General features: G+C 42.4%; 2 protein-coding genes across 2 annotated transcripts; both read left to right on the forward strand.

Moving 5' to 3' along the window:
* The first annotated feature begins 10152 nt into the window (after positions 1-10152).
* Positions 10153-16685, forward strand: ankrd1a (ankyrin repeat domain 1a (cardiac muscle)). The gene is made up of 9 exons (XM_041049891.1): positions 10153-10281; positions 11382-11567; positions 12778-12906; positions 13363-13470; positions 13691-13789; positions 13941-14039; positions 14239-14337; positions 14844-14942; positions 15043-16685. The coding sequence occupies exons 1-9, from the start codon at positions 10255-10257 to the stop codon at positions 15133-15135; spliced, it is 939 nt and encodes a 312-aa protein (XP_040905825.1). The 5' UTR covers positions 10153-10254; the 3' UTR covers positions 15136-16685.
* Positions 16686-16991: 306 nt separating this feature from the next.
* On the forward strand, positions 16992-56131 carry kif20ba (kinesin family member 20Ba). Its single transcript, XM_041050604.1, has 35 exons — positions 16992-17082; positions 17694-17802; positions 18243-18332; positions 18645-18767; positions 18947-19085; positions 19477-19661; positions 19787-19841; positions 20149-20355; positions 20628-20739; positions 21045-21116; positions 21263-21409; positions 21843-22005; positions 22129-22281; positions 22423-22551; positions 23093-23232; positions 23493-23613; positions 23905-24103; positions 24301-24485; positions 27087-27479; positions 27829-29012; positions 29363-29501; positions 29991-30113; positions 30306-30366; positions 30531-30656; positions 31098-31228; positions 31599-31754; positions 32192-32368; positions 34734-34859; positions 36088-36195; positions 36387-36596; positions 45270-45311; positions 50065-50139; positions 50724-50841; positions 53369-53523; positions 54598-56131. Exons 2-35 carry the CDS (start codon positions 17695-17697, stop codon positions 54676-54678), a joined length of 5733 nt encoding a protein of 1910 aa, XP_040906538.1. The 5' UTR covers positions 16992-17082; position 17694; the 3' UTR covers positions 54679-56131.
* The last annotated feature ends 67282 nt before the right edge of the window (positions 56132-123413 follow it).

The following is a 123413-nucleotide window of genomic DNA, read 5'->3' on the forward strand; positions in this document are numbered from 1 at the left end:
AGGAGCACAAACTTTTTTTTTTTTTTGCTTTGCTACTAGCAGATTTGTTGGTCCATCACTGACTCACATATGGGGCCTCTGGAGGGAAAACAATGTCTTCTGTGACCTCACCCTGTGGGATACGACCACTTGTTTTGGGAAGAGGAATGTATCACCATGGCAACGATGTTCCCAGTCACACTATGGGACAGTCCTTGATATTGTAAATTCCAAAAGTGAAAATTTTGCCCTTCAGCCCTTTAGCAGATAACGTCACAATCTCTTGTGGAACAACTACAAGAACTGTCGAGTGAATGTGTTTCCACTGGCTCCAGAGGTGCAGGTAGTTTTTGCAGCTGCAGTAATTAAAGCTGATGTCATGCATTGTTTCCTATCAGCCAAACGACTTGGACGAAACGGTTTAGTGTCTGTTCTCATCAAGGAAAATGACTCACCTACATTGTTTTCCCTCCGGTTACCATGATGAGGGGACAGTAAACAGCTCGTCCCATGTGAATGATGCTGGATGTCAAGTGTTGTATCACTGCTGCTGTACTGATCTATGCTGATTGATGTTACACCTACTCTGTGTCATGTACATTTATCTGTGTTTCCATTTATTGTGGAACCAGTGGAATTCGAGTTTGTTGACAGTGGTTTTGGTGGCGTGTGTGACACTGAGTTAACAGTTTGATCAGATGATGTTTCCTGGAGTTTTTATTTTTAGACCTTTAGCTTTCAGATGTGCAAGACAAACTTCTTTTGATAGCTATCACTCTCAGTTTAGTCACTGAAAATGTTTGAATGTTTGACCTGTAATTTTCGATGCTCTCATTAGACCAATTAGCGCCAATTATAAGGATTAGTGTAGCGAGGTTCATGTCAGTCCGAATTAGGGTTAAATCAAGAATAGGAGACAGAGGGAAATAGAGAGAGAAGAGGTTTCAACCAGGACAGCAAGATCAAGAAAGGAAGGAGTAGACAGGTCAAGAGAAGAAGGACAGTGAGGGAAAAGACAGATACAAAGAGTAAAACAGACAAATAGATAAAAATGAATTAATGAGGGATAGCAGCAGGAGAATGAGATGAAAAGGAAATAGAGAGAAGACGGAAGTGAAAGTGATGGAAGAGAAAGATCGTACTGTATATTAAAGATAAAGACAGAAAGAAAGAGACTGTGGAGGAGAAACGTGAGAGAGCAGAGGGCAGAACCAAGATGAAGAGAGAAAAAGAAGAGAAGAGAGATAAAAAGACAGACAGTGACAGGATACAGATACAGTAGATGGATATCAAAGTAGAACAGGAGAACGAGGACAGCTGCAGAGAAACAAGAAGAAAGACAAGGATAAATAGATTCAAAAAGAGAGAAAAAAGGAGACAGCGTGTGTGAGAGAGAGAGACTGCATAGCTAGGATGGTTTTTACCACGGCAACAGTTTCACCACTTTGTATTTTTATCTCTTTATTTAAATCACTCAAGCGTCAGACTTCATCTATTGTGTGACACACGACTCTACACAGATACAGGAGCTAAATATAATGTGTGAGAGACTGTGTGTGGATGTATTATTTATTATAAATTCTGGGGATTAGTGTTTTATATATTTAATTTTACCACTGCAGAGGTACTAGTTCCCAATAAGACAAAGAGTCTGGCTGTACTCGGGCCTGGCGGAGCTTTGAGCTAAACGCTAACACGCTTACAGTGACAGTGAGTTAACCTTGAATCTGAACCTATGGGTTTGGGAATAAGGTATAAATTAAGGGGCCTAACCAGTTTTTCTGTAGAATGTAATGGAACAAAGATACAGGACAATCGTTCTATAACTCAACTATGTTTTTATTAAATATATTTTCTAAAATAATTAAAAAAAAAATATTTCAACCATTTTTATGTGGTGCATTGATGTAACATGAGATATAAGTGGCACATACACATCACTCCCATTCCTGCCCATCTCTTCACCTAGGCCTCGAGACCGCAATGGAAATAAGTCATGTGACTGTACTGTAATATCCTGGTGAACTGTAGTACTGTGAGCCAGGACATGGATTCCAGTTCCAAAGTTCATGGCACGCCATAAAATAGTTATCGAGATATCTCAGTGAAAGCCTGAACTGTCCACCTCATGGTGGCACAGCAGGAAAAGGATGGTTCATCCTCTGGGCACCATGAAATTTCATGGTGATCCCTTCAGTAGTTTCATATTCCATCCATGTGTGACCAGCATGGCTGAGAGTGAGGAATGGAATTAAAGATGACCGAATACTGAAAACGCCGACATTTGAGAGAAGCATCTGTCCTCCTCATCTCTCTCCTCTTGAACATGATCTCAGGGAGTTTCTCAGCCCTGCAGACGCTGCTGGCAGCCTTTGCTTGATATCCTCACTCTACAGGAATGTGGATCGACTTCTGCACCCACTAATTACTGACCACTGCTTCATGAATTCCCCTCTCCTTCCTTTCTTTCCCTCCATTCTGATGTGTTCGGTTCTTCTCATTTTTCGTCTTTAGCACTCGACTGTTCTGTCGTTTTATTTTCACTGTCCTGTCTTTGCTCTTGTCACTCAGTCTTTGGTTCTCTTCTTTTCATATCTAAACCTCAAATTTTTACAATTTCTGTTTTTTCAGCAGGTTCCCAATTAACTGACCGACGCACTCTCAGTCATCGTTTCATTTTGAATGACTCATTATTCTCTCTGCATGATTTACACCAGTCACATTCACAGAAACTCTCTCATAATCACAAGCAGCAGTGCTGTGGTTGTGGTGAAGGGAGCATGAAACACATTAGAGAGCTCAGTGATCAGTGCATCTTCAGTCTAATGTTCTTCTAACGGAGCTTCGTCATAAAGTGGTGCTAATGAACACTGTAAATGGAGGTTAGGTAAAACTGGTGACCACACCATCAACAGCTAAACTGACTTCTTACTGAAAACAATCTAACTCATGTTCCATAACCTAACGACCTGTTTACCACATTTTTCTCCAAAATCAAAGCGTCTGACCAAATAACTTTCACCCCTTTTGCCCTGTAGACCAGTTTGTGCCAGGTGCCTTTAAATCTCAGCTTATTTTATGTTCAGTATCGCCAAATGTTCGGGTTGAGTGCCCAACCCTCTGAGCGAAGCATGTGGCAGCTGAACAGCAGCTGAGTCAAAAAATACCAAACTGGGATTCTTTACAGGGTGTGATGGGCACCAGTGCGTGGAGTTCCCTCAGCGCTGCAGCTCTGACCACAGATATGCTCCTGGGCAGCAGGGAGCACAGCCTGCTGGGTAAGTCGGGTAACAGAGGGGGCATCAAACACCCCCACTGGACAAGTGTTTCTGAATAAGACCATAAATGTTGCCAGGTTGTTTAATACACCTAAAATTTTATCCTCTTTCACTGGTTTCACATTTCGCTGCATAACTCTTGAAAGGAGTGATTAAGAACTGATGGACAAAACAATGAAAATGAACCTGAAGTTTAAACAAAGCAGTAGAATGATCCTTTAACCCATAAAGGCACCAACCTCTCCGCACAGCCGTGTCACATGACGAGCATTTTTCTCTGGCAGTGTATTGCTTCATTACTCTGGTCATTATTAGCTCTCCCCTCCCTCCCGTCTTTAACCTTGAACCTGAGGATCAGCTCTGATCCCTCTGGAGCTGCTGTTTGGTGTTGGCGAGCCTTTCCACACCACATGGCCTCCGTCGCCCCTTTACTGCGCCCGCTCCACCTGTTCATGGCGAGCAGTTGGCATTCTTGTGGACACATATTCACGAAAACACACATATACTACACACACAAATACATGCCAAAGGATTGTTGCCTCTGTGTCTGGTTTAGCCTCAGCGTCTGTTCACAGCATGTGGAGCAGCAACAGTGTGTGTCTCTACAGTGTGTACTCCCGGCAACTAAACGTGATTAAGCTCTTTAAGGCAGAGGTTCACCTTCTTTCATGTCTTTATTAATACAATCTTCACATGTGAGGATGAATAAAGAAGGATTGGTTGCTGTAATGTCCTCCCATAAAAAAAAATGACCCCATAGGTCACTGCTGGGCTTTAACCTGACAGACCGCTGTTTGTTTCCCATGAGCACTGAGTACTCACAGGTCGGAACGTCAGCCACACTGACTGGCATTGCAGCAGGTGTGATGCCATCACAGGATGGTCTGCAGATTAATATTCTGGGTTTTGTTTCTCTGTGACCAGCAGTGGATGGACGGTGCTGTGCTCTGCTCCACAGCTGAATCTCTCTTTGTCAAACTGTTCAGTGGAACTTTGTTTGAGGCGTGAAGGAGATTAGAGCAGGATTATGGATTGTTTACCATCAGAGGTGTGAAGCAGAAATAACTGTATAGGCTGTTGTGCAGCTGGATGTGTGTGTGTGTGTGTGTCCGGTTACAGCAGGTGTTGGTTCACTGCACTTGACCTTTGCCCCCACTTTTCTGAAGATGATCACGTGGACACACACACACACACACACGTACACATAAGTTTATGTGTGTTTGGGGGAGAGGGGGGGGGGGGGGGGGGGGGGGGGGGGTCAGTGTTCCCCTGTATCCCATCACACTCGTGCCACAGCATCCGAGCTGACCTCATTCTCACACTGTCATAAAGTGTAGCATCAAAACAATCTGTCAGTCTCATGTGACCTACTTACGTATGAGAGAGGACTCAACACAGAGGTGCTTCACAGAGTGCTTGTGTTAGTGTGTCTAAGTTGTGTGGAGGTTTAAAATAAAACCTTTTACACAAACGGCTGCAGGCGTTTTTACAGACTCATAAATGATAAGATGATTATAGTGACTGTTGCAACAACACGATGATACGAAGAAGAAAAACATGGAGCAATGAAACTGAGTGATGTTTACTCCTCTGTGTTTTCTTGGTTTCGTGACAGCGCCCCCTATCTGTGATTTTATTAGCAGGGAAGACAAATTATTTGAATAACTTCATTTTTCATAAAGAAGGACATCGCCGTTCTCTTATTGGCTGATTGTGACACTGACTGGCATCTGCAACACAACACGAAAAGAGCCACTGACCTTGCACAACATCTTGTGTTGCACCTAACAAGCAACCAAACACCAGCACAAGGTTGTTTACATTCTGTATGAGGAGGCTCAGGAGAGTTTCTCCAATCCTGCTGAAGAACACAGATCTTTAAATTCCTCTGTGAAGTCCAAAATAAAAAAAATTAATCGTGATGCTTGTTTAAATGAGAAAATCAGAGTTCAGTCATAAAACACTATCGTTTTATGACTCTCTTTGCCTCTCATCTCTCTGCTCCTTGTTGGTCTTCACTGAACTAAAAACCTAATAACACTGAACATGAAGGTGGACTCTCTCTCTCTCTGTTTTCTGCTCGTAAGTTTCTCTCTTCTGTGTCACAATCAACCCACTGATGAACATGTTAATAAGCATGAGTCATAAACTGACACAGTTATACTGTTTTATTCCCCACACTGAAGACCTCAGTATTTCCCAGCGGTTCCCAGCACAGGAAATAAGATAATGTTGCTTGGCAACAAATAAGTTATTTTCCAGTAAGCCAAGTTTTGGCCGGCGCTGCTTAGCAACAAACTTTATTTCCATGACTTATTTCCAGGAGGGAGCACCTGAACCAACAGGTCCTGGAGCGTCGGTGTTATAGGTGAAAGACGACTGCAGCTCTCACAGTGTCGCACACTGAGTCTTTTTATTAGCACAGCAGGCACGGTACTGACACGGAGGTGGTCCTTTGAACTATGGGTAATTAAGCATTGATGAATACTAATCTCCACAGCTTCATTACTGCCTTAGCTGTGGTTTATTCTGTCTCCAGACCTGAATGTGTCAGAATAAGTTTCTGACATAATTTTTACAAAAGACATTTTAGCTAGCTCAGTGTCAGTGTTGGTAAAACCGAACGGTGTGTGTTGTAGTTGACAGTGTTACCAACAGGTTCTGGTTTCTCTTTGGTTTTCTATCACCGGTCCGGACCTTTGTGTTTGACCTTCCTTGATAAATGTCACACTGCTCCCTGCACTGACAATGAACAGTGGCATTGGATGTAAATGATGAGGAACAGCATCATCCAACATGAACACAATTCCTCAGGTTACTGGGCCATTTAATATTAAATACAGCCTAACACACGTGCCACAGCCCTGCATCCATCGCACTTTTCATGAACACGACAACACGACCTCTGTACCAACATGAGTTTCATGTCACAGTTTATCTCATCCCCTCTCTGCTGTCATCCTCTTTCATGTCTGTTCAGAAAAACGTGGCAAGAGTCAGAGACAAATTACCTTTAAGTTTCATCCCTGCCGGAGTTACGGCTCTTTCAGACAGATGGATAGAGGACGACTGGGGGGGCTCATGGAGCCTGCGGGCGCTTGTCAGAAAGCAAACAGCGTTGTGAATTACGACCGGACGGTTTGTCTCTCTGAGTGAAGGATTATCTTCATACGATGACACACTCGTAAACAGTGCAGAGGAGCTGCAATCGATCTCACAGATGCAGCACCCCTCTGCTCAAATGAGGATACTGGGTGAGAGGAGGATTTACACAGCTAATAATAGAGTAAACTAGATATATTTCCAGAGAAGGAATTCTGCACGGGCCTATTTATAATTACAGAATCCTATGATGTATCCCTTGGGGTTTAACGCCAAACCAGTCTTAGACTACCGGCACACCGCTGACCGGGCTGCTCAGGAACTCAGCACACACACACACACACACACACACACACACACACTTTCATATAAAGATAGTGTCATCTTCACACTCTCCTTTAGACAACGACAAATATGATAGAAGGAATATGAGGGTGTGTGTTTGAGAGGAGGGAGCGGCAGCTGAAAGGGGCTCAGGGGACTTTATTTTGGCGACCTGCACCTTTTTTTGTTGCTCATTGTAACAACATATTGCTGTTCCTGATTGAGCTGTGAAACCGTCAGCAAGGCAATCTCAGACTTCATCACAGCACAAAAATAACGCAGTAAAAACGCTGATGCTTTTCTTGTCTCTCCGTGACTTCTGGTCAGCGCTGCTGCTCCTGGGACACAGGACTCAGGAGTGATGATGTTAAGTCAACATGTGAATGTATGTTTGAAGTTTTTCAGTGTGGAAAAACCTGTGAATTACCAGGTTAAACTACATCCACACGATCTGCTGATGTCCACCTGATCCAGCTCCATCAGCTGCCCTGCACTCACCAGGCCAGAGCAGCTGGCTTCTCTGAGAAGTGAAATCAACTCGTGTATATAAAATATATCGACGTCTGACTTAAAATGTGATGATAATGTGTCTCGACAAACACATGCAGTGAAACTAGTTTTTCATGTAGTTAGAAAAAGAGAGAGAGAGGAGAAGAAAGATGAGGGAGGCTTGTTAAACCCCTGTAATTGTGTTCCTCATGCCTCTTGTGTGTTTTAATGAAGCCAAATTCCCAATAAAGTTGCTTTGGTTTACAAAACGAAATGAGTTTGAATTTGATTGTGACTTTCAAACGCAGCTTGTTAACCCTGCAGTCGTTCCCAAGCTGCTGTGCTGTGAAGAAAATCATTTTGTATGATCACAAACATAAACACAGACAACAATGATCACTTGAAATGAGAGATCACAGAACATGCTGGATGTGAAATATCTTGTCATATTAAAGCAGAGCCTCATAGCATCTGATACCACACCTGCACGACCTGCAGGCGTGAATTCAATATGCTTGTAAAACATGAAAGAAGTTTGGCAAAGAGCTCTAAACTGTCAGAAACATGACTGAAGTTTCCAATGGAACCACAACAGAGTCACAATGTGCTGTAAGGCTGAAACCTGAAAACGCTGTTCACCTGTGAAAAGTCTGTCAGGTCAGTTTGTCAAGATCTCTGTCCACACTGAGACAGCTAAAATCAATCTGTGTGACATCTGGTCAGCAGTGGGACAGAGTCTGTTACTGTGCTGAGCCTCAGCTGAAGGCGCGATTTAGTGCAAAGATTTCCTTTTAATGTGAATGAAAAACCTCATTCACGTGTCATTTTTCTCTAAATGTATTTGCTGTTGCAGACTGTTTGTACATAAATGTAATTTCTAGGAACCAAAGTTTCAACATTTGGACAGAAATCAGGAGACAAATGCATTTTTAGTTTCAGCCAGCTTTGTGTGGACGTCCTTTTTAAACGAATCCACTAACTACAACCTTCCTGCTGTCTCAACTTTTAAACTGCCCACTGTAACAGCATCTGCCAAGTCACAAGGTCACCGTTATGTTCCTGTTCGTGATGCCTTCAGGTGCATCACAGCTGCAGGCTCAGTACAACACACGTTGCCCTTCTTGGTGTAGAAAACCCGAGCAGGACACGGAGCATTGTTCTGCCGTGGCTCAAACATCTCAACAGCTCGATGCAGAAGGTCGTGTGCAGTAACGTTGCAGGTCTCCATCCAAAACAGTTTCTCCCATTTACCATCTATTTCAGTCACAAGGTCAGTTTCAAAAATAGCTCACAGCTCCTGAGTGAACTCACTTTCAGAGGAGCTGAAGGGTCAGAAGTGGACGACGCAGCTGCAGACATCTCAGCTGTGACACGGGTTATTTTACATCGTGTGTTTTTCTGTTTCTCTGCATTGACCTTGATTCTTCTTGACTTTCTCTGTTCTCACGTTGTCTTTGTTGTTGTTCTGTTGTCGGTATCATCGCGTCAAACTGAGAACATGAGAACATGAAAGACTTTTTTTACAAGAGACAAATTAGACATTTTTTTATGGAAAAAAAAAAACTTTGTTAACAAAGCTGCTTGTCAGAGCTCTCTGAGCTACACCAGCTCTCACACAGATGTAGAGTTCAGAGAAGACCTTTTAAAACTACACGTGAACTACATGTACTTCCTGTTGAATACTGGCATTTGAAATAGCAAAAGGTGTGAAGTTGAGGTGTCAAAATACAAAAACTGAAAAACGCTGAAATGGCAGGAACAAAGGCCAAGTTTCAGTTTATCAGTTGTATCAGCTGAAAGGTTTGACTTGAAGACCCCATCTTCAAAATGAATAGCAGGACTTTGATCGAGCAGTACTACAAAAATAAATCCTCCATTTAAATGAAGTTTTTTTTAATGCATTACACCTGATATCTTCGCTGTCTGGCTTCTGATTGGTGCACAGTGAGCTCATGCTGCTTGTGATGTCACTTACCATCAGGCGTCATCGCTGTCAGAGCATGTACAGTATGTCGCTCTGACATGTGTCATATGCAGTTTGACCACATTTAGGACAAAAAGCACCTGACATCATGACACCGGCCGCCGGTTGTCAGTCACACAGTCAGGCATCTTGCCGACCTTTGACCTTGATCTGTGATTGGCTGCACTCAGAGGATGTTTGGAAGTGTGACTATTTATTCCTCAATCACCATGAACCTGCCTCCTCACAATGACATCACTGCATTTCTGTGGCCACATGCCACATGACGAGACGCTGCCAAAGATTGTCTATGCTCATGAAGATGAATCACTCTGTAGTTAATACGATGTGACCAACATCCAAAATAAGATGTTTCTTAATCACAGAAATCTTTTATGTAATTTGTTTTTGATGTCCTTGTAAGCCAAAGGTGTACATTTTTGTTTTACTGGGTCAAATTTTTTTTATTTTGCTGTTATAGTGAAAGCATCATGCAGAATATTTTAGGGCAAATCCTCATTTTTACAAAAATATGCGAGCAGTCAAATGCCTCTGTGCGTTACTATGGTGATGATCATACCTCAGGTTAAAGCTGATCCAGGACACAGCTCTGCAAAATGTGAACATTTGAAAAAGTTTCAGTTTCAGTGATAATTTAAACCTTTGCTTTCACTGCCAAAGAAATGGAAGTCAAGACACTTGTTAAAACATGTCTGATGCTCAAATATGAAAAGCAGTGATGACTCTTAACATTTCATCCCGTAACAGAGCTGAAGTAGTGACTCCTCTTTCCTCACGTCAGTCTTTGTATGGTGACACAGAGACCCCAGCAGCCCAAACTGGGCAGGTTGGTGGTGGGAGGGACTGTCTGTGGAGGTGGGGGGTGATGTTAGGAGCAGTGAGCATGAGGGCAGTAATATGATCTGAGTTGAGTGACAGGACCCCTATTTGTTTCTACAGAGGTTTGACAGGGCTATATAAGAGTCCGAGGCTCTGGCTGCAGCCAGAGGAGACAGACAGACAGACACTGACCATCACAGCAGAGCAGGAGACCAGTGGACATAACTCTACCTCCAATTACACACAGGGCTATTCAGCTACTTCACATTAAGGAGAAGAATGGGACTGCACAGTGTCGAGGAACTGGTAAGATCTACTGATGTGTATAGATGTAAATGAAGTATTGAGAGGAAGAGGAGGAGGTAGGCAGAGTAACAACAGGATTTCTCCTTCTTCTTAAAACCAGAGGCCTGAAAAACGCAGTAATGGATTTTTTTTTTACGTGAAAAGTAAAAAGCTGGAGAATTGATTTTCTCTGTTTTCAAATATGAATTGATATTTCCGTATTAGTTGAACTGAGAAAATCTTTTTTTTAAAGGGAACTTTTCTCATTCAAAATAAGTAAATAATACAGTGACTCTGCTAGAAACTGATCATGATTTAAAGGTGGAATTATTTTATTGGTCAGATTTTTAAATTGTTTTGCCTTTGACTGTATATGTAGAGCTCATATCACTTCCAATGGCACTCAGTAAAGGGATGTAAAAACAAAAAGAAGAAAACCTAGCTCTTTGTGGAGGGAAAAACACTCTTCACCTAAAATTTCACGCACAAACAAACCTTAAGAACAACTTAAAATTACCCCCGTTATCTCTTAATCGATGCGCACCACCTAATCTAAACTCTGGGCTCTTTAAATCACCTAATTTCATTGCTTAATTACCCTTTACCTTGGACGCTTAGGAGGCAGGCTGCTTAATTACAACTTAAAGTAAGGTAAAGATAATTAAACATTAAGGTAATTAAATACCAAACTGATTGCTATAAATAAAATGAAGCTGTTTTACCTGTTTCTGTTGTTACTGCACGTTTCATAAATGTTATTATTTGATATTGGAATGGAGGAGCTCTCCTCTTTGTGGTGACACTGTGGTGTGTTTACATTCCTCCTTTAGCATCAGGACTTGGTTCTGCAGCAGCTGAAACTGAGAACAGCACAAAATATTCGCATTTTTAGTCTCACTGTTACTGTGTAACATTGGGTTTTTCATAATACAAGAGTATTAATAAGTTTGGAAGTTAATGCTGACATTCAGACTTTTAGGAGGAGGAGCTTCAGGTCCAGTTTTAATTCTGTGCTCCAGCTGAACACATTGTTAATCAGGTTTCATGAAATTTCCTGTCCATATCACTGTGGTGGTTCAGGGTCAGAGTGTACGATCACCTCCACCTCTCTTCTCCTTCAGGTGACCAGTAAGAGGTCAGAGGGCAAAGAGGGAGACAACTTCCAAGGGGGCGTGTACGAGGCAGCTGTCAATCAGGAGAAACAGGATGACCGCCGGTCCCACAGTGAGCTGGGAGAGGGCGGAGGTCTGTCAGAGAAGAGTGACAGTGGCAGCGAACAGGAGGAAGTCAGCGTGGCAGCTCTCAATGTAAGAACACACAGATAACACCAACACCAGCACAGCGACACACAGTGCTCATCAGGGTACAGAGAGATGTAGAAAAATACTTCTCTCACTTCTAATTTAAATGCAAATATTTGGAGTTACAATAACTGAGCTAGTAGGTGAAACAGTAACAATTAGCAACTGCAGCAAAAACAAGCAGTGACAGTAAAGTTGTTTTGGTTCTAACAGTAAAAACAGTAGAAATAGTAGTTTACAGTGAAACACGAAGTGTTCAGATGATTTTTGTGGGTAAACGTAGTAAAACCAGGTTACACCAAGAAACATGAATAAAAGACAAGATGAGAAAAAGTTCAGCACTGAAAGTTTTACTGAAGTAAAAGTACAAGAGTGAATCCTCTCAGTGTTACATATTACATTATACGTACATCACAGAAATTACTATACTTTCACGCACAGAATTAGATGTGAAGCTGTGAAGGAGCTGATCTGCAAGTTCACAGAGCTCAGTCGGTCATTTAATGTTGATTATTTTTGCCTTAAAACTGTGAGCACAAGTAGAAGCAGACGGTCCATGCTGCCACCTGGAGGCATTTGGGAGTATAACACCTCTGTCTTACCTGTTCAAGTAAACCTGAACCTCATAATGATGCTTGATGCTTTGTAAATTTTTTGTTTGTTAGTTGTTAGTTGTAAAGTTTTAACTAGTTTTCTGTATTTTCATTTGGCCCGTGTTCTTTGTGCAGCTGTATTGTGTTTTGTGGATTAATGTGTGATGTCCTCATAATGTAATGAATATGTTGGGGTTTTTTTTAAAAGAGGAGCATTGATTCAAGTACAGTTGTGAGGTTGTGGTATTTACCCAGGGTATTTCCATTCTGTGAGACTTTCTCCTTCACTCTCACTGTTGCACTTTAACTGATTTTCAGATTATTTTAAAGGCAAATGGTGAGCTAATAAAATAAAACTCATTGCTGTATAAACTAACTGAAGCAGAACCTGAACAAGCTGCAACATGAAGCTGTATTCTGTGGACCTTCACTTTTTATGTTCAGGTCCATTTTACTTCCAAATACTCGTTAACCTTTTGAAGCAGGCCTCGCAGTGTTTCGTGCCATTTCACTTGATTATTATTCAGTGAATAAACAGAAGAATATTCTGCTTTTCAAAAAGAGCTTCTTCTTCTTTTGTTGTTGTTGTGTTGACATACTGTGTTTCATCTCTGCCCTGACAGACGGATAAAAGCGGTAGGCTGAAGTTGGAGACGGTGGACGACCTGTTCAACATCCTGCAGCTGAGGAAGAGGAGGAGAGACAGGAAGACTCACGTCCACAAGAAACAACAGCCAGAGCCTGAGACTGTGGTGAGATTTTATTCCGTAAATATTCTCTTTTAATCTTTTGATTTTCACAAGAGGAACAAAATATACTTACATGTCATAACACGGCTATTTGGGATGTATTTCCTGTGTGATTTATGGCAAAAATGACACAGCTGATTCTCATCAGCTGATTTGTTTGCATTTAAAATTGTGTGAGAATTAGTTCAATTCAGCCGAGTTTTTTTGAGGCATCTTGTGGCTGTTGGAGAAAACTCAGCATCCGAAACGTTACTGTGTTCATCAGGACTCAAAAGAGCCAGAAAATGATGATTGATTTTAGATAAAGCTGAGATGAACACGCTGTAGCCAACTCTCTATGTGTATGTCGATCAAATAAATGATCACTGAGGCTTTAACAGGCACAGCGTACATTATTCTCTTACCTGCATTTTATACATATGTATATGAACTTTTTTTTTTTTTGCATATACCTTCCAGCCAGAGACTGTGGATGAGCAGCTGTTTCTGACAGCAGCCATGGAGAACAAGCTGCCTGTGGTGGAGAAGTATCTGACTGATGGAGGGAACCCTAATGTAGCCGACCATGTGAGTGTCACACAGCAACATCTGGCTCTGTGGGTAGAAACATGGGTCTTGTTAAAGTATGCAAAGTGATCACACTTTCATAAAAATATACTTTAGGAGCTGGTGAAAATATAAAATAGTACAATTATTTGGGGGTTTATACTTTTAATTCCTCAGCTGTTTCAGAAAAGAAATTGTTCTTGATCTATTCAAAATAAAACTCAAATTCAAACACATCCAGTTCCAGAGAACAGCTCTGCACAAAGCCTCATTCAGAGGACACACAGAGGTCATGAAAAGACTCCTGGAGGCCGGAGCTGCCATCGAGAAAAAGGACAAGGTGAGGAGTCCAAACACTCCGCACAAACACAAACTCTTTCTTTCCTGTTTCATTCTTTCCTTTCTTTTCACTGTGTCTCTACACACAGCATCAGTGTTGAAATTCAGTGTGTGTGTGTGTGTGTGTGCGTGCATGCGTGTGTGTGTTTCAGCTGGAGGCCACAGCGGTCCACTGGGCCTGCAGAGGAGGCAGCCTGCCAGCCCTGCAGCTCCTCCTCAACCAGGGGGCCAAATTCACCTCCAGAGACAAGGTTGGTCCACAGAATGAACTGGGAGGAGGGGTCACACTATGTGCAGGCTTTGAAAATTCCCCACTTTGGCTCCATCTGGTGGTGTAGACAGCAGTGCACCCCACAACACTCCCAGAGCATTCACAAACAGGTTTTATCTATTTTTCTTGCATGAATTAATAAAACAGAAGTCATTTCTGCTCCTCTCTCCTCCCCTCAGCTGCACAGCACTCCTCTCCATGTGGCTGTGAGGACAGGACACAATGACTGTGCTGAGCATCTCATTCACTGTGGAGCTGACGTCAATGCCAAAGACAGAGTAAGGACTTAATCAGACAGGACAGAGCAAAGACCTGCAGAGTTCTCACAGAAACATCAAATCACCTGCTGCAGGACATGAACCTAAAACTACACTCATTATATTTACATTATATTTACTCATGTTAAAACATACAAAAATTAACTACACAACGTTTTAGCTTCAAGTTAAATCTTTGGACAATGTGTGCACACAAAATTAATGTGTAAGGAAATAATTAGATGTTTCTGCTCTCTGTTTAGTTCCAGGCTACTGAAGCAGTGAATAGAAAACAGCAAATTCTTTCTGAATTCAGAGCACAAACTACTGATTTATGCACAGTCAAAACATTTGTCTTGACATCTGTCACACTCTGTAAGACACACAGCTGATTACACAGTGAAAGAAACACACTCTGATCTGTCTTTCCTGACAGAGGTGACAGTACCTCATTATAAATAAAGAGCTTTTCTCATGCTGATTGAGAAACAACTCTCATGACGACATGTTTTCCTCCCACACCGAAGGACGGAGACACACCCATGCACGATGCCGTGAGAATAAACAGATTCAAGATGATCAAACTGTTGATGATGTACGGGGCCAGTCTCAACACCAAGAACTGTGTAAGTACAGAGCAACACGTCAGCACACACAGCGCATGAGCTTCCTTATTTATCTTCAGGTTCGGATTCACAACCTTTCTTGTTTATTTCTCCTGTGCAGGATGGAAAAACTCCAATGGAGACACTGTATTCGTGGCAGAATGGAGCAAAGAGCCTCCTGTGCAATTTCAATGAGGAGAAGACCAACCAGTAGAACCAGTAAAAGCAGAAACTGAGATCTGGGCACAAGATCTGCAGGTTTATCAGGACACAAAAAAAGTGGTAGAAAAAGGAAAATGCTGTATTTTTCTGGTCCATTCTGTCTTTTCCATACTGAGCTTTGTGAAGGACACAGGTCTCCTCTTAATGTCTCTTTATCCAGGGAGGCTTTGTAGAGTGTCCCTGCAAATTCAAACTTTCTCAGATGTTGACTGACAGATATTAACCCCCTCAGGAAATAACTGTGTTTAACACTAGATGCTGCAGGATATCTTAACTACGAGAGCATGTGTCATTAACATACCTCCTCCTGGTTGAAGGATCTGAACCAGCAACCTTCTGGGCTGGTTCTTTTACCTGCAGGTTGTTGGCAGACTTACATTTCCTCACGTTATTTGTTGATTATACGCACATCTTGTGTACTGTCCTGTGAGAGAAGAACTTTCCAAAAAGCAGTAGGGATTTGAAGGAACCCTCGATCAACAATGTGAATTCTAATCAGGGTGTAGTTAATAATGTGATTATTAACACTGATAGATTCATTGATCACCAAATATTGCTGGACAATGTCTCGGCTGACAACATTAAGATGTTTTTTTTTCTTAATATTTTCTTTAAGCTGAGTTGAAGTCAGCGATGCTGCATCGAGAAGATGACTTATTTATTGATTAATGGCAACTGTGGCCATTGATTTATTGGGTTTGATTGATTTATTTCAATACCATATATTTAATAACTGAGTGACTAATTGTCTAGAGTTATACTTTAGTTAATTATAAGTTAATGATTTGTATAAAACTCCAGCTAGGTGTGAAAAGTTATAAACTGGAGGAACTGAGCCTCCTCTTGCTGGTAGATGATGTGTGTTGTGCTTAAACATTCAGATGAGTTTAACCAATTTCTTTGGTCTTGTGAATTTCAAGACTGAGAGATAAGACAGGATGAAGTAAGTTTCTGGATCAGGTTGAAAAGAATCTCTCTGCTAACAGATTTGCACTCATTTCACTACTTGTTTGCTTTTTGTTTTCTCTTGACTGGAGCAAATCCCTATAGACAGTAAAATGGACAGCTACTGTTGATCTCGTCTCCTGCAGTGACGTGCATCAAGCCACATAATCCTGAATTAGATGTCCTTTGGAATGTGTACTGCTTTAATTCATAAAGGGAAACTCACAGCTGAGAGAGTGTGTTTGATATTCACACTTTTTCAGGTGAAATCCAGCCTCGGTTAGTTTGACTTGTCTGGGGCTTCAACTGGCCCCAGGTCTGCCACAGCGAGACCCTGACAGCCCAGCTGCTAGCCCTTTGGTTCTGTTGCAATGAAGATATTTTGAGAATGTGGCTCCTCTTCTCTCCAGAGTTCTAGTTGAAAACACACACACATACAAGAGTCTGAGAGGGAGGGAACTGAAAAGTCACTGTTGGTTCAGAGGATGTGTGAAAAGTGGACTGAACAAGTCTTGATATATGAATGACAATCAGATGTATTTTCTATTGTTGAAGATGTCTGTAAATTTTGGATTGACTGAATAAAACAGACTTTGAATTTAAGCTGTTTCTTATTGAGAGAGAGAGAGAGAGAGAGAGAGAGAGAGAGAGAGAGAGAGAGAGAGAGACTGTCTTGTAAGACAAAGAAGCCTAACCCTTTTCTTTGCTGCATAATATAATAGTATATACTCCACCTTCCAGTTGTACTTAACATGTATAGAAACCAGTTACCTTAAACACACCATTGTCTGAGGACCTCTGGGTAAGATGCTCTGATTTCCGACCAAATCAGTGATTCGTGAACGCCGCACGGTTGTTTAGTTCCTGCTTGAATCCGATTGGTCCGTTTCAAACTCAGACCGCGGACGTGTTGTTGTCTTTAGCTCAGCGTTTGCTAGCACACAAAAGAATATTCTTCTGTCTCCGTACCTGATGTCGCGAATATAACTGCCAGGTAAGTCTCTTTGTCGAGTGATATCCCAGGTGTAGTGTCGTGCGTTGCGTTTGTCTCGGAAAAGTAAACGGACATTTGTTGAACTGTTGTAATTGTCGGTTGACAGTGACCAGCTAAGTGGTTAGCGATTAGCGTCTGTGTTGCTAATAGACATGAATTCAAAAGACTCAAAATGGCTTTATACATCGGCCGAAACAGAAAACACTATCAAAGAGGTTTTAGCTTGAGCTCAATGCCAACAACCGTGAGCTCAATGCTAACAACCAGGCCGCCGTGCGGTACTTTCCTCTGTAAAGTTAACTTCAAGCCATTTCAGGTGAATCCCTGCCTGCGGGATGTGAACAGACCGTTGGTTAACAAAGCTTTTATCGAAAGTTGCGAGGTGAATAACGTGTGTACCGAAACCACCGTGAACCCCCGACGGTTTGTGGAAAGTGTCGTTACGAAGGGCCCAGGTTTTTTTAAGGGTGTGACACACAGTCCACAGCACTCTGAAACTACCGCAGCACGGTGGCTAACGTTACACCTGCTCTCCCAAAGTTTATGTAACCCTTGACCTTTTGCCCTTTGGCAGCTTTTTGCTTTACTTTTTGTTTGTTTGTTTGTTTCAGGATGATGGAATCGTGCCTGAACCACAAGCCTGGTAGACGGGAACAGACAGAGGTCGACGAACTGAAGAGAGACCTCTCATCAGAGTTCAGTCCCTTACCAGACCCGCAGGTAAACCTACTAGTGAAAGGCAATTCACAGTGATACTATCAATAATTTTGACCACCATAATAATGATAATATAAAAATCTATTTAGGGCCCTGGCAGCGTCAGGCTTCTCCCAGCATGCCCTGTGTGTAAGGCTAAGGTCGCTTGTCCGTCACTTGAATGAACCACACTAATATTAGAAATTTTGAGATTGCTTCTTTTATGTAACCTGGGATTTTTAGATCATTTTGCAGTGTAATTTCTTAATTTAACCTGTGGGGGGCGTGGCATGCTTTTTAAAATGTATGCTTATTCCATTTGTTTACACACTGTTTGCCTATTAACAAGTGGTTGCCTGTTATGTTGTTTACTAATCCAGCTGTGAGCTTCAACCTAATGCCATAAAGTGTAGTCTTTCTGTTTCCTGTTGCTGTTTTTGACGAAACCTTGATGTGTTGTGAAGCGTTCCAGCGGTGAGGAGAGAGAACACCTTCAGGTCTACCTCCGAATCCGACCCTTCACCTCGGCAGAGAGCAATAATGGAGAGTCACAGGTAGAAATAAAGAAAAATGCTTTATGAATACTCCATATGCAGGGAAATTAATACCAGTGACTCATGTCGCTGCCTGGGTTTCTGCCTACTTTACTCAGACAGTGCTGACTTGAAGACATTTCAGGACCCTCCCAAAACTAGGCTTTGTTTTAGAGTTAAACTGTCCTGCTGTTTAAGATCAACCATAACTGAATTCCCCTGATCACTTTGTAGATGCAGATCATTTAAATAGATATAAACTAACATAGATATTCTGAAAGAGCTATAAATGATTTTTGTCTTGTCTGCCTCCACCTTTTTTGTTTTTAACAGGATTGTGTTGCCATCGAGCCTCCTGACACAGTTCTGCTGAAGCCTCCCAGTCTGTCCCTCTCAGGGAGGCTTAGCTCAGACAAATCACTTCCACAGACTGGGCAGCGCTTCCAGTTCTCAAAGGTTGGTGTTTCCTGGAAGATTAGAAAGCCAGAAGAGTTTATTTCCTCAGAAAGATTTATTTTCTTTTCTCAGACTTATGTTTGGATATGTGTTTGTTTTATTTTAATCAAGAATCAGTTTTGAATATACATATAAGTTTCTCCTCATGATTGATAGGCTTTTTTTCTTTCCCTCAACAGGTGTATGGTCCTGAGACGACACAGAGAGAGCTGTTTGAAGGCACAGTAAAGGATTTGGTGAAAGACGTCCTTGAAGGGGGAAACTCTCTGGTTTTCACTTATGGAGTCACCAACGCAGGGAAGACCTTCACATTCTTAGGTCTGTTCCACTCCCTCATACATTTTATTTATTTATTTATTTATTTTTAGTTTGCGTGATGACACGTGTAATTGGTGATTTTTCTTTTATTCTTTCACAGTACTTTTTACATTTCCAATCTAATACAACTCACTGAACATATGAATGGTTAGACCTCCAAGTGTTGACTGTTGCATTTCATGTGTAACTGTGAGCCTCTGCATTGTCATTGCTCCAATGAAAGTTCATGCTCACGTCCGCGTCTGAGAAAGCGATGACCTTACTGTAGCTCAGACATAGATAATAATCCACCTGTTCTGAATGATGATAAATGACATAGATAAGACAGATGATAACAGAAGTACCGTACTGTAGCTTGACACAGTCCAACAATATGCTCTGGTCTCTTTAGGTCCAGATGCTGATGCCGGTATCCTGCCCAGGTCTCTTAATGTGATCTTCAACAGTATTGATGAGCAGGTTTTCAGTGGAATGAGCATCAAACCTCACCGCTGCCGAGAGTTCACACGACTCACGAAGGAGCAGCAGACTGAGGAGGTGTTGTTCAAGAGAAACCTCTTCAAGCAACTTAAAGAGGTTACCTGACTGTCCTGTGTGTCCTCTGTCAGTGCTTTATAAACATGTATATAAATAACTTATTAAAGAATATAAAGGTCTTTGATGCATTTTTAACATTTTCATCTTTACTCTTTGTCTTTTAGAGTGAGAAGAGCAACGCCAGCCTTTTGAACTTGACCAATAAGACTCTCCTTGAAGGCAAGATTTAGATTTGTCTTTTAATTCCCTATCTGTTAATTAGTTATTGGTTGTTTTTCTGCTTTTGTGTACTGCAGCTGTGAATCTGACAATGAAGCCACCTGTGCACTGTTGATAAAGTTTTACTGATTGTAGCAGCACTGTCGGCCTTTGTTTATGTTTCCCAAATTTACTGGTCAAGTCTAAAGAGTGAATGGATTTTTAAAAATCCCATTTACCGTAAGGAGTTTTATTCTATGTAAAAGTGATGTGGATAATCACTGTGTTACTACAGGGTAACGTGTTTTAATGCCTGTTTGTTTTGCAGGTGCCTCCATACTGGGGGTGTCTGGAGCAGCAGAGGACAAAATCAGCCTGGAGGTGGAAACGCACACGAAGTTCTCTGTCTGGGTTTCTTTCTGTGAAATCTACAATGAGAACATTCACGACCTCCTGGAGGTCGTACCCAGTGGGGCTCCGAGGAGGACAGTGCTGCGTCTGTCCCAGGATGTCAAGGGCAACGCTTTTGTCAAAGGTTTGAATGGCCAGCTTTCTTGTTCTAATGAACCTTCTATGTTTTCTTTAAACAAATTGCTTTGTGGGATTTTGCTATGGAGTGTTGATAATTGAAAAGCCATTGGTTTTCGTTAACACCCTGTAACAGCTCCACAGTTATCTGAGACTAGTGGACAGGTTTTGTGTACTCTACATGCCCAACATGTTACTGAACATGATACTCCTACTCTTCCCACCGTAAAAGTAGCTTTTTCTAGTCTGTTTGTATGAATATCCTGTTTTTGTATGTAGATCTGCGTTGGATTCAGGTAAATAGTGCAGAAGAGGCTTACAAGGTGATGAAGCTGGGCAAGAAGAACCAGAGCTTCTCCTCCACCCGACTCAACCAGCTCTCCAGCAGGAGGTGAGGACGACAGGCAGCAGCCTTTACAGATACTTAACAATGAACGTAAAGGCTAAAAAAAAAAATCTTAGATCACCAACCACCTGCAGCCTTAAGGAACCGTTGGTTTATTGTGTGGAGTACAGTTGTCACTGCATAAACACAATTCACATTAACAAGGTTGAGATGAATAAATCTGAGCTAAGTCTCAGAAACATGACGTCTGTTCACGTTGCAGTTGTGTCGTATGCTGTTATGTTTTTGTACATATTTCTTCAGGTGCTTTTTCACTCAGTCTGTTTACACCATCTTGTCTCTCTCTGCAGTCACAGTATTTTTTCCATTCGCATTTTGAGGATTGAGGATATTGGGACTCCAAGGGTCCACACAGTCAGTGAGTGAGTAAAAGTTTAGTTTTAACAGGGTATATAAGCACGGTGTTAGGTACAGTTAAATTAAAATACAGTTTATTGTTGTGAAACAAGGTGCATGTGTGCAGAGAAATCCTAGTATCCTTTATATGGATTTATGTGTTTGCCATCAGGTTGTGTCTGTGTGACCTGGCTGGCTCGGAGCGATGTGCCAAAACCCAGAATAAGGGAGATCGTCTGAAAGAAGCTGGAAACATCAACACCTCACTGCTCATCCTGGGAAAATGCATCAACGCACTGCGACACAATCAGCAGGCAAAGTGAGATCATTACCTGTCTCTCATTCTCTCTGTTCTCAGTCGATCATGAGTCAGAAGACTTTATGCAGTGTGAAAGGATCACTCAGTAGAAATCACAGAGCATTAACACACAAGTCTGCAGTTCTTCAGAGCTTTTTTTTTCTTCCACCACACTGTTTAGATTTACTGTGTGGTCGAATTATGTCTCTCTTTAACCTGCGCTGGCAGAAAAAAAACAAAGCAAAGAAACTTAAAACTCTGCCACCAGACAAAGTCTGCGACTACCTGAGGAAGAGTTGAACATCTAGTGGCTAAAAGGCTACTAGATTAATGACTCAGTGTGTGCTGGATGTGTAAGTTATCATTCAGTTCAGCTGAGTGTGGCAATGCAAACAGTTCAAAATGCACATATATCAAATCCAGATACGTTTTGTTTGTCTGTTCCCACCCTCAGGCTGCTTCAGCATGTTCCTTTCAGGGAAAGCAAGCTCACACACTACCTGCAGGGCTTTTTCTGTGGTCGAGGTAAAGCCTGCATGATCGTCAACATCAACCAGTGTGCCTCCATGTATGACGAGACCCTCAACGTCCTCAAATTCTCTGCTGTGGCACAGAAGGTGCAAACACATTTTCATTTTCTCTCTCATTGTGCTCCGCTCTCTGGACTTCTTTCAGTCAGCAAGTGTTCCCTTATTTTATGTTCAGCCAGTTTGGAACTGACCAAAACTTTCTGTTTTCAGGTTGTGGTTCTGTCCACAAGGCTCCTTCCCACCATACCCCAGAGGTCTGCCAGTGAGGTATCCTTCATCATCGACAATGCTGACAGGAAGGCTCTTCAGAGCAGCAGGAGGAGCTCCTTGAATGGCTGGGAGAGTAGCCTCGAGGATGTTCAGGTGCAGGCTTCATCACTTCATGAGAGTCCTCCCCCTTTATTACAGTTTATACAGTATTGTACTGCAGTTTGAATCTTACTTTACTCGGCTTAACTTGTCACTAAATATATCCTCATTGTGTTATAAAAATCTTTTGTCCAGGAGGATGTTGGTGATGAGTATGAGGAAGAAAACAGCCTGATGGAGGACACAATGGATCAGACTGGCAATGAAGACGATGATGATGATGAAAATGATGATAAAATTCTCATCAGTAAAAAGACGCACCAGGTCAGACCCTTATCATTTTAATTTTCTGAAGTGCTCTTGACAAAGAAGTTGCAGATAAGTGCTTAGCATGTCATTAAAGGGGATAAGTGCCTCCCACTTATTGCCATTTGTTCTTGCCTCCCTGGTGTTTCACCAGAGAGGCAAGAATAAATTCAGAGAAAATTAATGAATGCAAAATATTGAAGAGTAAGGTAGATTGTAGCATCGAGAAAACAAATGACCCGTAATTCATGGCTATTGGAGAAGCTGTTTCTATGAAACGTTTTTTTCCTGCTCATTATTTTATATGAGTCTGCCCCCTCACTTTGATTAGGAAGGAGGTTGGAAGGTGATTCACTGGCTTGTGAGAAGATTTTTATGTTTTGATGAGATTTTCACGTTCCTGCCTGTGCCACAGTTTTCTAGAATAAAATCTACTTTTTTAAATTAACAGGACATGTAGTGAATAGATTCAGTAATGTTACATGACTTCTTTAATATTAAAATATTATATTAAAACTCTACATTGTGCTGTGCTGGTATTTTGCTTCCTGTTCCTCAGAGGCAGGCGGCTGTGTTGAAACAGCTACAGGTGCAGCTGAAGAAGGAGCGAGCGGAGAGTCTGCTCATGGAGGCGCGAGTGAGAGAGGAGATCAGCCGAGAGTTCTCCGAGCTGTTCTCTGAGATGCAGAACGACTACAAGTGAGACATTTTTGTTAATGCGTATGTCCATGTGTTCACAAAGCCACTTGTGGTCTTTTACTGTAGTGCACTGCCTCACATTCACACAGTTACCAGGGTTTTCCCTTCACAGACTGTATTAAATAGCTGAGGAACTCATGTGTGTCCTTTTTTAAAAGGAACATTTTGTTGGTGTTAAACTGAAATCCGTTTCTGGGACAAAGATAAAGTTTTGTGTATAAGATATTTAAGTCATACAAATGTGAACTTGTTTGGTGCAGTGACCGTCTGGGGAGGGAGAGAGAGATCTTGGAGGAGCGAGCAGAAAGGAGACTCGAGATCTTCAAGAACCTTATCGACAAAATGGCCAAAGCTGGAACCAGTCAAGACACACAGGCCATGGTAACACAAACGCTCTCTTTCTAGGCAAAGCAAAGGGAATTGCAAGGTTTCTAACATTTCATACAAGGACAAACAAGTTATTCGATCTCTTTTTGACATCCTGAATGAATTACCTAGGGAGAAATTTGTATATAGCTACTCAAGTGGGTATGGATTTAAGCATCTTGTTCCAGGATACTCTTTCCGATTTGATTGAACCACCTCAGGGCACCAAACCTGGATGTTTTGATTGTGGGGATGTGCTCACTAATCTCTCTGATTAATACGTCTGATGTTTCCTTCCTCCTTCAGGACACGTCTCTGGACTCCTACTCCTCTGAATTAGCAGACATAAAGAAGGCCGCTGAGGCTGCTCAGAGGTGTCTGGGTTCAGACCAAGCAGGGCCTTGTGGAGACAGAAGTGACGCTGTCGAGGAGCTGGAGAGGAAGGTGCTGGAACTGAATGAGCACCAGCGGAAAGTGGAAGAGCAGATGACTAAAAAACACAATGGTAAAAACACATATCAGCATCTTAATCTGGTTATAGGTATATGTTGGATGCATATTATTTATTATTTTGTAATTTGGCTGAACTGATCTAAAGGAATTGATTGTCCTCAAACCATGAAGCCTGTACAAAATATTGAACACCTCTTGCCTGTTTTTTACATTCCATTGTATTACTCTGTTTTCTGTGTTATTTCACAGGTGAAACCTTTGGAGTAGAGGATGAGGAGAAAAAGCAGCTTCTCGCTCAGCTCCAGGAGAAGCTGTCAGAGATCGCCCGGCTAGAGAAACAAGTGGCAGACCTGCAGAGGGCAGCAGAGCTGGGCTCACAGGGCCGCACCTTGCTGGTCGAGGAGGGGAGTTCAAGTGAGAGAGAACAGCTGCAGGTAAGAACCCCGGAGAAAGAAGGACACAACCAGGAAGAAGCGCTCAATGTCCTGAAAGAGGAGAAGCGATGTCTCGGGTGTCTGATAACTCTTAGTGGGAAAGCTGAGTTTAATCCTCTCTTGTGTGTGTCCTCCTCTCAGTGTTAGGCTTTGTGGTTTGTTTTATCTGGAAAGAGGTGTTGATTTCCCCTTATCATTGGTATGCAGCTCTGTGAATTCATGCTGCCACAGGCTACTGGTGTTGACCAATGAGGATCTTCACTAAATCAGTTGGGGGTTTATGCCTTATTCAGTGGTACATCAGCAGCAGGAGGGTAGAAATTTGTGCACTCGCATTTTCATAGATTCAGGGAGTTAAACCAATGACCTGTGCACAAGCTTGACTTTCTAACCCCCGGCTGTCCTCTGGCTTACATACATTAACCTGATTTTTGTTATGGGCTGAAGCCTGTATGTCTAGGGCTTACTCATATCTAGGTCACCTGGATTAGCATGTAAAATATTTTCCATTTACTGAGAGAGAACATAGTAACGTAATTTCAACTCAGTATGGCCCTAGAATGTGACTGTGGTTCTTGGATAATGCGCCGTATTTAAGTTGTGTTCAGAAACAGCCACTAAGCCTTACGAAGGATGTTTGATGACTGTACAACTAATTAATTAGTTAATTACTACAGAAAACAAGAAATAACCCAGAATTACTAAACACACATTCCCATTTCAGTAAAGGGCAACAAAGGGCACCAGTGACTATCTGGATCCTAACAAAAATCCACTTTAGGAAAGGCTGACAGTATGACAGTGACAGTATGACAGTGACAGTGTGACAGTGACAGTATGACAGTGACAGTACGACAGTGACAGTATGACAGTGACAGTACGACAGTGACAGTATGACAGTGACAGTATGACAGTGACAGTACGACAGTGACAGTGTGACAGTGACAGTATGACAGTGACAGTGACAGTATGACAGTGACAGTATGACAGTGACAGAGTGACAGTGACAGTATGACAGTGACAGTACGACAGTGACAGTATGACAGTGACAGTGACAGTACGACAGTGACAGTATGACAGTGACAGTGACAGTATGACAGTGACAGAGTGACAGTGACAGTATGACAGTGACAGTGTGACAGTATGACAGTGACAGTATGACAGTGACAGTGTGACAGTGACAGAGTGACAGTGACAGTATGACAGTGACAGTGTGACAGTGACAGTACGACAGTGACAGTACGACAGTGACAGTATGACAGTGACAGTGTGACAGTGACAGTGTGACAGTGACAGTGTGACAGTGACAGTATGACAGTGACAGAGTGACAGTGACAGAGTGACAGTGACAGTGTGACAGTGACAGTATGACAGTGACAGTACGACAGTGACAGAGTGACAGTGACAGTACGACAGTGACAGTACGACAGTGACAGTACGACAGTGACAGTGTGACAGTGACAGTACGACAGTGACAGTGACAGTATGACAGTGACAGAGTGACAGTGACAGTATGACAGTGACAGTACGACAGTGACAGTGTGACAGTGACAGTATGACAGTGACAGTGACAGTATGACAGTGACAGTATGACAGTGACAGAGTGACAGTGACAGTATGACAGTGACAGTACGACAGTGACAGTATGACAGTGACAGTGACAGTACGACAGTGACAGTATGACAGTGACAGTGACAGTATGACAGTGACAGAGTGACAGTGACAGTATGACAGTGACAGTGTGACAGTATGACAGTGACAGTATGACAGTGACAGTGTGACAGTGACAGAGTGACAGTGACAGTATGACAGTGACAGTGTGACAGTGACAGTACGACAGTGACAGTACGACAGTGACAGTATGACAGTGACAGTATGACAGTGACAGTGTGACAGTGACAGTGTGACAGTGACAGTGTGACAGTGACAGTATGACAGTGACAGTATGACAGTGACAGAGTGACAGTGACAGTGTGACAGTGACAGTATGACAGTGACAGTACGACAGTGACAGAGTGACAGTGACAGTACGACAGTGACAGTACGACAGTGACAGTACGACAGTGACAGTGTGACAGTGACAGTACGACAGTGACAGTGACAGTATGACAGTGACAGAGTGACAGTGACAGTATGACAGTGACAGTATGACAGTGACAGTATGACAGTGTGACAGTACGACAGTGACAGTACGACAGTGACAGTACGACAGTGACAGTGCGACAGTGACAGTACGACAGTGACAGTACGACAGTATGACAGTGACAGAGTGACAGTGACAGTATGACAGTGACAGTATGACAGTGACAGTATGACAGTGTGACAGTATGACAGTGACAGTATGACAGTGACAGTGACAGTATGACAGTGACAGTGACAGTATGACAGTGACAGTATTGTATAGTATGTCTTCCTATGTCATTTGCAGTTACTGAGTTAAAACATGCAAAACCCCTTCTACCCCTTGGGCAGCTCCAAAACAACACTGCAAGACTTGCTGATCTCTGTTTTCAGTGACATTGTCCTTATCCACGTTAAATGTATTATTTTTATGCTGTTTAGTCACTAAACTAAGTATTAATCTGTCCTTTTAACACCCAGGAGGCGTTGACTGTCCTTGAGAAGGAGAAGAAAGCCAGAGAAGCTGCCCTCGCTGCTTTGGAATACCAGACTATGGGCAAAGAGGAGGCACTGGCATCCTTAGAGGAGGAGAGGAAAGCAAGGGAGGAGGCCCTCGCCTCACTTGGGGAGCTGAGGCAAAGCAAAGAGGAGGCGCTAGCATCCCTCGAAGAAGAGAGAAAAGAGAAAGAAAAAGCCATAGCAGCGTTTGCAGAAATGAAACAAAGCAGAGAGGAGGCTCAGTCTTTTCTGGAGATGGAAAGGAAGGAGAGCTGCAGGCTGGTTGAGGAGAGAGAAAAGAGGCAACAGGAGGGTGATGCTCTCCAACAGGAAGTCAGAGAGCTAACGGCCAAACTGGAAGCCGCTGAGCACCAGGTGGGCCACACTGTGATTTTTTAACCTTTTGCTAAAATTAAACTGGAAAACCACCAACCAGTAAGAGAGGCTGGTTTGTCTTTAAACGGGTTTCTCCTAAAAGTCTGCTCAATTCATCTTGTGAGGGATTACAATTAATTTTACTGATAAATTTATTGATAAATTATTTTATTGATTGATGTGATCAGCCTAAAATTTTCAATGATTCATGAAATAACAATAGTTATCTCAATATACTGTGCACTATTTGTGTTGATTGGTGGTTTTGTATTGAGAGGTCTGACATTGAAGTTCTGGACTTATCAGACTTAAGACTGAAAGAAAGTGGTATTTGTGGAAATTACTGCAGGTTACGATCGAGACTGCGAGAGCCGAACAAGCACTGGTCCAGCTACAGTCTGCTCAGGCTCAGCTGGGTGAACACGCAAAGGAGATCCAGGAGAAAACATCCCAGATCCACACCCTGACGCTGGAAACTCAAGGCCTGAAACAGGAACTGCAGGCCCCAGCAGCATCATCCGGTTGTGTCACTGATCAGCCGAGGGAAGAGGTGTCAGAGTTTAGGGAGAATCTGGCTGATGAGAAGGAGGAAAGTGAGAGCAAGCACAGACAAATACTGGAGCTGCAGCATGAGCTAGCACAGGCAAAGGAACAGCTGGCACACACACAGCAGCTGGAACAGTTGAATGAGAAGCTCACTGAACAGGAAGAAGCTTCAAAACAGCAAGTTGAAGAGCTGAGAAAGAAGCTTCAGGACCAAGAGGAGATGTTGCAGCGACCACTGGATGAGCTCAGATCCAAGCTTGAATGTCAAGAGCATGCTTCCAAAGAAGAAGCAGACCAGCTAAGAGCAAAACTTGAGGAGCAAACACAAGCCTGGGAAAAACAGGTAGAGGAGCTCAATGAGAAGCTGCGAGAACAGAAGGTGATATCACAACAGCAGCTGGAGGACTTAAAACACAAACTCAGTGAACAAAAAGAAACTTCTGACAAGCTCTTTGATGATCTGAAGCAAAAGTTTGATGAGCAGACACAAACTGCAGAGCTGCTCAAGGCCGAACTAGAGGAGGCTAGGTTCAAAGGTTCACACAGTTCTGCTGCAGAAGAAGACCTCAAGAGGTTAAACTCTGATCTCCAGACAGAGGTTGCGTCCCTGAGGGCAAAGGTTTCCAACATGGAAGAAACACAGGAGTCTCCTTGTAAAACCGAAGCTCAGCTAGCCTCTTCTGAAATGGAGAGAATGCTGAAAGAAAAGAACAAGCAGATGGAGGAGAAGCTAGCAGAGTCTGAGAAAGCGTCGGCAGAGAGAGAGGCGGAGCTGCAGAAAAAGCTGCTGGAAAAGGAAGCACAGGTAACCACCCTGCAGAAGAGCCTGCAGGAGGTGCAGGAGCAGCGAGAGGAGGAGGAGAGCCAGGCGGTCCAGGAGACCCGGCGCAGGGAGGTGGAAAGGCGCAGGGAGCTGCTGGCCGTGGCACACGAGGCCATCGCTCAGAAGGACGAGGAGCTGGAGAAGAGAGCAGAGGAGATCAGCAGGTAACCGGCCCTTTCTTGTTTATATCAGGGTGGGAAATTCTGGTAAAGTTTATCCCCCTGCTGTAGTTGTTCTCCCCTATCAGAGAAAACTAATAAACAGTGAGAAGTAGTCTCTCTCTGTATTAACTTCTGGCTCTTCTGTACTGATCTATATCGTTTTGTCATTGTGAAAGTAGTATCTTACCTTCCATCCCTCCTCAGGTACCCTGTTGTCCAGGGAGAGTTGTATTGATCCATCCATCCACTGTATTAAAAAGTCTGAAGAGCAACAGTGTTGATCTGTACCAGAATGTACCATCCTGTCTTTTTTCAAACCAGCTTTTCATTGTTATCTTGTCTCGTTCTTCCAGACTAAAGGAAAATGCCAAGCAGGACTCAGAGAAAGTCAAGAGCCTCGGCCTCGACCTGCAGAGGAAAGAAGACGACGCATCAGACCTCAAAGAGAAACTGGCCGACTACAAGAAGCAGATGCAGCAGGTTCAGAAGGAGGTACACCCTGTGTTTTTTTTTGGATAACCTGAACACCATCCCCTCTAAAGACAAAAGTGAGACAGATTTCTGTAAGCAGTTGATTCTTAGCTTGTCTTAGCTTGCTTTTAGTATGCAGCACAGATATTTATCTTAGTGAGGAGGCGGTGTCTACACCAAAGTGGTTTCATTTCAAAATGCATCTTCTCTCTGTTTTGGCTTTTCAGTCCATTTAAAATGCTTTGATTCCAGAGTGGATATATCCAAAAGCACAAGCCGTTCACACTCCTGTGTTGATGCTGTCAGATACAAATAACATTTTCTCCAGTGACCACTGAAACTGAACGATTGATTATGTTTTCAAAGAAGAAACATCATAAACCTGAGCTCATGTCTTTCTCCGTTGGTAAAGGTCTAACAATTTAAAACATGCCACGTCACTGGATACTAATCAGACACTGATATATACCGTAGACAGCTGAATGGTTGGGTTTTTTCTTTTCCCTGAAGATTTCGGCCATGAGAGAAGAAGAAAAGGCTTTGAGGCAGAAGCTGGCTGACATGGAGAAAGCCAGGAAGCAGCTTCAGTCTGAGCTCACCAACAGAGACAGAATCATTCAGCAGCTCAGAGTGGTAAGATAATGTACTTTTACTTGATGAGACCAAATCTCTCAAGGCTTTAGCTCAGCTTGCTTTGAAACCACAGCACCATCTTCTCATTGTGTACGAGTGAGTAAACCGATGGACTTCCCTTTGACTGCCTTCATGCTGGTTTATGTGTCATTTTCGTGCTGTCTTCATCTGCTCCTCTTTCCTTCTCTTTAGGAGCAATCATCTGACTCCAAGTCTGACCAGACACTGCAGCTCTACCAAAAGTCCTGCAAAGGTAAAATGAGGTGTATATTTGTGTGTCCTTCACTAGAGGAGCCTTTAAAATCAGGGTAGCCAAGTTTTATTAGGGCTGCAGCTAGCGTGGGCGTCAGGATGGCATTCTGCGTGTAAACCTGTACCTTTGGTGTGAGTGGTGGGGTGTATTTTCTTTTTTTGTAGACCTTGAAGCCAAGGAGCGCATTCTGGAGGACATGCGTTTGGCTCTGACGGAGCAGGAGGAGACACAGGCGCAGATGGACGAGGTCCTAGAAGAGAAACTTAACCTTATCCAGGAACTCTCCAGTGGTAAGACACAGGATCAGAAAAATCAAAGAAAGAATGTGAAGAGCAATAACAGACATTTGGGAAAGAATGTGGATTTAATTGTTTTGAATTAGGAGTTTGGCCCATGGACAGATTAGTCTGATCCTCTTATCCTTGCAAACGGCAGAGAAACAAGAATGTTCATAAAAGACATTAATGAAACTGAATGGACTGAGACTGGATTAAGTTTATAAAACATTTCAGTTGAGTCGATATGAGGGCAGAAACACTGGATGTGTGAAAGAAGAAGATGCACACATGATAAGAGATTAAATTAAACATCAAAGTATAATTTAACTGGGCCTGTTTCACTGATTCAGTTCTGTTTCAGCTGAAAATATCTAAATTTTATCCATAAAAACTGTAAAAAAAACAGGTGTCTTTCACTGGAGCTTACTTATGGAGCCTGACTTATGATTGCAGAGGTGGAGAAATTGAAGGGGATGTTGTTACAGCAGGACCGTGGAAACAACACACACCGTCAAGGTGACAGCCAATCAGATGACCTCAAACTGGCTGAACAGAAAGCTGCCCAGGCTCAGGAGAGCTTGAAGGTAATGAGAGGGAAAGTATTTTCAGATGTTTTGTTACATGATAGGACCAGAAATATTTGCAGAGAGATAAAAAAAAAGATTGCATTTTAACTGGATCGTTGTTGAAAATCTGATAAATCTAGAAATATTTTACCGACAATGTGTCTGTGAAGATTTTCAGTTGTCCACAGCTCTTAATTTGTAAAGAAGAACTAGACAGACAGACTGTCAGATCAGGGTAGCTGGTTTTATGTTTCCACTTGATGTAGACAGTTTAAGGTTACCGTCTTTTCTGTTTATTTAGGCAATTTAGCTCAAACTAATGAAGCTCACATGAATACTTTAACACATCCCTTTTACGATATTAAAAGCATAACCATTTTGTGCACAGCTGTGTACGGGGAAACACCAGGCTGAACGTAAAAAGTGGCTGGAGGAGAAGCTGTCCCTGATCGGCCAAGCTAAAGAGGCGGAGGACAAGAGGAATCAAGAAATGAGGAAGTTCGCCGAAGACAGGGAACGCTACACCCGGCAGCAGCACCAGCTGGTAAGAAGAGGATGACATGCAAACATGCCAGATATTAGCTGAGACACGTAACCTTCCCACCATGTTTCACTGATCTCAGGACGCAGCTGAGCCAAAGTAAACCTGTAGCTAAAGGAAATTCCAGCTTAGACTGATGAAAGACTGAGACAAAGACTGACAATGTAGATCTGAGTCTGACAGGCTGGTGTCTGACATGTCCAACATGGCCACTGTACAGAATAAAGATAACCCCTTTTTATTTAGGTAATGCTGTTGTTGTTTTTCCCCCTCAGTTGTGATGAAGTTCTGAAAATAGAAATTTGTGTTTTTTATGTTTTAATGATCATTACAGCTCCACTGGTTCATTATTTTCAGTTTCTTTTTCCAACACACACATACACACTGTAAAAAACTAGTTCCCCTCATATATTTTGCATGTACCTCTCTCTCCTCCTCAGGAGTCCCTGTCGTCTCAGCTTGCTGAGAAAGAGCAGACCATGGAGAAGTGGAGGAAGGAGAGAGACACTCTGGTAGCAGCTTTGGAGGTCCAGCTACAGAAACTTCTCTCCAGCCAAGCAGAGAAGGACAAACACATCCAGCAGCTACGCCAAAACAACGCTCAGCCGCCACAAGAGGTCAGTGTGGCAAAGATGATGGCACATTCAGGGGCCACACTCTGAAGATGTAAACCATCAGAACATCTGACAGCTTTTCACATCAAAGAGACTGACCAAGGGAATCTGAGTGAAGCATTTTGAAATGTTAGATCTGCTTCAGTTTAAAAGGGGGGGGGGGGGGGGGGGGGGTGGAAGAGGGCGACTAAAGGTGGAGGTGGTGACACAAGTGACTATTTAAGAATATTGATGCATGTAAGTGTTATTTGCAGTGTGTCACAGCTTTTAATGCATTATTCAGCCCACAGGAACAAAAACCGAACAAGGAGCTGCTCTATTCATTTTGAAGCATCCCACTATGTTTCACCCATGTACACACGAGTTATTTATGTCAGAGCAATCGGCTCTCGTCATCTGTCATGGCAGAACGCCTGCTGTGACATTATTGATTGGGGGTTTAGCCAGGGGTGAAACTTAACTGAAAGTTTGAACCTGTAGAGAGCGCCGCGTCAACAGCTTTCCGCTCCATTTCATTCAGTGATGATTTACCCTTTAGATAAGATACAATGGGAGAGCGGAGCCCTAAGGCTGAGGAAAGTCTCCAACAACATGACTGAAACCCAGCAGAAGAAGGCAGGGAAGGGCAGCCGTGGAACCCAGGAATTCCACGCCATTAGCCTCTGTGCTGTTTCTGTAATGTTGCCCAGCAGAAGAGGGCACTTGATGGCAGAGATTCTTTCAGCTTTGTCACACTTCTAAGCATCTCACTGAGCTGTGGGTCACCGCTTTATCTTCTTCCATCTTGCTTTTTGTTTCCCGTTCTGGTTAAATTGCCGGAGTCTTTGTTGGTGGATCAGCACTGTTAACGCGGAGCCATAAATCTCTGCTCCATGTTACATGTCAGTATTTTGCCCTGTGATCTCTCACATTTTATCCTCACTGAGCTTTTGTGCGATTCTAAAATAATTTCTTTCATCGTGACCAGCCTGCTGACTACAGAGCAGACAGTGTGAAGGGCAGGCGGTAATGCTTCACCAAATTAAACTGGTGCCGGCCTCAGTGTCTGATATGGCTGTATTGATTTAAAAACTTGTATCAGGCAAAACTTGGTAGAGAATTGCAGCTAATTTTATGCAGGCGATTCTCTGTATTGGAAAACCTGCCACAGCAGGGAAATATCCAAGCTGCAGGTCTGATCATACCAGGATTACTGAAGGTGTTGCTTTTAATTATGGATTCATTGTTTGTATTTTCATTATTATTATTGTTATCAACAAAAATAAATAGGATGCTGTCGTGGTCCTCAGTCTCAAAAGGACATTTGGAACTGCAGGAATGCACAGATTCTGCAGCCTGTGGCTAAAGGTGGCATGTTATCGCACTCCATAATATTTCATACTGAATATTCATAATTTAGACAGAGCTGGGATAAATGGTGTTGAATGCTGGTTACTTAGAATATGTGCGTATTGAATTTCATTGTGCAGAGAGTGGTTTCTTTTATTCTTTCTCCAGGAGGGCGGTATATTAGAAATGCCTTTTAATATAATGTAGTCCAACACAGATGAAGCAGTAGCTGTTGGGACTGTGTACTGAACTGTCTGAGGAGGGTTAGTGTTAGTGTTCAGACTTTTGGAAACCCTTCAAAGGCTGATAGTAACTACAGCGGAGCGGAGCCGTCATTTTGTTCATACATTTCTTGTTTCATTTCCAGTCATTTCAGCCAAACATCACTCCATGCCAACACTAAATATATATTTTGCTCCAGGATCATACTGTTGTCTGTCAAATTTAATGCATTTCATGTTTGCAGGGTGAGAGGAGGGTTAGGGACCACAGTCACGGTGCTTTAAAGAAATTCCATCATGTGTTTCACATACAGTTCAATCTCTCTGCAGTTCTCCACTGATTGTGCTGTCTTTTACGTTGGCCTGGGGGTTTCAGTTGTGCTAGTATAGGTTTGAATATACTGGAATATGAGCTGAGCTGATGAGTATGTCTTCCACACAATCTCAGCTTTGAGTGGGAAGGGCATATTTGACTTCTCTGTTTGTATTTCTAACATGCAGTACACTAGCAAGTGTCTTGTCCTTAAGGAACATGATATTTACTGAAAGGCTTTCAGAATTTTTCCATTCTGTTGGAATTTTGAGATGATTTTTTAAAATTTTATTGATGTTTACCAACAAATAATGTTTATGTAGCTGGCTTCTCTAAAGCAATCTTCTGTTGGTTACCCGTAAATTTGAATTACAGATGTTTTAGTCTCATTTTAAATTGCATCAATGGTTTGAAGCTCTGGATGCAATTTCTTGGTGAAAACCGTAAAATTGAATGGAGGAAATGTCACTGACAGCAGAAAATGTCCATGAACTTCCTGTTACAGTGTGGTGATGGTGGAGCTGGCGTGGCAGAGCTGCAGGCTGCTCTGTGTGAGAGGGAGGCAGACATCCAGCGACTGAAGGAAGAGCTCAAGGCCTCGGCAGCCAGACAGGCGGACACAGTCACACAGGTCAGTCTTAAAAGAAACCTCCATCCCGGATAAGATCTTTGTAGTCTCAGAAAAACACCCCTGCTTGCTTGAAAGGTGGCTGTTTAAAGGAAAGCAAAGAATAGCAGCAGAGGTCAGCTTGAATTTATGTCTGAGAGAATTCCAAGACCGAGGTTGACAGTGTAAGTTTAAAAGTTTTTAAAAAGAGTTTTTATAGCTTAAAGCTTCTCAAATCACTTCTGCATCATAATGAATTTTTGTGCTGTCCATCCAAATGGTCACTATGTTCCAAATACTGTCAAAGAGAGACGTAAACTAAAAATGTATTTTTAGTTTCATTTGAAGTTTCATACTGCAACCTTGAATCAAGTCACAGGAGACACAGCTTTGTAGTTCTTGTTTTGTTCCCGATGCCTGTGGTTTGCAGGGCGGCAGGCAGCAGCATCGTTTCGCTCTGTCATATTTAAATGTTTTATTACCGTTGTTTGTTTTTCATTCGTGCTCAGGTCAGGAGTGAGCAGGTCAGAGCACACAGGATAGAGATAAGAGCCTGGGGAGAGAGATGTTTTGGTTGTTTGCTTAGCGTGTTAGCCTGAATCCTCTGTGTTCATTTTCTTTTTAAAGCCTTTTCAAAAATCACTTGTGAGGTTTAATTACACTGTGAGAGTGTGAATGTGGAAATATAAAAAAAAAAGAGGGGCAGAATCCATGGATTAGACTGAGATCAGGAAGTTTCATGTCAGTGATATGGTGAATGTCTTTGCCCGCTGGGCCATCACCCTTTTATTTTATTTATTCATAGGTTTTCCTCAGGTGTTCGCCATCTTCAAAGTGAGCAAAAATGGGGACAGCAGACCGCACACCATTATAACTCAGATCTTTTAGAATTTCCTATTTTGAACTTGAGTGCATCTTAACAACATGGTTAAGATTGCTGAAAACAAAAATTGCTCGCCTTCTCTGGAAGCTGATATTGCTGGCCTTGACCTTTTTTGACACACTGTGTTGTGGCTTTAACAGCATCTGTATGTGAGAAACCCTCAGCTTCAGAAACAGGAGGCACTGTAAAATGCACAGGACAGCGTTTGTGTATCTGTATAGCGTTGTCTATCTGAAACCTCCCATAGAGGCTGTGGTTGGCAGAAAACCATTAAATAATGGAAATTAAATTGATCGATATGTTTTATGGATTTTAATACTTGTAATCATGATTTCCATTATTTTCAATTTCTTATTTTGCCTTTGACAGACTAAAAGCAATGAGAGCCCTGCTACATTGGTAGGGAAACCCCCGAGTGAAACCATCAACAGGAAGTCGGCAGCAAGGAGGGATACCAGAGCGTCGGTGAGCAGTCAGGTAAGTTCATGACATGAATATGGAAAAGGCGGGTCTGTGGGACACTTCATGAGTCTGATAAAAAGGGTTGTTTTGGGTTTGAGCACACAGATAACCTGAGGTAACCCGAGGTACTGTCAGACCTAGACACATTTCTCACTCGAGTGACCGTGACGTGACCCTTAACCTCAAAATCATGTGTGGTCCTACAGGGCTCAGCTGGCTGTCCGTCAGTGTTGGACTCCTCTGAGATTTCCACAGAAAATGGCAAGACGAGCCGCTTCCCTCGGCCGGAGCTGGAGATCTCCTTCAGCCCTCTTCAGCCCAACCGCATGGCTCTGCGACGCCAGGGAGAGGAGAGCGCTGTCACGGTCAAAATCACCCGCTCCGCTCGCAAGAGAAAGAGCGGAGAGATGGAAAAGGTGAGGACCAATCAATCCAAAGTAGCTTGTCCACACATGCACCAGGTGTTTTCCAAGCTAATAGGACTAGTAAAACATCACTGAAAATGACTAATTAGCAAATTCATCAGTGGGTCTTAATGTTTTGAATTGATTTTGCACCTCGTGGATACATTTTCCACATTATGTGTCCTGCACCCCACTCGATGCGCCTGCCTTTGTACACCATGTTCACCTCTAGATTTTCTAAAATTATATCCTTCCTGGATAACTAAAAATAAAAAAAAAAAAAAAAAACAAGGCTGCAACAGTTATTTTCAGAGATGATTGCTGTTCACATGTTCTGTGGTGAAAATGCCACGGTGAAACCTTTCCCTCAGCCGCCATCAACAAAGCAGTGGTAGTTAGGTCTGAGAATGGCTGCATCAGTTGTCATGTGATTTCTTTCTCTGTTCCCTTTTGTGTATATTTTTATATGCAACGCTTCACAACTAAGCTTATAGAGGTAAAAATAATTTTGCATGATTCTGGCCAGTTATTTTTTCCACTCAGAACTGAGATCATGATTTGCTCCTGTGATTCTTGGAGGCCACAATATGTTTTTTTAAATGAAGAATCCATATTAGTGTTCATGTGACCATGACTTTTCTGCCGAAGCTTTCCTGGCTTTGTTGCTTTGAGTTGTTGCTGGTGGTGCTGGAGGTGTGTGTGTGTTTTTCCCCTTTGTTGTTGCTAAAAACCCTTTTTGGGGAAGAGGAAGAAGTCGCATTGAGCCATACGTGGCTAGTAGGGCGGTGGGGACTGACGACTGTGTTGGTGCGGCCACACTGTTCCTCAGTGTGCTAAGTGGGCTTGTGGTCATGACGGAGCACCCAGCTGCGATTGCACCACAGGTCATTTGCGGAAATGCTGCCCTACAGGTGGTGACGATCGTGCGATGTGACGCATAATACAAAAGTTATTACTTGAAGTTATCACTCGCACCTGCTTCATGTGTGTTACCGTGCTGTGATCCGCGCATTCAATACAGGAAAAACCTCTGAACTCTCTGGCCACACCTCGTATATCATCAAGCTATTGTTGTCCAAACTTATGAAAGGTCAGTTTTAGAGGTAATGTTACACCACATGTCACATGTTACTCCTATAGATGTGAAACATGCAGTGTGGATAGTAAACACACTGACCTGCATGTACTTACCCCATATGGGTGAGAGTAGACCATCCCATTAATAATAAATACCTCTGACACACAAACTCCCTCTTTATTGATGGCACACACATACAAACACACACATACACACACACTCCCCCCAGAGAACACATTAAACAGGCATCCCGCTCAGAGGAACACAAGGTCGGGTACAGTTCACTTGTCACATCACTGTTCTTCTCTCACTTCCCGCAAAGGTTAACGCCGGTTACAGCTTGTACGACTCATTTGCTGTTTTCCTTTTCTTTTTCTCTCTTTGGCAAACACATCATGTCTACGTCCAAGAAAATTCCAAAAATAAGATTTATGTCGACGGACGTATAAGATTGCGAAGAGGCAACAATAATTTTACTTCTCATCGACTTTATTAATTCAGAATGTTAAATTTCCAAATCTGAAAAAGGAGGTATCAGATAGCAGGTGAGGCATATGAACCAGTCAGCGTTTTCCTGCTGCCTCTTTCATTTTGTTCTCTACATTTTGGATATTGTAAATGATCCGTTAAGTTTCCCACTCCATGAATCAAATAGAGCTACATTAAGGCATTCTCACTTGCAGGGTAATATTATATATCATCAATATTGAAATTCTGCAGTCTCGGCTGCTTGTTGCTCATTTTGTAAAAACTAAATTTCCCTTGTTTCCACATAACCCCAAGTGGCAGTGTTTTTTTTGGGGTGCTGATAGATTCTGAGTGCTGAGGCATGAAAATACCTTATGCCAGTAATTCATACTTGCACGTGCTTAGTGTTTTAAGTTTACTGCTGATAGTTAATTTAATAGCAACCGCAATATGAGTCACCACTGAAGTAGCCAATTTTGTGCATGGCGACCCAGAATAACGAAATGGTGAGATAAAGATAACATCAGAAGGACAAATAAAGGAGACGGTGGCTTGGCTGATAGTCATGGCTGAGATGAACATGATGGGCTTAGTAGCTGACTCAATGAGTGCTTCACTCTGGAGGCCAGGGCTGTTCATTTCATTTCATGTGGTGTAAATGAACAGTTTATGTTTTGCATATTTTATGTTTGTTTACGGCATAAAAATATACACTCAAAACACATAAATGTAGTAACTCTAAATGTACTCTGTCACTGCAGAGTTTCTTATATTGGCAACAAAGCAGACTGTAGCACTAATGTTGTTAATAACTTTTATTTCTGACATACAGTACGTATATAAATTGGAAAAATGTAATTTGTTAATATTAGTTTAATATTAATTGCACAGCGCTAATGTAGGATTAGCCTTTTTTTTTTTTAAATCAGTGATTTTCCATTTAAACACCCCACTGCTCTGTACTGTGCAACTCCTCACTTACATTTTAGGAGAATTCTGAATGGAGCTACAGATTAACTGAGCACAGCTGTGCTGTACCCAGGAGAAAAACTTTTGGATTAAATTTCATGTTTAAATTAACCAGTATACCCAGTCAGCAATAGCATTTTTATATTTTGTTGAATTAAGAGTATATAAACTCCATGTGATATATAACTATTCTTAGTATGCAAACATATCCCTGTTGTCTCATACAGTATGTACTGTACATGTCTTCTACACAATCTTTGCTTCTGCTGTTTAACAGCATGTAGCTCCATCTTTTTGGGGCGTGTTGATCGTAGTTATGGTGCCGTCTCATCTCAGTGCAGTTTGGCATTTACTCTTCAGTTTGACACCCTTGCTCTGGGACCTGTTGGTAGTATTTTGACAGCAGAGTTCACACCCTCAGTGATAACAACAAGTTTCCCTGAATAACTTTTTAACACCAAGGGCAAGGGTATGAATGTTACGTAGAATACATGCAGACTTTTACCACGTTGAAAATAATAAAACTGACAAAGCTGAGTCCATTTTAAATCTACTAGTTCTGGTACATGACATTTGCTTTGGAGTTCAAAGCAGACAAACATCTAAATGAGCATCGGTAGAAGAGAGATGTTCATACGTGGAATCACATCGCACACGTTTCACCCCAGAAAATGTTGTCAAACTCTACAGCAGTGCAAAATCTGCTGGCTTTAACTCTTAAAGAGTAAATGAAGCTCTGTTTGGGGGTTGAAACTATTATTAAAAATGGTCATCTTGACTGCAGCAGTCAGCAAACGTTTTCTTAGTATTTTTGTAGCTGAAAATAGCCAAAAGTGTCATTACTGCCTTTATGTAAATGTTCTTGAGACTCAGTTTTCCCAGAGGTATCTTAACACTGCAGTCATCTTCATCCCACAAAAAGTGAACCTTGCTGAATAAAAGATGAAGATCGCTTTGAGATGGCACCAAGAGGAAAGCTATTTAGAAACAGAATGAGTCAACTTCATGATGCAGCGGCTTAAAACATGTTGCTCACTCAAGTGTTTTTGATTAACAGCTTGAGAAGCAGAGGGAAAAGAAAGAAGTCTTAAATGTTGTCGAATCACAAGCAGCTATGCAAAAACTTTATCTAAATAAAATGTGTGATTTAAATCTGTAGGTATCTGATTTAAAAAAAAAACAATACAGCCAGGTTATCATTATGATCGGTTTATCGGTGAAAGTATTGAGGCGAATACTGAGTTAATATCTGTGTAACTAACGTACAGTGGCTAAGATTGTTCACATATAGTTTTGTTTTTATTCTTTTCTTGCATTTAGGATGAGTGATTTGGGGGGGGGGGGGTCCACAGCACATTTAAACCGATGTGACATTACATCAGATTTTATTCTGGGGATCTGGAACGCTCCAGTCAACATTTATGAACATGAACACACTTCTTCTTTAAAAAAAAAAGACTGAGAGGGTAAGATCGGAGACACAGACCAATCCTCTGTGGGTATAAAGATGTTTTTTGTCCAAAACTGCACAACAATTACAAAACAATCTTTAGCGTGTAAAAGCCCACATTTCAAAAGTGCTCCAAGTGAGTGTCCAAAACAGTAAAAGTGAAGGAAAACCTCAGATGGATTGATATTTGAGCACATTTTTTAAAAACAAAATCAATTCAGCATCATGGAGAATGTTTCTTATTTTATTCCTTTCTTTTTGTTCTCTTTGTTCTCTAATCATTGCCTCTGTTCATGCTGCTGCAGTGACCCAGTAGAACATATGGAAAGAATTATACAGTGTGTTTGAACTGTCAGAGGCTCAAGGTTCATGAGTGTCAACACATCAATGATCCTCTCAGCCTTCACATAGTAGCTGGCCAAAAAGAAGAAAGGCGAGAGTGATGTTCTGGACCCAACAGGAGAAAAAGGAGAGAATAAGGTATTGAGAAAACAAAGGGAGGAAGGTGTGTCTTAAACCAGGAGAGAAATGGGCCAAAATAAATTGAGGAAAAACAGGTGCAGAGGGAGGTGAAGGCAGCACAGAAAGAATAAATTGAGAAAGATTGGTTTGGGGTTAGAGGGGAAAAATGCCAGCCGGGGAGGAAGAACGTGAAGCGAAACGAGACAGAGAGGAAGGACGGACGAAGAAAGACAGTGGAGGGAATACAGCAGCAGTGGAGAAAAGGTTAGGAGGAGAAAGTAGGGTGGAAAGAGAAGGAGGAGATCAAAGTGGCAGGCAGCAGAGATGGGGTGGGGGTGGAGGCAAATTAGATGGCAAAATGAAAGAGGAGGGATTGTGGGTAGGGTGGTTGGATAGGAGCAGAAAGAATAAAAATCAATGGAGGATGGGAACAAGAGCAGGAGACGCTGATACAGCGGTGACAGTTGCTGCTGAGAGACTTAAGATGTGAGCGGAGTCCAACTCCTCAGCCTGTACTTAATGTACACATCTATTAACATGACATCTCCTTCATGTTTTCGCTCTAACACACACATTTTGAAATGAAAATGTGTGTACTTACTGTGCCAGTGGAAACATGCCGACTTGTCTTATTGTAAACAATATAGCCTGTAATTATTAACTCTCAGACACACGGTTCCATGTGTTTAAGTTGCTGTGCCATTACAGAACGAGACCTACGATGCACCAATTAACTTGTATATACTCAAGCAAAAACCCAACAAACATGATAATAGCTTAACTCATTTCTCTGCCACATATGTATACACACTTTACACCATAGAAATCCTTACAAAATATAAACTGCAGATATGTTGGCTGTTTGCGTCACTACATGTATGCTCAAAACCACACAGTGTAAAGTGACACAGCCTATACTTAGTGAAATGTACTGTCCCCTTTGACACAGCATGTAATGGATCACAGCTAACGCTCACTGTTCCTCCCCCGCTCCAGTTACACAGCCTCTAATAGAGACTTTCCAGTTCCATCACAAAACTCTTACCAACGGCGTCAGTCGTCATCATGGAGGCCCACTGGTGAAAGAACTCTGTGGAAATAACTGCTAAATATATACCGTAACAGCCAGAGGAGACAAAAAGACCATTCTGGTGGGCTAGGATTTACCCAGGAAGGTGTGGTATTTGGGAATTTTACTTGCGTCACTAGATGTGGTGGAGCACTTTAAGAGAATAAGTCCGTGCTGAAACCTGTGTCAGAATTACTCTGGGTAGGGAAGTGTTCACTGGGAGGCCATGATTATTGTAAAGCCCCATTAAGTGATATTTTTCATATTTGCATAGAATCAGGTGACTCTGTAATGTGAAAGGATCATTCGTGCTATAGAACCCCTGATGAATAGCTCTCAAATGTATGCTGCCTGCCCAGCACCAAAGGGTAGGCAGATGAAGCTAGTGGGGAAAAGAGAGGAGCATCTAGCAGCTACATAGTCAGATATTTTACTCAGGATTTGGTGGAGACCAGGTGGAGAACAAACCAAAGCTAGTTTGGATGGTAGGGAGTTAGGATGGTAGGTATTGTATGTTCATTGCACTGAGCTGCTCACAGCCAATGTTGCTTCAGGCTAACAGACATGCAGCTTGTTCACCAGAGGACATTTTAGATCATCTGAAATTGTCCCATAGAGCATATCAAGTGTCATCCCCTCACTCAGTCTCTCTCTCTGTGGGTCTGTCTGCAGGATCTTGGCCTATCCTTGACCCACAGGCAGAAAGCAGGTTCACCACTGATTAATGGGACAGAACTTAACAGAGCCTGTCAGAGGTCAGGGAGAGAGTGAGAGTCAGAGAACGGACAGACAGACACACAGACAGACAGACACACACACAGACAGACAGACAGACAGTGAAGAATTGCAGATTTGCATTTTTCAGGTCAGTCGAATGAAAACAGCAGCCCGCCCATCGCACTCTTTCACTTTTTAGCACTTCATTAATTGGATAGAGTGGGAGAGTATTCATGGTGCATTTTTTTGCGTTGCATAAACACAGATGTGGAGGAAAAGAGGAAATGATTGAGGAGAGTGTACCACATTAGATAAAGGTGTTCTGTTATGGAGTGCAAATCCATGCTCTTCACTGCCTTTGAATAAATAGTTCCACGTGTGATTTTTGGCTTTGTTTGCTGCTGCATCACTGATTCTTGATAGATTATCTGAGTGTAGGCTCCATGAATATGAGACCATATGGGCTGGACAGCTGGACATCACATGACATCATTTAGGAAAAAATCCCCAAATAATCCTTCACTAAAGGCCGTCAGCTGAGATCCACATTTGAGGAACGTAGAGTAAAAACAAAACTGTTGCAGATGTGTCTGCTCTTACTTGCAAATAATTTATTCTCGACCTTCTCATTTATGAAAATAAATTTGTTGGGGAGCTCTCTTCAGTTTTAAGTAGGTTAGTGTGGAGGTGTTGAGTAGGGAAAACATCCCTCAAATGAAGCTCCACTCTGTCCAGTTACACTAAATCTCAGTAAAATTTAAGGCCCAGGCTGCGGGGGCGACTGCCGCCCAGTCACAATGCACCAAAGTCCTATGACACCTCCCACGGGTGGTGGGCTAATGGGAGGTGGTGCTGTCTGGAGTGGGGCTCAAACCCACAACCCCGAGAGATTAAGTCTTGAGTCTTGAGCTCTACCAACTGAGCTAACTGGGCAGTCTGGTAGGCGAGTGTAGGTCAAATTTCCATTTGCTTTCAAGCTTTACAACGTGTGTAGACCTGGAGATTCAGAATGGTAGAGTTTTTTTTTTAACTTGAGTGCAAGTTGGGTTTCATGAAAACTTGTAGCTATGCAAACAGTGTTTATTTAGACAAATTCATTGTTGGTTTTTAGGATTGAGTAAAAAAAGCGTAACTGAAAAAGTCTCGTGCCCTTAAAAAGAGACAGACCTTAATGCTCCTGGATGCAACACCAGCACGTAAATCTTTAACAGTTCTTCCATTTAGGTTATATATGTGTTTCTGCTGTCAGTTTGCTCCTCGTGATGCTGGGTTTAAGCAGCAGGGTGCACACATGCATATACGCATGAAATGACAAACAAGGATGTAAACACATGCCATAGGCACATGCATGTTAGTGTCGTCCCTGCAACCCCAAATATAACCTCTGTGAACAACACAACATTTATACGATTAATATGCATCTGAAAGCACATGGGAGAACTTATCGGTTTTGAACATTAAACATGAATGCAGCAGGGAGTAGTGGGACACTTGATGTCCAGCAGAGCTTGATAAAGAGACTTTTTACCCCATGGTGGCACCAGTGGCACTTTCTATCAAATCCCATCAGGAGCCTGAACTATTTAAACTTTTAATGCTTCCTTTTAAAATGACATGAAACATTAAACCATGTCAGTTGCTTCCGTCTCATTAGTGTCTGAATAGGTCACGACAAACAGAATGGAACTGAAAGATACATGAGTTCTTACTTATGTGTGTGTGTGTATATGTTTTTTGTATTTGGGGAAATGTGCTTTTTTGTTTTCTTGTCAGTTTTTAAATCACATGATTGATACCATTGTCATATTCATCTGGTAAATATTAGGCTCAAGCTAGCAAGAAGTTAGCATAGCATAAAGATTAAGCTCACTAATTAACACATCGCGCTTGTTTAAACTGCACAGAAACATGGTGTAAACACAAATAACACCACCACACACAGATACCACTGGGTGGGTCGTCTCTTGCCTCTCGTGCGCCGGTAGCTCTCTGCCATGTTTAGTATTCACCATGTAATTGAACATACTCAGATGATCAGTTATCTTCTTGCGTGCGGTGTAGTTCATTTTCAGAGTGATGTGTTTTCATGCATTATGTTTTCCTATTCAAGCCTTGGCAGCTCTTTAAAGTTCCATCACAGAGACCTGGTCAGCTGATGACAGTGAAAATCAGCTTTTCCTCCATTTTTGTTCAAAGGTCCTTTTATTTAGTGCAATGGAGGAGAAAGCACATATCTATCATACAACAGTTTATCACCTCCCTTAATCAGTGCTCAGCTTGCATTAGACTGCTGGTGAACATATGTTACCTGTGTTAGCCAAAAGGTGCTGAGAAATGTTGATGTTTCACTTTTCCCGTTCCATTTTTAGTCAGTGGTTTTGCACATTAGCAGCTATAGTTAGATTATTGTTCAGCTGTAGGATGCTCCGACATTAGAGGCTCGTTTTTAACCAAGTTGTTTCTTTTCTGAAGTCTCACATTTTCAGGAGGAGTAAACGACGAGCAACACACGAGGTACCTTTTTTTTTTTTCCTTTTACTAAACAGCATCATGTTTTCATCCCTCCAAACTCATAAACAGACAGACAAACATTCCTCATCACAGTCATCACATTCTTCATCATCATTTATCACATTCATATATGTTTCACTTCTGGGCCAGAAACTGCAGTGCTACCGAACGGCTTTTAATAAAGAATTTTATCCAACAGCTTCCTGTATGGCGGCAGCAGAAGTGTAAACATGAACAGAGAGTGCTTCTGAGACTGATGGCCTAATAAGAAAGTAATGGGAAGACCTTTTTCTGTCGTTGTTGTCCTTTATCGGCGTTTTTCACCCCAGTCTCTTCGCTGGCTCTTGGCCAGCAGTAGATGCAGGAGTGAATGAGTAACAGTGAGGATGTTAATCCAACCTGCCCTGCATCAGCAAAGATTTGAAAACAGATGGTGGAACTGTTTTTCTCTTTCTCCTGAGCTTTACAGTAGGGAGAGAGAGAGAGAGAGAGAGAGAGAGAGAGAGAGAGAGACTGCATTTACATGCACATAATCTGATCATAGCCAATAATCAGAGTGAGGCATCACACCAAAGAGGATGTTTTCTCGGGTTGCTTGTTTGAACAACCCATTAATTTACTCGTTTCCATGCCGCAGAGCAAAGTGTGACTAATGCCTGAAGCTGCTTCTTTCACATTATGTTGCAGTGTCACAGGTATATTCGACCTCAAAAACAAATTTCTTCCATGATGCTAATGTGTTATAACCTTGTGGAACAGTATAGTGCTGTAACATGGGTGGGATCTGTGAGTGTGAGATATTTTAATGTGGTTTACACATTAAACCAGAGAATGAGATTTCAGCCTGTGTTGTTAAATATGATGTGATATATACCATATATTATATAATATATGGTTGAACCAGATTATTAAACACCACTTTACATATACTACTCTGATCATGCTCATTGCACCTACTAGACAAATAGTATTAACATTAAATAATAGTTTAGATTTTACATGTGCTCTGCTTGCTTGTATTTCTGCTTTGATCACATTATAATTAGATTTTGTGTGTGAAGATGTTGCCGCTCAGAGCAGAGTTGGTATCTTAAGTCTTCCCTTGATTTCTTATATAATCAGATTTCCTGTATCTGTTTGAATCCTGATGACCAGAGCGTGGAGCTTTGTTCTGACTCTTGATGTCTTTGGGGGAGTAAAATGTAGCCGTAACCTGCTCCTCCCTCCTACAGGGAGGTTGGAGTTGAGGCTAAGCCACAGGGCAGTCCTCCTGGAAAGTGTTGGAATTCAGATCCTTGTTCAAGGACACTTGAGCGGGAAACTTTGGGTCGAAGTGTAAAATGATTATTACAGGGTCACTTGTATGACCACAGGCCCACACTGCTCCCTGCTGAGTGTGCAGTCACGACTGGAATTACTTCTTCTTGTGCAGCTCCACTTACAAAAATTGTCCTTAGTGTTTACTTCTTGATAAAATGGGAAAGTGACGGGGCTGCAGAGTCCACGCTGAAGTCAGACCCCACAACTTTCTGGATGCTGGTCATCAGAGGGTTTGCTATGAAGGCTCAGACTGGCCACTATCATCATTACATAAAACTTGGTGTTGTATTTATGTTTTTCTTAATTGTTATTATTAATTAAAATTGATTAAACCCTAATGAGGATTATTTTTCAGATGCCACGACTTGTTTTATGAGAAGATGCGTTTCTCTTCCTGCTTCTTGCTTCTAAAACATTGTGAAATGCAAAGTAGATGCTTCCAATCTTCTTGCAAATTGTCTTGTTTTTCAGAGTAATTATACTGTCAAAATCAATGGAATAACTTAAATTTAATAGCTACCTCTTAAATAGAGTGCTTGTATTTCAACCATGTGGCACCCAGGCAGGGAGTTGCATGGTAAAGTGGGTTCTTATCTGATGGGTTTGACATCTGTAGGCAGTGACCCAGCAGTGATATGGCAGCTGATTTCATCAGCCATCCAGACTCCTGCACCATTCAATTTTCCTCAGAGATAATGGAGTGTTGGCAGGCTGGAACATGTAAACTGGCACAATGTGAAGTCACACAAGCAAACAGACGGATTCACCTTTTAGTCTTTGCACACAGTTGTTTTCTCTTCTGTCTTTCTCCATTCTTCTCTCTCGTTTTTCTCTCTCTCCACTTGTCTTTCTGTTCTTTAACTTCTGTCATTCATTCCTCCAGCTCTCCATCGTCCTCTCTCCGTCTCTCCCAGCCAACCACGTCTGTCTGTCTGTTCAGCAGATGAGTTCTTAATGATTTATTGACGATGGTGTGGCTTTTCTTTAGAGGAGACGTCGCCGCTGTCCCAGAAAATCTTTATCTGAATTTTTAGCTTTTATTATTTTGGTGTTTGAGTTTTGTGGCCCTGTCCACAGAAGCACTGTGCACTGCTGAGTCGATGTGTCCTCCACACTGATATACTGTACTATAAAACTGTTGTTGTCCAACAGTACAACCTGCAGTATGGGCCTTTTTCCCCTCTGATCTCACAGCCTGTATGCCAGTATTCAAGGAGTGTGTTTATAGATGAAATCTGAAAATAATGATTGACTTAAGTTTTTACCTTGTGCAGCCATGAAGTGGCCGCAGCTATACGGGGTATAGTTTAACGTTTTTGGTATTTATTTTAGCTCTGCTTCATGGCCTTGATCAGCTTATTGCAGAAGTACTTGTTTATTGGAGGTCCCAGCTGAAAAGTTCAGAAAGTGCCCCCACTGCAGAAATCTAGTGTTGTTTGAGCTGGTGTGAATATCTCAGCGATTCCCTTTTTGACACCTAGGTTGAGGAATATAAACACGTTTTGTGCAAACGAAGCCAAAGTTCTTGTTCCTGTTAAACACAGAGGAATCCAGCTAAACCCATCTACTGCAGCACATCTCTGCCTCTTACCATCTTCTCTGCATCTTTCTTTGTCCCCAGCCTTGATATACATTATCTCATGTCTCGTTTACTTTCTCCTCGCGCTCCCTCTATCATCTCATCTCATCTCATCTCATCTCATCTCTTCTCATCTCATCTCTCTCTCTCACACACACGTTTCATCTTTTTTACTTTCTCCACACACCAATTATGGTTTATCGCTGTCACTTATCTCTGCTCAGCTGTATCTTTCCACTTCTTTCTTCCTCACACACACACACACACACACACACACACACACACTCCAGCTCCTCTGTGTACTTTCTTCACCTCTTTCTTTTATCTTTGCCAATCTCTACTTCCGTGCTCCTCTCTCACTGTTCTTTCTTCCGTCCTTCAGATTACTTTTAAAGACGTCCACTGAGTCACTGACGACTTCACATTTTGACCTTTTTTTTTCTGCCTTTTCAAAGTGGAGCATGTTTACAGCGTCCACCGCGCCCACTGCTCTGCCCGATCCGTGAGCCTCCCCCTCGGGTCAGCCTCGTCCCCAACAGCTGCTTATGAGTCAGAATCGCTTCATTGGCAAGAGTACCAAAAATATGTCCAGGGGACTGGTAGCACTGAAACACATCACGTCTCTGACTCTGCTGTTTTCTTTATGTTCGTCTGGTTTTTAAATGTTACTGCATATTAATGTTTTGCTGCAGTTTCTCCCTGTGTGCGATGATAGCAGCAAAATGAGTTGGAATGCAAACCTGTTTCTGAGTAGATCTTTGCATTGGTAGTCAGGGATATTTGATATAACACAAAGAAGAAAACTAAACTAAGTTGGTTTGATTTGAGGCTGCCCATCGACAACATCTGGGAAATTTGGAGGTTGAATAATTTCTAAGGGAACTAAAATAAAGTGTCATATTGGAACACAGACTGAGACTTTCAGCTACTTGGCAAATCATTCTTGGCACTTTACAATGTCTAGAAACAGAAGTTTACGTTTCTTTGATCATCTCTTTCATAGGTGGAATGACGGCAAATCAAAGAGCAAATCAGAAAATGAATTTCTGTGAACCTGTGAACCTCAGACTTCTGGAAACTTGAAAAACTCCTATGCCATCTCCGTCATGTCATCCATCTCATCACTTCTCAGCCCACAGACCAGGGAGAAAAACGTTACATGCTTCACTTGATGAAAAAATACTTGCAGACGCGCCGTCTATCCTTGGTCTGCCCGTGGTATCAAAAGAACTGTTAAAAAAGAATTTTCCTTCTCTCTCCTCCTGAAAGCCAAAGGCCTTCTCGCAACGTTTTACTCACCAGATACTGAAGAAAACATCGTAGTAACTCATATTTACTTCCTTTGTTTGCTTTGTTTAGCTTTAATGAAAGGTTTTCCACACATGGCTGATGACAGTTATCGTCGCTGACATCAGAATCTTGTTCAGAAGTGAAAACTGAAGATTAATTGGGTGTTTCTGAGACACCCAGGCAATATATTTTATCTGGTAGCAGTTGAGCTTGTCACATCTTTGAGCCCCTCTGGCAGGTAAATAACCCTAAATTGGAGCTTGTTTTCTCTCCCTGAAAATTATTCCGGCTGGTAAAACGGTGAAAGTGGAACTGACCGCCCACTGAGGCCGGCGCAGAGTGTGTGTGTCTGAATGTTTTTCTCCTGATGTCTACCTCGTGTTAATGACCGGGCTCCATCTCGTCCAAACTGTCATCATTTCAAACGTTTTGTGGTTGTTTTTAGCTTTTTGCCTCTTTCTAGCCTTCCTGCTCGTCTGCCTCTTACTAATCCTCTGGTACAGATGACTCAGTGTACAGTGCTTTAACACTTTGTGTGTGTGTGTGTGTGTGTGTTCATGTTCATAGGAAGAGGTGGAGGCAGAGAACAGAAGGAACACAAGGACCAAACTGACGCCAAAGCTGACCCCACACCAAGAGGAGGTGACAACCAGGCAGACACACACACACACACACACACACACACACACACACACATGCAGACATGAAGACACATGCATAACCATGAACATGTGCTGTGATACATCCTACAGTACTCATGCACTAACATAAAATATTCATAGTTAACAGTTAAATTCAGAAAAACCTGCTTATGGCGAATACGAATTCATCCTACAGTAAGTCCAAAGCTAAGGTCGGTATTTTCTCACAGGAGGAGGTCGCGTTTATGGTCACGTTTATTTTGCACGTTTTCAAAGGTTTTATCTCTCAATCAATTCACACTGTTTCAGTTTGTGGCTTAGCTTCTCAGATGTAGCGTCGCTCAGGTCAACTTTTCTGTAAACGCTGTCGTATGAATAAAAATTTCATTTCTGAAAATTTCATTTCTGAAAATCCCCTTTGATGCATTTACGCATTAGAACAAAAATACAATCAATGTTAACAACAGAGTGAAACTCAGCAGAACGTTCATGCTCGTACTGTAAGCGGCCTTTTTTTCCTCCCCAGCTAAATACACACTGTTCACGCTGACAGGCTAACCACGGTCCACTGTTCTCTGTGATCAGATCTCCTCCACAGCGGGTCGCCACGACTCCCGCAGCAGCATCCGCAGCAGAAAGGAAGGAACGCTACAGAAGATCGGAGACTTCCTGCAGAGCTCCCCCACGCTGCTCGGCACTAAAGGTTAGTGTGTCAGTGTGTGAGTCTTTGCCGTGGGAGATGTTTTAACTTTTATCTGGTTCCCTGTGGAAATGAACTATGAGAGCGAGGAGTGTTGAAGAGTTGAGGCTGTAGACACTTTATTCCAAACATAAAGATGAGTTTAAATATGACGAAGCTGAAAAATGACAGCCGTGTAATAATAATGAACTAAAACTCCCAACTGAGCTGCACAAAACTGATTTAAGTGCACACATCTTTGAAATATCTTATACAGAATACATCAAAAAAAAAAAAACCTGAATGGATTAAAACAGCAGATGTAACCAGTAAAACACATCCTGCAAACTATGGAGACACAATAATGTTTATATGTAAAGCAGCAATGATGAAAAGCTTCACTAAATAAAAAACATACAAAGACAACCTCAGTACAATCAGAAAACTTCCTCTGGTATACACAGGCTCGGCGTGTGATTTTCTCATGACTGATCATTTTCTGGGTAAATTGCTCTGAAAATATCTTGAGCTTTTCCTGAGTTATACGCAGTCACACCACCTGTCAGCGTCACACCACCTGTCAGCGTCACACCACCTGTCAGTGTCACACCTGGGTTGGACAGCCCCAGGCACTCGGAGTTGTTTTGCCTGACGCAGCCTCCTAGGTGTTTTTAACGTGGTGAAGGTACGAACCCAGAGGTGTTGGCAGTTGTCTGTGGAGTAACTGAAGGGTCAGTCTCTGGATTTTAGGAGATTTAAAAAAAAAAAAAAAAAAAGTTTTCCTTTTTCTTCTGGTCAACAAATCCCACTAACACACATCCCATCCCGATATCCCATCTCCACTCTCTCAGTCATCGCCAGCATTTCACTGCTTCCTCAATTGAATCCATTCAAACAAACTATAAACACGTTTGGTTTTCAGACAGCACAGAGAACTAAGAACTGGTCCTGAGAGACGATGAAACAGCCACGGCGGGGTTAGGAAGTCACAGAGTGCTGAGAGACGGAATAACACACTGTTGGTTTTGGTCTTTTCAGGCAAGTTTTTTACAGTAAAACTGTCCTTTAAAGGCCGTTTGAGCCACTAGCAGCTTTTGGGCCAATAGCACAACCTAAAGTATATTTTAAAACCAAAGGATGACTAATAAATTGATATTAAAACAAGTGTGAGGTTTGCTTCTGATCTCAGTGAGCTGGTGCATTTTAAATGATCTGCGATTTATCTAGAGGCATCCATCCATCCACCCATCCACCCATCCATCCATCCATCCATCCACCCATCCATCCATCCATCCATCCATCCATCCATCCATTTTCTGTACCGCTTGATCCAGATCAAGGGTATCTAGAGGCATCTCAGAAAAAAACAACAAACGTGAGCACTGGTGTAATCAGGCGTGTTAATGATGAAAGTCTGCCTCAGTATCTGGCCTCTACAGATACGGCTTTACTGATGCAACATTTCTGAATTCAGTTTTGGTCATATTTAAAATGATCTTCAATATTCAAATAATGATTAAAAAAAAAAATAATAATAAAATAAAACAAGGTTATGAGTGCAGGACTTTTCATCACAGGTGTACCCACACGTCACAGTTTGCTTAAACTACTTTTATTATATACATTAATTTCATTCACCCGCAGTCACTGGGTTAATCACATGGCCCAGATGGGTTGTTAGACTTTCTAAATTTCCCATTTGAAAACCTGTGTGCAGAAACACAACGTAGGACACACAAGGACAAACCTCTGTGTTCCTGCCGGAGTCATTTGGCGAAGAATAACGCAGGTTTGACAAAGTAAGCAGGCAAGGGCAGCGAGTTTGGGACACTAATGATGGCTTAGAGGAGAAAGTTAAGACAGGGAACATATTGGAATCAACTGGAGCATCTCTGTGTTTTATCCTGAGGGACCAGCAGTTTCACCCGGTCAATTAATTGTTGCCCCAGGCTTCCAAAGCAAAGGGTGCTGTCGTCTGCCGCCATCTGATCCTCCCTCCATCTTCCTCTCTCTCTGCTGCTCATTGTTCCGTCCTCCTGTCCTTCAATCCTTCATCTCTCACCTTCAGTCTTTAATCTTCGTTATTTTACTTCCTCCAACACCTCACACTCTTCCTTTCTTAATCCCTTCCTGTTCTCATCGCTCTTTCCTTCTGTCCCTCCACTGCTCCATCCTCTCCATCTCTTTTGTCAATCACTCCCTTTCTCTTCCTCCCATCCTGAATTCCCCTCTCTTCTCTCCATATTCTCCAGCCTCCTCCTTTCCTTGTTGTGTTTTGTTTTTATTATTTATATTTTTCTTATTTTATGTTTTTAGTTGAAGAAATTCCCCTGAAAAGAGTTTAGTATTTTCTGCCATCACTCAGTGATGAGCTCACTTGTTTACAGTAATTATATTATTACTTCAGATTTACTGTTAAAATAATTTATTCATTGTAAAATGAATAAATTATTCACATTTAACAAAATCAAGTGGTTCACCCATGTAAAGCTGAGCAGTCAGTTTCTGTTCAGCACGTTCCTCTTGTCCATATTTGTCTCTGTCTCTGCAGCCAAGAAGATGATGAGTCTGGTGAGCGGCCGGGGTGATGCCGACTCCGCGGCCTCCTCTTCCTCCTCTTCATCCCTCAGTCTGAGAGCCAAGAAGAACAAAAGGAAACTCTACAGGCCTGAAATTTCCTCCCCCATGGACATGCCCGCACACCCGGTGAGTCCTGACACACACTTGTCATTATACATAAGATCTCTATACCACCACACACACTGACCCTACAGCAGGGTATCGCAACACGTGTGCTGAGGAAAAGTTTGGTCTGATTCATTTTTTTGATCAAGTGAAAATTGTACCAGTTTGTTTATGCAGAGTTTATATGTGGCTGTTTGAGAAGTTTCACTTAATTTGGTAAATGAGGTTGAAGGGTATCGATAAAAGTTTGATTTGGTACTGGTACAAAACCTGAGTATTACAGTATATCTTTATCTTATTTTAATAAATCTGAAGGATTTTAAGCCCTAAACACAAACCAAGAGTCATCTAAGCACGTTCAGTAAACGGTTTCTCATTGAACTGTCCCTCATATCCAGCTCCTTATTCCAGATATTAGCAGACAGGTGACTGTTCTTCATACAGTAAGTTCCTCTAGTTTACTTCTGGAGACTGGTGATGTACGATAAACTTCCTGCAGTAAGAGCAGTAAATAAACGAACATCACAGCAGATATCACAGATGACAACGAAGACTCGGCTCAGCTTAATGAGACCAGATCAGCAGCAGCAGGACGTCACTCTGGACAGTTCTCACTGAGACCATTAAAGTGAAAGTTTAATCTGAATTTCATTTCTGTCAACAACCTACATGGAACCGCAGCAGTGATATTCACCTGCCCAGATGTTTTCCACAGCTGGAAAAGACTAAACTTCCTGACACACCACCCATTTGCCTCTGTGAGGGGGATAAACTTCAGTGGTTCTCACCCGCTGGTTGGTGGAGCTCTGACTTTAACCTCAGCAGAAGCAAGTTGCTTTTAACATGGTCTGAGAAGATAATATCAGGGGTCAGGGGGATTTTTTGGTGCATTTATTCATGTAATTATTCCATTTTAATAGCATGAATGAGTGACTTAATAAGCACATGGATCAGCTCACAGCATTGGCCTATCCACTCAGTGAAGTGCCGGGTCGCCTGATTGGTTGTTAAAAGTGTGTCTGTGCCTGTGTAATTACAACCCTGCAGTAACACACACTCATCTTTAACATTTTGTTCTTTCTGTTCTGGTCTTAGATCATCAGCAGAGAGCCAGAGGAGAAAGAGAGCGACCATCAGATCATTAAGAGGCGCCTTCGCTCCAGGATGGCGAAGTGATTAACCTTCATGCAAACGGTCGTAGCATTTAGCTGCTTACCAGCCCAGCACACGTTTCCATGTCACAGTGGCTGGAAAGTCTCAGTATTTAACTGTTCAAATAGATTTTTAGACAAGTCACTTTTCTGCAGCTGCTTATGTGGAAAGGTGTCAGTTAAAGGAAGAGTTCACGGTTTTGGAAATTACACTTATTTGCTTTTCTGCTTTCTGCGGGTGGAGCTACAGCCAGGAGGCAGTTAGCTTAGCATAAAGACTGGAAGCAGGGGGAAACAGCTAGCCTGGCTACAAGTTGTGTATTTGTTGTGTAATCTGTTCACAAACAGAATATAACAGCAGTTGGTGGTTTTAAGAGCAGGCACGTGCTGGAACTAATTCTTTACGAGCAGCAGCTCATCAATCCACCGACTCCGTGCAGCTTCACTCTGCTTCCAGTGTTGATGCTAATTTCATTTAATAAGAGAGGAATCAATCCTGTCATCCACCTCTCTGCCTGTCATCCACCTCTCAGGAAGCAAACAGGCTTTAAGCAATACCGATCAATAATCAATATTTGGCTGATACTGTTACGTCCACATTTACCATCCAATGACTCCAGAGTCACTGCACATTAATGTTAAACAGTAAGCACTCGAAACTGAAAATATCTTTTCTCTAGATTTTATAGACAAAAGACACTGACTTTTTTTTTTTTTTTTGCTTTAATGTGCAATCTGTTACTGGAGTTTTGTGGCTGTGTTGGAGTTTGCTCTGTATTTTGTGAATCACTGCTTTGTTTTTACTTAATGTGTAAACGACAGCCGTTAAAATTCAGTGTCGTTTTCCTCATCTATCTGATTTATCCTGTTAGTTAAAGGCACCAGACAAGTTAATTTTTTTTTTCACCTTTAGTAAACCACTACCTTACTCACTGGATCATTTCCTAACAGTGATTTAAACACAGATACTAACTGAACAGGTCTCATGTTTTCATAACAGTTCTGATTTTGTATTCAGCTGTAGAACATCAGCCTTTGACCACACACTCGATAAACTCCTGCTGCACTTTATCTATTTCCAAGAACAAAGTTATGAAAAGGAACAAAATGTGACAGCACACGAAGGCGAGCAACACGAAGACGAGCAACACGAAGACGAGCAACACGAAGACGAGCAACACGCAGGGAAAACTCCTCAGTGGTTTCACTGTGTCCCCGCCACTGAGACACCACCATGCAGTCCTCCAGGGGCTGAGCTGCAGCTTTAGGACTTGTAGCTGTCTTTAGATCACTGTGCTGTTTAAGATGAAGGAAAGCTGAGTATCTTTATTTTGTACACTACATTCAAATTGTTAAGGCTGCCTGTAGTTAAAAAGGTTTAATCTCTAATGTTTATGTTCTCAAGTTTTGCACTTTCCTGTCATATTATCATGTTTATTTTCCTTTTTCAACCTTCGTTCTATAGGTCATATCAGTTATTTACCAATTAAAACAAAAAAATACAAAACATTTGCTTTTTTTTCCTGTTTTACATTTTAAAACCAAATGTCTGTTTTTTGTGAGTGTGGAAGAAAAAAAGCATTATAAAGTTATGTCTTACTTTCATATCCTAAATGTATTTAATGATCATTTTGCTGCTACAGTCTGATTTTTGGTTGATATACTGGTTCCAGACCTGCAGCTGTACCTTTCCTCTGTGGGACCCGTCACACTCAGAGCCTGTTGTCAGCACTGATCACTCGCCTAATGTAACATTAGGCCATAAACCAATCACCTGCATCACCTGCACAGAAGAACAGAACTCTGCATTCAGGCACTGTGGCTTCAACACTTACTGTGTAGAGGTGGGAAAAGCCGGCTTGAAGGCAGCTGCTGACGGTGATCCCTCCCCCAGGTGCTTTGTGTCGGAGGTGGACTGTTGCTGTGATGTGTGGGCGCACACGGAGAAAAACTCCTTCCAAACTGAGACATGTTCTTTATAAATATTTGTCAACCAGAGCGGTCACTCTGCTGGACTCTAACAGTTCAATGTTTTTCCCTCCAGGGGAACAGACCGTCGTGAAGCCGGCACTGTGAGGGGGGGGGGGGGGGGGGGGCGAGCGGGCCAGGTGAGCGAACTCACCTGGTGCAGGAGCCCTGTCACCTGGATCAGGTTCACTGGCGACTCTAAATCAACTCCGTGTGTGCGTGTCTGTCTTTGTGTGTCAGCCCTGCGGTGGACCGGCGACCCGTCCAGGGTGTACCCGCCTCTGGCCCGTGGTCAGCAGCGATAGGCTCCAGCTCCCCTGACGGATCAAGCGGTGCAGAAAATGGATGATTTTCTAAATGAAATCGTCAGACTCTCTCCTGGAGACAGTCGCAGTGTTCGCTCAGTGGTTCACATGAAAAGTGACAAACAGCGTGAAGTGGGTGCGAACACCGGACCGTCTGTTACACAAGCGGTTCGAATCCTTCATCATCCGATCTCCGCTGCGATCTTTGGATCAGACACCGTGAGTCCAGCTCCACCCGAACCTCCACCTGAACCTCCACCCGAACCTCCACCTGAGCGAACCTCCACCTGAGTGAACAGCCTCCAAACCCAACAACTGAAACTCATCGTCTTTACTTCTCTGTTCTGACCAATCCTGCTCCCATTTCCCCCTGAACTCAAGTGCACATCAAATTAATTAAGTGTCTCAGAATAAGGTCGTTAGTGTGTTCCAGTTTCCACAGTTATTCCTTTTACTCGGGGACTTTCATTTGTTTCTTTCAGGACATTAGTATTTTATTAGTATTTTGTGTCAAAGTTGTGGCTCTTTGGTCTCATACGACTCTCTCCCTCGCTGCACATCTGCTTTTAGTGTGGGCTGCAGCTGTCAGACAATGAGGCCAAAGATTCAGCACAGCTTCACACTGAGCAAATGATCTTTATTACTGTCTGAACCGTCGTCCCCTTTAACTTCCAGGAACACTGCTGGAGTTATTACATGTTCTTTGGCTTTGACCTTTGAATTTACTTTAAATATATTTGGTTAACTGTCAGCTAGATGCTGGGGGTGGGGGTCGGGGTGTGTGTGTGTGGGGGGGGGGGGGGGGGGGTGTTTCTGTGTTTGTGTGTACCTAAACACACAAACACAGACACACAAACTTGTTTTTTTCTCCTATCTGCTGCTGCTGACGTCAGAGATGTTCAGGCCATTTGTCCAGACGCTGTAACACTGACAGTGTTACTAACTCACACTGTTCATCGCAGCAGTGAGGTGGTACGGGGGCAGATTATCTGTGAGTGTGTTTTTGTGTGTGTTTTCAAAGGCGCAGCGCCCACAGGATTTTTTTTTACCCGCTGCAGTGGAGCAAAGTGAGAGGTTCAAGCTTTGATGGTCAAGTGAGGGTCCAAGATGAGCCGAGCTTCATTTTCTCTCTCTTTTTTTTTTTTTTAATGAAGACTTCTTTATGACTCCTTTGCACCATCAGTATCTTCAGCTCAGTTTGTCAGTCACCACTAATTTCTTCGCCTGTCACTCACAGCAGTCAGGATGCTGAGGTTTGTCTTTCTCCGAACAACAAACACGGAGGAAGAAAAATGGTTGTAACAATTTAAAACTTAATAATGAAGTAAGAGATGATGGAAACTCTGCACTGTTGGCTTTTTCTCGTGACAACATCAGCACTTCTTCAAACACCCAATATAAAATTCTGTGTGAACACAACCTAATGAAGATGTACTTAAAGAAAAAGCCTTGAACAAGCCCTGATCCCTCCGCGTGTGAGGATTATGTGCAGACACAAGCAGAAAAGAATGAAGCGTTATTACGTAAAGGTACAACACGCAGCCCATTTACCTTAAATTCATCTGATTCTGAGTTTTAGGAGAACGGCACCTACCGGTTTCTGAAGGGAGGCTGTGAGTCCTGGACTGTGGCCTCACCGCTGACCCCGATCTTCATCTGAGCAAGGAGGAGGAGGCCCGAGGAGCTGAGGCGAGGCCAGGTAGAGGGAAGAACGGCCGACTCTGATAGGCTGAGAAAAGAAAATGAACAGAGGTGCAGCACACAGGTATTAAAGGAAAACTCTGTTCAGTGTGAATCACTGCTCTGAAGCATCAGCACTGGCAGCACTGTTCATCTGGCTGCTGACTGTGATTTAGTTTGTCTTTTGATATATTGTCTACGAGTTTTAGTCACATTTTAGTAATTAGATTTTTTTTTGTTTTGCAGTGGAGGAAACAGCTTCACTGATCAGGAGCTGCAGTGTGTGACTCTGCAAGTCGCTGAAAACGACTCTGCATTGCAACAGAAACTATGTCTCATGTCCATTCAGCCATGTTATTTTTTATTTAGCATTTTTCTTGTTTTCGTCATGAAAAATGGTTTGTTTTTTTCATCAGAGTTTTCTTCCTCGATGAAGTTTGGTCTGACATTCGACAGCTCATCAGGAGTGAAGAGTGTTGGACAGTGGAGCTGTAACAGAGGCATCAACCACAGACCTGCCCATGGAGACTGTCGGGGGTAAATTGTGATAAAGGTCTGAATGTGTGGTTTTGAAACGGCTGCAGTCTGCATTTCTCTGCCAGTGTCACATTAGTGCTGCCTGAAATGCTCCACGCTGCAGAATGCAGACGCTCTCGCTTTACGAGCGTCAGAAAGACTTTAATCCACAGACATCATTAGGAGGAAGCATCATAATCACTGTACGAGAGAGAGAAAATGACATCCACATCCACAGAGGGTAAATGAGGAGAAAATACACGGAAGACGGAGAGAGGGGAGGAAAAAAAATCGGGGAGAGCAGGATGACAGAGAGCTACAGGATGGGAGAGAGCAAGGATGGCAGCGAAGGTGAGAATTCAAATCAGGACACAGGTTTTTTTTTTTTTTCTTGTTTTCTTCCAGCTCAGGAACTCTTTCACCGAGCCCAGAGAAAGCAGAAGCACTCATGTGTTGTGTGAATGATGGAGAGGCTGCCATGATGCAATTTTAGCAATCACTTCCCACACAGCTGGGCCCTTTGTGCCGTCTGAACAGAGCTAACATCCTGTTCGCATCTCCACACAGGAACATGAATGTGTGTGTGTGTAGTCCAGTATACATTTTATTCACAACGTTTTCTCAAGTTACTTCATTCCTCAGAACTTCAGCTATTCATAAAAATGTGAAGATAAAACTGAAGTCCAAAGGGAAGTGAGATACGACACAGTGTTAGTGTGTTTATGTTCTTCTGTCCTTCTGAGGTCCAGTTTTAGACTGAGGTCTTTCTCAGAGGCCAAGTTCAGGTTTTGGATTGAGTCTTAATTTTATGTCCAAATCAGGAAAATCCCAACATCAATCCCAAACTGCAACCTGAATCCAAATTCAGAGAGAAAACTGACGATCACCTTGTTAAAGTAAAAGCATTTCAGAAAAAAGTTTTCTTCTGATGTGGCTTGAAAACATTTGAAGTTTTCAGAACGTCACATGACTTGGTACAGCCTCATATTCAGTCCAGAGATGGAGGACAGACAACAAGCTATACATACCACCTTCCACACCTATATTTTTTCCATGACATATATTCAGGTTGTGTTTCATGTCGTAGCTGGAGGCTGTTCAGGTGTGAGTCCATCAGCGCAGCAGAAGCCACCATGAAATGGTTGCACTGAGCTGGATGGAAATGCATGGAATAAATTCCCGGCCTGTGAAGTGTGTGGGGTTTGGAGGAGGAAGCTACAAGGTGTGATGTAACATGATTATTTATAGACAGAGCGACGGGTCAGGAGTTTGGTTTTACTTTGAGCAGCTACAATTGCATTCATGCAGGACAAAGTGAAAGACCTCAGACTCAGGGGGAGTGTGAACGTGGGCCTCAAGACACCAGGATTGATGTCGCAAAGGAGTACAAATAAAAAAAAATCTTCCTCCCTTCATTCATTCTGCAGCTGAAGGATTTTTTTATGGCAGGTGAAGATGGGAATTACATCCAGAGGGAAAAGAAAAAGAAAATGATGGCTGATGTTTAATTTGTAGGTGAAAACTCATGATATGTTTCATAGGACTTCTGACTTCCCTAAAACACAATGAGTAATTTGCGTTGGACTATTTTTCAAAGCACAGACTGACATGGATCATCTGTGATCTCCTAATTATTCCAGATCACTGGATACAGGATCATTAATCCTGTGTAAATTTGTCTGTAATTTCTTTTGCTATAAAAATCTCTGAAGCACATTGTGACATGATGTGACAACAAAACTCAGGTCTGGCAGCCATTTAATTTATCACTCACTGTGGGTCACTTCACTTTATTTCAGAACCATAATCCACAGAAGAAATGATCATAACGCGTGAACAAATTCAACCGTAAAACATGTAAGAAAATTCCAGGCACCAGTTCAGGATTTACACATGAAGTTAATTGTTTTTTTTTCCTTTAGCTGTGCACTAACTTCTCCAAAAAATTTCAATAAAATCCATCGAGAAGTTCAAATGTTTTGAGCAGAAAACCAAAAAAGGTAAACTAAAACAAAAGCTCCTCCTTTCACAGCTAATGGAAAAACGTGTGGTGGCTTCAGAAAACCAAAAAAACCAAAGACACTTTCTGACTGACCCCACCCGGTCTGAGGCAGGGTGGGCTCGAAACCCCACATAATACAGTCACAGAAGAGCAGAACATTGTAGGTGTCGGGCTTTCAAAGGGATTTGTTTACGGTAAGAAAACATCAGCAGCCTTATCCATTACGAGTTCTGGATTTCATGCTCATTTAATCAGTCTGGGATCACTGTAATACTTCAGCTGTGATGGTTATGTGACTAACTCTCACTGCAGCTGTGTAAAACCTGTAAATCAGTTTGTTTTAATGTGTACATTTTGTCCATACACATTTTCTCCCATTTCATTTTTCACTTTTTCCCCAGAGAATGTGCTAACGTGCAGTAAATCCTTTACTTTTCTGCACAGTCTTCTGGAGCCGTTAGTGAAAGTTAGTAAAAGTTACACAAGCTCTTTAAAGTAAAACAAATCTAAGTCTCACACACTTTTGGGTTTTATAGTAAAGGCAGTAATGTCTCTCTGGAGATGTTCCTTGGGTTTCTGATGATGACTAACCAAAGTGGTTTGTGGTTCACGTCTCCTTTCATGCCCCACGGCCAAGCTATAAAACCCAAACTCTCTCTATTTCGTGATGTTTAATGGACAAATTTAAAGCAGACTAAATCAAATTTGACTCAGCAATATAAAAATAATGACTGTTGTCTCATTTTCTGTTCTGCAGAGCACTGCTGGTGTCTAAACTGTGGGTTCTAATGGCTTGTATGACAGCAGTGTTAATTACCAATCTGTTCTCCCTCGCTCCTCTCTTTTCTTTTTTGTCTTACAGGGGAATCACACTGTCAGCGATCTGAAGGCTCAGTATTAATGGGAATTTAAATTTCATGCATCATGAGAGATGTTTATTAAACACTTTTGGTGAAGAACTTTGGGTCAAAATACGAGTCAGTTTAAAAATCCATTAATAATTGTGGGGAGTAACAGAATATTTTTAATGGATTTATCAGAGCTCGGCTCTCTGTTTGCATGCTTTCCCCAAACAGCAGATTAAAGCCAGTCAGAGGGAGTTTCACTGAGTGAAGGGAGATGCCCTGTGGATGATCTCCAGCACACACACTGGCATCTTTTCATTTTCTCTGCTCTGTTTCCAGATTAATGACCAGTGTTGTGACTGTGGTGCATGTGAAGGCAAATCTTTCTGATTCATTCAAGTGTTTTCCTGAGTTTAAAAGATGTGGTTTGTTGTAATGTTCTGATTTGCATTTTTACCCTGGAGCACATGTAGAAGCTCAGTAATGGAAAATAGTTTTTTTTTTTGAAAATATCTCTTTGTCTGTCTTTCATCACGATTTTTTTTTTATATCTCTGCTCATCTCAAGAGATTTGGTGCCAGAATTAACGTGATTGTCAGAGACAGAACTCTGAGGCAGTCGTGGTGGATCATATTAAACGCTAATGTTCAAACTATTCAGAAAACAATAATTCACAGCCAAACATTTTATAGAATGCAGACAAAAAATAATTTTGAGCCTCTCAGTTTTTAGTCATTTATTTATAAATCCACGGTACAAAGACATTATATCTAAAGCTATATATTCTTGTTTGAAGGTGATTCAGACATTAAGAATGTGTGTAGAGAGGGGAGGGAGTCGGAACTGTTAATGATATATACTGCACCTTAAAGCAGGAATGTTCTGACGGAGAAAAAACGCCTTGGTGGCCTTTCTGACATTTGTCCAAATGCCAGATGGTCAGTCCATCAAGGTTTACAGTCTGACTACAGACCTGCCTTCACAACAGGAAGGAAGAGTCAGGCTGCTGTTCAACACTCAGAGCTCAACATTTGCTTTGTCCAAATATTTAAGGAGCAGAGCTGCTCTCCGCTGAGCGGCCGACCTCACAGCAAAGTTCTGTCAGATGCAGACGACTAATTAAAATATCGGGAGTAATAACACAGATCCACACTGAGCCCCCTGAGCCCCCGAACAAGAACATGGAATTAATTAAAACTATCACATTGATGTAATCACACTTCTACAGACAAGCAGGTTCTTTTTGTTTCCATCCTCCCATGAAGATGATGATGATACTTTTCTTCTAAGTTCTTTAATCGTGTGGTGTATTTTTTTTTTTGTTTTTATTCTGTTTCGTATCAGTCATTATATTTTTTCTTGTCTTGTTCTGTAAAAGAAGCTCGCTGGTTTTCATTCTTCACACACTTCAGGGTAAACGGATGCTGTGCAGCTCAGTAATCAGTGAGTGGTCACAGTGGTCCTCCACTTCTTTAAAGTCCATGTTTATGAGGCCAGGTGGACTAAGACATTCTGCCCAGTGGCAGCTTGGTTTGGATGCACACGGAGCCCAGTGTGCACAGCTGGTTGTTTCCACACACACACACACACACACACACACACACACACACACACACACACACACACACACACAGATGCATTAGCTCCATGTTCAGTGTGTGATTTAAGATTCATGCCAGATGAAGAGTCTGAGACCCAATCACAATTCACACGTGCATGTCAGAGCTGTGGAGCTGACACTTGAACTTCACTCACACCCAACACTTAAGATCTGACTTGGATTTGAAAGCAAAAACAATAAATAAAAATAAACAGTTTTCCATCACTCTGAAAAACACGCTTCACATTTCATTTGAAGATTTTACGAATGAACGTGATTCTCTCAGTAAATGAAGGAGAGGAGGAAAATGATGCTTCTTCTGTCCAGAGTCCCACTACAAAAGCGAAAAGTCTAGAATTAGTAAAACCAGTGTTTCTGATGCAGATTCTTTTTTAAAATCTCACCTTAATTCCTGTTTTCATTTGCTATTGATGTTTCTTTCTTGACACTTAACCCCGTTTTATTAATGAACCCAGTTTTCCCGAAGCGCTGATTCCATCAGCTCAACCGCAGAGTTGCATCATACTGATCCAACAAAAACACTCATTAACTCCGATCGATTCTGTTTTGCCACTTCTGCGTTTGGTGCCAGCGAAGCATCAACGAAACCTTCAGCTGCCTCCGTGAGAGCTTCTCATTAAAGACCGTCCGGCAGCTCAAAGGGAATATTCCCTCGTTCCTTTAATGTGAAACTCAGCAGGAAGTGCTTTGTTGATGGGATCTTCATACAAATAAAAATAACAACACAGCAGAATGAATTTGGAGTCAGTTCATGTTTAGTCACTGTAATGTGCCAAACGTCAGGCGACATGATAAATGTAAAGCGAATCTGACTCACAGATGTGAGAATATACACGAGCCACTCAGTGGGATTTACGAGGACCAGTGTCACATTAGCATGAAATGTAGGACTGAGCTTATGACCCGGAGACGAGACAAAAACCAGAGAACAAAGACTCAAAGTTGATTTAAAAAGACGCGTTTTATCATTCAGGTCTCGTCTCCGTGATTCTGTAATTCATGCCTTCAAATGAGAAACCATCAACCGTTTCAATCAACCTCTGACAGCAACAACTGATCACTCTGTTTTCAATTTACACGTTTGTTTATCACATTCATCATCCATCCATCTTCATCAAGCTGTTGTTGGCTCCATCACTTCAGAGACTCCTCAGTCTCTCCCTCAGCCTCCTCTCCATTACCTTCAGTCCTTTCCTGTCCTGATTAGGGTTTGATTGATTTGTTTGTTGATACAGTTTTTCCTCCCTGAAATTGAAAATTCATCACTTACAGTTTCCAAAATAATACTCAGTCTCGCTGACTTTCACTTTTGTGATTGCAGACTTTGCGGTTCAGGAGATCGTGACCAAATCAGAAACGGTGTAACTGGTCGGTGTCATTTTTCCTGAGCGGTATGTGGACACCTGAACATCACACCCATACGTTTCAGTTGGGTTTCGTTCATTGTGATTTTAAAAGCTGGCAGCAGAAAGGGGCAGGTTTAAAGTTAAAGTGTCAGGTGAGAACAGATTTAGTGTCCAGCATCAGGGACTGAGCTCCGTGTGTCTCACTGTGTTGTTTCTCCATCGTTAAAAAGCCTGTGTTTTCTGCAGCAGCTGCTGAGAGGCAGGCTTTCAGCACAGAGGTCAGATTCCTTGATGCTCTTTTAATGCTGAATGACTAACGAGACACGTCGATAATGAGAAACTCAACAACTCAACGAGTCACGTCAGTTCTCGCAGACTGAGCTTCAGCTGAGTCTCGGCTTGTTTTTACTCCACTTGTCTCATTTGTTCGAGCCTGTCGCACTTGGTCCAAACCTCCCTCCATCTTTGTTTGAGCTCTTCCTACCTGCATGTGCAGCTATCAGCACTGAGGCAGAGGATGCTGTAATTTGTGCTGCACAGCTGACAGGGAGAGGTTCAGGCGTGGTTAAACTCCGGTCCACACAAACAACACTGAGAACTTCAACCTCATCGGCTTCATTCAGGATGAAGTCAGCCGGAGCCTGGGTTTCATCACAATACGACAGATAAATCAAAGCGTCTCCTTGGCCCTAGAGATTAATTAATAAGCAGGAAAATAAAATAAAAATAAAATATAACTCGGAATAAATGGGGCAGCCCAACACTGGTGAGAGTGCACATCCAGTTCTCTGATAAAGAGCAATTTGAGTTTTACACTCGCCTCTAAAAAATCAGATGCCCTACAAAAGTCAAGCGCTTCATCACTTCTGTTCTGCAGACTATTGCAGAAAATTCGTCTTTTCTAAACCGGATTCAGCCTCAGGGAAAATCCACAGCTTTCTTCTCTCTTCCATTTCTTCAGATCATGAAGCTCCCGAGATGAAAACTCAAAATACTTAGTTCATAAATTCAGAGGATTTACCAACAACCTGACCACTCACATGAAACACCTCCTGACAGAAGCAGATTATCAGCAGTGTTTGTGCTGTTTACATTTAATGCATGAGTCCGCAATATTCAACCTAAAATAAAAGTTATAGACCGCTCATGCTTTTGTGTTTGTAAGAAGTTGAATCTTCTTTTGTTCCCAATATTCTTCTCTTAGCAGAAGTAAAATATCACAATAATAAAAAAGTCGCAATCAGCATAACTAAGTGAAACACCCCCCTTCCATTGAAACACATGGTTCAGTCCACACCTGCCCTCAGGTCTGATCAGGTGGAGGCTCCTTACCGGAACCTGTGGACATCTGGGGTCGCGTTCGCGCTTTTTTGTGCGGTAAAATTGAAGAGAAGGCGCCAAGAAAACTAAATCAAAGTACAGAGGACCGCGGGGGACAGACACAGACTGAAGGCAGGACAGGTAAAGGTGTGTTCATGGAGTTTTAAACGGGTTTTGTGTCGAGTGAACCACTAAACTAATGCTCGCGACGCCGGAGCGGGGGCGGGGTTAACAGACCCACGGTGTGAACGTATCCTCTAAATAATATAATATCGATAATAATGATTGAGCTCGAGAAACAGCTAATGTTCTGAAACGTGTCTTTCACAGAGACAGAGACGCCTGAAAACCAGAGCTGCTAACGGCCCGACACCTGTGACCGAGGACACGTCAGTCCAGGTGAGTTCAGAGTTGATTTAAAGAATAATCACCATGAACAGCATCAGCTCAGCCTGTTCAGTATCAGTCCTCTGACACAGGTTTAGGCTCAGCTTCCTTAAATAAACTGATTTAATGTTGTTTGTTGATAAAACTCAGACGTGGGCAACATAAACAAACAAACACTGAGAAGATGAAATGTGCTGATGTGATGCTGCTGCTCATCGTGCTGTGTTTGCTGTCGGCTGCTGAACCAGTGACAAAGTGCTGTGTTCACAGTTTGTTCCTCTTCTGTGGCGTTTTTCATATCAGTGTTTGGATCATGTTTCTCTACAGTTGTGTGGTTTTGGCGTGTTGTGTTGTGCTGCCTGTTCGTGCTGTGGGAAACTTCATCTTCCAAACTGGACATTTACTTCAGTGACCATGCAAACATTGTTTTACATTTTTTTCATCTTAAATAACAGACCCTGTAAAATCCTTTTCCTAAATACTATCAAACATCGTTAAGAAGCAGCCTCACAGAGAAATCTCTCTGATGGAAACTTGGTCTGTTCAGCTGCTCTTGCTTTCCCTCCAAACAGTCAACAGAGTGTTAAATACAGGTGGTAAGTTGGGGGGACAACATAATATTCCCAAATGCCTGAATGCACCACTTCACATTGGTTTGTGGGTAACGCTCATCATTTCCTTCTGGCGAAAGGAAACAGAATGTCTCAGATGCATGTGAAGGAGTCTCTGAAGTGAGTGACAGGCGTTGACAGCTTAATTCGATCCAGTCGATGTAGAGACGCAGAGTTTGATGGACGTGGTCACGCTGCAGTGTTTTTGTTTTTTTTTCCTACCTGTGATTGTGGAGGTGTTTGGTTACACGTGTCCATTTTGACATTTCAGCATGTGTTTAAATGCAGGTTTAATTGCACCTAATCATAGTTAATCTTGCAGCTGATTGACAGCCTTAGCGTGGGCACATTTGTCACATCCGCTGCTCCTTCTGTTACGTTTTGGGATCGTCTGCCTGCGTTTTAAGGCTCCCAGGCCTTTGGCACCAGATGGGTGAAGCGTCTGACTGAGACACAGTTGTTGTTGTTGTTGTTGTAGTTTTTGTTTGTTTGATAGAGCTGTCTGCTCTCACTGGTGGCCAGCTCCAAATGACTTCAGCTGTCAGGTGCAGGTTACCTTTTCCCTGGTGGACAGAAGCTCAGTTCATTATTGTATTCTTTGATTTGATTATTACCTTTCCATCAGTACGTTCAGCAAATGTCATGACAATCTGGTTGTCAAATGTTGAGATATCTTACTATGTGAGTTCAGGGTTTATGAGACACACACCAACCTCATGACATTGACTGTTCTCAGGCTTTGCTAACTAGCCAGTAATTAATCCTGATTTTGGTGACATCTAACAACGCATTGGGCTTCCAAACAGCTGCAGCCCCGTTCAGCTGGGACGGTCTCTTCTCTAGTTTTGCCTGACAGTTACCAGAGTTTGTGTCCTGTGTCCCACGTGTGCTTAGGTTTAGGCAACAAAAGCATTTTGGTGAAGGTTTGGGAAAGATTTTCGATTAAATGTTAGTAAAGTAAACACATCTCAAAGTGAGATCACATATTTCTGAACACAGCTGTACAATGATGTTTTCGAGCCTGATTTCTGGGAGACGGGGTCGATTTGATTGGCCGGTGCAGTGAGTTGCTGGATGGCAGCAAAAGTTGAACCTTTTTTCAAGATGACCCTTAATTTTATTTGCAGAGCGCATGTATCCAGACCTTCACTGTGTCAGAGCTGTGGTCACACAGGACTAATGTCCGCCTGGTCACGAATGTAGACTGTTGTTGTGCTCATATCCCGTTGTGAGTCTGGAAAGTTGCGTGTGGATAATAGAACAGATAAACCTGAACCTCTGACCCTGCGTCTGTTACCCGGGTGATCTCATCTTTCTTCCCCTCTCCTTTGAATGCAGCCTGTCGGTGTGTGTGACCCCTGTTCTCGTTTAAAGCCCATTTTGTTTAACCTAGAGAGCCACACACATTTTCTAAGGGTCGACCTCAAAAAAATACATTCTAATTGCTTTAAGAAGACACTTCAGTTTGCAGTAGTCAATATTTATCCCCATTCATGCTCTGCAGACCCAAACAGCAGATAGTGTTAGAATAAAATTAATAAATCCTCTTTGAGCGTGATGTCGTGTTAATCAAACATTCATTTCACTCCATCTTAATTAAGTTGATGGAATGATACTGACAGAACGGTACTTTGCAATACCCTGAATCACGCGTCCTCCCTCCATGATTGCTCAGCCTCAGCTCAGTCTCTTAATTTCCTCACCTAAACCCTGATAAAACAGAAATTCTGTTAATTGGACCTGATAACTTTGCCACTGCAGCTGATCAGCTTATTGGTCCATTTCATTCAAATATCAAATCTGCCGCAGAGAATCTCGGTGTCAGTCCTGTTTTCTTCAGCTAAGAAATATCGCTAAAATCGTATGTGTCATGTTTTCTACAGATCTGAAACTAATGACTCACACTTGTTTTGCCAGAATATGTTCATATATACTGCTTCCACCTTAGCTTTCAGGAGGGCAGCAGCATGACAAGAAGTCATTGTTTTCAAATAGAGTTCAGCATCTATCAGTATCCATAGTGGCAGATGTTTCCTGCCACAGTTTACCTGTTTATTTATACCCTTGGTTGTGATACAGAGAGTCCTCCACAGCTGCTGGAGTGACTTTATTCAGAGTGACACTGCGTGGCACAGGAGTGGTGTGGAGAGCATTGCCGAGCTTCTCCTGGTGCACCTGAGCTTTCTCATGCCTTATTGAGAAATAAAATGCCTTCTTTCGTTGCACTTCTCTCTGTCGTGTGTGAGCATTCAGGAGACACAGTCTGTTTGTTTCTCCGGCTGAAGAAAACAGAGTCAGGCTGCGCTCTCTCCCGTGTGTTTCTGTCGGTTTCTCCACGTGTAGCTGAACGTGACCTTTTCTCAAAATGTGTCAAACTGCTGTAGAACATTCACTGCAGGCGAATGTTGACATACTCACTGCAGCTCCAGGTCAGGTGTGAGCGGAGGCCTCACCAGGTGGAGGAGGAAGACAGGATGCAGCTCACAGCAGAAGGCAGGCTCAGCTAAAACAGTGCTTCCTGTTTCGTCTTTTACATGTTGAGGTAACAACTAATTAATACAGATTAATACATCCCACCATTAGTCGTGTTAATCAGCTGATATCAGTGCAGTCGAACCTGCAACACCACAGAGAGGCCAGAAACTTGTCTACAGCTCCTGTCCTAATGAAAACATGCAGAAACTAGCAAGGCACTCAGTGGAGTGCATATCTCACCAAGGCCGAATACTGACATTTAAATGTTTAAAGTCTAAATCTTAGATCTGCCCTTGATCAGTGAATCTGTATCTCAGATATAAAAAGTCTGCTCGACAAGGAATACAGTCTCAGTTCAAACTGAATGTAGAAAATAAAACACAGCAGAGAGATGGAATCAAGTCTGAGTTGTTGTTCACCACATCTGGTTTTGAGTGGTGGCGAAAGAGAAGAGGGACCTGCTGGGTTTATATTCTCTAAGCATAAATCAGCATGAACACAATGTATTTTAGCTCTGAGACATTCAGTGATTTCTAAACTAACAGCAGCTCTGTCCCGTCCATTCTGTCTCTGTCTCTGTCTCTAACTGGGTGTCAGAGTAAAGTTTAAAGAATAGGAGACGTGTGCTCAGCTCGGCAGAGTTCAGCCAAATGTTTCAGGGAGTGGACAAGTGTGTGTGAAAGCATCAACAAGTTTGGCTAATTGGCTGACTAGCTTGTATGCGCACGCACGCACGCACGCACGCACACACACACACTCTGCAGTGACTGTTGCTGCAGACTCACACTTGAACATGATAAATTTGATTTAGTTTGGTGTATCCAGACAGCGCCCGTGTAAATATGTCAGGGTAGAACATAAAAAAAAATGAAAATAAAGAAATTGGTGGCTGAGTGTCATTTGGCCTGAAGATCTTGAGGGAGGTTTTGGAGACTGTCCTTATCTGGGATTTCTGCCACTGGAGGAGATCAGTTTTCAGTCGTACGTCGCTGTGTTCTGTTTATCTGCTGCTGATAAAGAGGATCGCAGCGTTCGCTGCCAAACTGCTTTTCATTTATCTGCTGCTACAAATGAAAAACCTGGAGCAAACAGGATAATTGGTTAGTTCTGATTTCTGGGACCTTATAGCTTATTATTGATTTGTGCAAGGTAAATATAACGTTAATGTAAAAGACTGAATAAAGAAGACAAATGAAATGGCATAATGCTTCTGCCTCACAGAAAGAACATGTGAGGCAAGCTGAAAACAGAGAAAGATGAAAATAGATCCAGAGCAAAATATTAAGAAAAGATTAAAGAAATTGAATAAATAAAATCATAAAACAGTTTATCAGGCAGAAAGCACCGTGTGGTGACGTAACAACGGAGCTGAGTTTTTCTTGGAGCGGATTTAGAGGAGGTGACTCAGCTGTTTTCTGAAGATTTAGTGTGAGGAGAGTTTCACCAGATCAATATCACAATTAAGCAGACAGGCTTCTCTGAAATGTATCGAACATTAGATCAGAGTGGTGATAAACGGGTTTGTAAAGACACACGAGCAGGTGTGATGTTAGAGAAGAGTCGGACTTTGGGAGATGGATCATTTTTAATGGAAATGAATTCTTCACTTTTCATGGTGAGAAGCACTGAATGAACTTGTTGCCGTACTGTGAGACCATTTCACATTCTGAGAGAAACAGCCAGTGTCCATTTTCCACTTCACCATACGGCATCAGTGCACAGCAGACTGCTCCACAGCTGAGCTCGGTTTGGAGAACAAAAACAGAACAAACTGATCTGAGACTCCGACCGATCGCTCCCGGGAGAGACGGTGCAGCATCTGGGGCCAGTGTTGGAGGGGTCAGCTGGGGTCAGAACGTGATGTTGCAGAAGATGCTCAGAGCCACCGTTACAATCTCCAACCCGTTGGGTTGAGGCCCGACGGGGAGGAGGGCGAAACAGAGCGGTCAGAGATGATGCACGGGCTAACCAGGCTGCCGGCCTCGACCTGGGCCAGGTCTAATTCAGGTTAAACTGCCAACAACAGAGTGAGAGCTTTTCCCGCCCTTCGGTTTCTCCTGCTGCTAGTTTGGCTAGTTATTGTGGAGGTCAGCTCATCATGATGCATTCTCATTGGTTCACACATCAGTGGATTGTATGTTGACCTGTAACAAATGGTTCTCATGTCACGTCAAGTTTTAAATCCGTGTAAACTTTTGTACTTTGACTGTAATGTTGCTAAGTACATAGTATTCTGCCAGAGAAAACAGAGGGACAGTAAAGCAAATGTCCCCAGTCTGAGTTGATGCCGTGTCCACGCCGTATTTGTCCCAGACCACTAGGCCACAACACCACCTGCGCCTTTAACCCTGCAGATCTCAGGAACTGTAAGGGATCCATATTAAACTTCCCATGATGCACATCTGGTTTCGGTGACTCTAGTTGAACATCAGTGTAGCGTAAACATCAAACCGAGGGAATCAAACGTTCGTCCACCCAGAGCAGAGTGCAGCTCCAGACCTCCTCACTCCGTCATACACGTTAGCACTTCCCCTACTGCTGACCCAGAAACACTAAGGTAAGGTATTTTCAGGTGTGTGTGTGTGTGTGTGTGTGTGTGTCTGTGTGTCTGTGTGTCTGTGTGTCTGTGTGTCTGTGTCTGTATTGGACTGGGGAGGCAGCATGTGCTTTTAAAGCCAGGTTTCATCACAGTAGGTGAATATTGCAGGAGCGTCCAGACTCAACACTCATGAATGCAAACCACCGCCAGCACCGTCTCTTGTAGCGGCGCCATCACGGACACCATCATGCCTTTGCCCTCAGCTCGGTGCCAAATCTCAAATATTAATGATCAGATCACCGTAAAATCTGCTGTGAGTCAAAACCCGACCTCAGTCTGTCCTTTTAGGAACAACCGTCCCACACTGTTTCTATTTCTGCTTCAGCGTTACTGAAGTGCTGGCACTGCTCTGAGTTATCACCATGCAGAAAGTGACAACGGTGGTAAAGGATTATGAGAATTATGGCAGGTTTATTTCACTCATTCACTCGTTTCCAGTGATATCATCTGAGAGCTCCTGCTGGTTTTTCTGCTTCTCAGTCTCCACAAATCTACAAGTTGTGATCTTGTTTCATTATATTTCCATAATAAAAGCAAAACTGTCTTTCTTTAGTCTTTTCCAGAGGGTAAAAGCTATGAATTAAAAAGTTTCTACATGTTTTGGTCTATGGGAGGTGAAACTTTTAATGCTCATGGTGGCAAAACTACACTGAACCCAGCCGGAACCTTGTAATTACAATGCTGTGGTATGTAATTCTCTCTCTCTCTGTCTCTCTTACTCTGTCTCATCACTCCCTTTATTCACTGCTGTCTGGGAACCAGCACAGCATAAACACCCGGCAAGTAATTTACACAAACATGAATGAGTGCATCAGCCCAGAAATGGTCTGAACAGATAGTGTGCATGCATATGATTCAAAGATAAGGTGAGACCTAGAAACGGAATGAGACATCCCTCCATCCCCATCGGGGACATGTTCTATCTGATACAGACTCATTGTAAGTCTGTCTGTCTGCTCCCCAGTGTGCTGAGCACGGGGCCAGTGCTGTTCAGAGCAGTGATGCTCAAACTCGGCTCCTCACGGAGCCATTAAAGACAAAGCTGTGGCGAAATATGAAACCAACATTAGATTTTCTCTCCCATTTTCTTGCTATTTTAATTGATTAATTACCACAAAGCTGTAAAATCTATTACGAGTATATTCATACAGCTGCTGGCTTCCATTCAGTGTAGTTTTATGAACAGAACGTACAGACATTTGTCAGGAATCTTGGAAACAAGACACATTTCATTCAGATCACATGAATCAGCCCATCTAACATCATCTTACAGCTGCCCTGTGGGTCTGCACGGCTCAGAACCTGCTTAGGACCGTCCCCCTGTCCCCGAGTCTTCTCGGGGCATTTATCAAAGAGTCATGATGGTCTCCTGAGGCTGAATTTAAAAGTTTCCCTCTTTCTTTCTTTTTCCTCTGTCACCATCCAGAATTCATTTGTTCATGTAAATTTTAAGGTGGATTCACCCACTCGCTCCTCAGGCACTCAGAGAGCAAATGCATGCAGACAAATGAGGTCCTGTCGTCTCTCTGATATGAGTCACACTGTGTGGTGGTGCTGGATGGAAATGACAATGCCTCCACCTGAATTTCATTAAAAATATTTCCTTTTGTATCGTCTTCCTGGGTGAATAATCACTCTATTTAAGGACATGTCTGCCTTAACTTGAGGACAAATTTGAACATCGTAGCCTGAAACTATACAAAAGTCACATGAAGCTTCCACATATCATCAAACATTACATCAAACTGTCAAACTCAGTTTCACTGTGAGAAATGTCTCAGATTGTTTGTGGCGTAGTTTAGTCCTTTCGTCCTGGATTAAATGAGTGTGAGCTAAATGAAAAACATCCCGTGTTCCTGAATTCAGTGTTGAACATGTCGAACAGACGTCAGCACAGACAGGATTTGGTTTCCACATATCGAAATCCCTCATTCCTGCAAAACATTACAGTATTTTTTGTGACTCCTCCTCCAGCTGCTCCAGTATTTAACATATTGATCATATTGCAGTTAAATGTCTTCATGCAGTTAATTTTGTTGGCAGTTCCAGTCCAGTTGTCCTTTGTTGGAGAGTTTGGCTGCAGTAATATTAATACAACAAGGGTGCAGAAGCATTCAGCAGCAAAAATGCAGTATAAGGTGCAGGACAGATACGGAGTCATGGTGTATTGTGATGTGTTTACGTAAGTACATATTGCACGTGCTGCGATGATGGCGGCACATCAGTCTCCTTCCGACTGAGGAGATTTGTGAGCTCCACAGTGACGCAGCTTTTGGGGAGAAGCTGTTTATTTTCTCTTATCCTTTTTGTGCATGTGTGGATTGATCTGCAGCGCCCGCCTGATGGGAGGAGCTCAAACAGGCGGTGTCCAGGGTGTGTGATGTCTGTTATGATGTTCTTTGCCGTCCTTGCACAGCGAGCGCTATGAAGATATTGTATTGATGGCAGCTCAATGCCGGCGATGTCCTGTGCTGTTCTCACAACACCCCGGAGGCTTTTTGTCAGCTCTGGTGCGGCTGCTGTACCAGGCTGTCACACAGTTTGTTGTAAAAGTTGACAAGCAGCTTTTGTGGGAGGTTGGCTCTCCTTAGCTTCCTCAGGAAATAAAGGCGTCGTCGTGTCTCACCCACCACTGCAGAGGTGTTGTCAGCTCAGGAGAGCTCCTCTGTGATGGGGACTCCCAGGAACCTGAAGCTGGGGACTCTGTCCACAGCCTCTGAAGTCCATTGTGTTTGTCATCAGTTGTACTCTGGAGCCTGGATTAGATGTAGAGCAGGTTGTGGTTTGTTTTGTTCACATTTGCTGAGTGGAGTTGCTGGGGTCCACCAGTGGCTTGGAAGGAACCTCTGCCTTGAGAACTCAGGGAGGAATTCTTTCCTGAGTTGAGCCTCTCAGGCTGCAGGTAAACGCTCGCTCTTTTAACTGAAGACCAGGGACCAGGTTTTTATTTATACCAGTGTGGTTATTGATTCTGCCAATTGGTCTGAGCTCGGAGGTTGATCAGAGGAGTTTGGAGAGTCAGTGGACAACCTTGCAAAAGTGCTCCGTCAGTTTTGTCCCTTCACCACATCAGAGGCTTAGTTTAGACAGAAAGAGATTTTCTGTCCAGTGTTTAAAAAGGGCAGCGTCGTAATGAGGTGACAGGAGGAGAGGAGCTGCACATGGAGCTCAAACTCATCTCAGATTCATACACCTGAGACAGTGCACAAATGTTTTTTCAGTGGTTTGATTTAGAGGCAGTTGTCAGCTAACTGAGGAAATGGATCACAGCTACACGTATGATCGGCTGCCTCCACTAAACCTCAGGCCGCTCACAGCATGTGATCTGAAAAGCTTCCAATTAGCAGCTGCCTGAAAACCAGACTGTTATCATGAGGAATTAGTCTTCACATTAATTTAATAAGCCTTTTAGAGTGATGACATAAAACATTACGTTGAACATTATTCATATTTGGAGCTTCGGTATTTGTGAAGCTAAAATCTGAACCTCATCGTAAAACCTGCAGAATGGGAGGTTTACGTGGACTACGAATGGCAGATGGATCGGCTCCTTAACACTGCGGCCTGAAGGGATGTTGTAAACTGTGAGATGAATGGAAATGAAGGGTTTGATGCATCATTCCAATGGGAGTTATCCTAATTTCATTCTCCAGTCTCCCACATTCAAATAACAGCACATCCAGGTCCTGAAACTAGTGTTTGATATCACAGGAGCATAGCCCGGCCTGTACAAGCCTCAGGAGTTGAAGGGCTTTGTAGAAAAAAAAAAAGTTCCATCCTGATGTTGAGTCAAAGCCTTTGTGAAAAGTCTACGGTGGAATGAGGAAGATGTGATGCGACTTGAGTTTTAGTCCCAACGGACGTTTGCTCCCTCAGTGATCCCTTCGGAGGGAGATAGGGCAAAGACAGAGGGGCAAAAAGATCGGACTGAAGAGATCCGACTTGACTCGAGTGTATTGAATTCACGCTTGGAGTTGTCCACCGAGCGAGAGCGGAGCTGACGTTTGACCGCTAGGCCTCATATCTCAGCCGAGAGAGGAAAAGAAAGTTGTCGAGCCCAGCCGGCCTCAGCTATTGATTTCTGGGCAGAGTATACGAGCGCTGCAGCCAAGAGTCACTTCCAGCAGAAAGGAAGAAATATGGAGCCATTTTGGAGGCTCGTTGGCCAGAATGTGGATGAAGGATTTCGACCTTGTGAACATTAGCTTCCCTCTGTCACATGGGTTAAAAACTGCTGAAATGATGTAACTGTGCTGAAAAGACATATCATGGGGGATGTGTTTGGAGAAAGGCTATAGCTGAGGGTGAAATGGTCTTATTAAAGATGGATTCCGTAATCTGTAATCACTGTACGGCTTTTTAAAACTGCAGCATTATTTATCTCCTCCTTTACGCGGCAGAAGTCTCAGACACATAATGGCTTAGTCATTAGTATCGATCAGCATCCCGATGAATCTCCTGCACATACACTGCAGGTAATATGATCACTGTGTGTTCATGGGAGAATAAAATGGTTCTTTAAGTTTTGCTTTCCTTGAACCCGGTGGTGGAACACAGCTGTTCTGTTCCCAGTGTTTCACCTGGACAACATCTGTTTTACATTAGACGTTTAGCGTTTAGTGTTGTGGAAGTAAGCAACTTCATATTTTACACCTCTGAGTTCATAAAAAACACAATCAAAAGCATTTTGCTAATAATACTGTTTTTGATTTAATGTTTTAACGTTGTAATTTTTTAATGCAGAGCTTTCACTTGTAATGGGGCATTTTTACTTTACTTTTACTTGAATAAAGGATCAAACGCTTCCTCCACCAGTGACTGAATCACTAATTACAGTCCCATTTCATCTGAGTCGTTCCCTCTGTCCTATTTTCTGTGCTGTCTTATTAACACACACACTCTGCTCCGTAAGAACAATCCAGCTGTCTTAAAATTAAAAGCACAGAAATAGCTCCATTCTAAAGAAAGCAAACGATCTGTGCTTCACAGCTTCAGGAGTTTAGCTCGCACCGGCTGCTCGACAAAGGCGAATGATTAATTAGTGGTAACATGATTAATTAGGAGTTACATCAAGTAAACAAAGAAGGAATGCAGATTGAAAACTTAGCCCATCGCCTTATTAACAAGGATCTTCTTTCCATTTTGTGCGTGTGTCTGAAATGTAAGTTTGAAACTCAGTGGCACTCTTTGTAATATGAATATGTGTGTGATGATGAATAGTTAAATGCTATTGTACAAACATACATTAATGCATTTGTGAGTTTCCATCTGTAGCATGTAGGTGTGTGCGCGACCGTGCGTTTGCAATTATTGACTCAGTGTGTGTGTGTGAGACTCCGGATCCTTACGTCTGTGTGTCTGCAGATAAGCCCGTCTACAGACACCACAGACACTAATGTATTCGTCACGTTCACATGTGCTGATTAATGACTTTCAGTTTAGTTTAGAGATCCGAGGCTCAGATACAGTAAGACAGACTGACGGCTCTGCACTCGTTTTTAATCTCACACAATCAGAGACCGTGGACAACACAGAGAAAAAAGCAGTAAATGCTCAGAGGGGGAATATGGTGTTGATTTTTTTTTATTTACATGCTCAGTTACCATATTAGACAGTTTAGTCTTTCTTTTCCTGCACCTGTTTCATGCCAGTATACTGAGGTATAATGAAAGGTAAGAGCTACATTTCAGAGGCAGGTTTCAGCAGTGAGTCAGTCACTTCGTCTGTTATTTTCTGCAATCAACAGCCAGTAGAAGTTCAAACACACCCCTGTTAATTATTCCTATTCAGGACAACAAATAAAATAAAATAAAATAATTAATTTGTTTTTTTAGCAGTGTGGGCTCTGGCATGGCTTCAGGTGCACGGAGGAATGAAAGAGGAGGTTAAACTTATGCCCAGCAGAGAAAACAAACAAAAGCCAGAGGCAATAAATTCAAATTAAAACATATTAAGTGAAATGTTTTCCGTCCTATTCCTCATGAAAAGGCTGAACTCACAGTTTACCACAGTAAGAATCGACTTCTCTGTTCTGTTGCAGTTCTCATTGTAGTTGCGAGCTCCCATTCTTTAAAGAACCGACTGTTCAGGGACTTCCTGTTGCACTGATGGATGTAATCCATCACTGTAAGTGAGGACACTGGTAATTTTTCATTACATGTTGGTAACTTTGTAAAGCCGCCATCACTGTAGTTGTTTTAAGAGTAGTTACACTCTGTGATTATAAACCTTTAAGAAGTTGTGCTCAGAAGAACGAGAACGGGCCGAGTACTTGATTAAAATGTGAAAATGGATTCTTTAATGTGTGCAGTAGTTTTACAAAAGGTCAAGTTAAACCACAGAAACCAGCCCTTCATCATAGCAGTTTTGAATGTGTTATTTAATGTTTCCACAGATGTTTGTTCCTGTAACAGACGACAGTGAAGTCTTATCATACCCAGCATTGTTAACATAGGAAAATCTCTGAAAGTCACAGTTTGTAATCTCTAAAATAACAATAGAAATCCAGCTACCTTTACTGGGCGTTGTGGTTAAACACGCTGTCCCCTCAGAGAACCTGATCTGGTCTCTGAAAACGTATGAATCTGTGTCCTGCTGTAATATAATTCAGTCTAACTTTGAGGCATAATTTCTCGTTTCTTCAGCTTTTAGGCCTGCGTACCACTTCGCTGCTCACACTGCTGTCTTGAAGTCTTGAAGTGTGTGTGTGTATCATTACAGTGTGTCCTTTGATCTTATGTAGTGGTGCAGCGATTAAGTCAAAGCTGTTAATTAATGGTCCTTGAACTTACACTATGATTAAAAAATGTGCTCGGTATAAATAATTCATGCGGGTGCAGAACCCAAACGCATTCAACTAACTTCTTCTTCTTTTGAACTGAGACGTGTGCAGATGTGTGTCTGTATTCACCCTTCAGCTCTTGGAATCTGTTCAAACCCAATACTGTTGTTTTAAAATTACAGAGCAGCCGAGAGAAAAGAAAAAGCAATTTCTCTATTTAAAAGCTTTCTCAGATGCCTCTTCCCTGACTGAAGTGTTATTTTACCATGATTTAGCTGAGGAGGTTCACGGTTTTGAAAAGTCATCTGAGCATTAATAGCCATTTGAATGACGGCGATGGCCTGGATTTACAATCCAAAGTGGAATATAGTGAACACTAAGCTGCATATATGGGAGAGCTTTATACCTTTTCATTAGATTCAGTGGTTTGGTCAAAACAGACTTTATTAATCCAGGCAGCTGCAGCTTTCTCACACACACACACACACACGCACACACACGCGCACACACACGCGCGCACACACACACACATGCACATAATAAAGCAGCGAACCAAAGGCCAGAGGAAATGTCTGTTTTTGTTGACTTGTTGCCATGTAGGTTTAAAAGCCCATTTCCAAACAGTAAAGTGGGGATTGCGTCATCGTGGTGGTGAGAACAGGAGTCTGCAGGCGCGCTGACAGCAGCTCAAACCTTTGCTCTTTAACAAACTCCTCAGTGACTTATTTTTGCTACCAAGCAGAACTTGCACCACCCGTATCAAGAGTAGTATCATCTGCCTGTAGTGTCTGTCTGGTTGTGTATATTCTGGTTGTGTACTGCCCTTTACATGTTTTTGTTGTTTTGTTTTAACGCAGACAGGCACACATCATTGTTTCAGGTATTACTGAGGCTGAAAGGTCAGCTGGGCAAAGTGGACAACTGCTCTCGGCCTCAGGTCCCCTGCTTTACCGCGTCACATTGTTTTTTTGTTTTTCCTGTCAGTCCTTCACAGTGTGTCAGAATGCAGCTTTAATCATAACCTGGGGCTATAGTTGGTATCACTCCGAACGTAAGAGTGCTGGCTGGTGTCTGGCATTTAACAAAGCTGTTAGGTATAGTTTGTGTGTCAGTTCTGTTTTGTGCGTTTGTGATGGTGCCAGCTGCAAATGAAACCTTGGTCGTTCATTAATCTAAAGCAGAACATAGGAGAGCCGCAGCCCAGCAGGGACAGTGGCTCTGTATCTGTAGTAAACAGTGCAGCGTTTGCAGTGGAAAAATGCATTGTTCTTTCTGCTTTTTCTCTACACAGTGAAGTTGTTGTAATTGCAGTTGTAGTGGTGGACAGCTCATTGTTAACGACATAATAGCCTTTATAGCTGGGGCTCTTTTCCCACACACTAACAAAAAAAATGAGAGCATTTATTTTCGCCCTTATTTAGCTGCTGTTCACCATCACCTCCTGCAACCTCCGCTACAGTAGCGACAAATAAATTGTGGTTTGACATTCATTAAGTGTTTATTTACACTTGGACAGAGGACACTGAGGAATAAGAGCCCTCTTTTGTAACTATGCCTCTCTGGAGTGGTAAACAGCTATGAGAAAAAAAAAAAAAAAAAAAAACTCAGTGCACAAGGAATCAGCTTTGGCGGTATGGATATCATCATGCAGCATGTGGCAAACAGATACGTCGTCCCTGTTGCCTTCGTTATCCAAAAGCGTGAGAATGACTGTGACATCCCTGCTGTAGAAGCCACCTGCCCTCTGAAAACACCCCGAGGCCCAGAGAAAGATGATTTGCCTGGAGTCTGGACAATGGGAAGACGGCATGAGTCCTGCAGCTCCAACTTTCTTCCCCAAGAGAAATCAGAGTGAATGGCTTTTACCTCATCCTCTGAAACTACTACTGAATAATGTAGACGTGAAACATTCAGTATGATGGTGTTCCACTTTTCAAACAGATGGACAAAGCCGCAGCCAGGCAGGCACTAAAAATTATGCTCTCACTCAGCATTATGTGCAATTCCGAGTGTAATCAGTAGTGTGGAGCTGCAGCCCGTTAGCTGACTAATCAGCTGCTGGGATCATTTTTAAGGTTTTTTTAATGGGAACCAAGGTACAAGTCACAAAATATTCACAAAAGTACTTGTAATGGATGTGTCTGTGATAATAATATCCATTTGTAGTACTAAACTAAAAAGAAAATCTTATCGAAGAATGACTGTTGTGAAGGGCAGCGCTGAAGGAGGTGCCGTGATGATTGGAATACTTCCTCCTTTAGTTTTCAACAAGGACTCTCAGTGTCACTGATGTCAAGCAGGACACTTCCACAGAACATGTGCATGTGGTTACCACCACAGCATAACAGGACGATGAAGGTGTGCCTGGAATAACTGGGTGGTTTTCATCTGTCACAGACTTTAAATGAGGTTATAATACGTAGTTTCCTCTGATATGATCACAGCTTCATAGATGAAAGTGTTTGTGTCTTTGTCTTTAGTCTATAAAGAGATAAAAGTGTTGCTGAGATGATATAATACAGAAGAACTTAAATAATTATACAGCGTAGTAAATACAATGAAACTATGGAAACACTCCCACTGAGATTTAAACCTCAGTCACCAAACTATGAGTCACCAATCCTTCTAACTCCACCACCACCACAGCTACAGCTGCTGGTTAGAGTTAATGCTAGGTGACACTGTGCAGCATCGTGGTGGTCCACACCTGCAGGTTTGATTTCATCTCTCAGAATAAAATTCTCACATGCCGGCATGTGCACGGAAAGAGTCATTGGTCAGTTCATTTACAGCTAACAGCTGCTGCAGCCTGCTGAGTGTGAAGCAGTTCAGGAGCTATGGAACAAGCTAATTCACTGAGGCGCTTCAGATTTATAAAAGCTGCTAACGAGGCCTGGGCAATGAGGCTGAAGGCACTATCATTATGTTAAAGGATATTTTACAATGTTGTATGTTGTAAAAATCCCACGTTAATGATGTTCAGAGCAGTAAGTTATGAGGGTGTAGGGTCATTAAGAGAAGACTGTTTGTTCTGCTGTGCACATCTGTCAGGTTCTGATTGTAGTTTAAATATCTGAACGTGGCTGAGGAGATGTTTTCTTCACTTTATTTAAAATTGTTTTCATTCTTTTTTACTACACATATAAATGGAGTTAACCTCTTCCTTGACTTCAGCACTGGCTTGAATCTGGAGCTCATTACAACTTCCTTCCCTCAGGCTGCACAAATCCTGAGCTGTACACCCCCCACCTTCCCTCCTCCACTGTTTTAAAGCTTTTTCAAGGTTAGCTATGTTGTCCTGTGAATGTAAATTAACATAAAATCTTCCATTTAGTGGCCACTTTGATACCAGGAGCTTCCACTGGGTAGCATGAATGTATTTTTAGCATTCATGCTACTGTGTAAATCCATTGGGAAAGGCACTTTGTAACCCTGAGTGTCAGCGCTGTGCAAAATGCAGAATATGATCCAGCAATTTCCAATCATCTGCGCTGAAATAAGTTCTGCCTGAGCCTGAGCTGTGAAAAAAAAAACAAAGAAGCCTGGAAATAATAGCCTTAAATTACTTGTTCACTTCACATTCTATCCATCTATTTGGGGCTGACCTTAAAAGACAGACAATATGTAAGACAACAGGAGAAACGGGAGCTTTCGTCGGCTGTGTGACGTATCCGTACTGCATCGTGTTTCTGAATAGTTTTAAACAGTAAATCCAGCAGCAGACACAGACTGAACCCTTCTCTCACTGTGACCTGAGATATCTTTAATCTTTTTCTCCACAGAATTGACACTGTAGTTGTAATCTTCATACGTCATCTCAGGGGGTTCGGTGTCTTGCTCAAGGACACGTTGTCGAGGATAGAATCCGGCTGTGATTGAGTCCGTGTGAAGGTCTTTCTAACCAGCAGACCATATCTACCACTAATCATCGTTGGTACAAGTTTTCTAGAAATCACCTGGACTCGGTGACACATTAATAAAAACACATAGGTCCTGAAGTCCTGTTGTATCGGCCTTATTGGAAATCATCTTAATAAAGGGTCTGGAGCTCTGCCTTCTCTTCAAGGGCACAGACAACAAGTACCAGTGATTTATACAAAGACGACGAGATAAGGATCCACACAAACACACACTCCAGCTGTAAATCCTGAGGCCGCTGGGATTGACAAACTGAAATCCATGTGAGTAGCTGGAGTGAGCTCAGAGCAGTTTGTTAGGATTATACGAAATGAAGCTACTGGAAAATATCAATAGACTAGATTAGTTGTAGTCATCCCTGAGGGGAAACTGGGCTGTAGCAACCGCAGCAGGTAGTAATGGGATAAAACAAAGACAAACAGGGGATGAATGAGAGAAGGGCAAATGGGGGTTTCATAAACATACACAAAAGATCATTTTTACACTCAAATATTAAGTGGAAATGTACACGTGTGGATAAACAGTCATATCAGTCAAAGCAGCAGCAGCAGAGCAGAACAGACAGGAAATGGGAAATATCTGCACTATGGATCTGGGCTCTACACAGGAGGACTCACAGGTGATAAAGATATTTAAAGTTTTATAGAACAAGCTAAAATACTGTAGGGCTGAGAAAAAAACCTATTTTAAAAACAGCAGCTCTCATAGGATTTACAGTAACAACACAAGATAGCTTAGCACACGGGAACAGCTGGTCCACCTCTGTCTGAAGGTAACAGATCACACCCAGCAGCTCCTCCAAAACTCACTGAATAACGTTTGTCTCGTTTGTTTAATCTACACAAAAACTGAAGTGTAAAAATGATCATTTTTCATAAATTAAAAAATAAAAAAGAGAAAATATACAGACATGTTAATGTGTCCCAAACTTTACCTTAATGTTAATGCTAATGCTGTTTACTGTAAACCCAGGCTGAACTCTGATATTTCATGGTTAATATCGCGGAGATTTTTCAATGCCAAAGACATTTTAGACTCTGAACGTTGTATTAAATGATGATGATGATTAGTCCGGGTTGGCTGTTGAAGGACTCTGCCTCTCTCACCCCTCTCTCACCCCTCTCTCACCCCTCTCTGCTCTTCTCTGTGGCTCTGGATGAAAAGTACTGCTGATGCCGTTTTGGCCTGTTTTCTATGGGAAAAAGAAATGTGCGATCTCAGTGGAGCTAACCTGGATAAATGAAGCTCGGATGAAATGAATAACCTATGACTAACCCGTGTAACGTATGTATATCGCTGCATATTTGTCTCCTGTAGCTCCATCTCTCTATCTGATCAGGACTGTACTGTGTGCTTTACCCTTGTTTCTATTACCCACGGCCTCCACACTCATCATGATGATGTTGGGCGAACCAGCTCCTTGAATGGGCGTTACTCCACTGAACAGATGGCCGCGCTCCACCGCTAGGCAAGAAATAGTATAGATTTATTCCGCACGGATCTGACACCTTCGCAGTGTGATGTACTCTTAAGTGGAAAAAGAAGCTTTCTCTCCTGCTAATGCACTTGAACCAGTGTTTGACACTTTCTAATTCACACCAGCAGCCTGCACTGTTCAAGGTCAGAGAGAGGGGGGGGGAAAGAAAACAGGTCAGGGCTGGAGATCAAATGAAATTGCAGTGATTGAGTGCGCTGAATTACATTAACATTTATTTTTGCAAAGGACGGCTTGTTGAGCGTGTTCAGAACCGCAATTTGCTCCGACGGCGCTGCTTAGAGTTCAGTATGAGACGATGACAAGGATCTGTACCCGTCCTGTGCTCCCTGTGCGCTTTGTGTTTTTTTCTTTGTGGAGGTTGGTGGTGCATGAAAAGATTCAACCTCCCTGGGGAAGATAAAGGTGTTAAAAAAAAAAAAAGGAACACGGAGCGAGCTTTACCTACTGTAGAGGGATTCGCACTTAAAGATATTTTATGCCTCGTTAGATCACATCACATCAAACGGAAAGGGAAAGAAGTGACACAGTCGTAAACATGTTCTACATTCACTGGCTTTGCTGATGAAATTTGACTGGACAAGTGAGTTTTAACTGGACAGTTGCCATAAAACCATCAATAAAAGCAACCGTTACTAAAGAAGGCGTGGGTCAAAGGTCAAGGCAAGGTCATGCATCATGATAAATCACCAGCACTGCAACAGCTCTGGGCCTGAACCATCCCTGTACATTCACAGTAAAGGAGCGTTATCCAAGCTGCTTCTACTCTCTCTGCTCTGGTGTTAAATATTAGCCCGAGTTCAGCCTCCTCTGATGTTCAGTGCGGCTGATTCTTCGGTCGACGGCGCTGTCAGCTGCCAGTCAGGAGACGCGCTCTTAGGTTCGATGTGGGCGTGTCCGTCTGCTCCAACATTTCCTCCAGACATCGGCGTCTCTCCTCAGCGTCGTACCCTCCTGCTCCTGCTCGCTGACGGCTGTTTGTCATGGCAGAAAGTAAAAACTCTGGAAATTCAAACAAAGCCAGGCAGCACTCACCGGTCCTCCTCAGTGAGAGCAGAGTCTCCACATGCAGAACTTCCCAGCAGCACTTGCTTTAAACTGTAGAAACAGAACGAAAATCTCCATAATGACGACGACCCTTTGCTCTGACGAGTGGATCATGTGATGTTTTTCAGCGGACAACATTGGATCAACATTGTTGTTATCAATCTTTTTATTCGCACATATGCTCCTAAAAACCTTTTACAGGTGGTCACATCTATTTTTAGTCGCAGACGTGAGTGAAGCGCTCGCCCCATCGAGCCCTGAGCTCTGTGATGGATTACTTCACTCACACCAGTTTCAGGTGTCAGGTTTATTTTTTGCTCCATAACGAAAATAACGACATTGAATTTTGAGATGAAGAGAAAACACATTCAGTCTAAATATGTGTGCACCGTCTGAAATGGGTTCAAATATGTTCTTTAACCCTCCAGAGTCCAGGTCGATGTCGACTGATCTTTACCAACTTTCTGCTTTTATTTTCTTTCTTCTTCTTCTTTACCTCAACTTTTATTTTAAAACTACAATTTGTAGTTTTAGGGGACGGATAAATCTGCTTTATTTCAGTTACTTTTGATTTGAATTCTTTCATCGACTCTAATAGAACTAATAGATCAATAGGAGCAGTTTAACAGTTTGATGTGTTTAATTTGTGCTGCCTCAGATCTTCTGCTGTTTCTGTTTCTCTTTTTCTTTTCTATCAGTTAAGAACTTCTTATATTCTCTGTCCAATTAAATAGTTTGACAGAAAAGGAGAAGAACTGAAACTACATGTGTGCGTGTGGAACCAGCTCGGCTTCCTGTGCGTGAACAGTTACACATGTAAAGACTCTGTTCCCAGATAACAGCGACCTTTTTAGAATTCCACCTGGACGATAGCTTCAGTGCTCAGTCTGACAGAGGTTTCAGATTCACCCCGTTCACTTCTTATCCTTAAAGCTTCGGTTACTTACAGTATGACATGACCACAGTCTGCCAACTTTTTACCACTGTTTTCTGGCCTCTGGCCTTTTCTGACTACGTTTGATTTCACGTCCATTGAGAGCTGAAGTGCAAACGCACACCGTCCTCCCAAAATTGGAGCACTTGTGGTGAATATTGGATGGAGTGGTGGGGAGGCTTTTTGAGGAAGAGCTCTGAGAGAGAGAGAGAGAGAGAGAGAGAGGGTGGGGGAGAGATGGATGAAGCCAGGGGGAAAATAGAAAGTGACGGAGGCTCTCTCTTTGTCTTCTGCCTTTAAGTGCTAAAGTCAATTCAGTTCACCTGAGTTGGACTCCCTGCAGTTCACATCGGGTTCAGACAGACCTTCACATGGATGTTCTCCAGTATTAGCTGGTTAACGCAGGCAGACAGAACGATGTCACCGCAGTCAAAGATGAAGGTGATTGACACTGATGTTCTCTGTGCCATTACCTGATCGTCACTGTAAGAAAACAGGTAATCAATTTAAGAAGTGAACACTTTTTCTTCACTTTAATCCGCCTTTAACCTCCTGTGAGCGTTTTAGGGCTGTGTCTTAGTTCTATCACCTATCAGATTTTACCAAATGCAGAAGTCTTCTCCACAAGAATTAGCTCTATGTGAAGAAGCAAAAGGCTGAACTACCAACAGGTGAACAGGTGAACTGCAGCACAGCCCCTCAAAGTGGTCAAAGCTCAAAGTGGCCCAGAGTCTCGCTTCATTTTGTCTTATAGCTAAAACACTGGAGTTAAAATCTAGTTTTAAGGCTGTGATTCTTTCAGTTTGTCTTGAATTTACATGGTGGATTTTTTTAAAAATAAAACTTCACTTTGTCTTAACATTTCACACACAAATTCCTAATACTGAACGTACATAATTCACACAGAATGGGTGAAACGGGGGAATCAGAAGCGGCCACCAGCTCATTCTTGCCCCAGGGCCCCTCTGTCAGGTTTATCCAGTCCCACGTAGCAACACAATAATGAGCTATTCTTTGCTCAGAAGGCGTCCTTTGTTTTCCTCCTCTGCCAGGCCAAGAATAAAAGAGGCTGCAGCAGAAAGGAATGAGAGCGATGAGGTGGTTTTGGGTGTAAACACAGGAAAAACCGTCAGTCTGCTTGTAACAGTGAATTTAAACACAACACTCATCATTTATCCCATAAATCATATGTGATCTCAAGGTCAGAGTCTGAGTAAGGTTAAACCCAGACCCTGACGGCTCCTGGTAAAGGTTTAGGTTTCCTGTTTGGGTTTCATTATTTGGGTTTCAGGTTGGATTTGAGCGTCTTCAGTGTGAGAACATTCTGACCTTAAATGACCCCTAATCGTGCCTGTGGATGGTTCAGTTGTTGAACACGGTGTCTGCTCTTCTTTTCCAGGCTCAGTCTGTCCGTCACGTCTCTCTGGCCAGTATCAAGAGAAGGTGAAGCTGATCTTAACCAGGATGAACAGGTGAGACAGACCCGGTTTGTTATTATGAGATGTTACAGTGTGCTGGTGGTCGGCTGCAGTTTGTTTAGTCCTTCGTCGGTCACAGGTTGTTTCTTACTAAAGTCAATTCCAAAAAAACAAGACCTGAACCAGAACACGAACAGACCTGAGGATAATTAGACACAATCCCAAATCCAGTCGACCTCAACAAACCCTAACAGAGTGACAACTCAAACACGGTCAGCAGCACGACGCCGTATCAATACATTCAATCAGTTAATAAGCAGCCAAGGGTAGAAAAGATCAGCGATCCAATAATAATAAGAACCAGACGTCCTAAGAATCAATTATCAAGTCATGGAAACTAAAACAATTCCTCTAAATGCTGCAAAGACAAATTTACATTAATAAACGAAAAATCCTGACACAGTTGATGGTTGTGTGATAACTGTATGTGGACTTTAGTGGAAGGTGGTCCAGGTAACATCGTTAGTATGATCCAATGTGGAACAGTATAAAGCAGTGACACGCGCTGGTGTGTGATTGATAGCACAATTTGTTTTTAGCAGAGAAGAAGATCCCCGGGTTTGGGGATGAGTATGTGAGTGACAGCTGAAAACTCTTCAGAGGGGGAAATGTTCAGGTCAAACCACTGACATTGTTTTTGAAAAATGTCAGAAATAATTGGATTCTAATGGGATTGTCAAGCACCTCTCCCTCCATCTCTGCGGTCGTACTGCCCATTAGAGAAACAGCTCTGCTGGAGGAGGCTGCTCGGTCCCGCTCAGGCCGCCCACACAGACGGTGCCTTCACACCCTGCGTGTTTGCTCCTGTCCTGTGCTTTTTGTTTCCACAAACCTAAGTTCTTGTCAAATCGGAGTCTGAATCAGGACTTTCATTTCAGACTACGAGACATTTATCTTTCCAGATGGTCACTTTGTTGGATTATGTGACCATGGTGAGCTTTAGAGGCCAGGGACAGACGTCCAGGATCAGGAACGTCCAAGTGTCACAGAGCACGTCATGACTGTTGTTTGTGTCAAACCAGGCGAGAGATGCTGGTCTTTCGTCTGCGTTCGTCAGTTTCTGGTTTGGCTGTTTGATTTCTGGAGCCTTGTGTCCACATGTCGAAGTGTCCTGGGCCAAGACTCACCACTGTAAAACACTTTGGATGAAGGTGCTATATACACTCAGTGGCCTGTTTATTAGGTACACCTAATTAAAATCGATATAATAAATGTAGTAGATTAGATTTTAGATGTGTTGATTCATTCACAGAGATTCTTCCATCATCATATTTATTTGATTGATGTGACAAACTACTAGTATTTTAGAGAAAATAAAACCAGCAGGAAAACAACTTAAGTAAACATGAGACTGAATAAATAAGAGAAATTAGAAAGTTAATCATGACTTGTCTGGTTCAGTCAGGTTCTGTCTCAGGACAGAGACTTCTGTGGACAGAAAGTCATTTGAACATTTCCTGCTGGATTGTCCTTGATGAAGGGAAGAAGGAAAACAGGCTGTGAGTCTTACACAGTTTACCCAATATGGACGTGGACACACACACACACACATTCCTAAAGCTGCTCTCAGATTTATATTCTGTTTTTATTTCAGATTTTATCCTGTTACTGCTCCTGGATGAATCACATACAGTAACAGTGTGTGTGTGTGTGTGTGTGTGTGTGTGTGTGTGTGTGTGTGTGTGTGTGTGTGTGTGTGTTAAGATAAAAGGTATTTGCAGGACATTGAGGTTTTGGGGGAATGTTTTCCAGATGGGAGCTTTGGCTGTTTGCCTGCATCTTTTAATACATCCAAGCTGGTGTGTCTGTACGTGGTGGTGCATTGTGTGTGTGTGTGTGTGTGTGTGTGTGTGTGTGTGTGTGTGTGTGTGTGTGTGTGTGTGTGTGTGTGTGTGTGAGATGTTCATGCTTTGTTTTCATCAGGTTGCACAGTTATTTCTGTAGGACACAGATTGTGTGCAGGCAGCTCATCCAGTGCTAACACTCCACTGTAAATGCCCTTTGTTGAAACAGGAAATATACTGTACGTGACAGTAATTTCATTTGTTATTAGATCATCTGTTTGCAGACAGACTTTCAGCAGTAACATGCAGACTCCATGAAATCAATGTACTCGGCCACGAAAATGCAGGTGGAGCCGCTTCCCTCTGCTTCGGGTTTTCGTGCTAAGCTAAGCTAAGCTAAGCTAAGCTAAGCTAAGCTAAGCTAACCAGCCTCTGCCTGAAGCTTCAGATTCACCGTACAGACACGAGCTCGGTATCAAGCTCTTCATCTAACTGTCAGAGAGAAAGAGGATAAACTCGTTCCCCAAAGAAACTGTTTACATTCACCATCTGTTTTCCTGTGAAGGGATGAAAATGAGTTTCACAGTAACCGACAGCAGGTTAAAACAAATAAATGAAGAAAAAAAAACAGAGTTTTCTGTTTCCACCATTCAAACATCTGGATCACACCAGAGCCAGTCTAATGTCTGCGTCTTTTAATTCATATTTAAATCTTGTGGCATCTGTAAAAACACTGTGACAGACCTGTTTGCTGAGGTTAAGCTATAAATAAATCTGCTTTGACACAGGCGTTCAAATGCACCTTAAAATAAGCCCATGGTGTCACCGCCTTCACCTAAACGATCAAAGAGCTAACTGCTTCCTTCCTTCCTTCCTCTAAATGTTGTAATAACTCACACAGGTAACCTTTAGAAAAGAGGTGGCAAGTGTCAAAGACTTGAAAGCGCATTCAAGTGAACGTGATTTGAGTTTAATTCTGAATTTGAATGGAACATTTATTAAATCACCAGGAAATTATGCAAGTTTCAAATCCCACCTAATGTTTCAGAGACGTGTGACTGGGCAGGACGAGAGGAGTGGAGGTCTAAGAAACATGAATCACCATGCTGAGTGTATTTAAAGGTTTACAATAGAAAATCTAGCAGCGGTATTCATCACTAATTATCCTGTATTATTGTAGTCTGTGCTCAGCGCTGTGGGAGCTGGTGTGGGCGAGATGTGACGTTTTCTGTCTCTTTTCAGTCACAGTGGTGCTCCGTCACTGCTCATGACAACTTCCCTGTTCTTCTTAAGTTTATTCTTAACAAAGCCAGAACACAACTGCTGCTGCTGTTTTAGAGATTTGATTTCAAAGGGCAGAGTTTGTGAGAGATGTTGCTGTTTCGCCCGCTCCTTCGCCTGTTTAGTTTTCTGTAACTGCTTCTGTTTTCCCAGTTCAAGGCTTTTAGTATGAACAAGCAGATTTACATTAACAGTAACTCAATACAACCCACAGCAAACACTCTGATATTAATGAGATAGAACTGCAAACAGAAACACTGGACATGCTGCATCGTTTCCTGTGTGTAGGTCATTTGAATCCAGCACTGGAAGGTGAAAACATAGATGTAGATAGAATTAGAAAATGTATATATATATATTTAATGGCTGTAAAATGAGTTTGGTTTTTATTACAAATCTTAAAGTTTATAATTTTTTAAAACATGATTTTTGGGAACTTTGCCTCCAAATAGCTGCAAGGAAATAATTCAGGTACTAAAATGAATTTCCTGTTATATTGACAGTCTACACATGATTTTGGTTTTTTGACTAAAGGCAAAACTAAAATTTGATTTGAGGAAAAGAGGAACATCTTGTGTCTCTGCGTTTAAATTGTTTTCTCTCTGTACTGTGGGACTCGATGATTAAAATCTGTCCAACTGAGAGACACTGAGAGACACCGGCAGAGGAACAGAAAAGATGAGAGGATAAACTCAATGAGGTAAAGTGGCAAAAATGTAAAAAATGTTTTGACTTATGCGTAGAGAGGTGCTAATCATCCCTCTCACTCATTCCCATTCATTATTCTACACTTCCTTTCCCTCATCCACATCACCCTTTCATTCCCTCATTATTCTGCTGGAGCAATATCATAACCTCTCATCCCCACTTCTCCTCTCCTCTCCTCACCTCACCTCTCCTCACCTCACCTCTCCTCACCTCTCCCCACTTCTCCCCACCTCTCCTCTCCTCTCCTCTTCTCTCCTTTCCCCACCTCTCCTCTCCTCTCCCCACCTCTCCTCACCCCTACCCTCTCTTGTTTCTGAGATTATTCTGGGATGGCAGGGGGCTCAGTTGGAAGTCAGAGGTTTAGGCTCAGAGTCCAGCCAGGAATGAAAAAGTGAAGGCGAGGACACAGAGGAGGACGAGGAAGAGGAGGAGGAGGAGGGGATGGACTGGAAAATGAGATTGATACTATGAGAAGAGGATGCAGTTGGCCTAATGGGGTGATCAGTGGTCTAAAGGAAAAAAGAGGACGAGCTAATGATGAGAAATGGTGTTAATTCAATCTGGGTGGAAAGAGAGGAGGCAAAAAATAAAAAACCTTCCGCTGTTCCATTCTGGTGTTTCCTGTCTCGATCTGCTCGCTCTGAGTGTCTCACACTGATTCTGAATCAGCAGATCCTGTTCTGTGTTTTTCTGTTTTATATAAGAACATTTTGTATTACGTGTGTAAGAGTGTGGTACAACAAATCTATGAATGTGCCACGATGTTTCTGTTTTATATCAGTGGTAGTTGGACATCTTTGGGTTTTGACTTGTTAGTCTGACTAAATACAGAGATGGACAAACAGGTTAACGTAAAAAATAATCTAGGATTTAAATCAATACGATTCGTCACCACGTTCAGTTACTTCCTCACAGTCGTGTGTGGGAGCGCTGCACACAGATAGAACCATCAGAGACTTAATCCACTTCCTCACATGCAAAATGAGACAGGAAGGAAAAAAAAAACAAAGATCAGAGATATTTTTTTTGACAATTACAAAATGTTTTGGAAGGTTTATGCGCAACAAGATTCAAACTGACTTTCGCACCTTTTTAGGGTTTAAGTAAAGCCAACGAGTATTAACAGGATTTGGGCTCCTGACTACCAGACTGACACAACAGATAAAATTTGACAAGAACAGTCTTCACTTGAAATACTAATGAGCTTACAGTCAAAACCAGGCAGGCAGGCGCTGAGGTCTGGCAAATCCAACAAGGGCTCAGCAGGTATGGAGGTAACCTGAGGCAGAGGTCAAACCCAGGGAGGAATGAGGCCCAGACAATCTGTCCCAGTCTCTGAGGAAACTGGGACCATGTTGTCATCGTTATTAAACAGAACATGTCATATTCACAGCTACGGTATTAAAACATGCCAGAAAATGCCAGCCTGTAGCAGTTCACCAGGATATTCACTGGTCATTAGCAAACCAGACTCTGGGGGAGCATCAGGACACACTTTGACACCAGTCAACAGAGAGACAGGGTCTCAGACTTTCAGTCAACGGGGAGGAGGGTTAGTGAAACAGTGTTTTTCAGCTTGATTGGATTTGAAATTTGAATTTTTCAATATTTTATTCATTTTCCACCACAAAGAACTGTATAGAAATGTTCTCTGACTGTTCACAGCCTCAGGTAATAAACAAAAAAAGTCTTTGGTCACACAGAAAACCAGAAGTATTTACGTTTCTGTCGCTGCTGTCCAGTGTTGTCATGAAACCGGACATTGTTGATAAGTGATTGGCAGAGACACCACTGCTTATTGAGCAGCTAGAAGATTCATGTGACAGGCTCATCAGGTTTAGTAGGTTTCACCTGTGGTTTTCAGTCTCTCAGTCCCTTTCTACATCCTGTCCTTTGTTGGACACTCAGGATGAGACTTTAGTCTTCAAGCTGTAAATCTTTCATTTGAGTTCACTGAGGAGTTAAAGTCATAATATATGTGTGTGTGTGTGTGTGTGTGTGTGTGTGTGTGTGTGTGTGTGTGTGTGTGTGTGTGTGTGTGTGTGTGAGAGAGAGAGAGAGAGAGAGAGAGAGAGAGAGAGAGAGAGATGTTCCTCCTGCTTAAACAAAATGACAAACAGCATTTCACTGGCTGGATGTCACCACACTTAATATTTCTAATAGACGACACGTCTGTCACACACACACACACACACACACAGACACACACACAGCCTGTGTCACAGTTCTCAGAGAAGGAGCTCGACTCAGGAGGCAGATGTAAAAGTAAAGAGAGTTTTTTGGGTTTGGTTTTGTTTTGTTTTTGTCTTTTTTTGTTTTAAAAAAATCCAGGCAAACAAACAATGAACAAAGGGCTGAAGCAAAATCCAAAAACACACAGGCAAGGTCCAAAACACAATCAGGACACAAACAGGCAGGCAAAGAACAGAGAGCTGGAGAGCTGAGGCACATGGCACAAAGACAACCTGGCAGACAGCAAGTGGAAAAGGACCCATATATAAATACAGGGGAGATAATGAGGGAATGAGGAACAGGTGGGGAGGAGGAGCAGCTCAGGTAGAGACAGGTAGAGGTAAGAACATGAACACAGCCACAGCTGGGCTGAGTGAGTGAAAGGATGAATGAGCACACTGTATCGTTATCACTGTTAATGTTGTGAAGTGTGTAAATGCAGCTGTCGTGCCTCTAACTGCGCTGATGAAAACATATCATTGTAATTAGCTTGTTTATTACTTACTCATTTTGAACGACCGTGATAAACTGCTCATCAGTTTGCATTAGGTCTACAGTTGTTCCGCTGGATGAAGCTCCAGAATGATCCGGTCTGATGTGATTGATCTGGGCTCAGTTGCTGTGATCGTACAGAGCTAATTCAGACGAGCTGAGCTCCTTCCTGTGAACTCAGTGCTACAGGTCACGGCCCACGGGAGGAATGAGGAAACATGTCACGGACGTTTACAGTTCCTTTCATGTTGCTCGGGTTTGCCTCGTGTCCGAGCTTCAACAAACTGTCTTTGGAGCTCTGAGGCAGAGCTCCCGGAGCTGCTCTGCTGCTTCGGGGAGATGTTCCTCCAGCTAAAGATGCCTGTCTGCCTGATGTCAAGGGTCTGGGGACTGAATGCAATTAAAATAAAAATTTTGGAGTAGTTGCCAGAATTATCTGCAACCATTAACTTATTTATTTTCACATGCAATTTGAATTTTAATGATAAACAATCCAGGTGCAGATTAACTTTCACATGTGCCAGTTCAGCGTGTTTGTTTATGTGTGTGTGTGTTGTACGGCAGATGACTCATCTGTCACCCTCTTCTCAAGTGAATGAGTGCATCTGTGGCTCTCGCCAAGAGAAGTCAATAGACCTGAGCGCTTGTTTCCCATAGAGAGGAAATCTGGCAGCGCCGCCGTGATCCTGGCTTTGTTTTCTTGGCAAGGTTTAGGTCAGAGATGAGCGGCCGCTGGGGGAGAGGAGGCTGCAGGGTTTCCTTCCAACCAAACACTACACTGATCGGCACACTGTCAGGACGAACTGCTGCCGTGTTTTACAGGATAGGAAATGCCTGCCCAGTCCTGGTTTAGGGCTGCTGCACGCCACAGAGATCTCATTCATCCCGGGAAGCATCTCTTCCCTGGCAGGAACAGGATGAATGAAAATGGTGTGATCCATATGGTACCAAGTACGATTCCAGCAGTTATGAGAGATAACACAGTCAGGGCTTAGAAAATACCCTGTATTTTTCTATGTGGACCTTATTGTAGAAATTGTGGCCATTCTGAAAACAGGTCATCCAAACTGAAGTCGCCCCTTGGATTAGCAACTGAAGCTAACTGTATAGGGGTCTACCTACAGGGCCAGGCTAATCGAGCTAGCTGTCAATTCATGGACACTGATCAGAACATCAGAGGCAGCTCTGTTGTGTATGGAGGGTTTTAAATGAATTTCCAGTACTGATGTAAGGCTTTGCTTTGGTAAATCAGGACACTGTAAAAATCTTGGCCTTTTAAAATTGCACCTGGCTTACCAGAGACTTCACTGATCCCCACATAATAACATGAGGTAGTATTTTACAGCATTGCCACCAAAAATGCAAACCTCCTGTGCCTTATCTCTGCACTGGAGCTGAGGGATATGAAAGTGCTGTACATTCATACCCTTAAACCTTTTCCGTTCCGTCCCAGAGCAGATCAAACAGCGTCACCTGTGTGATCTGGCTGCAGCTGGAATGTTTATGCATTTCATAATCTGCTGTCCATTTCAGCCTGTGCTTCAAGTTAAGCTGTTTCTGCAGAAAGCCCTGATCAGTCTTGTGTGAGTGATGAATGCAGGCGTCAGTGCTGTGTAGGTACATGCTGATATCGGACTGTGTATTATACAGTATCCGCCCCCGGTGTGCCCACACAGGCTGGCCCTGCAGCACATGCTGCTGTCTCAGAGTGTGTCTGTTATTTCAGTGGGTTTACATGAATTTCCCGATCAGCCTCTTTGCTGTCTGACCCTGTGTCGTCTCCTGACTGGCACAGAGTCGGTGGTCGTCTGTTCTTCCCACCACAGAAACCCTCAGCTGGTCGTCCTCTTTTTCTCTGTTTGACTTCCTGTTTGGGTTTTGTTTGTTCCTCCCACTCACAGGGAAACATGGAGGGTTTCCATATAACTCAAACTGATTGGAAACAAATTTCTCCTCAAGAATCAAATCACCCAGTGAGAGCAACGTGAACCACGTGTGCTGGGTTTCAGTTTCTTCTCCTTCTCCTTCAGCCCATTGCCAGTCTGGCACTGGGCTGTTAAATTTTATTGTCATTTTTTAATTTCAAACCTTCTGTCTGAATTCTTTGGTATTGTCCTGTGTTGTGTTTTGGCTCCATTTTATTTGCTTTTATTTAGCAATCAGTTGCTGAATTTGTAAATATATTCCTCAGTAATGCCACGTTCACTGACATAGCAAACAAAGAGCATTTTTTTTACAATCAGCTTTCATCATTTTCCTGAACAGATGATCAGAGGTCATGAATTAAGAGACGTGTTGCAGAGGACAGCGGCCTGTGTTCAGGCCGAGGCAACAACATCTCTGCAGAAATGAATATTTATCCACTGACTTTGTCCTCACTGTGTACTGCAGGCGGTGTGACATGCAGCAGAGTTCAGTGTAGCAGCAAACTGTGAAGTAGCTGCACTGTGCCAAACACACACACACAGAATTTGTGATGAAGCCTGAAGTGAAATATCCGGTGTGTGAACCTGTTATTTCATATCAACAGGACATTTGTCCCGAGACTGAAGATAAATCTCATCATGACGGAACAAAACTCACCTTTGTATGTAAGTCCGCTTCCTCAGGTGAAACTAAAGTGATTCCTTCTTAAACTCTTAAAAGTTTAGTGAATTTTTTCACTTTCAAATTATTGAGACCTTCTGTGTTTTAGCTGCTGCTCTTATTCTCCTCAGCTGCACTGTCTGTGAAGACACAGCTCAGGGTTCCACTTTTGCTTTCCCTTTTTTTTAAGTTTAAGTTTTATAAGAATTATTTTACAGTGACAATAATAACTTTGTTATAGCTGTCAGTACACATTCAGTGTAAAATGAATGCATAACGGTTCCCACTGTCCAGTGCTTTTCCCTAGCTGTAATTATCTTATTATTCAATTAGTCTTTCTGGGAACAGAGTCCTGGGAAGGGCCCACTCACTCTTCTAATATATTAATTGGTGTTTTCTTCACTATTTCCCTGCAAATCTCATATCCTGCAAAAATTTCAGGGAGTGAAATTTCCTTTGCTGATTTGATCTGATCTCATCTTGCAGTTCATCAACGGAGTCCTGATGACACAGGGATAAAAACACAGAGACGAGAGAACAGCTGTAATCCTGTTTGTGCAGCTTCCAATCAAAACAGCTCAAAGAGAGAAAGACTTTCAGGTGAAAGTGAAAAGAACAAATGAGAAAGAGAACAATTAACAGTCGGGTAAATACAAAACATACATAATCCTAATCTCACCTTTCTGACAGCAGTGAAAGATTTAATGTATGAGCAGATTTTGACACATGATGATGACACATGGACCACCTTGTACGATCTGAGGATGCTGCTGGATTCTGGCTGGCAGCTCTTATAATACTGTTCTTCTGTAGAGAAAGCAGAAGGGGCTTAAAATGTGTCTCATGAGTGAAAAGCAGAAATGTTAAGTGAGATTGTTCCTGCGTTGCTCTCTTCTTCTCTGCACTTTATCTCTATTATCTTTACAGCAGGAACAGAGACTGAAAGATGCTTCTGCAGGCCTGTGCTTTGCACTGTGTCCACAAATTGCTGCTACGCATCAGCTTTTATAACTTAGAAAGCTTTCTACCAAGTCCCCATTTATTCCCACAGTGCTGCAGGCTGCTGGTCTATTGCCAGCCCCCTCCCAGACCCAAATTGGGGTTATTGACCAGACTGGAAAGTACAGCCCCTGCAGCCCCTGCAGGGGGGCCCCCACACAAGATCCGGCATTTCAGTAATGCCATATAATACAAAGAGCCAGACCTATTTAACACACACACTGAGTGTGTGGTCAGAGGCTTCACTGATGTGAAAAAGGTTTCACATATTCCTGAGCCATACTTTTCTTTTCTAACACATCAGGTAGCAAAGTCTAATCAGCACTGGTGAGGACCACGGACAGCTCCTGCATCCCTGAAGGTCCCAGCATCAGCACCTTGGACAGTGGTCATGATCAGGTCTTATGGACCCTCAGCGGAAACTAATGAGGTTTAAACTGATAAAGTTACTTTAGAATGAGGTAATTTTGTGATTGTTAGTTGTGCTGATGTTGTGTTGTGCTCTACTTAGAAACAGTTCAGTGTTTCCTACAAATGCAGTGAACAAACTTGGCAAATATTGGAAAGTTTGGCAGAAGTGTGCCATCGGACTAAGTGGAATTGTTCTTATTTCCTTCATGGATAAATCTCTCCAGGGCTTGGAGCTGCTGCAGAAACTCAGCTTAGATATCTGACAACTTCAAGAAAGTAACACATCTGCAGTTTTAGGCAGCTGGATTTGTTTGCCTTTCCTGGTTAAATCCCAGTCCCAGTTACTTTCTGACAGTGAAATCGTTTCTAATTTGGTAAATTTAGAGTCAGCGAGACAAAATTTTAAACCGGAAGACTTCGCTCCCAGCTCATTTGTCTTCTCCTCCATCCACCACTCCCTCCTGTGTTAAGCTACATCTCTGGTTCATTTCTCTCCTCTGCTTCATGCTGTTAAAAAAATAATAAAAAAACGGGATCATCCAGTTCCAATCACCCAAATCATCCAATTAGTGAGACAAGTTGTCACAGTTGCAGATAACAGCGCAGGCAGGGATGAGTGTGTGTGTGTGTGTGTGTGTGTGTGTGTGTGTGTGTGTGTGTGTGTGTGTGTGTGTGTGTGTGTGTGTGTGTGTGTGTGTAGAGTAGAATAAAGTCTGATGGTGGATGGTAAACGACAGGTCTGTGGAGATGAAGGGGACAAACATGGCTGAAGGCAGCAGGACCTGTTGATGGTTGAAGCCTGTTCTCAGTGGATCTTTGCTCCACCCAGCCCATGATATTAACATGCTCATCCACCCTCACTCTTCCCCACCACCAGCAGCAGGACAAACGATGACGTGGGTGGAGATATTTATGGACCATGGGGATACATATATAATTTCTTTCCAAGTCCCATGTTTTTTTTCTTCCATTTTAGCCCTTGATGGAGTCTGAGCAAAAGTCTGTTTCATGTTTCATCAATATAAGTTTAAATCATAAACCAGTATAAACCAGTCTCTTCTGCTTTAAATCCCTCTTAAATCCTGGCCTCCTGGATCCCTGTCAGCACTTCTCTCAGTCTGTGATCATGGTGTTTGTCAGCTCCTCCTGTCAACATGACACGTTACACCTTCCAGCCCATCTGAGTGCGATGACATCTGCCTTTGAAAATGTTCAGATCTTGGTGATTTCCCCAAAGTGGGAACATTAAAGCGGAACCTGCCAAACGGGGTCAGACGAGTGGTGAGAGCTCAGCTTTCTGGGACTGCTTGTATTTGCCAAAAAACCCTGACCTGGCACCTCATGAGTGAACACCTTTCATCCATTCAGCTGTTCTGCAGAGCAAAGCTCCAGACGCACAGCTTCATTTCACTTTGTTGCCTCTGCTGATAGCGGGTTGTTGCTGTAGTTTCCTGGCACCATGCAAACACAGTCGTCTTCTCCTTTTTCTTCATGCTTCACTTTTCCTCAGCTCATTCTTCAGCTTTTCTCTGAGCAGAGTTTGGGTTTTTCTTTGCTCCAGCGGCCGTAGCTCAAACAGCCGAAACTGTCAATACACAAACCAGTAGATCTAACCAAGAAGATTCTAACATGGATCAGTTTAAGCTCTTCAATATTAAACTTAGAGGTAACTCTAAGTTTAACATTACTAGCTTCTTAAAAACATAAATAATATTGCATTTAATTAACGAACCATCTTTAATTCAGCTGCACACAGAGAGAAATTCGGAGGATCACAGGATCATTGTTTCTTGTAGACAAAAAAAAGCGCTACCAACAACTGAACTGATTAAAATTAAAGGGTACATAATTGCAGATATACAATGGAAACAGAAAAATAACACCTGTGTGTCGCTTCTGCCCTTACTGTTGTGATATTCACTTTCTCGTCATCTTACCTCCACGTGTTTTTTTTTATTGTCTTCCTCAAAAACCCCCCCACTGAGAATCTCACTGAGAAGCTCGAGCACATGCAGGCACTCTGGCACACCTGAGTTTTTAATTACCTGTCAGAGATGGATTGATTGCCTCCTAATACCTCCTCTTGTTTGTTTTTCAGCCGTAATTGTTTGAATTTAATTGTTTTAATTGTTCCCACTTTCTGCTGCTGTTTCTCCCTTTGAACTCTTTCTCTGAGCCTACAGACTAAACGCCCTTCAAAGATTTATTTTACCTTGCAGCAGCTTTTCGACCTCAGATGATTGTCAAGCTTCTGCTTCACCGTCCGTTAGTGCATTTATTCAGCTTCAGAGCAGGTAACGTTCCCCGGGATGAGAGAGAAGGCGAGTGGAGCTGGTGCACCTTCAGCATTGTTTCAGATTTGTGCTTGGCCCATAATTTGTGATGTTTGTGATGTTGTGATGGCCAGAAAAAGAAAATTATAGAATTTAGCATCAGTGACAGCGTGATATTACAGCACCTGCACAATAAATAAGACACTTTGAGTAAGTGTAAGTTTCTAAACGATGGGGAAGTCAAATTGATGGGGTTCTGTTCAGTATTTGTATCCCACGCTGTAACCACAGTCCTTAATCCTTTTCACACACTGGGACACAGCAGCGGGAACGAGACGACTGCCTAATGGAAATAGATCGCTGTCTCCAGGGGAGAAAATGAAATGTAAGGAAGAGAGACGTGGAGAAAAGGAAAGTTTGGCACCGTGACTTTGACAGGTCACTTCTCTGCTAGTAAAATTCTACCAGCTGAAGTTTTACAAGCACTCGGGTCTGTGTAGTTTCTGGAATTTGATACTGTCGTGTTATCTTATTTTTCCTAAATAAAATGAACAACGTCCAAAAAGTAAATCGGTCTTTGAAAAGATTTATGACTTTCAAAGCAGCTGCTCATTGTATTTGCATTCTGTAGCTGCCTCTGTGTAAAGTATTAGGTCAGTGCTGTGTCGGGTCATCGCCATGGTGACAATAGTAAAACCTGCGGACCAGAGCTAAAACAGAACTGAACTAATTGCGATGTTGCTCTGTGTTTGCTGGACGCGTAAACAGCTGTTTGTTGCTGTTAATAAGATAAGAATGAGTCAGAGCTAACAGCTTGTTCCCCTGCTGCCCCGAGGATTCGAACTTTGGGGTCAGAACAGAGAGGCAACTACACACTGAGCCTGTTTGGTGCACTTTATTCACTGTGGTGTGTTTACTCCGTTCAAACTTCCGTGTCAGCTTTGGTGGCAGAAAATAACCATATTACAGTGCAATGGAAGAGAGCCGGTTGTTTGTGTAACAAAACAGAATCCAAACCAGAGGAAACAACCCCAGAACGTACAGCAAGGGATTATGGGTGCTAACAAATGGCTGCTGTCACCTGATAGTCAGCAGTTACTCGTGCATACAAAGCCTGACACAACAAAGTGAAATGTGAAACTAAAGTGCTCCTGTTCAGCTAATCCTTTATGTCACTGGCAGCGTGAGCACCAGTGAAAATGTGTTGTGTTTAATTCATTCGCGCTACAAAATCTCTAATGACAGATCAGAAAAAAAAAGCTGCTTCTGAATGAACCAAATCCAAAAAGGCATCGAATTAAACTTTTCCACTCAGATCAAAGGAAATGAACTGTACCGTACCTGTGACTGCAAACTGAGACACTGTGGGTGAGCGCTTCAGCTAAACGACAGAAACAAAGTCAGATGGAGAGAAATCTGGAGGCAGAGAGGGTGACAGACAAAGGCAATGACAGACAGACGCCGAGAATAAAGCAGAAGAAAGACGGGGAAGAGAGGGAAGAGAAGGGAGAAAGAGACGGAACGACAGGGCAAAGACGATATGAAAGAATGGCCGGTGGGAATGAATGAGAGCTGTGAGGATGTTTCCGGAAGCTGTTTAAGAATTAATCCAACAGTGAGCGGTAAGCAGAGCACAAATAAATCACACTCAGCCGCAGAGCTCCCTGTGCCGAAGCAGCTGAAGGGGAATATTATAAAGATGCAAATGTGGCCCATTTACTGAGGTGCAAAAGCTCAGATTGAAATTTTGAATGTGTGTGTGTGTGTGTGTGTGTTTGGTGTGTATACACACATAAAATCAGAGACGAGGGCAGGGAGACAGACACACACTCTTTTTATTTCTATACTTGTGGGCACCACGACTGATGCAGTACATTCCTCGGCCCTTAGCCCAACCTCACAGTGCAGTGTGCTGAATCTTAATTTGATTCTCATTCTCATCGTTCTGTTCACCATCCATATTGTTTATGATAACGCTGAGAGTGAAATGTTGGGAACACGCTTCCACTCCACAGAAAACCTGAGTGAGCACAGCCACGGTGCGAGTTGTGAGTAAACTGTGAGAGATGTCTTCGTCTGCTCCTCCAGATAAGTTTGTTTGCTTGTTTACAACTTGTCTCATCAGTTCACTGATGGTGACGCGACAGGTTGACTGAGTCTTTTGGCTCGTTGTGGTTGACTAGACAACAGCACCGTGCTAATATTGTTATGTTTGTTTGTGTGTGTGTGTGTGTGTGTGTTTGTACAGCCAAAAAAAATTGGCATTCAGTTCTATAACTTGAAAAATACAACTCAAGCCTCAAAAAGCTTCAAATACGCAGTAAAAATGTGAAACTCTCATTTTTATACCTTCACAAAAACTATCTGCGTGGTCAGGGTCTATTTAATCAGCCGCAAACTTTTTTTCTAAATCATCAAACTTTGATTATTGCTCATTTAGTCATGGAGAGGTAAAAAGAAATACTTTCAATTCCAAACAAGTTTTAGGGGCTTTAATCCAAGTCACTGTGCGACGAGTGTGGATTCGATTGGTGCAGCATAGTTCTTCTATCAACCTGGGAAAAAAATGTTAACTGCTGCTACAGCAGCTTCCATGTCAAACGAGAATAGTTTTGCCAGGGTGGAGACATCGCTCAATATGATTGGACAAGCAAAAAATAAATAAATAAATAAAATTACCCAGGTCCCAAAACATAAATCAGTGAACGTGAACACAATGTCGGGCTGAATGAATGAAGTGAAACCAAACAGTAATTCACTCTGATTATCAGTCGACTCACTCTCAAATTGGTCCTCACTAAGATAGAAATAGAAGAGAGCACACACACACACACACACTCCTGATTCAGCCCGCTCTGAATAGATTACACCTCCTCCATTCAGAGACTCGAGGCGTTAGCCATTAGCTCCCTGCAACCCAACGCAAAACGCTGAAGCAATGCAAACACCGTAACAGTCACACAGGTACCGACGTGCTGTGGGGAACGAAAAATTCAATTCAATTCAATTCAATTCAATTTTATTTATATAGCGCCTTCCACAATCAAAATTGTCTCAAAGCGCTTTACAGAGACCCAGAGCCTGACCCCAGATCAGCACTTAAGGCGACAGTGGCAAGGAAAACTCCCTTTTAACAGGAAGAAACCTTGAGCAGAACCTGGCTCAGATGGGGGACCCTCCTGCCGATGGCCGGGCTGGGTGAAAGGAGGAAAAGGAGGAAGATAGGGCAGCTAGGAATGGAGGAGAGGGGGAGAAAGGCATGCAGCATAATACAGACAATGTGGGTCAGTATTTACATTACAGTTAGTGAACAGTTATTGGATAATGTGTGCTCAGCAGATTAGAATTATGAAACAGAGCACGGATGAAAAAAGCTGTCATGACTGGTAATTATTTACATTACAGTTTGCAAAGAATATTAATCAAATATTTATCTGTAGCAGAACGGAACATTAAACATGTTAGAAATAGATCATTGTAAACAATAAACAGCAGCAGGTGGGTGGAGCCAGGACCATAGGACATGCAGCTCCGGAGCCAGAGGTACCTGCAGTAAGGTACAGAGAAAGAGAGACCAGAGAGAAACAAACATTTCCCCACAGGAAAACGTCCTCATGAAGGCTCCCCCGTGTTTTCACAGTGTGCTGCTTCTCCCACTGCAGCTTCAGGGTGCCGTCTGAACTTTCATTAAAGAGTTTCAGTCAAATAGTGAAATTTCAGCTGTGCTGCTAAATCAGAGAGCAAGCGATAACAAGTCACCTTCTCCGCTGCTCAGCACTGTGCCACTGTCCTTTGTATGTGCTGATTGCTAAGCAACTATGAAATTACAGGAATCAGAAATGCCAGCTTATTCCACTGCGGTAATTATTTTAGCTTCTAAGTGTTGCTGTCTCACAGTGGCAGCTTAATGCCTCTATTATAATTATAATTATTGTGAGAGGCCGTCCCACCACCAGAAGGTCACCAGTGTATCTGTAGCCATCAGAGCATCCTGAAGCTAAAACACTGGACTCAGCTCACTGTAATTAGAAGATCACTTTACTTTAACCTGCTTTCTAATCATTGTTCCAAGTTTGACACATGTGAATGACCTGACACTTAGCCTGGCTTGGTTTATTTGTTTATTTATTATATGAAAGCGGTGGTGTTTTGTTCAAATGATGCAGGACACTTGTTTCCGAGTTGGGGAACAATGAGATTTACCATTATTGCACTGTAGGAATCTCAGGTAAGCTCAGGTAAATACAATAAGCTTTGATTTGGTGATTTTCAGGACATTCAGACATCTGTGTTTAACTCGTGGTCACAATAATAAACACGTAGTTAAGGTCAGGGAAAGGTCGTGATCACGCTTTCAGATAAACAGGGTTGACTGCTGGTGTGAAACAGGAAACAGCTGTCTCTCCTGGAAAAGCCTGACCTCCACTCTGACCTCCACCCTGATCTCCACCCTGACCTCCACCCTGACCTCCACCCTGACCTCCACTCTGACCCTGACCCTGACCTCCACCCTGATCTCCACCCTGCCCACTACAGGTGCCAAATGTTACCAAAGCACAAACACATGTCAGTTTGGGGTACTCTTTGACTGACGCTGTCGTTCTCCTTGGACAAACTTCTCACTCACTGCCTCCAAGTAAAAAAAAGAAACGACCGGAGACACCACGAGCCACAGTGGCAGCACTCATCTGTCTTCAGTGTAGTGGGCTTTGTGAACAGGGAGGAAATGGGAAGACGTCACAAAAATAGATTTAAAAAAAAAGAAAAGCTGCATGAGCTGAATTTAAAAATGCATTTTTCAGTAAAGACACTGCAACCAGCTGCTCCTCCAACAGCTCACACACTCTGCTGTAACTCAGCGGTGACTGATGCAGAGTTCAGCACCATGGACAGCTCACAAAGCCGTTTGAAACTTTCAGATTTCAGCGCTCAGTTTTCTTCTCTCACTGATTTAAATGAGTTTACATTAAACCTGATGGAAGCTGAGGTTTGCAGGGATGCTGTACTGGACTGCATTAGACTCTGAGTTCGTCATGTTAAAATTTACTTGGCTCCTCTTTCGCAAATCTATATCTGTCCTTGTCCTCGGCAGTATGTCTGATTGTTCTTCAGTCTCTATTCTGTGTCAGTTACAGAGGAAACTACAGAGACGAGGTCATTTAATGTGAGAGGTACAGAGATCTTAATTAGGCCTTTGACAGTCGAGTGGTGCGTGGCAGATTTCAGCTGTCATCTGAACTCTGCCCCAGGGTTACTAAGATTGATTGTGATGGTGTAATTAATTTTTGCGCTCAGAAGAAATTTTAAATAATGGCTTCTTTCCTGCCCAGAGATGGAGTGCGGGTCAACTTCCCTTCCTCTGCTCCTGTAAGATTTTTCTTTGTATCCAGGTTTGTGAACTGAATTCTTACTCAGAAGTTCTTGATTTTTAAATGGAAGGAAGAACCCACAGCTGGTAAGAAGTGGAATTAAAATGTTGTGACCATGCAACTTGACAAACAAGCTTCACTTATGTATTTATTCATTTACAGTACATGTGTAATGTCTCATATTCGACATCTTGGCTGTTGTTTTTTTGCGACTTCCCTCCTGCCACTGCAGGGCTTCAACTTTCTTACTGTGAGAATCACGTCAGGCCTCAGGTTCAGCCGTTTAAAAGGTGCCAAACGTGTATGATTTCTGATTGGCAGAGAAGTTTATGATCCATCACTGTAGTGACTTCGCAAATCCTAAGAGTCGCTGAGAGACAGAAGATGGGCCCAGTTGTCTGATGCGCTCCAAAAAAAATCCACTGACACTTTGAACCTAAATTTAACAGTTTATTAACAAACAAAAGATAATCAACTCATGATAACGTGCTCTGAAATATAACCAAAGTAATCACAGTGATCAAAGAAAATTAGCGGTCAACAAAAAATACAGCGTCCCACCCACACTCTGTCTCTCAAACAAAAATAAAAAGACCATACCCGCCAATAACCATGTGACCCGCTATCCCCCCAATCAACATGACCACATAAACAATATCCTAATAAACCAAAAACAAACAATATCCCTTAACCTTACTAATAGTAAAAATACATAATACATTCATGGCTCCTACAAAATAACAAAGGAGTTTCATATATTATTAAAGTGAGCGTTCACAGTGTGGCATCGTCGCTACGATTAAAAACATAACTCACAGTAGAAAACACGGTGTGGTGGGGGAAGACGTGAACCTGAGTGTAAGGTTAGTTTGTCTGCCTTTCAGTCTCTGTGTGCAGCTTTACTGTCACTGCACTGCTCCAATATCAAAGTGAGGCCTGTGTCAAATGACAATCCTCTCGTGTCCTCGCTCTCTGACCGCACGTACTTGGGATTCGGTTTTTCAAAATGCCAGAGATGTGGTACAAACAGGTCGCTGCGAACACGGAGCATTGATGAAAGTTGCCCCCAGGTTGTCCTTTAGGACCAAACAACAGAGGCGGCATCTATTATTTACAGAACACAGTGGCTCAGTGTCCCCCAAACTTTCAGTCTGAATACTGAAGACACACAAAGGGCAGCGGACAGAACATTTTCTTCCTATCACACTAAATAAAACACTTCATGTCCCCGTGGAAACTCGCTGGACTCAGTGGGCAAATACCACTGATAAATAATATACACAGCAGTGAAACAGTAGAAAACAGCAGAGTGAAAACAGGGAAAAACTCAAATCTGGAGAGAAGAAAAGAGTGAAAGTGAGCTGAAGCTTTGAGGCTTTGGATTTTATCATTTCAAAGCTCTTGATGAGTGAACATTTGTGGTTGTGGTGAGATCTGAGGATTTATGGTACAACGTACCACAATACAAGTACTTTGTACATGTTCTTTAAAGAATGACAACAATGTCCCACAAAGAGACCAAAACCAGCAATGAGTCAGTCTCTCAATACTCTTCAACTCTTCAACTCCACTCTGCCAGTGGATCAGAACGTAAATCTTAAAACCATCTTTCGTCTTTTCAGAAAGAGTGATTTCCTTTAACAGCTGCTCACAGTGGTTTTTCAGCAAATGTTGCTCAAACAGGAGGAAATGCTTTTGCTGGAGACTATTTTCAGTGGAGCTCTGAGGCTCAGAGGAGTGAGATGCTGCACATCAGGCTTTGGACACACACGCGCACGCGCGCGCACGCAAGTGTGGCAGTGGACACAGTGGATTTGTGTGTCTCCTCACACTGTGACATGTGATCCTGCAGCAGTGCTGCTGATATGATGACAGCAGAACAAACCCAGAGACGTGACCGGGGTGGTCATATCACAGCCGTGTTAGCTCTGTGTTATTTTAGTGTTGTCAGGTTGCTGTCAGGTTGTGTTGCGTCTTTGCATCTCTTTATCTCTCTCTGAGGCACACACACACACACATACACACACACACACACACACACACACACACACACACACACACAGACGTCTGCTCTTTTGCTATTTTTGGACCATAATTAATTCACGAATGATGCTGTGTTTTATGTCTCTTAGTGATCGCCGCTGGTCATGTGACCTGACAACAACACAGGCAGGAAGTGTTAGGTGTATATGCTCGACAGCTGGCCACTCTGCAGGGCGTGTGTGTGTGTGTGCACAATTGTACTTGTATCTTTGTGAGGACCAGTTTTTAGCAAACTGAGGACATTGTGTCTGGTCCTCGCTAACACACAGGGTTAGGACCTGGCTCAGATCAGAGTCAGATTTAGGTTTAGGGTCATGGCCGGGGTTTCAGGTTTGGGTAAGGGGCTGGGCAATGCATTATGTCAGTGAGTGTCCTCACAAAGATAGAAGTACCAGTTTGTACCAGTTTGTGTGAGAGTTGGGTGTGACTCCATGTGTCTGATTTTTGTTGGAATTTCAGTATTTACACATTTTCATTTATGTGTGTGTGTGTGTGTGAGACGTGTGTCACTGGGGAGACAAACTCAGCCAACACGTGTGGTTCACTTGATTACATAAGAGCAGAGAGTAATGTTGCAAGATAAGAAGGGCGGAAGATTAATGGAGGGAGGAGAGGGAGGAAAGATGGAGGACGCTGGAGACTGGAAGGCAAACACTATGAAAAATGTAATCCAAGGACTGCAACACCCGAAACCTCTGAAAGGTTTCATCAGTCTACCCCCGCTGTGCCTTTGTTTTCCGCTCTGAGGTCTGTAATGTTTTAAAGATATCACAGGGACCAGCGGGTCTCTGTGGAGCACACTGGCTCTCTCTGAACGGATTTAATAAAAAAAAAAGTCGCTCCAGCTTTTTATCAGCAGCTTCATTTTGGAGCGATTACAAACCAAACTGCCAGAGAGAGCAGCAATTTAAAAAAAAAAAAAAAAAGTTTGGAGTCCATGAAGGCACTTGGTAGAAACTGTTTTTGGTGGGAGGAAAACATTTCTTTGTCTTATCGTTATGGCAACATATTTGTATTTCTTCTGCAACAGCTAAGCTTCAGGATTATATTCGTTATCTGTATAACAGTCCTAAAACACTATCAATGTCCAGCTTCGATTTAAAATAGTTTTATGAATCTTAGTCAAAAATTGTTCAGTTCTCACTGAGGTGCAAACACACGGCAGAAAACAGCTGCTGAGGATTTGAATATCCGAGGGAAATCCCCCATGCAGATTTGTTTTCTTAAAATTAGAAGCAGCAGGCTCTGAATTCAACATGCGTGTCACACTGCTGCAGACTTCATGTTAAGTAGAGCATCATCTTGGTTATGTTTCCTCGCCTGTCAAACAAATGAAATATTAAAGAGTGAAGGAATCAGGAGACATGAGCAGAGAGAGGAAAGGAAAGGAAGCATTTCCTGTGACTTTAAACCGAGCGTGGACGTCGTTTTTAGCACCAAAAAGAAGAGATTTCATTCTAAACAAGTCACTGTGAAGAGCTTGTAATTTTCTGTTTTATTTTTACTTTGGGGAAGGTTGACTGAGACCTGCGCTCTTTAACAGCAGCAGTTCTCTTCATGTTTGTACAGTTTACACACATTCACACCTAACAGCTGCTGAGCACAACCAGTCATGAAGTGTGAAGTGCCTGAGCTGGTGTGTTACAAACTTCTTCTACTTCTTTACAAACTCCATTTTGGAGTTAGTGGCTTTGCTCAAAGTAGTTTTCTATTTCTCCGCCCAGATATGTCCAGACAGGTCAAATATTCAAAGCACAGTCTGGTGCTGTTGGTCTCTGACATGATTTATGATTTACAGAAGGATGCCCGAACCATTGCAGCCAAAGAGGGAAATAATAACTTTAGCCGTTTCCTTTTAAAATCAATAAAAAAAAAATTCTCAAGGACACGCCACAAGATGAATTTCTAAAACAGATTCTAATTCCTGGTCTGAAGTTCACGCAAAGTGACCCTAAACCCTTCAGAAAAACACGTGATCTTTAATTAATCCATTTAAAATTGATTAATGTGCTTAATGTGGCAGCAGAGGCCTGAAGCTGTGCCAGAAACTAGACCTTCTGTTAAACTGTCATATCAAAAAAGAATCAAAGCCTACATAAGAAATGGTTTTCTTTTCTCTTTATCACTGTGCCGACGTCCCTGAGCAAAGTGCCTGAGGGCAAAATCATCCCTCTGATCCTTTCGCTCTGTTTCCACAGTCTGTGATGTTAAATGCATTTCAACAGTTGCTGCTGATTCCCTCCTCTGCCTCCTAAACTTCCCAGAATGCCTTCTGACAACTTCTAAAGGAATATGAACTTGTTGCAGTGAGCGATGAGTTGATTGTGTGGGAGGAGACAGTAACAGCAACAGACACAACAAGCTAAGAGCAAGAAACTGACAGGTTTTTTTTTTTTCAGCTGAGAAAATATGAGTCGCTGCCAGAAAAACAGATCTCGAGTTGTATGTTCTGTCTGTTTCCTTTTCCTGTGGGAGGAGAAATTAGTTTCTGTCCTCTGCTCGAGTTTTTCTCTGATTCTCTGAAAACTGCTGCAAAATCTACAAAGAACCAAAACCTGAACCAAAGTGTTTTAGGGAAGATTTTTTTTTCATTCATTAAATTTTATTTCAATACTGATTTCTTACAATTATCAAGGGGACATTTTGGCCTCAGGCTGACAGCATAGACTAATATCACCTACTCAAAACACACAAAGGACAAATTTCTTGACCTTCACAGGAGAAAATTGGATTCAAAAAACAAACATTAAGCACCTCGACAGATGGTGTGATCCTCAGCATGTGGATCAGAAGTGGTGAGAGCACGAAGCCTCTTTAACCTGTTTCTGTCAGACTGGAACCAATCAGCTTCCTGGAATCACCTACACACACCCAATCACTCATCCAGGCATGTCACTGTACGACCTTTGAGTTACAAACACACACACACTCCAGTGACACTGGAGTTAAACCCATGCAGGCAGTAATGTCTTTGCTTTCAGATTTTCTTTTGATTCCAGGTTAAATGACCATAAAAAAAGAACAGGAAAGAAACAAAGATGGAGCCACATTAAAGCAGTTTAATGGCAGGTTTTAATAAGAGTAAATTAAAAATAAATAAATAAAAAAAATAGATATCTTATATAGTTATAAACTGAATATTAAATTTGATGTTTCTATGTACAGTTCCATGGAAAATGTAAAATACACATGGCCACTGACAGAATGTCACCAGATGGTCAATGGCAGCCACTGATGCAGAAACAAGGCTTGGATGCAACAGGCTTTAATAATGGGACCTTTTTTTTTTAAACTCAAATAATGAAAATTAGAAGCTGTGGGGCCAGTTTTTCTTTGTAAGAAGAGAAAAAAACATGCCTGGCAGTTTTCTAAATAAGAGACTGTCTCTGTTTGGCTCTGTGTGTGTGTGTGTGTGTGTGTGTGTGTGTGTGTGTGTGTGTGTGTGTGTGTGTGTGTGTGTGTGTGTGTGTGTGTGTGTGTGTGTGTGTGTGTGTGTGTGTGTGTGTGTGTGTGTGTGTGTGTGTTTATGGCTCTCAGGTGGACACAGTTCTGTTCAGAAGGAGGTCAGTAAGGATGGGAATACAGAACGCATGATTTCACCAGACCTTAACCACAGAGAAAGCAAATCAGAATTTACTCATGAGACCATTTGGAGCAGACACGTGGATCGTTAGTGAAGGGACTGACAAACAAACCTATTCTGTCATTTCTGTCTGACTCATACTCACAAAAAGGAGATGAAGCCTGAGGTGTGTGAAGTGCTGACCTGTGCCTGTCAGGAAAACAGATTTTTTTTTTTTTTTTTTGACTAATGGTCTTTCTCAAGGACATGATGACGATAAAAATGACAAAGTACCACACCACGTAATGACAGCTGTCTTGTTGTCATTTCCTATCATGCCCCTGAGACACTGATAACGAAGCATTTGTCCCCACTGGGGAAAAATCTTTGAGCTCTTATTCGAAGGAAGGCAGGGTGGTTTAGCTGGTAGGAACATGGAGCAGCAAAGCAGCAACCCTTATGGTTCAGCCATTTCTGCTAAAATTTATATTACACTTTTTTTCCAGTAGAAAGAAACTACACCACACTCTGGTTAAGATTCAGGAAAGATCAACAGTTTACGTTAAGATTGAAAAAAAAAACACATCCTGTGTCGTGTCACATTTTCAAGTTTACACCAAGACCACCGCCCAAAAGATTTCAGCCCTGATTACTTTAGCTATGCCCTCGGTTTCCATGGTAACAGCAAGTGTGGTTTAGGCAGCACACACTCCTTGAGAAGCTACTTTGTCGGAAATACAAGAGGAAAAAGAAACACACAGAAATAACTGCAAAGGAAAAGTGATTTCACGCTGCACACCGCGGCTGTAGTGAAAGGACGTGGTTACCTTTGGTGAGGAGCTGCACAGCTGTGGCTGCTCCCTTCTTCTTCAGGGTTTTTTTTTTTCCTGCAGTATGTAAACATGATCCACTAAATCATGTTCAGCAAACACAACTCTTTTGAAGAGTGATCACTGTCAACACGGCAGTGGCAAAAACACTGCGTCTCCTGTGGATTTGAGTGTGAAGCAGCTGTAAGAGAGTGAGCAGGAAATCTCCAGTCTCCTCCACTAACAATGAAAATAACTACACAGGAAGGTAATTACTGAATATAAATATTAGAATATCATTACTGAACCTAAATAAACTGAAATGCTACTCAATAGTTTTATTTATTCGAAACGTCTGGTTCGTCGTAGCTAATTTCACTGTGGTCCTGTGATTTTAAAATGTCTTTTATTAAGTGATAGCTTGTCTGTTTGATTGACAGGTATTTTAACCTACCAGAGTTGGCCATGATCGTTACCACAGGCCAAAACAGAAGATTTCGGTATTCTTAATAATGGTGGTCTGCTGACATTTTGAATTGTTTCACTGATGTGCACCAGCAACATCAAATTCATTCCAGTCTAATGCTGATCTTTGCCCACTCATCATCCAGAGTCTTTTTCATACAGTTCGAACAAGTTGCAAAACAGCTGCACTCCGAAAAACGATTCAAACTATTTTGGTTTTGTATATTTCCCGTTTTATTTGTTTGAATCTGATGAATTACAAACAAACTCCAGCTGTGACACATTTATCACAGATGAGCTACAGATGAGCGCTCATTTTAAAACGCACAAGAATGAAAAGCCGAAGATCCATCTTCCGACAGAGAGAGAGAAAGAGTGGCTGTTGAAGGAGAAAGTGATATATATATAGAAGGAGACAGCTTGTTGGGACAGAGTAGAATGGTGAGAGAAGATGTGGGGAAGAAGGAGAGATGAACATAGAAAAAGAGGAGGAGAGATGAGGCTTTTTTTTTTTTTGCTCCGAGTCCAAAAAGGACTTTTTGCTCGAGCCTTTTTGCTGGAAATAGGATCCTCTTCAAGGGCAAGTCAAGTTCAGGGAGATATACTGGGGCAAAGAATCCAGAGCCCACAGTCACACACTGCTCTGAATTCTACAGTTAATTAGACAGAAGCTACATAACCAAAAGTATGTGGACACCTCTTACCAAAAAAAAAAAAAAAGTCCTACAGAAACAGGTTTTCTGTTATGATGGAGTCCTGTAGGAATCATGCAGGTGTGCACTGCTGTGTAGATGTCCTACAGGAGACCTCACAGTCCCGCAACACATCTTTATAGCATCTGGTCCTGTGCAATTTTGACAGTCCTTCAGGACATTTTGTTATGTCCTTCTGTTGTGTCCTGCAGGACGGCAGAGTTTGCACTTCAGAAAAGGTCTGAACACCTTAACATGTTGTTTGATGTTCATTTCAAACATACTATACCCTTTAAGTTTTCCATTAGCTGGAACTGAGTGGTCAAACTTGACCCATGAGAAATAACCGAAGAACAAAGTGACTAAAGGTAGATGGACAAGTGTGTGAACTCGACAAGCTCCGCAATATATTAGACAGTTTTGGTCTAATTTGCATCTCATCAGCTCTGTGATATTTTGGTCCAATGTTTTCACATCTCTTTGTGGCGCTCACTGCGAGTGAGATTCATATTTTGAATATTGCCACTAATGAGTAACTGAGAGCTGCACAAAAGAAAAATGAAACGATGGTCATTAAAAGCTCCTTCTCCTCCTCCTCATGAGTCTCTCTGCAGAAGCTTTCATCCAGCAGAGAGGCAGATAATCACCCATGATTTGTTTGGAGGTATTTGAGGGTCTGTTCATATGTAAGGATTTTAGAAAAGAAAGGAGAAACTATTACACCCACAGCAGGACTCAGGGTATTGTTTATGGCCGAGGTTCTCAGGCAGGAGGTCAGTCTGAGATGATTTACACACCAGGTTGATTTATTGTGAAAAGGCCTCTTGTACAATTTTAATCATCCCCAAAAGGAGAGGAGACTCTAAGCACATTCATAGGTCAGATATCAGTTTGACCTGGTCCTTCAGTCATGTGTTAACAAACAGTCATAAGTGGGGGACGAGTGTCATCCCTGTTTCTGTTCAGGAAAAGTTTAGGTCTGCTGTTTACAGACAGCTGATGTCCAGAGCTTGTTCAGTCTCTTGTCCAGGGTCCCTACTCTTTCACAGACGTAGTGTTCCCCACTTCAATCTTCTCCTCCTGTCGCTTGGACGTACTTGCAAATTTTGAAGTGCTAGCAGCAGGTGTACCTAATCGTCATGGAACGCTAATGAAAACGCTGTCAGTGTTGTGGAAAGGCACAAAAACTACTTGGCTATGTTTAGAAAAGGATTGTGTTTTAGTGGAGCATTGTTATCCTATGGGAGAGTCAGAAACAACTTGAAATAACTAGAAAACAACTAGAAATATGTTTTGCTTAGTCACAGCAGCTGATCTGTCATGAATGGACAGATGAGAAGGCAAATAACAGCACTGGTGTCACATTATTCCATAGTTTTTCTCATATAAAGTTTTAATCATTGTACATTTCCAAAAGCTTTAATTTGAAAGTTAAATAAACCTTTTCACCCTCTTCATCAGTGTTTCAATAGTTTTTCCTCATCATTACTTTGACAGCACAGACCAGAAGTTTTATAACATCTGCTTTGAAATGGAGACACTTAATGTACCTGAAGAATTTAAAAAGTTTATTTTTCTTTATTTTTTTTTTTTTTGTTTTTTTTTTTTAACTCTTTACACATTATGAACTTCTGAATAATTTTCAGAAAGTGACAGCGAGAGCACTCACCACGCTACAAGGTTTCCCCTCCCGCCTACACCGTGGTACAGAACGATTTATCAGAATGACAACTCTTTCCTGAGGCCCTCTGTTTTCTTTATTTTTTCCAGCAGTTAATGGGATTAGTCCGACTGAATCCACCATATCATTGCTTTAACAGTCCTCTGTTCTCAGCGTAAAACCAGCTACTACACAACTGCTGCATGTGATGAGGAAGAGGTGAGCAGGATGTAAAAATGAGTCACGGATGAAAAGATTTATATAAATAGGAAAGAAAGGAAAACGCCAATTTTGCAGTGGCTTCAGAAAATGTGGATAGAGACAGAATATGGCAACAGAGACTGAAAAATGTCTAACACGTGTATGAAAGCCTAAAAAAAATATCAGAGGGATGGATTTCAAGTAAATGGGACCACAAGTGAGCACTGAAGCTTGTGAATGAAAGAGATCAAAGCAAGACGACAAAGAAGTGAAATATGGGAACAAAAGATGGAGACTGAGGAGGACAATAAAAGAAATCAGATGCTATGAATGAAAAAGAGGATGAGAGACAGTCGGAGGTCTGGTTTGTACAAGTGAAAGAAAGCAACACGACCCATGAATGAAAAGAGAGAGAAACTGAGAAAAACCCGCAACAAAAACTGGCAACAAGCAGAGGCAGATGATGGTGAAGGAAAACACTGAAACGAGAGAGACTTGTGAAAGCGACAGAGAACACAAGCTCAGATTGGGAAATGAGTGGAAGATACACAACGACAGATGAAATTTGAATACGACAGAAGCAGACAGGGAATACTTTTATTAATAATGAGAGCAAAGAAAACGCCAGGGGAGAAATGGGACTGAGCTTTTAAATGGGCCAAACCCGTGTGATGAAAGATGACCAGAGGCAAACGGTTTTGAACTGACATCACACAACACATTTAGGTCGCAATTTCACAGAACAACAAAAGTGGCAGCCCCCACATGACTCCTGACATGGTTTATTTTGGGGTTGTATTTGCACAGGCGTCCAGTGTTGGCACAGGCTGTCAGAGGAACATCTATTCAATATAAAGATGTTTTCTGGGAAGACAGAATGCAAAAATAATGTGTGAAGCATGTATCATGTTTAAATGAGGGTGACCTAGCGGATCCTAGAAAGCAAAGACAGACACTGGCTGTAATTTTTGACTAAAAGCACAGATGACAATTTAAAAAGCACATTTCAGTGCATCAAAAGTTAAACTCGTGAATTTCTCCCTCTGCATGTACTGAGGATTTACTGGTGAGTGGGCATGTTATATTCCATACTGTATGGAAAATGGATGAGCATGAAAATTCATAATCTTTTATTATTCACAATCTTTTATCCAATAGGGAATGTGTGTGTGTGTGTGTGTGTGTGTGAGAGAGAGAGAGACAGAGAGAGATAGTGTAAGGACATTCAGAATATTGAAGTGTCTTCAACTGTGTTCACAGTATCTTGAAATTGGCTCCTAACATCACCCTTTTCATTTGCATTGATTTTCTTTTTTTGGCCACTTGTGCACAGAATGACACTCCACCAAACACCTGTGTGCCAACCAGTACACTCAGATTTAAATTTTAATTTTCACTCACTGAAAACTGGGTCACTGCCTTCATTTGGAGATAAATAACCAAACCCAATGAATCAGTCTTGAGTGACTGTGGCACAGGAGGCAGAGAGGATCGGTGGCGTTTCCATCCCCAGATCCTCCAGTCTGCATGTTGTGAGTGTCCTTGAGCAAGACACTTTTTACAGCTAATGTCTCTAAGAAACAGAATAAATGAAGCATGAAGCGACCTCTGAAACCAGCATCATCCTGGAGCCCTTTCAAGGCCAAGTCACAATGGAGATCAGCACAGGAAGGTGCATTATTCCATAGTTAGGGTTGGTCATCTCTAGCATGCATGCAAAAATACCTGACACCATTCATGTATATTATATAAAATGATGATATAGATACCAGTGTGTATAGAATGGTGAGTCACTGTTGGTCACACATTATAAAAATGGTCTCACTCTTCGCACTTCCCGTTTTTTTTTCTCACTAGCTACGTGACTTACTGCTGGTCAAGGGAGACTACTACAAGCATGATGCATGATGTTGTTATTGTGCTGCAGAGCTTCTTACAGTGGAGGTCAGGGTGGATGGTTTGGTCTAGCATCAGGTCTCCCACCAACACTCAATAATAATATACCCTAACCTTTACTGATGAGTATTTAGTCACTTGACTAAACCCTAACGAGAGAGGCGACACATCAGAAACCGCTCAGAAAAAACACTTTTATTACAGTTATTTCAAATGCCCTTACAAATGTCGATGTCATTGTGCCACCATGTAGCTATGGGTTGTTTTTGGAGAGCAATAAAAAAAACAGTAGCTGGATTTTTTAAATTTAAAATATTTAAATGCTTTAAAGCTCGATGAGAGCTGGAGGGACTCAGCCGCACTGTCTGCTGAACACGGTGCCCGTTAGCTAATGTTATGTTTAACTCCTGCCTCCAGCTCGGCTCTGTGGGGCGTGAACATGTGGCTCTGTGTGATTGACTGGCAGCGCGATGCTGACAGAGAGCAGACAGGGTCGATCTTTCCTTCCACCGGCGATAAATGAAAGATTAAACAGCCCTTCCTCCTCGCTGCCACAAGCTTAAGGACATAATCAGTGTGATGGCCGTCCAGATGAAGTCCCTGCCATGTTTCTGCCGCCTCCTCACACACTGACTCATCATAATCAACGTGTCTTTGACTCATCATATTAACATGGCTAGTTGGCTCACGTCATAGTAATAACACTAAAAGCCAATGATTCAGTGTTGAGTGAGTTTGACAGCACATCCACCAGCCACCACATCTCCCTCCTCGTCTCACTATTGTTCGTTCATTTGTGGCCTTCCTCTCCCCCATTTCTCCTCCTCTCCTTCCCTTCACCATTTCCTCTCCCTTTCTTTTCACAGCCTCTTCTGTTTCTCTCAGCACTTCTCACCCTCCTCTTCAATCCTGCTTTCTCTGCCTCCCACTCTTTTTTCATCCTGTTTTCCTTCTTCCTCTCTTTCTCTTCCCATCTCTATCCCTTTCTCTCTGTCTTTCCCTCCTTTACTCCTTCTCACTCCTCCTCCTCACCAGGCATGCAACAACACCACTCACTTTTTGACTTGGGGAAAACAAACTTCTGTACAAAGCACAGAGTCTACTTTCTCTTCTTTTGTGTAAGAGCGCAGCACAGTAGGTGTGAAGTTTCAGCTTCTCCCCTGCTGTCCGCTGTGTTTTGAAGAAAGCAGAACTCACTTTTTATGATATTTCTGAACGTGAATGTGGGAAGGCTGAATCAATAGCGGCCGCTCATGTAAACGCTGCCCCGGGCAGCAAAGTAAATGAGTCAAACAACAAACTGCGTCACAGCAGACATCAATCACAAGTGTGCTCTGATCAGTAAAAACACAAAATCGATGCAACTTTCTGTCACAGTTACACACAAAGCTGAACTGGACTTTTAATGCAGCAGCTGGCAGTTATGATGCTGGACGTTATTTCCACTGATTAGATTTTTCACTTTTTACGGTAGGCAGATGTCCTTCAATGTCCAGATGTCCTTGAGCAAGACACTAGGTGGTGTAAGAGACCACCCAGTACACAGACGGTTGTTGGTTTGAACTCTGTAATGGGTGAAATAGACTTCACAATAACCACTGCTGTGCATGAGTTATGAAAGACCCTCTTTGTCTATGTTGAGTTGCTGTGTGTGTGTTTGTGTTTGTGTCTTAAGGTGTGTTAACTAAACACATGGTGCTACTAAAGACAGCTGTAAGAATCTTCTTAATGAACATACAGAAAAAGAAAAATACACTATGTGGCCAAAAGCTGGGAGGGGCATTAATACAATGTGCACATATAAACAAAAATCTACACTCTTCTGCTCTCAGTCTTTCCATCAGATTTTGGAAGCTGGCTGCAGGAATGTGCTGCCATTCAGACACGATAGCATCTGAGGTCCAACACGGATGTTGGGTGATAAAGTCTGGCTCGCAGTTGGTGTTCAGTTCCGAGGGTGTTGGATGGGATTGAGGTCTGGGCTCGGCGCAGGCCAATCAAGTTTATCTAGAACAAACTGGGAAAACCATTTATCTACAGACATTGTTTTGTGCATGTGGGCATTGTTATGTTGAGACAGTAAACAGACAAACACAAACTGTTGCCACCAAATTGGAAGAACACTGTCGTCTAAAATAAGATTGTGTGCTTCAGTTTTGATATAACAAGGCAGATTACAGGTTATTAGACACATATCAGCATAGTGATGTGTTTCTGTTGACACTTGATATTTTCAGCAGTTTTGTTAGTACGAATATCAAAAAGAAAATGAAATGAAACCTCATTCCTGATAAACGATTTCATGAATCTGCAGCAGCAGCACTGTGGAGCAGTTTTTGGCAGATCAGCATGAATTTTAAATTTGGGGTGAAAATTGATGTCCTACTTTCTGGACGCGATGTTATCGTGTGCCCTGCTCCGGGTGAGAATGAGTTAAGCACAAAAATACAGAGCAGTAAGTTACCATTCTGTCCCTGACTCTTTCTTTCTGTCCTCGTTCTCCCAGCGACAAACTTCCTCCAAAATTACACTCACACATTTTGAATCTAATCTCATTTGATTAAATAATTACAAAGATTGAATTCTTTTTTGGCGCATCCTACATCAAAGAGGTGACTCTTCGATCTTCAGAAGGAAAGATGGGTGAAGGTCCTCTGGGATTCATCCATATCACTGCTGTCAGAGGAAAATGGTTCGTTATCTTCAAAACATGGGTGTAATCTTAGACTGAATCACAGTGATCAGTGGAGTGAGTGTTAGTCCTCTGTTTTCTGAGAGAGACTTGAAGAAATCTTTTATTTGAAAGAAACAGAATAACAACATGTTTTTGTTGTTTTGAGTAAGGTTACAGTTGAGTTTCTATGAGTTGGTGTAGCACCAAAATTGCAGTTAGATGATTTTCTCTTTTAATGCTACATGTGTTAAAAAAAGGACGAAATGATCCATTTCCCTTTGTGTTTTTTGTCCCTTCAGTTCACTCGTGGTATTGGCAGGGTAACGCAAATGATTAATGTTGATGTATGTGGAAATAAACGAATTGATTCTAACTCACACTGAGGGGAGAACACTGAGCCTGTCTGCTCTCTCAGGAACAGTGACTGAATTTGTCTTTTGATCAGGCCCTCGGTGGCTGTTCTGAACTCTTTTTGGACAATTTTTTGTGGACAGTGCTGGACTCTTTGGTATGTTCAGTCCATGGTGAGTACTGAGGTCTTTAGGATTAATGTTGAAATCTTTATGGACTAAATGCCTTTTGGTTTCTTCTTTGGTTTCGTTCCTTAATTCCTCTTTTATTTGGAAATCATGTTACTCTTGTTTAGGTTCACGAGTGTTGTTCAAGATTTCTTATTTTAGTTTGAAATCCTGCTTCTTGTGTACCTGTTCCCGGGTTTGTCCGCATTTCCTGTTTTATTTTGAAGTCCCGTGCCTTGTATATCTGTTTTCAATCTACTTCCTGTCTTTGTCCGGTTTCCCGCGTTGTTGATTGTCTGCCCCGCCCTAATGTGGATCACCTGTTATCAGTTAGCCTCTGCGGACTGTTCTGGTTGGTCCTCCGGTTTGAGTTTGTACCTGTGCTCGTGTCTCCGTTTACACCTGTGCACACCTGTGTTTTCCTCGTGGATTTGTCTCCTGTGTTGATCCTTGTCTGCCTGTGTTCCCAGCGTGCGGATTACTCTGTGCTACCTGAGGTGTGTTTAATGCCAGAGATTTTAAAAACGGTCACTCATCAGTCCATTTCCTGCGTCTGTATCTGGGTCCTGTGCCTCGTGTCCTTGGTTACAGCCATTACAACAGATTTGATGTTGGGGTCTCTGTGAACGACTGTTTAAAAATGACTTTCAGGCTGATTCATGTTCATTCATGTGCTGTTTTCGTAGCAGCAGGTCAGTAACAGTTTACCTGTGTTTACCTTCTACCATTTCTGCAAAATCCCAGTGTATTTCAGCTTCATGTTTACTAACTGCTAAGATATTAACCTGTGAATGTTGGTATATGTTGGTAGATACTTCACCATGGTGTGGTAGTACAGAGTACTTTTCTTTGGCTCCACTCGCTGAGGTTTTAGTAAATAAATCATTTGTTAGCTCTTTCCACACGTTTAATTATTTCTGTCTCACGTGTTTAACAAGAACGTTTGTATATAACTAAAATTCTGATGTGCAAAATTCAAACACGTCACCATGTGTGTCAGTTTGTCGTGGTTTCAGTCTCACTTCACATCCTCTGCTCACTGCAGTGACAGCCTGTGTTCTGTAAATGTCCTGTCTCAGGTTCATTTCTGCATCACGCTGACAGTCCCAGAGAAAGGCAGTCAATCAATGTCATCTCAATCTTTAAAGTATCACAAATAAATGTCCTGTAGTGGAGATATTATGTTTGTTTAATCTGACACAGTGCACTGATGGAGCTGCTGAAATAGAAAAACAGCACTGTGTTTGTTTCAGATGAAAACACTGATGTTTTACAAAAACATTTTCACAAAGCCAAAGATCTGCAGTCAGGAGTCAATAAAATCGAATGTTCTGTGTCTGTCAGGTCGTCTGCGTGTCTGTCAGTCGTCTGCGTGTCTGTCAGGTCGTCTGCGTGTCTGTCAGGTCGTCTGCGTGTCTGTCAGGTCGTCTGCGTGTCTGTCGGTCGTCTGCGTGTCTGTCAGGTCGTGCTGATGTGGGTTTTTTTGTTAAGATTACGGCAAGAGTTCAATTTCTGTTTTGAATAGAGCAGGATTTTGTGACTCAGCCAGAGAACAACAGTTTATTTTTGAAGTAAAAAGTTGATTTACTTCTGTACAAATGTCAAAGTAAAGATCGGCTGTGTTCATTGATTGTGGTCTTTTATTTTGTGTCTCTTCAGGAGCTGATCGGAACAGGAAGTCCACACAGGAAGGAAGGCTTTCACACTAAAAGAACTCAAACAACCTGAATCAGACCTGCTTCATCAGCTGTTTAATGATTCGTCTGAGCAAATGATGTCACTTCACATATCTGCTCATCACTCAGGTAAAACTGTACACACTGTAAAGTTTATTCACATTTGAAACAGATCTAAAGCCTTTTAATTGGACATCTAGACCCCAGAACATGAAATATGCTGAAATCCTACACAGCAGCACTGCTGTTTTATTAAAACCGTTCATGTAAATAAGTTTACTTGCTTTTTGAAGTTCTGTTATAGCATGTGACTGTTTCATGGGCCATCTGGTCATAAACCCAAATTTAAAAAGCCTGCAGTTCAAGTAAATACGTGAAAATGTCTCGAAGTGGCACAACAGAGTTTCACCACGGCAGCTGCAAACTTACAGTCTTGTCCACACTAATTGTTTGCTGGTAATTATACAAGGAGTCTGGCACTTTGATTGGTCAGAGACGCACTGCATCTGTACAGATACATCCCATAAAGCACGGCTTGCTGTGCTTTATGGGTTGTTAAGCTCAACTGCTGTGGTCACCAGGGACCAATGGAGCCACCTCCCTTTTCTGTCTCCTCTTTTTATCATGATGTATGTACAGCATGTTCCACACAATACACATGTTGATACACAGCATATAAAAGCAATATAACCCCCCGGAGGACCCGTCCGTGTCTGAAGTGATGCTGAAGGTCGGTGATGAATGTTTAATCTCAGTAAAGAACATCTGCTTTGGAACAAGTGCTTTATGAAAAGATGACTAAATGTCCTGACACAGGACTTTGACGTGGTTTAGTTCAGACTCTCTGGTCAAAACCAGCTCGTGATCAGGACGTTCTCAACAGACTGTGTGAGAAAATCAAAAATTTCAAACCTTTCTGTCGCACTTCTTTTAGCATCAGACGGAATTTTAGTTTAAGTCTGCACTTGTTCACGTTTCGAACACCGTTCAGGATGAAAACGTGTCTCGGTTTTGTCATCTGATTTTTGTCATTTGTATTATCCATTACCTTTTAGAAATACAGCCGTTTTAATATACTTGTGTTGTGTTGTATTGTGTGAG

This window comes from Toxotes jaculatrix, chromosome 11, assembly GCF_017976425.1.
Source record: "Toxotes jaculatrix isolate fToxJac2 chromosome 11, fToxJac2.pri, whole genome shotgun sequence".
NCBI lineage: Eukaryota > Metazoa > Chordata > Actinopteri > Toxotidae > Toxotes > Toxotes jaculatrix.

Excerpts from the sequence above, each read along its gene's own strand:
- kif20ba (XM_041050604.1), top strand. The coding sequence starts at position 17,695 with ATGATGGAATCGTGCCTGAACCACAAGCCTGGTAGACGGGAACAGACA. Across the intron at positions 30,114-30,305 it reads TCATTCAGCAGCTCAGAGTG|GAGCAATCATCTGACTCCAA; the intron begins GTAAGATAATGT and ends CCTTCTCTTTAG. Across the intron at positions 31,229-31,598 it reads AGGCTCAGGAGAGCTTGAAG|CTGTGTACGGGGAAACACCA; the intron begins GTAATGAGAGGG and ends TTTTGTGCACAG.
- ankrd1a (XM_041049891.1), top strand. The coding sequence starts at position 10,255 with ATGGGACTGCACAGTGTCGAGGAACTG. Across the intron at positions 14,040-14,238 it reads AATTCACCTCCAGAGACAAG|CTGCACAGCACTCCTCTCCA; the intron begins GTTGGTCCACAG and ends TCCTCCCCTCAG. Across the intron at positions 14,338-14,843 it reads ACGTCAATGCCAAAGACAGA|GACGGAGACACACCCATGCA; the intron begins GTAAGGACTTAA and ends CCCACACCGAAG.